At 47.6% G+C, this 142,786-nt stretch overlaps 2 protein-coding genes and 4 long non-coding RNA genes across 7 annotated transcripts in view; 1 reads left to right on the forward strand and 5 right to left on the reverse strand.

Annotated features, from left to right (window-relative positions):
- Positions 1 to 9,868: 9,868 nt before the first annotated feature.
- Positions 9,869 to 13,252, reverse strand: LOC123379023. The gene is made up of 3 exons (XR_006582929.1): positions 13,110 to 13,252; positions 12,795 to 13,016; positions 9,869 to 10,593 (listed from the first exon to the last, which is right to left on the reverse strand). It is a non-coding gene; the product is annotated as an uncharacterized LOC123379023 (long non-coding RNA).
- Positions 13,253 to 22,862: 9,610 nt separating this feature from the next.
- Positions 22,863 to 43,426, reverse strand: LOC109502562. Its single transcript, XR_002161232.3, has 5 exons — positions 43,145 to 43,426; positions 42,504 to 42,658; positions 42,215 to 42,297; positions 40,687 to 40,740; positions 22,863 to 23,485 (listed from the first exon to the last, which is right to left on the reverse strand). It is a non-coding gene; the product is annotated as an uncharacterized LOC109502562 (long non-coding RNA).
- Positions 43,427 to 51,483: 8,057 nt separating this feature from the next.
- On the reverse strand, positions 51,484 to 57,885 carry LOC109502561. Of its 2 annotated transcripts, XR_006582931.1 has the most exons (5): positions 57,375 to 57,867; positions 56,326 to 56,417; positions 55,606 to 55,731; positions 54,618 to 54,784; positions 51,484 to 52,563 (listed from the first exon to the last, which is right to left on the reverse strand). It is a non-coding gene; the product is annotated as an uncharacterized LOC109502561 (long non-coding RNA). The 2 variants fall into 2 exon arrangements; XR_002161231.3 differs by having other exon boundaries at positions 55,606 to 56,417; positions 57,375 to 57,885.
- A 22,116-nt stretch (positions 57,886 to 80,001) lies between these two features.
- On the reverse strand, positions 80,002 to 85,960 carry LOC109502563. Its single transcript, XR_006582932.1, has 3 exons — positions 85,893 to 85,960; positions 82,772 to 82,824; positions 80,002 to 80,989 (listed from the first exon to the last, which is right to left on the reverse strand). It is a non-coding gene; the product is annotated as an uncharacterized LOC109502563 (long non-coding RNA).
- Positions 85,961 to 86,244: 284 nt separating this feature from the next.
- The window catches only part of PTGFRN (prostaglandin F2 receptor inhibitor), an 85,419-nt gene continuing 28,877 nt past the window's right edge, over positions 86,245 to 142,786 (forward strand). Inside the window, exons 1-4 of the mRNA XM_023259040.2 lie at positions 86,245 to 86,656; positions 128,580 to 128,948; positions 131,792 to 132,205; positions 136,512 to 136,892. Of these exons, the coding sequence (XP_023114808.1) occupies positions 86,260 to 86,656; positions 128,580 to 128,948; positions 131,792 to 132,205; positions 136,512 to 136,892 (1,561 nt within the window). The 5' untranslated portion in view covers positions 86,245 to 86,259. The remainder of the gene's footprint in view (positions 86,657 to 128,579; positions 128,949 to 131,791; positions 132,206 to 136,511; positions 136,893 to 142,786) is intronic.
- On the reverse strand, positions 110,413 to 110,803 carry LOC101084382 (60S ribosomal protein L37-like). The gene has a single exon (XM_045033337.1). The coding sequence runs from the start codon at positions 110,772 to 110,774 to the stop codon at positions 110,481 to 110,483; it is 294 nt and encodes a 97-aa protein (XP_044889272.1). The 5' UTR covers positions 110,775 to 110,803; the 3' UTR covers positions 110,413 to 110,480.

Raw genomic sequence — 142,786 nt, forward strand, 5'->3', positions numbered from 1 at the left:
AATTATTATCATTTTAGTAGCATAAGGGGACATCGACATATATGTTTAAATTGATACCTTTACATCACCCAATCTCTTGGAAATTCAGTTTATTCACTCATAAAATGGGATTGATCCTTGGGACTATTTTTGGATTAGTAGGGCTAAATTAGATGATTTATGAAACGAGTCCAAAGCATAAAAATTACTTAAAACTATCAGCGGTTAGGGGTGCCTGGCTGGCTCAGTCGGTAGAGCATATGACTCTTGATCTTGGGGCTGTGAGTTTGAGCCCCACGTTGGGCGTAGAGGCTACTTAAAAACAAAATCTTAAGAAAAACTATCAGAAGTTATCATTTAAAATTTTTGAAGAGCTTGACATTTTTTTTAAAATCTTATCTTCCTGGGGCTCCCGGGTGGTTCCGTTGGTTAAGCGTCCGACTCTTGGTTACGTCTTGGGTCATGATGTCACGGTTGGTGAATTCAAGTACTGTGCCAAGCTTTCTGCTGATGGTGTAGAGCCTGCTTGGGATTCCTCTCTCTCTCCCTCTCTCTCTGCCCCTCCCCTGCTCACACACTCTCTCCCTCTTTCTCAAAAATAAATAAATAAAACATAAAAAAAGTTTAAAAATTTTTTATCTTGCTTACGCTTCTTTGTACTGACAATGTTAGAATGTTTTTATAAGCTTATTTGCAATTTGCACTCTACTGTGATTTATGTTTAACTCCTTTATTCAAATTTATTAACGTTGTATTTTTTTTTTTTTATAACTCAAGGACTGTGATCCCACCAGCTTCAAATTTATTAAAATTCTATGTTTTTTTTATAACTCAAGGACTGTGACCCCACCGGCTTGTGACCAGAAAATAAAGTCACATTTACTTTAATACCCAATGTATCGCTCTGAATTGCTACCTCTCAAATTAGAAGGAAACTCACTATGTTGCGGGGTTACTCTTGGGTGGTACCCCTGAGTGAATCCGGAGTTCTTGAAAGGCCTGTCCTCAGCGCGTGCTGCCCCCTGCTGGGAGAGCAGGAACTTGCATTCCCCCCCCCCCCCCCCCCCCACCAAGGGCTGTCCTCTTTGCCCTCCCTCCTCATGGCTCCTCCTACTGGTTGCCCGTGCCTCCCACGTCACAGTTCAGTCCCTGATGGTGGTCACTGGTATGCGGGATAACAGAACAAACCCCTGCAGGTCCACGGAGGTGGAGACCAGCTGGGCGCCTCCTCCCACCCACCCCGGGGACTCTTGTTTTCACTCACTCTGGTACAGAAGTTGGCCAACCGTTGTAGGTTGGGTGATGGATGACCAAGCTATGACGCAGCCCTCAGTATTCAAGTCAAGGAGGACTGTTCCACGGTGACACTGCCCGTAGTCCGAGTGGGTCAGCTGTTCAACGACCTGTGTATGCTTTAGTGGTTTTCTACATGACACGTACTGAGCATTTGCTATGCGCCCGATGTGGCATTCAGTACATGAATGGTTCCGTACTGATTCCTCCCCACGTTTAAGGAGTTGAGCACATTATTACTATAATTCCCATTTATAGACCAGGCTTAGGTAGAGGTGGGTAATTTGCCAAAAAACATGGAGCCACCAATCAAATGTAGAACCGTCGGTCCTCAACGCCTCACTCTGCACAACCAAGGTACTAATTTTTTCAAATCTGCACGGACTGTAGTTATTTCCTCCAAGGCACACTTGGACAGACCAGGCAGTGTCTAGAACAGACCCTGTCCTCTCTTAAAGGCACATGTATCCCTAGAAGCCCCTATATTTAATTTCTCCAATTTGGCCTCAGCCAGAACCATCCAAGTCCATGAGCACATGTTTGAATTTTTGAAATCCACAGTGGGGTGGAGTAGAGGGAGGGTTCAAGGACCTAATCCTTGTCTCACAAGAGAAGACTCTCCCATACTTAATAAATCCCATACCTAAATAAATTAGCACATGCACAGGAAGATAGAAGGGAGACCCAAGCATGCATGGGTCTGCTGGGGGAAGGATTGTGTTTCAGGGTCTCCCCAGAGTTGCCCCAAGCCCTGCCGGTCCTAAGTCAGTCATGTGCCATTATATAAGGTCACTAGCGCCCTGTGCGTATAGTGCGTTGCTTTTGTAAATCATCATTTTATTGCTTGTCAAGGAGTAATGATTTCCCAATGTCAGTCTTCCTGGGGAGGGAGTAGGAACAGACAAGTCCAATGGGTTCCATCTCTGTCTCGGTTTGCTATTCTAGCATCTTTAGACTCTAGATCAGAAAAGAGAAACAAAATTGGGGTGCCTGGGTGGCTCAGTCAGTTGGGCGTCCGACTTCGGCTCAGGTCATGATCTCGCACTCACTGAGTTCGAGCCCCATGTCAGGGTCTGTGCTGACAGCTCAGAGCCTGGAGCCTGTTTCGGATTCCGTGTCTCCCTCTCTCTCTGCCCCTACTCCGCTCACGCTCTGTCTCTGTCTCTGTCTCTCTCTCTCTCTCTCTCTCTCTCTTAAAAATAAACACTAAAAACTAAAATAAATTAACACGTCTCCCTGCTCTCCCATGGCGACCTTTGACATCCCACCTTCCTGATTCCTGTGAGCCCAAGCACCTTTCTTGTTCCCAAGTCCTTCATCAGTAGTGTTATTAGACCAAATATTTTCTCTCCCTCCACCCCCAGGTTCATCTGTTGACATCTAATTTCCAGGGTGATAGTATTAAAGGTCAGACCTTTGGGAAGTACCTAGGGGATGAAGGAGTAGCCCTCGCAAGTGGGACTCGTGCCCTTAGGAGCTAGCTCACTCCTGCCACCCTGTGAGGGTACAAGGAGAAGCTGACTGTCTCCTACCCAAGGGAGGGCCCTCACCAGAATCTGACAGTACAAGCACCCCGATCTTGGGCTTCCAGTCTCCAGAACCGTGAGAAATAAATTCCCGTGGTCTGTAAGCTACTCGGTCGTAGCAGCACGAGCTAGGAAAATACTATCTAGCAGATAAATTAGGACAATGATCTATCTCCCTGGTGATTTGTGCATCTGGTGCGGCAGGGAGGCCTGGATTAAACTCTCAGTGTGGATCAGGCTCCCAGCTCACCCTTCTCACCTTGCAGTTGAAGCACTGGGTCGGCGTTGGGAATTTTGGCAAAGGAAGAGGTAATTTCAAGGCCTTCAGCGTCACCGTTTGAGGGAGGAGGCTCCGGGGCCAGTTTAAATCCTGCCTGTGCTTGTGAACTCCAGCCCGGGTCTGGGCAAGTTACTTCACTCGCTGGTCACAGGGGTTGGAAATAACACCCATCCCACAGGGTTGTTGTGAAGATTGAGGAGAGCGGTCCGCGTGGGGAGCTTAGAACGGGGCCTGGCGATCAAACACTGGCTGCTGATACTTAACTCCTGTATTCCCAGCATCGGCTGCGGCGCCCGGCCCCAGCAGGTGCCCCACATTCTTGCCTCTACTGTCACCGTCGGCCACCGACTGACTCACATTTCGTGATGGGCCTCGGAACAATCTCCAGGTCTGGGGGCGTGTGTCTGCCCTCCCAGAAAAGCACAAAAATCCTAATGTCAATCGACTATCTCCACATTTCAATCGAAGTGTGGCCCAGGAGAGAAAAATCTCTGGAACTCTAAGCCTTAGTGAATAACAGAACTTAATGTGGGGCGCCTGGGTGGCTCAGTCGGCTGAGGGTCCAACTCTTGATCTCAGCTCAGGTCATGATCTCACAGTTTGTGGGTTCCAGCCCCACACGGGCGGGGGGGGGGGAGGAGAGGGGGCTCTGTACTGACAGCTCGGAGCCTGCATGGGATTCTCTCCCTACGCGTGTGTGTGTGTGTGTGTGTGCGCGCGCACGCACGCCCGCGTATGTGCTCTCTGCCAAAATAAATAAACGTTCAAAAATAACAGAACTGAAGGTGATTACAAGAATCACATTTTATTTTTTAATTTTTTTTTCAACGTTTATTTTTATTTTTGGGACAGAGAGAGACAGAGCATGAACGGGGGAGGGGCAGAGAGAGAGGGAGACACAGAATCGGAAACAGGCTCCAGGCTCCGAGCCATCAGCCCAGAGCCTGATGCGGGGCTCGAACTCACGGACCGCGAGATCGTGACCTGGCTGAAGGCGGACGCTTAACCGACTACGCCACCCAGGCGCCCCTAGAATCACATTTTAAAGTTTGTATCTAAATTTGTGACTTAATTAGGTCTTGTACCTTTTTTTTTTTTTTTTTTTTTTTTTCTCTTGAAAGCAAAAACACAGAACCAGAGGGATGGGGTGTTTGGAAGGAACTTCCTTCAAAGCAAGAGGGCACTGTCTAGTCCCGCGTGTGCCTGAGGGAAATTGGAGTTAGGGCCAGTAATGAAGCTGTCCTGACACCCTGGCCGCTGGCTCCGTGCTTCATTTAGAATTAAGTTGCCTTTGGCCAGAATCGGCTATATTTGTATTTCACTCTGACCTGAGAGTGAACTAATGTTCTGCCTTTGATTTATAATTATCACTCTAAGCCACCATGATGAACTTATTCCTTAACTCTTTAGAGAGAAGGAACTGCCTTTTTGTCCCAGTAAGGGTGACGTGGCAATTTTAAACTTGGGAAAAGGTCTATCTAACTGTAAGTCACCGCAGACGGTGACAGTAGTTTGTCACATCTCTGTACCCCCGTGGCTCCTGCTGCCTGAGGTCTGGTACATAAGAAGCACTCAATACATGTACTGTTTAACCCTTGGCGCGCGCGCTCTCTCTCTCTCTCTCTCTCTCTCTCTCTCTCTCTTACGTTTGAGGATTGCCTGGGCGGCTCGGTCCATTAAGTGTCTGACTCTTGGTTTCGGCTCAGGTCGTGATCTCACGGTTCTTGAGTTTGAGCCCCACACAGGGCTCCACGCTGACAGGGCAGAGCCTGCTTGGGATTCTCTCTCTCTCTCTCTCTCTCTCTCTCTCTCTCTCTCTCTCTCTGCCCCTCCCCCACTTGCTCTGTCTCTCTCAAATGAATAAACTTTTAAAAAAAAGTTTCATTGAGCCCAATTTTTACTACTAATGAAATGGAGGTAGACTACAAATATCAAACATGGGGGATACCATAGTGGATTTAAAATGAACTTAAAGGGGCGCCTGGGTGGCGCAGTCGGTTAAGCGTCCGACTTCAACCAGGTCACGATCTCGCGGTCCGTGAGTTCGAGCCCTGCGTCGGGCTCTGGGCTGACGGCTCGGAGCCTGGAGCCTGTTTCCGATTCTGCGTCTCCCTCTCTTTCTGCCCCTCCCCCGTTCATGCTCTCTCTCTGTCCCAAAAATAAATAAACGTTGAAAATAAATAAATAAATAAATAAATAAATAAATAAATAAATAAATAAAATGAACTTAAACACTAATGAGTAGGCTGCTATCTTAATCATTTCATTTTAGCCTGCTTAATGTATTCCATAAGCTTCTTTGTCTTTTGTTTGTTTGTTTGTTTGTTTGTTTGTTTGTTTAGGGAGACAGTGCAAGCCGGGGGAGGGGCAGACGGAGAGAGAGAGACTCTTAAGCAGGCTCACGCTCGGCATGGAGCCTGATACGAGGCTCGATCCCACAACCCTGGGGTCATGGCCTGAGCCGAAATCAAGAGTTGGGTGCTCAACCGACTGAGCTGAGGCACCCAGGGACCCCACTATAAGCATCTTTGGACCACATGTCTTCTGCTTAACACGAAGGTAAACTCCCTCAGACCCATGGTCTCGAAGAGGTTCTGACCGAATTAGGAGAGCACCTCTCTTTTTGTGTGGTCTGCATGCTAAATCCGTACTAAGATCTCCAAGCTTTGAGCAGAGACACGGGGAGGCCTTGAAGCAAGTGACAGCAGATGGCCAGGGCATCAGGACGTCAGGACCCAGAGGGACTGCGTTGTGGTTTGTAGCATGGGGTGGGGGTCGGTGGGTGGGGCTTCAGAGAGACTGCTGGGCCATCTTTCACGTTGCAGCCACAGAAGACTTAATCCCAAAGACTGAAGTATTTGAGTTCATGTCTTACCTTCCTCATTAGGCACTGAGATTCTTTTTTTTTTTTTTTAATATTGGGATGAGGTCCTTTCTTTTAAAAAAATTTTTTTAATGTTTATTTTTGAGAGCGAGAGAGACAGAGCATGAGCAGGGGAGAGACAGAGTGAGAGGGAGACACAGAATCCAAAGCAGGCTCCAGGCTCCAAGCCATCAGCACAGAGCCCGACGTGGGGCTCGAACTCACAGACCGCGAGATCATGACCTGAGCCGAAGTCAGATGCTTAACTGACTGAGCCACCCAGGCGCCCCTAGGCATGGAGACTCTTAAATCAGAGATGGTTCCAAGTGCCTTCCCCCAGTTGCACCCCTCCTACACCTTGTGGGGAGTAGATGCTTCACAAAGCAGTGTTCGTTGGTTATCTTGAAGGATGGGTGGAACAGTGATCGCCTTCCAGAAGGAGAATGAGAACTCACTGCCTCCTCCCTCTGCCTCTGCCCACCCCCCAGGTCTTCACAGCTGCGTGTGCTCGTGTTGTTATCCACCAGCCCGTGGACTGGGATGCCATGTGTCAGAGACCTTAGCACTCTCTGTCTGCCTCCAGGGCAAGGCATCAGGGGACCTCAGACTGCATCTCAGGAACAGGCATCTTATGTTCTTCTCCACCTTCTCCCCTGAGTTTCCTTCTTGGTTGCATGTCAGCAGCACGGGGGCTGGCTCCCCCCGCTCTACACTGAGGCCAGGCCCAAACTTTTACTGCCCCCAGGAGAAAGTCTCTGCCCACGCCTGTCCACCGCCACACAGCCCCACTCTGTGACAGCTGAGGAAACAGGACCAGTCCACAGTCTTGGAACCTGGTTCTTAGGCCTGGCTGGTCCTGCCTCCTGGGATCCAGCTCCCATCCAGAAGCAAAGCATGGGCTGGGGGGTCTTTGGTGCCCTATTCTACTGTCACCGTCTGGACCCGGACCCTTGTCCTAGTGCCCATGCATGCTCAGACCTCTGGAAGTCACCTGCCCAAGTACCTGACCCTGAGGATTGACAATTGTGACAAGTCTTGTCTGGTGCCCGTTCTTTCTGAATCCAACTCACCCTTCAGGCATTATGACCTCCTTATTTACTTACTTCTCCCTGCAGTCAGGGACCAGGTCCTGGCCCCTCTACTGCTCTGTCCCATCCTCCTTCAGTCGCCCTTCCTGACTGAGCCTCAAGTCCTGGTGTGGACAACAGCTCAGTTAAGGGGACCCCAAAGGGCTCGAATAATCAGGCCCAGACGGTGTGCGTCAACAGACTGACGTGCAAATTCCAGACTGGGATCGAAGGGACCAGATCTTCATTTTTGTGACCTATATCTTTTGTGCTCTGACCAGATCCCTTAATATTTATTTGATGAGTGGATGTGCAAACAAATGAACGAGAAAGCCCGAGAGGGCTCCCCCGTGGACCTTGCCTTGTCCAGCTCAGCGTTTTCGTCAGTGGGGTGCCTTTTGCGAACACCCAGTAAATGTGCTGTGGGAGATGGGATTATCAAATTGCAAAGGACAGGATGCGAGTTTATTAATACCGTATTTCTCTAATTCTACCATGCACATGTTAAATGTCTGAGCTCAAATGCATCACACCATCAATGGCATGTCATAATTTAATTGGGAGGGTCTCTTCCTTCTTCATAGGAAATGTTTTTAATGGTGCACTTTACAATTAGAAGAGTCTTAGATTTGATGCAATACGGTATATCGGTTGCCGTAATCCAAATCAAAGATGATCAACAGGATGGAGAAAAATGGAGTGATGCTCGCAAGATGGTATTCTGTCGTGATAAACAAGAGAGTCCTGCACTTAAGTTCAAAAAATCAATTGCACAAGTAAAAGATGGAGACAACTTGGCCGAAATTCAGTTCCTGTCATGGCGGCAGAAACGGGTTTGAGCAGACTGCTAAGAGTCAATAACAATGTCGCTGTCCAAAAAGCTAATGCAACTGTAGGCTGCAGAAATAGAAATATAGTGTCCCAAAACAGGCAGAGATATCTCATTGTAATTTTCTTGGGTCAGATTGATTCTGAGATATTTTATTGGCATATTTTGAGAGGCACATTAACAAGCTGGGGCGTATCTGTTTATCGAAAATGTGCTTTTGAGTTAAAACCTACATCCCTACCGACAGATGACTTTATAAGAAACAGCTTGAGTAAGTGTGTTATTGAATTTATCTTTTTTTTTTTAAAACAAAAAGACACATTTTATTTTATATATTTTTTTAGATTTTGGAGAGAGAGCGTGTGAGCAGGGGATGGAGGCAGAGAGATAGCATCTTAAGCAGGCTCCACACCTAGCACGGGGCCCAACGCGGGGCTTGATCCCATGACACTGGGATCGTGACTTGAGTGGAAGTCAAGAGTCAGAAGCTCAACCAACTAAACCACCCAGACTCCCTTTCTTGAATTTATCTTCAGAAAAATGTTAGATGCATTCTTCCCCAGGGGACTCAGAAAGTTTCCTTTCATTTGCAGATCCAGGAATAGCTGTGTTTCCCGTTTGCTCTGATGGGCACTGAATCGTGTAAGTGTCCATGTTCCCCTTTTTGATCTGGTTGCCAGTCAGCTCAACGGGCAAATACAGGGCCTGCGTCTAGCCAAGTTCAGAGAACTGTATGTACTACGTGGGTCTTGGGGCAACATTTCCTCCATTGATTTCCCCTTCGCTAACATTTCCTTCATCATTTTTATCACGCTGCCCTATCACTTATGCTCTGCAAACCCCTCCAGGTCTCTTGTGGAATAAATTGGGAATGTGAATGCACAAACACCAAAGGTAAGTATGTGAGAAACAGATGCATATTCAGAGCAGCGCAACTGGGGAAGCAAATGATGAGGAACCTGTTCCTGAGGGGGGGGGGGGAGGGGTGACGGAGCCAGAACTATCTGGAAAGCTACTACTCTCTACCAGGAAGTGAGAGCAATCCTTACAAGTGTGGACAGGCCTGCCATATTAGAAAGCAATTGAATGTATTCTGTGAGGCTCTAAGGTGCTAAAATCAGTGGAGGTTAGAGGGAGCCAGATTAAATAAGCCAAAATTAGAATGGCGACACTGTGAGATAGTGGGCTTCCTGGCTTGGGAAGTACTCAAGGGGAGGCTGGACGGCCACCTGTCACGGATGTGAAGGACGGGATCCCCGAAGGAGCTTGGGAGTCCCATCTGCCAGGGAGTTGGTGCTTCATGAAATGGAAGCCGAGGTAGGGGCTGGGGGTGGGGGTGGGGGGTGCCACCTGCCCAGGGATGGGGCTCTGCTGAGAACCTTGAATCTGTGGGAAGGGATTCAGGGAGGAAAGAAGCCACCTCACAACAGGGAGGACTGTCCCCTCCCCATGGGAACATCCTTCCAAGCACACTGAAAACCACACAAAGGGAAATCAGGAACACTGGATTAACACCCAGCAGCAGGGGGCCTCCACCTCTGCTGTCCCCTCCTGGAGTCTCCAGAGGGGGCGGAGGCAAGAGTGTGGCACTGTCGGTTCCCCAGGGGGCTTTTCAAATGCCATCCTTCACTCTGATTGGCCAACAATGACCTCATTGTTCCCTCGGGCCTTAGAAAATCACTTCTGCCCTCTCCGCCCCTCCCTCCTTTCCCAGTTCTTTACTCCAGACTCCGACAGAGGACTTCCCTGGCTGTGTATTCCTCCCCTCAAGTTCAAAACTCCCATTGTCCTCGACCCTGAAGTTCCTGGGCTGGCTCATCCTGACTTCATTAGCCCCGCAGATTCACCCCCGGCTTTGCTCAGTCCTGTCTTCCCAGCGCTGCTAATGCAGAAGCGGCTCCCTTTCCAAACTGCCCCAGACACTCCCTCCCAGCTTGGTGAGTGCAGGACGGGGGGGGGGGGGGGGGGGGGGGGGGGGGGGGGGGGGGGGGGGGGGGGGGGGGGGGGGGGGATGGAGCTGGCCCCGGATGGGAACAAGAAAGGCCCTGCCCGCCACTCCGGGCCCAGCTGCCCAGGGGTCAGCCAAGAGTAGGAGGGGACAAGGGAGCCAGCCACCCCCACCCCCACCCCCAGCAGAGGCTAAAAACAGACCTGACCACCCCTGCAGTTTCCAGGGATCAGAACCCTCTTCCTCCTGCCCCATTCCTGCCGTCAGGAATGCCAGAACAGGAAGCCGCAAATCACACAGCCCTGTGTGGCTTCTCGCCCCGCCAGGGCCACTCGGGATGTTCGTCTTCATCTGATTTTGGCGGCGTGAACTGTCCTCCTCTCTTCGCCCACCTCCAAGCGGCCCGGACTTTGGGATGATGTACAGTCTGAGACCTCCGAAGGCGGGAACCCGGCCAAGGCCATAAACCTGGTTCAAAGTGCCGGCTGACCGTTTATGGCGAAGGGCAGACACCATTTCCTGGCCCTGGGCCTGTCCCCGCGTTGCAGAGCACCCCCACCTGCCGCTCTCCTCAACATGTTCACAGGCGTGTGGTGTTCAACGACACCTGGTAAGCAGACACGGTTCCTGGGCCCTGGGTTTTCACACGCCCGCCCGGGTCCTCTCACACCACGAGCTCACACGCCCAGGCCCTTATGTGCCGAGCTGTGGGCACCGAGGACAGGGTCACAGTAGGTACTTCAAGCCGTATCAGAGGTGGCCATCTGGAAGGGTAAGAGGGGCCTTGCCGGACGCCTTGTTTTGTCTCCTGGAGAAATGACATGCAAATGGACTCTGAGAGCAGCCTTGTGGGAAAAAGACCACAAAATAAGAGGGGCCGGAGAGAGAGGGGGCAGGCGTTTACGGTGCCGGCCGGCCGGATCGCACGCCAGGGTAACTGTAAGTGCTTTGCCAACATTGTCTAAACAAAAATGCCACATTTCTGCTTAAAAACAAGTCGCAGAACCTACCCTAACCCCCTCTGACTACAGGAAGCTGGTTTCCCTCCAACATTTCCCCCCCACGTGTCCCTGAGAACCCCCCTGGGAATTCTTCCAGGGTTGGCACAGTTACCTTGGCCAGCCGGCCCCCGCCCCTCAAGCTGGGTGCAATCCCCCAAGACAGCAAAACACCAGTCACACTTAGCAAGACTCCTGCCTAAAGCTGAGGCTGAGGGCATCGCAGCACATCCACAAAACTAGCATCAACCTCCACGCCAGGTGTAGGGGTCACGGAGCCCACGGGTGACCTGACTGGATGCCACGCTGCCCGCCTTCCAGCTGGCTTCACTCAGGAAGATGCCAACGCCACATCTGAGCTTGAAGCTGGTTATAGCCCACCCGAGCCCACCAACCCTCACCCTCACAAAGCCTTGGGCTCCCCCCCTTTAAAAAAAATTTTTTTTAACGTTTATTTCTGAGACAGAGACTGCGTGTGAGTGGGGGAAGGGTACAGACAGAGAGAGAGAATCCAAAACAAGCTTCAGGCTCTGAGCTGTCAGCACAGAGCCCGATCCGGGGCTTGAACCCGTGAACCAGGAGATCATGACATGACCGAAGTCAGACGTTCAACCAACTGAGCCACCCAGGTGCACCCCCCTTTGTTTTTAATGTTTATTTATTTTTGAGAGAGAGACAGAGCATGAACAGGGGAGGGGCAGAGAGAGAGGGAGACACAGAATCTGAAGCAGGCTCCAGGCTCCGAGCTGTCAGCACAGAGCCCGACGCGGGGCTCGAACCCACGAACTGTGAGATCATGACTTGAGTCAAAGTCGGCCGCTTAACCGACTGAGCCACCCAGGCGCCCCAAGGCTCCCCTTTTTCGGGCTCTGGGAAAGGAGACTCCGGCCATCCTGGCCTCCGGGCCCCTACAGCCTTCCCGTCCGCCCGACTGCAGCCACTGATTCCTGCAGCTGGCTGGACCTTCTTCCTCACCGACAAGTACACCAGCTCTGAAATGTCCCCTTCAAAAACCCCACCTCTGTCACGAAAAGGCGTGGAGCAACCTTAAATGCGTGTTACTAGGTGAAAGATGCACATCCGAAACGGCTGCCAGCCCTGTGACTTTCTTGGCGAGGCGAGGCTATGGACACCGCCTAAGATCAACGATTGGTGAGGGGCTGGGGGAGGAAGGACAAGGATGAACGGGCGCCCTGAGGATTTTTAGGGTATGATACCCTACGGATGGATGCGTGTCATTATGCATCGGTCCAAACCCGTACAATGTACCAACGGTGAAACCCAACGTAAGCCACGGACTTTGCGTGGTTGTGACGTCTGGTGCGGGCCCACGGTCCACCCACCGCAACAAACGTACCACTCTGGTGGGAGGCATTAGTGATGGGGGGCACTATGCAGGTGTGGGGGCAGGGTGTGTGTGGGAAATCTCTGTCCTTTCACCCAGGTTTGCTGTGGACCTAAAAACTAAAGTCTATGTAAAAACAAATCCCAACTAACTTCCTGTCCTTCCAGCCCACACGTTCTAGTGCTTTCTGGGCTACAACTGTTTGATGACACTGAGAGTGTCTCACTCTTCAGCAACCCTTCCAGTCTTCGCTTCGCGCCTCCTCCTCCTTTGATCCCAGGGCCCATCCTGATAAACAACCCCTTGCAAATCTCCCCCCACCCTTCCCTTGCTCATCCCTCTCCTGGCAACACCCTCCTTCCGGCCACCCCTCTGTAACTGCTTTCTCCCCACCTGTGCCCAAGCCACAGGATGTGCCCAGCGAAACTCTTCCACCAGCCTGGCCTGGGCACCTCCAAGTTCACGACCACAGGTGTTCAGAGCCGCCCAGCACGCCCAGTGCTTCCCACCGTCTGGGTAACTGCCTCACATCTTCTAGTTTCTTGACTCAGCCTTTCCACACTTTCTGCCTCGTATACGATCCTCAGGAGAGGTACTTCATGGAAAAAAATACAAACTTTTAACAGGAACGCTTTCATCCTTGCATCTCCAAATCTGGAGTCCTACCTGCTGTTCCACCAGCCTCCTCTTCTCCAAGCCAGCGGAGGGGGTTGAAGCACCCTTCCCTTCTCCATCCAAAGCCAGTCCATTGCCTTGAGGCCGAGACCCCTCATTCTCTCTCTCCTCTTCTGCGGGCTTCGCTCCTCCAGAGACCCCAACATCTCCTGTGTCATCAAGTTCCCCCTTCCCTAGGTCGTCCCTTTATAAACATACTTTTTATCCACTCCTCTTGAAAAAGAAAAGACACATTATAAGATGCTTAATACCACCAACCCTCAGGGAGGGAAATGCTCATCAAAATCACAATGGGATACTTCGCACCTGCTGGGATGGCTATGATCCAAAGGACAGAAAATAATAAGTGTTGGAGGGACGACTGGGTGGCTCAGTTGGTTGAGCATCTGACTCTGGATCTCAGCTCAGGTCTTCATCTCAGGGTCATGAGTTCAAGCCCTGCATTGGGCATGGAGCCTACTTTTAAAAAGAGAGAGAGGGGCGCCTGGGTGGCGCAGTCGGTTAAGCGTCCGACTTCAGCCAGGTCACGATCTCGCGGTCCGTGAGTTCGAGCCCCGCGTCGGGCTCTGGGCTGATGGCTCGGAGCCTGGAGCCTGTTTCCAATTCTGTGTCTCCCTCTCTCTCTGCCCCTCCCCCGTTCATGCTCTGTCTCTCTCTGTCCCCAAAATAAATAAACGTTGAAAAAAAAAATAAAAAAAAAACATGCTTTAAAAAAAATAAATAAATAAAAATAAAGAGAGAGAGAGAGGAAAAAATATAAGTGTTGGAGAGGATGTGGGAAATTGGAACCCTCCCACCCAATGAGTGGGAATGTAAAATGGTGCAGCCCCTTTGGAAAACAGTCGGGCAGTACCTCAAAAAGCTAAACATAGAGTTACCATGTGACCCAGCTACCCCAGCAAAATGAAAACACATGTCCACACAAAAATCTGTACAAGGATCTCCTAGCAGCATTATTCAGAATGGCCGAAAGAGTGGAAACGGCCCAAATGTCCACGAACGGATGAATGGCTAAATAAAATGTGGTCTGTTCGTACCATGAATACTATTTGGCAATAAAAGAAATAAACTACCAATACATGCTCCAACGTGGATGAAACTTGAAGATCACGGCCAGTACGTAAAAACCAGACACAAAAGGCCACATATCGTTCCATTCATATGACATGCCTTAATAGGCAAATATGTAGAGAAAGAAAGAAGATTCGTGGTTGCCTAGGGATGAAGGAGTTGGGAAAGTGTGTGGTGACGGCTAGTGGGAACAGAATTTCTTTTGGGGGTCATGAGAACGTTCCAAAGTTGACTGTGGACGTGGTTGCACAACTCTGTGAAAATACTAAAAACCACTGAGCTGTATACTTCACACCAGTGAACGGTAGGATGTGTGAATTATATCTCAGAAAGCTACCGAAGCACAGATAAAATCCTGAACCTTCAACCCTCGCCCCCATCTGCTGCCCCATTTTCTGCTCCCCTTCACAGCGAAACCTTTTGGAAAAATTGTTTTTACCCGCTATCTCTACTTTCTCACCTCCATCCATCATTTATCGTGTCCATCACGGTCACTACTTATCATTATTGTTGTTGTTACAAGCTTGCTATTTATGTTGGGGCCACTGGTGCAAGGACTTGGGCCACTTCTGCTCCATGGCTTGTGACCGTCATCTGTGGCGAGAGCAAGGTCCCTCTGCATTTTCTTTTGTTTTCTTCCCTCCACCACCGATCTGGACTCTCCTTTCCTGCCCTGCCCCAGATGCACACGCTCAAGTACACTTTTGTCTGCATTTGCACACCTTTTGCAAGAACGGTGGTACCGTTTTGTGTCTGTGGGTTTTTCGTGTGCACAAATAGCTCAGTGCTAGCCCCTTCTCGCTGAGACCGCAAGCACACGGGGGAGAGTGTGGTCTGGAAACCCAGCTCTGCCTCTTACCACTTGATGCAAGTGATTTAATCTTCACTGCTCCCACCCCATGACTGTAAAATAAAGACTCGTGGCACAAACACTCACAAATATATACTGAGGGACTTCTATGTGCCAGGCACAGTTCCAGACGCAAATCCCTGCCCTCATGAAGCTTGTATCTAGCATTGCTGTAAAGATGAAATAAATTAGGGGCGCCTGGGTGGCTCAGTCCACTAAGTGTCTGACTTCGGCTCAGGTCAGGATCTCGCCATCCCCGAGTTGGAGCCCCACGTCGGGCTCTGTGCTGATAGCTCAGCCTGGAGCCTGCTTTGGAATCTGTGACTCCCTCTTTCTCTGTCCCTGGCCCACTCACGCTATGCCTGGGTCTCAAAAAATAAATACATGTCAAAAAAAAATTCTTTTAAGATGAAATAAATTAGAACATGGAAGATCCTATGTGTATCATATTTTCTTTTTTTGTTTACTTAACATCCTGTATGAAAATATCTGTGTATTCGTTGGACATATATTTCCACCTTTCCTATTACTGTGGGCAGTGCCCCATGGTTGCATCTCTCACACTTTATCTGCTTATTCTCCGGTAAGAGAAATGTGGATTGTATGAGAAGACTCAGAGACAAGTGTATTCAGAACAGAAAATCAGGAGTTTATATGCAAAGAAGCGCAAAAGAGTCAGCTTTGAGAACAAATGGTTTTGCAAATAAAAACCACAACAGGTATTTAAAGCTACAAAGTTACCAGTGCTAACCAAGCTTTCACTCATCTGTTCATGGGAGGAAAAGAACATTTGTTATTTTCGTAAGACTTTCCTCTCCGTGGAGGTGATCGCCAGCTTCAGACACCAGCATTGCCAAAGTGAAGACTAAAGTTGTTACCTTTAGTCGGTAACATATGGGATACGCTTAAGGCTTTCAGTTAGCTTGGGGAACAGAAGCAAAGATAAACGTGTCATTTGCTATAGCAGTTCTTACTGAGGTTTATCTCCGCGTATGAAGTGTCCTGTTCTGAGACAGTGCAGTCTGGTATACAGCAAATTATCTGAGGACAAAGAAGCAGTCTTGCAAGAAAATAAACAAAAAGGAAAATTAACTGATTAATTAATTAATCAATTCATTAGTTAAATGCCATCACAAGTGTTTGGTAAGACGGGCAGGGGCACCTGGGAGGCTCTGTCGGTTGACGGTCCAACTCTTGATTTCGGCTCAAGTCGTGATCTCAGGGTTCTGGGATCGAACCCCGAGTTGGACTCCATGCTGAGTGTGGAGGCTGCTTGAGATTCGCTCTCTCTCTCTCTCTCTCTCTCTCTCTCTCTCTCTCTCTCTCCCTCTGCCCCTCCCCCACTCATGCTTGCGCTCGCTCTCTCAAATAAAAACTTTTTTAGAAAGGGGCAGAGTGGGGCGCCTGGGTGGCGCAGTCGGTTAAGCGTCCGACTTCAGCCAGGTCATGATCTCGTGGTCCGTGAGTTCGAGCCCCACGTCAGGCTCTGGGCTGATGGCTCAGAGCCTGGAGCCTGTTTCCGATTCTGTGTCTCCCTCTCTCTCTGCCCCTCCCCCGTTCGTGCTCTGTCTCTCTCTGTCCCAAAAATAAATAAACGTTGAAAAAAAAATTAAAAAAAAGAAAAAAGAAAAAAAAAAAAAAAGAAAGGGGCAGAGAGAGATTTGATACACAGACTGGAGAGGAGAAGACAACGGGCCCACAGAGGCAGAGACTGAGGAATGTAGATCTAGAATTTCTATTACTCCCCGAGAAGGAGTTCTAGAAGGAGAGAGGCATTGTAAAGCAAAGAATAGTACAACAAAATCTCCTAGAGCTGAGGAAAGAAAAATATCTTAAATCGAATGGGCCCTTGAACACATGCACGCTAAAAGTGAATAATAATAAAAGACTCTGCCCTGTACACAGTATGGTGAAATTTCAGAACAAAAGACAAAAATATAGTAATTTGAAAATATGCCATGGAGCTAAAACACTTCACCTAGAAAGATTAAATTTCTGATTCTCATTCGTTCTCACTGATAACATTGTAGACAAGAAGGCAGGCCTTGGTGTTCAAGGCCTGAGTTCCAATTCTGCTGGTACCACCTACCGGCTGGTGGGAGCCCTAGCACAGAACCGAGGACCTAAGAGTCCGTTCAGGCCACAGTTCAACATTCAGTCCACTCAGAGGCCAGTGGTTCAAAAATGGGTAGGTTAGCAAGCCTCGTAAGTAAGTTTCCTTACTGTTAGTTCTGGCAAGCCATACCTCTATAACATCCTACATGGCCGTCATCCCTGAGAGCGAGTAAGGGCAGCATAAGAAATACAGGAAGTCCAAGGTGTCCTTGTAAACCATGAGTGACAAACCAGAGAACGGGGATCTGATCTGGTACGAAGACCTGCCCTGTGTTGCTCAGGAAGTGAAAAGAAATTAAAAATCACAATGTTCATAGTAACCCCGATTTCCCACTTAAGGAAATCTGTCAGTACTGGGACCACGTTCCGACGCGACAATGGCAACAACGATGAAAAGAAGCAGTTTTGCTTCCAAATTGTTGCCACAACATTATGATGTCCATTCCCACGCCTGCCCCTCGCGGACATGAGTTTCTGTGCATGGCAACTATCTAGTAATACATTTAAAAGGAGCGGAGAGGAAGCAGGACGAATACAACAGAATATATTATAAAATTGAACAGAATAAATGTTCCAATGAAAACCAAAGCTTTCCAGGTTTACATTTTTTTTTAACGTTTATGTATTTTGAAGGAGAGAGAGAGCATGAGTGGGGGAGGGACAGCGAGAGAGGGAGACCCAGAATCCGAAGCAGGCTCCAGGCTCTGAGCTGTCAGCACAGAATCCAACACGGGGCTAGAACTCACAAGCCATGAGATCATGACCTGAGCCGAAGTTGGATGCTTAACAGACTGAGCCACCCAGGCACCCCAAGATTGTCAGGTTTAATAAAGTATTTTGGATGAGCTGCCTAAACATTAGGCTACAGAAAATCTGAAAGGAAAAAGAGAAGAAATATGCTATTTGAAAACTAAGCAAAAGAACGTTTGTATTGCCGCATTAAAATCACACAAAGAAGATATTACAGCAAAAGCCATTACTAGCTACAAAGATGTACTCTTCACGGTGGTAAAATATTCAATCTACCAGGAAGATCTAAAATTTTAAGTCTGCATGCAGCTATGAAATAGCCTCAAAAGTGTAGAAGTAAAAACTGCCAAATGTAAAAGAAGAAATAGACAAATTCCCCAATGATAGAGATTTTAATACACCCTATCTCAGTATTGACAGAACAAGCAGATTAAAAACATAAAAAGGGTTTAGAATATACGAAAAAAAAACAGTATCAGCAAAACTGACCTAATTAACATGAGAGAGTACTGCACCCAACATCTGTAGGATACACATTCTTTTTAATTGCACGTGAAATATTTAGAAAAATTGACCATATGTTTGGCCATAAGACAAGTCTCAACAAGTTTCAATGAAATGAAATCTTGCAGAAAGCATTCTTCAGCCACAGTGAAATTTAGCTAAAAGTCAGAAACAAAATTATAGCATATATATATATATATATATATACACACACGTATATATGTATACATATGTATATATACATATACGTATATATGCGCATATATGTATACATATACATATGTGTATATATGTATATATATACATATACATATATATGCATATATGTATACATATACATATGTGTGTATATATACATATATATGTATATATATACATATACGTATATATATGCATATATGTATACATATACATATGTGTGTATATATATATACATATACGTATATATGCGCATATATGTATACATATACGTGTGTGTGTGTATATATATATATATATATACATGTTCTCCAAATGTTTGAAAATTAAGTGATTTCCTTCTAACTAACCTATGGATAAAATATGATGTCACCAATGGAAAATATAAAATATTTAGAACAATAATGAAAATAGTACACATCAGAATTTGTGTGATGAAATTAATGCTATTCTTAGGAAGGTATAATTCCTTTTTGTTTTTCAATGTTTATTTGAGAGGGAGAGAGAGAGCATGCACACACACAGGGGAGGGGCAGAGAGAGAGGGCAGGACAGAGGATCTGTCCCCAAGAGGATCCCCAGAGGATCTTGCTAGGGGTCAAGCCCCAAGCAAGGCTTGACCTCATAAACTGTGAGATCATAATCTGAGCCGAAGTCAGACACTTAATAGACTGAGCCACCCAGCCTCCCTGGGGATGTATAATTCTTAATGCACCCATTAGAAAAGAAGAAAGTCTAGCACTCACCCCAAGAAAGCAAATTGATCCCCAAGAAAGTAAATAAGATAATAAAGACAAGAGCAGAATTGTATGAAATATAAGATAAACATATAATAGATATAATCAATATAGTCAAAGGTCAGTTATTCGAAAAGATTAATAAAATGTTAGATCATTGGCAAGACTGATTTTTTTTTTTTAACACAGAAGAGGGAACCAATGCCCTGACCTCACACTCTTCTTTTCTCTAACCTCCAGTGGGGCTTATCTTTTTAATTCAAACATTAGAGAGATGATAAGGCATTAGGAACAACTTTATGCCAATTAATTTAAAAATTTTGATGAAATAAATTCCCCCAAAATACGATTTACAAAAAGGAAAAAAAAAGAAATCTTAATAATCATTAACTATGATAGAAATTGAAGCCATAATGAAAAAGCTTCCTCCCCGCCCCCCCCCAAAAAAAAAAAAGAAATTCCAGGGATGCCTGGCTGGCTCAGTTGGAAGAATGTGTGACTCTTGAAGTCAGGGTCATGAGTTCAAGCCCTGCATTGGGTGTGGAGATCACATACATACATACAATACATATATACATATATTAAAAAATTCTCCAGGTCCAGATGACTTCACTAGCAAATTTTACCAACCACTTAAAAAATAATAATATCAATGTTACATATACTCTTTCAGAGAATAGTAAATCAGGGGGATATCTCCCCAACTCATTTTGTGAGGCAGATATAACCTTGACTTTAAGGTTGTCTCTCTAGTTCATAACAAGAAAGGAAAATATTAGGCCAATCTCACTTATGAACACAGATGTAAAAATCTTAAACAAAATATTAGCAAGCCAAATCCAGCAGTGTATAAAAAAGGATACCACATCATGACCAAGTTGGGTTTATTCAGGAATGCAAATTGGTTTAGTTTTCAAAAATTAATAAATATAATCAACACAGAAAATAGGAAAAATTATATGAATTCTTCATTTGATTAAATTGAACATACATGTGTAATTAAAAAAGAACCCAAGGCACCTGGGCGTCTCAATTGGTTAAAAAAAAAATTTTTTTTTAACGTTTATTTATTTTTGAGACAGAGCATGAGTGGGGGAGGGGCAGAGAGAGAGGGAGACACAGAATCCGAAACAGGCTCCAGGCTCTGAGCTGTCAGCACAGAGCCCGACGCGGGGCTCAAACCCACAAACCATGACATCATGACCTGAGCCGAAGTCGGCCGCTTAACCGACTGAGCCACCCAGGCGCCCCTCAATTGGTTAAAGCATCCAACCTCGGCTCAGGTCATGATCTCATGGTTGGTGGGCTTGAGCCCCATGTTGGGCTCTGTGCCCGACCACTCAGAGCCCGGAACCTGCTTGGGATCCTGTGTCTCCCTCTCTCTTTGTGTCCCTCCCCAGCTCGCGCTCTGTGTCTGTTTCTCTCTCAAAAATAAATAAACATTAAAAAAAATTTTTTTTAACTATTTCACACACACACAAGTGCGCACACACACACGCGCGCGCACATTATCCTAAGTGGAGTGTGTTAAGTATGCCACCCCTTTCCCTTTGGGGTTCTGTCCTACACATCACTCAACCTCATTACTGAAAAGTGAAATGGAAATTAAAACCTCTAGGAAGTACCACTTCAGACCCACGTGAATAGCTAGAGTAAAAAGACTGACAAAACTAAGTGTCAGCAAGGGTGGAAAAAGCAGGGACTCTCATACTTTGCTGTTAATGTGGAAATTAGCATAATCACTTTGGAAAACAGATTGACTTGATCTAGCAAACTTGCACAGGAACCCAGCAATCTCATTCCAAGGCACATACCCTGGAGCACGGTTCTCAGACTTTGCTCCAAAATTAGCACACCTGGAGGGCTTGTTAAACACAGATTGCTAGAAGCCTGGCTGGCTCAGTCAGTAGAGGATGCGACTTTTTTTTTTTTTTTTTAGTGATTTATTTATGTTTGAGAGAGAGACAGAGAGTGAGTGGGAGAGGGGCAGAGAGAGGGAGACACAGAATCTGAAGCAGGCTCCAGGCTCTGAGCTGTCAGCACAGAGCCCGACGTGGGGCTCAAACTCACCAACTGTGAGATCATGACCTGAGCTGAAGTCGGACGCTGAACCAACTGAGCCATCCAGGCGCCCCAAGAGCATGCGACTCGATCTCGGGGTAGTAATGAGCCACATGTTGGGTGGCTCAGTTTTTATTACTTAAAAATAAAATCTTCAAAAAAAAAAACACCCACAGATTGCTAGACCCCTCTTCCAGCATTTCTGATTCAGTAGGCCTGGAGAGAGAATTCGGATTTTTCATTTCTAACCAGTTCCCAGGTGATCTGATGCTGGGACCACATTCTGAGAACCACTACCACAGAGAAATTCTTGCACGCGTGCAGCGGGAAACACGTACAAGAAAGTCTATAGTATCATTGTCTTAATAACAACAACAAAAGATAAATAACCCAAGTGGCCGTCAACTGTAAATTAGACAAACTGCGGTATATGGAACACCAGCGAGCACTACAAAGAAATGAAACACATCAACACACATCACCATGGATGACTCATGAATAAAAATAGCCAATCAAAGAAGGATACACAGAATATGATTCAATGTAATTCAAGTTCAAAAACCAGCAAAGCTGAGAAGATGGTCTTTAGGGATCCCTAGATGTTAAAGCCATAAAGACAAGCTATGGAATGAAGGATCTGTGAGTGGAAGGCATACAGCGCACTTGATCTGGAAACTGATGCTCTATTCTGACTGGTGATTGATGACACAGAAGTTGGTTTTTTAATTATTCTTTAAACTGAACAGATCTACCCTTGGACCAGGCTCTGAGGAACACCGTCCCAGAGCCTCACCGTGGAGCCGTCAAAGCTGGGCACCTACACCAGTATTTTCTCCAAGTCTGGTTCACCCATCCCTGGAAAGTGAGCGTGACATAGTCCAGGCCTGCACCTGCATCCAGTTCAGGGTGAAGGTGGGCTGGCCTGGCCTTCCCACCATCTTCTGAGCAACTGGCGAGGCCAGAATACACATTCTCACCTCCACAAGGACGAGTCATAATTAAGCAGCAGTGCATGTAGTCCAAACCCGTATCTAGGAAAGAAACATTTTTCTCCCAGAAACACAATCAGTAGAGATGTGCCTTGTCCCACAGAAAATGAAAACTATTTTCCATTACTATGCAAGGGAGTTGAGCACCTGAGAGCCAGGCTCTCAGACCTGTCATTCCAGAAAAGGGTCTGTGTCCTGTATTTGCATAACAAAAGGTCTTTAGGAGTGTTTGGGTTTTTTTTTTTTTTTCCAGAACAATGAAGTAGTCTGCCTCAAAGTTAACCCAGGGCAGAAAACTCCTAATCTTCAAATGAAACCCGGCCTCTGTTGTTGCCTTCTTCTCTCCCTCACCTCTCTGCCTTTAAATCAGCAGTAACTTCCTCCTCCACACCAGTCACCTCCATTCGTGCATATCTTTGCCCTGTTAGAAAGTTCTTTCTTTATTGAAATATTTCTCACGAGGAGCCTTCAGCCAGTTGGTTCTGCTTTGCCCCTTGGGGCCAGAGTGTAAATCTAATCCCTCTTCAACATGACAGCCTTTCGAAGAGGTTAAGACAGTTACCACGTCTTCCTGGTATTTTCTTTTTCTCTCAGTCCCTCGACCATCTCTCATACGGCAATTTTGAACTCCTCCTCTGTCCTGGTTGATGTGTTCTTAGATTCTACTGAGTCTCTCCCCAACATAAAGAGGGGAGCCTGACTTCCAGGTAAGTTCCTGTTTTCTCTCTACTTGCCTTTTATTCATTGGTGGGGCCCTGCAAGTTACACTGATAAAGACAAATGAATGAGAGAAAAACAAACAAAAGTTTATTGGCATGTGCATCGGATACAGATGGGAGTGCTCTGTGATGGGTAACTCAGAGGGGTGGTTAGAGCTTTGGCGTGTATAGGATCTTAATAGAAGAACGATACATTTGTAAAGAAATTTGTAGAGAAGCCACCTGAGTTTCTAGGGTGGCAAATATATAGGAAAACCAATGGTAGACAAGGGCTAGTTTTAGCATAGTTGGTTATATACGTTCCTTTGGTGACAGTCTCTGGGCTGATAAGGGTCTCAATTATCTCTGGTGGTTAACTTCTTTCTTTCCCAGTCGAGAGGGGAGGAGGGGACACCTTTCCAAATTTATGTTACGCTTTGAGGCCACTGGGGAGGGCAGAGAGCTTTCTGGCACCCGCTTTGAGCTTTCTGGTACCTGCTTTTTCTCAACTGCCTCCAGCTCCAAATAATCCTGGGGCCAAAGCAGCGTGTTCTGCTACCCTTCACAGTCCTGATACAACCAGTCTGGACAGCAACAGGATCATCAAGCCCCCCTGTTCTAGATACAATATGCCTATTAATGCCACGGTTTTAATGATGATGATGTGCGTAGCTTCAGAAGCAATTACTGACTGACGCCAAGGGTAGGTACTGGAGGAGGAAAGAGAAGGAAATTAGTTTGTCTTTGAGAAAGCAGAAGCTATTACAACCATTTTTGTGAAATGTTTGTTATTGATGGCCTCGTTGTCACACAGCACAATAACAGCTGATGTCAAAACCTGAAGGGCTGCCAAACAAATGAGGGATTTGTCAGATCACATTTGCCATGCATTGAATTTGACAATAGCAGTTAACTCCAGATAAGTGGCCTCAGTCTGCAGAGTGTGAAGCTCATTGTATTAGTAACAGATAAACCCTGAAGGCTCAGTGATTTAACACAATGAAAGTTTATTTCTTGTCTCTTTCTTTCCAACTGGAGCCTCTCTAGAGGTGGCTCTCTCCTAAGCAGGGATTCTGAGATCCAGCTTCCTGTTTTGCTGTTGTCAACAGGCTGTCCCCCAGATTGTCCTGCCCTGGTGGGGGGGGGGGGGAGAGACTGTTTCACTCCAACCAGCCAGAGGGGAGAACGTGGAACATGGATGGTCACCCGTGGGAGGCCTTTGGGCCAGGTGTGGGAGTTGAGGACATGACGTCTGCCAATAAGCTATTGGCTAGAACTCACAGGGCCAACCTAGCCACGGGGAAGCTGGGAAGTACAGTCTAGGTATGTGCCTAAGGAGCAGAATTATTATTATTATTATTTTTTGTCTCTTAACAATCCAAAGTGGGGGTTCCTGTATGGGTGGCCAATAACATCTTGAATCACCGTGAAAGGCATTTGACCTCATGAGCCTCTGAAGGGGAACCTCCAGGGGTCTCTGGACCACTCTTTGAGACCACCACCCTAGAGTATTAGATGACCCTTAGGTGGGCTAATTTTCCCACACGACAGTAAGACATTAAAAGGACATGCAGTAATCTTTTGCCTTCTTCAACATTTCATACTCAGAATTAAAATGTCCTTCTGTGTTCTGCCTTCCCGAGGCTCAATTCTAGGGGCCTCCCCTCCACATTCGGGGCCCCTGCAATTCATCCTGACATCTCAGTCCTTGATTATGTCAGTGCCGTCTTCTTGTCTGGGGCCTATGACCTCTTCACATCAGTTATATTCAGCTCAGACAGTGTATAGCCCTCCCCAGGGGCAGATCTCAGCCGTCTGTCCCTGCTGACTCGGTTCCTTTCTTTGCTCCTTGAAAATGACCAACAGAGAAGCATCAATGCTCCCCCCTGCCTCCCAGCACCCCCTATACTGGCATCCCTTCTCCTGGGCCTTCCTGACAGGCCCTGCCCTCCTGCTCAGCCCTAGCGAATTGGACTGGAGGCTCCCTCACCACTCAGAACCCTGTGGTGTCCCATGCCTCAGTGGCCCAGGGGACCCTCTGTCCCCTCCTCACGCCCACATGGCACAGACACACCTGTGCACTTGCCAGCACTCCCAGCAAGAAAGTGTTCAGGCTCCAAGGTAACTCTGTCTTAGATCCTGTCCCTTCATTGCCGTCCAGTGGGAGATAAAGACGGGGCAGAACTTCCTGCTCCTGTGCTGCTGTTAGAACTTCCAGAGCGGGGCGCCTGGGTGGCTCAGTAGGTTAAGCATCCAACTTTTGATATCAGTTCAAGTCATGATGTCATGGTTCACGGGTTCGAGCCCTGAGTTGGACTCTGCACTGACAGCGTAGAGCCTCCTTGGGATCCTCTCTCTCCCTCTCGCTCTGCCCCTGCCCCTGTTTGCATGCCCTCTCTTCCCCCACGGCCTCTCTCTCTAAATAAATAAATGAGCTTAAAAAAAAAAAAAAAAGGAATCTCCAGAGCTCTCCCCATCTCCCATCACTGCTCTTTCCCCAGGTGTGTGTCTAGAATGGTAAGGTCTCTGGGCGGAAACCTGTTCTCTTTGTACTTCAAGTCTCTCGGTCTGTCTACAGATGGTGTCTTTTGAACCCCAAAGTCAGGAATCGGGTGTCTGCTTCTTGCCTGACAAGTTCCCCACCCTGGGGCACGCGGCAGCCTCACACCTCCACATACAAATGCCAGGGGCGGTGGAAGAGAAAAGCCAGACCCTGAGCTTAATGTCTCGAGTCTCAGTCTGCCATGTACGAACGTGAGCGCAAACGGGGTAAGTGGTTTCTGGGCAACAGTTATCCTTAAAGGCACTTTTGAGAGAAAGAGGGCTTCTTTCCAAAGGCATGGCTTTAAAGCGAGCCCTTTGGGGCTGGTCACACCAGCCTGCCAGCCGCCCGTGGGGTCAGGGGCTGGGGTGTTTGGGGAAGACTAGGGGAGAAGTAAGTCTTAACACCGGAGGTGTCCTCTGGAGGGAGATGAGACGTGCCCCTCATCTAGAAAATTCTCTTCTTCCAGGCTCGCCTCCTGCCCTCAGCTCCTGCTTTGCTGAAACCCAAGCAGGTCCTCTCCCTCTTTTCTCTCGGCTCCTTGATGTGCTTCCTCAACCTGGGCGGGGCTGTGGCTGCTGGGCAGGGGAAACCCAGGGAGCAGGAAATGCTGCGGATGATGTAGCCAGCACCCCATCTGTCCCCCAGGACCCAGCCCCAAGAGGTGCCAGGTCACGCGTTGTCACGATCCCCGGATTTCTGAGCACTGAGCTCACCTGCTGTCTGACAAAGACCTTCTCCTCAAGCAAATCCTAGCCGGGTTCCTCTGAACTCTCTTCGCACCTAGGCCCTCAGGCTGGGTTTCCGTGTTTGGCTCTACACTGCCCAATTTTAGCAAGAATCCTGCTGAGTCAGTTTAGTGAGAATATCTGGTCATCCTCATATCGGATCAGATATGGCCTGGCCTGCCTTCCCCTGGCCTGCCTTCAGCAGGAATCCTGGTAAGTCAATTTGGCCTTCCTTCTGTTTTCTCTTAGTTTTCCATCCACCCCCGCCCCCTCGGCCTGTTCCTTGGCCATAAATTCCCACTTTTCCTTGTTGGATTCAGTAGAGCCCAATCTCTTTCCTCCATGGCAAAACCCCATTGTACCTATCACAACAGTCCCCCCCACCCCCGAATAAAGTCAGCCTTACTGTGCCTTACCAGGGCCAGGAATAATTCCTTCTTTAACAGATAGAATATTTTCTCTTTACCACCTCATACCAAGGCTCACAGGCAAGAACGCTGAAGCCTGGGAGGCTCCTAAGGGCCCCGAGGAAATGTGTAGATGAGCTGAAAATAAGTCCTTTCTGGGACAGCAGGTAATGATACCCGCTCTCCCTGAGTCTTACGTAGTTTCGTTGTGCCCGGCGAGAGACACCTCAACCCTGACCGCCAGAGAGGATCACGGCACTGCCTTTCCCCGCTGCTGGACCCCGGAGGAGCAGAGCCACAGGAGAGAGGCCAACCCTGCAGAGAGGCTGCGAAGTCACGAAGGCTGAAGAATAAATCACAACAAAACAAGTCCAGAGGCGACCGTGGACAGGACTGCCGTGTGACCCACAGAGAAGGGAGTTCTGAAAGAGTAGCACGGGAATTAATGCCAGCATGCCACACGCACTGGAGACCGCACAGCCTTCACGGTTATGCCACCAAATGTGAACGCACGTGTGTGAAGTTTCGTTCCGATCCAACCGACGGTATGTCCTGTAACAGTGGCAACACGGCCGAAGGAACGCTGTGCCGAGCAGGCATTGGGATATGATGCGGCACGGTCTGCCGCAGAAAAGAGACGGGGGGCAAGATGGTGGTGGAGAAGGTTCTCCTCTTGACCAGAACCGTGGAGAATGTTGCCTCCTGAGGTCCTGAGGATGGGAGGGTCCAGCCAGGGCAGTAAATAGCTGTACTCAAATAGTGACCGAGTTAAAGGGCACCCTAAAGACCAGGGGGGTGACAGTAGAATAAATTGCATTTTGTCATATGTACCGATAAAAATCCTGGTGTTGAAGAGTGTGCTAGGGGCACCTGGGTGGCTCAGTTGGTTAAGCGTCTGACTTCAGCTCAGGTCATGGTCTCGCGGTTCGTGAGTTCGAGCCCCGCATCGGGCTCTCTGTCGTCAGTGCGGAGCCTGCTTGGGATTCTCTCTCTCTCCCTCGCTCTCTGCCCCTCCCGCCCTCAAAATAAATTAAAAACTTTTTTAAAAACAGCGTGCCAGGAGCACCTGGGCGGCTCCGTCAGTGGAGCGTCCTGACTCTTGATTTTTCGGCTCAGGTCACGGTCCCAGGGTTGTGGGATCGAGCCCCACATCAACCTGTACTGAGCATGGAGACTGCTTAAGATTCTCTTTCTCTCTCCCTCTCCCCCCTCTCCCTTGCTCATGCTCTCTCTCTCTAAAAATAAAATAAAAATAAAAAGTGTGCCAGATGCCAACAGGGGCATCACAGATACGAAAATACTGGAATGGCACAGAGATGACCACGTCCCCTGTACTTGACAACTTATACCGTCATGAAGCACTCCATGTTTGGGGGCACTTTCTGACGAAAGTATTTCTAATAAATACGTGTTCTTTCTCAGCGTCTCCAAAATAACCAACACAGCGGTTAAAAAAAAAAAAAAAAGAAGAAGACTGGAAGTAAGTCAAGATGTCCACGGTGCTAATTCCCAGTCCGCGAAAGCATGAATGATTGCTCTTTCCTTTTCTGTACCTTCTGTATTGTTTAATTTTCCAAAAACGAAATGAAAAGGCATCAAAATAGTGAAAAGAAGCACAAACTGGTTGACACCCCTAGGGTCTCACAGGTGTAATCTTACTTAATCCTCAAGACCTCTCTATGGGACACAGATTATTATCCCCGCTTTCAGATGGGGAGAGAGACAGGCTGGAGCTCTTAAATCATCTCAAGTTCATATAGCTAGTACATGAATGAATCTGCACTTAAACCCAGGTCTTTTTTAATGTTTAATTATCTATTTTCAGAGAGAGAGAGTGGGGGAGGGGCAGAGAGAGAGAATACCAAGCAGGCTCTGTGCTCTCAGCACAGAGCCCGCCATAGGGCTCAAACTCTTGAACCACAAGATCATGACCTGAGCCGCAATCAAGAGTTAGACACTTAACCAACTGACCCACGCAGGGGCCCCTTGAACACAGATTTTTTTTTTAATTCTTTTTTAACATTTATTTATTTTTGAGAGACAGAGAGAGACAGAGCATGAGCAGGGGAGGGGAAGAGAGAGAGGGAGACACAGAATCCGAAGCAGGCTCCAGGCTCCGAGCCATCAGCACAGAGCCTGATGCGGGGCTCAAACTCACAAACCGTGAGATCATGACCTGAGCCGAAGTCGGACGCTTAACCGACTGAGCCACCCAGGCGCCCCGAACCCAGGTTTTTTGACTCTAGATTGCACATTCCTTATTCCACTCTCCCTGTTTCTCAAGAATAGCATATTCTTCCAAGAGCTAACACAACAAGATACATCAGAAGGAAAGCCACTGGTCTTCTGCTCTTACCCAGGATGAGTGATGGGGCTGCAAATACCTGCGAGTGACCAGGAGAGCCTACTGGTCCACCCCAGACTAGGTGACAGGTGACTGCAGAGACCTAAAGACATACGGCCTCTGGAGGAATGAGCATGGCTAGCTCATGCTCTCAAGGAATCCTCAGATCAGAGCTTAAAAGTACACCTCCTTTTTGCAAATCTCTGCAGCATCCTATAATGTATGGACCTGCACACGATCTCGATTAGTCCTCTGCATAGGAAAAGCCTTCAAGGCCTTTATACCAGCTACTACTGGTGAGTTACACATTACCCCAAATGTGGCATCTCAGGACAACCATGTCAGCTTACTTATGATCTTCTGGGTGACAAATTTAGGGAGGACATGGCTGGGCAGTCCCCACTTAGGGATCTCTCTTGTGGGTAAGTTGGCTAGAGTATCTATCTGAAGATTCAACTGGTCTCACAGGCTGTCCTGTGAGAGGACGTGGCCTCTCCAGTCTGGCCACCGCAGGGTGGTAGGACTTCATACCTGGTGTCTGAAAGAACCACCCGGGAGCTCCACGGCCTTTCTGAACCAGCCTCGGACATCACAAGGCACCACTCGCTTGGCGTTTGGTTGGTTGCAAATGAATCATCAGACAGAACAGACTCAAGGGGAGGGGAATTAGGCTCCACCTCTTGAGGGACACATGGAAAAGTCACACTAAAAGAGCATGCGGGTAAGAAATACTGGCTCAGCCCACGCTGGGGGAGGAAAATTTTCTGCCTCAGTCATCTAACTCAATGGTTCCCAACCTCGGTCATCCCAAAGCACACACAGAAAGCGTGAATATATGCGTGGCTCAAGACACACGGATTGGGAAACTCAACAGGGTAACCACCTGTGATTAACAAAGCTTCCTTTCCTTACTTTCTGACTGATGTGCATTCAAGGTCAAGATTTCCCACATGCTTCAGGGAAATTTTTGAGCCGACAGAAAAGAAATCCTCCAGCTTGGATTCCTCTGTGCCACAGGTTTCTCTGCTATAATGTGTCCACAAGTTTCAAGACAGTTTTCCATCTTTTCTCCCACAAACATTAAAGGAGAGAATACATGCATTCTTTATGCATTGAACCCGTTTAAAATATACGCTGCCAATCAGAAGGAATAATAAGACAACGGATCGAGCACTTCAGATACGTTAAAATTCATAAGTTCATAATGATTTCAAAACAACAACAGTAGAAATCATGATGGCAATCTTTGGGGGTTTCTAGGGCACTGACTCATCCAGGAAAGTGGAAAATAAAAGGAAAGGACAAAGCGCCTATCCTGCCTTTCCTGCATGAACTATATTTCATGGTGTGCCGGCTGCTCATGTACAGGTTCCCAGCCCCGATCCAACCTTCTTGGTTGTGCGTTGCGATCGATACTGGTTCTGGACCCTGTAAACATTTCTCCTGGTGCCACCTGATGTAGTGTTAAGCATCTGTCAGTAGAGGATGCTAGAAGGACATGACAGGAGGAAGGAATTTCTCCTGGTCCTACTGGGTTTTCCTGCTTCTTTCTGTGGTGCACAGTGGCCAAGAGTTATGGAGGACCCCTCGGTGAGTTTTTAGCAGCACCCCGTGGGCAGCTGTCTATCGAGCTGCGTCAGCACCCCAGGGCTAGTTCCCTGCCCACAGCCCTAGTCTAAAGGATTTCAGTGAACTTCTCCACCCTCCAGTGGGTTACAGCCACTCTCTCCATCCTTGGGGTTGGGGAGACCCTCTTCCACTGTGTCACCCCCTTGGGTGTTCCGACTCTGCTCTGGAGGTATGGCCACTCCCTGTATCTACTATTCCTATGTTCTTTAGAATTACTTAACCCATTATGGCTAGGCTTCTATTACTTATTAATAATTTCTTGCGTTACATTTTTTCTATTCAAATGACTGTGTGGTTTCTGTCTCCTACCTAGACCTTGACTGATTCTCACAGTAATCAAATAATTGATATAAGAAGACCAGGTAATAAATGCTCAAGGAATGGTAGAATTTGAATATTTTATGGTAGGGACGCCTGGGTGGCTCAGCCGGTTAAGTGTCCGACTTCGGCTCAGGTCACGATCTAGCGGTCCGTGAGTTTGAGCCCCGTGTCAGGCTCTGTGATGACAGCTCAGAGCCCGGAGCCTGCTTCGGATTCTGTGTCTCCCTCTCTCTCTGCCCTTGCCCTGCTTATGCTCTCCCTCTCTCTCGAAAATAAAGATTAAAAAAAAAAAGAATATTTTATAGTAAAACAAAAATTGGATGTAGGCAGTGACCGTCAGTGGGTGATGCAGTAAAAGGCTGATGGGAAACATAGTAAGGGATAGGTCACGTTCATTGCCCCTGAATCCAGAGGCAGAGTTACCGTGAGCTAATACAGGATAAGTTTCAATGTCCCTCCCCAGCATGGTTTCCCTCTGAGACCCAGAACCTAATTTTATATTTGTCATTTTGGATTCTTGCTCTTAAAAGGAAGCTTTTCAATTTGGAAACTTCAATCTTCACAAAACCTGGATCACTATGTGAACCCACCGATCAGCCTTAAGATCATAAAAAGGAGACAACCAAACGTGTGCCTCCTTGATGTGATGGAACTGGAAATAGCACATCCCTGCAAGACTGCCACCAGAAGTTTATTCTCAAACCAAGCAGACCTCCAGATATAATCGCGAGTTTGTACAAACACTGAGGATAGAAGAACACGAAAAAGAGACCATGAGAGTACAATAGCCAAATGCAAACCGGGGGTGATGTTGTAGAACGAATTACCCACTTTTTTCAACAAATAGCAAGTTGAAAAAAAAAAAGCTGGGGCTGGGAGACTGTCATATAGATTTTTTTAAAACTTGAGTAATCTCACCAGAAGGCATGTGTGGACCCTGTTTGAAACCTGATTCAGAGAAAAAACCATTTATGAGACCATCAGAATTTTTATGCTGACTGGATAATAGATGGCATTAAGGTTACCTTTCATTTCTTTTAGATGTGATAAGAGTGCTGTGGATATACATTTTTAAAACCCTGTCTCTCTCCTTATTTAAGTATTTTTTAATGAAGTGATACAGACTTGCAACTCCTGATCTCAAAGTCGTGAGTTCAAGCCCACGTTGGGTAGAGAAGAGAGCTTACTTAAAAAATAGATAAATAGGGGCGCCTGGGTGGCTCAGTCGGTTGAGCGTCCGACTTCGGCTCAGGTCATGATCTCACAGTCTGTGGGTTCGAGCCCCGCATCAGGCTCTGTGCTGACCGCTTGCTCAGAGCCTGGAGCCTGCTTCACATTCTGTGTGTTCTCTCTCTGCCCCTCCCCCGCTCACGCTTTGTCTCACTCTGTTTCTCGAAAATAAATAAATGTAAAAAAAAATTAAAAATAAATAAATAAATAAATAAATAAATAAATAAATAAATAAATAAATAAAATGGGGTGCGTGGGTGGCTCAGTCGGTTGAGCATCTGACTTTGGCTCAGGTCATGATCTCGCGGCTCATGAGTTTCAGCCCCGCATCAGGCTCTGTGCTGGCAGCTCGGAGCCTGGAACCTCCTTCGGATTCTGTGTCTCCCTCTCTCTCTGCCCCTCACCTGCTCACACTCTGTCTCTGTCTCTCTCAAAAATAAATAAACATTAAAAATTTTTGTAAATAAATAAAATAGAAGTGCTATAAAGTCTGGGATTGTTCTAAAAAATAATCTAGTAACAGGGGAGATGGTGCTTTATCTAGTGCCGTTGGTCTTACGTTGATAAATGGCAAAGCTGGGTGATGGGTACATGGTGATTCATTGTAAACATATTTATTTATTATATTCAGACCCACATTAGTGTGTGTTTGAAAACGTCATCACAAAAAGTTTAATGCAATAAAATGCACGCTACCACAGGTGACATTTTATCTGCGTGTTCGTGATAACCAAATGCATATCATACATTGCAGTTGACAGAGCACTTTTCATACATAATTTAATGTAATCCTAACCTTAGGCCTCCAAGATGGATTTTATTATCTCCATTTCACAGGTAACAATTTCAGAGAGGGTAAGTCAGTGGCTCAGAGGCCTGCAGCTAGTACGAGGCAGAGCAGGAATTCAGATTCAAGTCCTTCATCTCTAAAACCCCGTGCTCTACCTGGGGAGGTAGGACAAAAGGTTGGATGCTCCTGGTTAAGTCCTTTAACGGCTCAGCCTTAGAAAAAATTGGAACAATACCACTTAGCCCGCCTTCCTAGTTGTTGGGAAGTTCGAGTCTGATGATCTCTAGAAAAGTGCTTGGTAAATTGTAAAGGGCCTTACAAAGGCGTCATATATCGAAGAGTTTTCTAGCAGGGGCCTCTACAAAGATGGAAGAAAGTGGAGAGCGCCAGGGGCTGGTCTTGGCAACCTCTGTATCCCCTTTCCATAGACTTCCTTACACTCCAAAGCCCATCCCTCTCATCGGCATTAACTGACGATGGTTAAGATGTCTTTCCTCCTGGCTTGTTTGAATGTTTGCCATTGTCCCTGGTGTCCTGTTGTTAGGCACCGTGTGGGAACAACAGCTGTTTATAACTCAATGTTTTATGGCTTGTTTTTAGGCTAATAAAATGAGTAAGAAGCTGAGTGGCATTTTCTGCCGTTGTCCAGAATTCACTATGAGATTATTTACACTAAGTCATCGGTACCGGTGAATTTTTATCAGGCAACGCCGAAAAAACAGAGAGATACTTCTGATTCTCCAACGGGGAGAAAAGTGGAGTGGTGCGTTCAAATTGCTGACGTTAAACAACCACACCAACTACAGGAACAAAACAAAACCAGACCTCTTCGGGGACTCGGTGTGGACATCTAGACAGCCCCGGGAAAATGGCCCCATGCAGACAACCGCTTCAGGACATCTTGCTCCGGGTGGCTCAGCCGGTCAAGCACCAACTCAGCTCAGGCCATGATCTCACAGTTTAGGAGTTCGAGCCCCGCATCGGGCTCTGTGCTGACAGCTCAGAGCGTGGAGCCTGCTTCGGATTCTGTGTCTCCCTCTCTCTCTGCCCCTCCCCCACTCATGCTGTGTGCGTGTCTCTCTCTCTCTCTCAAAAGTCAATAAACATAAAAAAAAAAAAAAAAAAGAATCTCTGTGCTGAGTTTGCTGCACTGTTATTTCTTTTTTCAACTTTTCTGAATGTTTGAAAATTGTTATAATAAAACGTTAGGAGACAAAGTTAAAATCGTCCGGTGGCCCCCTCTGAGCCGTCACAACCATGAGCAGCCTCAGCCGCGTAAATGGAAATCAACTGTCCAGACCTATCAATCCATTAGATGGGCACTAGGGAGGGAGAGATGAAGGGAGGGGTGTCCCGGGGGAGGCGGAGGAAGCAGCTCTTTCCCGACAGTGGACACAGCGCTGGGACCCCAGCCCACAGAGGGTCTTGGTCGTGCAGCCAGGAAAGTCTGCCTCAGTGGGAATATCCATGCGGGACTTCTCCCGCCAGACGAGCCGTGATCATTTCCAGTTCTGCGTCCAGCCTGCCTGGGGGGAGCCGCATTACAAACAATTCCTCTGCTTTCCAAATGGGCAATTTCAGTCCCGTGATTTCAACGGGAACTTGTGGAGCTGGTAAAAGGCACCTGGCTCCTCGAGAGCTGAGTTAAGTGGTAAATTTCAGAACTGCTGTAAAAATGAGACTTAAACGCCCCAGAGATGAAAATAATGTGTACGTAACTCTCAAGTGTCGTGCAGGCGATTCATTGGCCCTCTGAGGTCATGTTTTGGTTTGATGGCTCACACAGGATATCAGTGTTCATGCCCAATGGTGCTGTGTTCATGCCCAACCCAGAGAGGGGGTTATTACCATAGTAGCAGGTCACAACGAACCGAGTTACGGTCCCCGTAGAATTTAGTGAAATCAGAATATACGTGCATATCTTAACACTGGACAAAGGTTTAAATATTTTGAACATCAATAAAGCCAATCAATATCTGTTGAGCACCTACTAGCTACCATGTAAATATAATAAAAAAGAGGGGCCTCTGGCTGGCTCAGCCGGTTAAGCGTCTGACTTCGGCTCAGGTCATGATCTCGCAGATTGCGAGTTCGAACTCCACGTCGGGCTCTGAGCTGACAGCTCGGAGCCTGGAGCCTGCTTCGGATTCTGTGTCTCCCTCTCTCTCTCTGCCCCTTCCCCGCTCATGCTCGGTCTCTCTCAAAAACAAATAAACATCTTTAAAAAATTTTTAAATGTATAATAAAGTAGAGCAAACACTACTTTTTCTATAAGACATGACTATATAATTCCAGGGATGTGTCCCATCCCAACCTTCTGCAAGCACAATGTCTCCGCCTCTACTTCTCTGTGGAAATCATTGTTTTCTTTACCGTCATCCAAATGGTAAATCAGAAGCAAAGTTGAGATTCGGGGGCACCTGGGTGGCTCAGTCAGTTAAGTGTCTGACTCTTGGTCTCGGTTCAGTTCACGATCTTGCGGTTGGTGAATTTGAGCCCCGCATCGGGCTCTGTGCTGTCGATGGAGCCTGCCTGGGATATTCTCTCTCTCTCTCTCTCTCTCTCTCTCTCTCTCTCTCTCTCTCTGCCCCTCCCATGCTTGTGCTGTCTTTCTCAAAATAAATAAACTGAAAACAAATCTTTAACAAAAAGTTGGGACTCTATTCAGCTGGTGAGGAGTTGCTATTTCGCTCCACTCTTGCATTGTCTGAACCATATAATTTGTAAAATAGTTTTTAAAGCAAAAATGCCAGTGGTTTGCAAGGATATAAACTGAAAAGTCCATATCCACACGGCATCCCCAGCGCCCCGTCTCAGAGGTCACCCCGATAACACTTTTGCGGACACTTCTAGAATCCTTCACACATGCACGGCACATGTGAGACCCAGATGTTGGCAGGCTACCTCCCATGCCATGCTTCACACAAAACTCAGCCCCTTGACCAGCATTGACAAGAAATCCAATCATACCAAATCATACCAAATCCATTCGGATGTTTACAGTGTTATTAAAGATTGATGGGGTTGGGGAGAAGGGCCACGTAGTCTGGCAAAGCTATGTTCAACATGGATCTCGTCCACAGGGTTGCCAGCCCATACTGGGCATACGACCCTCTGGCCCCTGTTCACCGTATCCCACCAACACACACACAGACACCCACACATGTGCACACACAGCCTCAGTAATTCTGGCGTGCCTATTCCAAGGTGTCTGCTTCCTATCCCCACCCTTACCTTCTCCCAACCCACCCCAGTTAAAATACAAGGGTGCAATGCATTTTATTTAACCAGTCCCTTTTTGATGGACTTTTAGGTTGCTTCTCAATTTCTCTTGCCCCATCAAATAACGTCACAATTAATACCACTGAAGATGCATCTTTGTAAACGTGTGAGTTTGTCGCAAACTCTTAGAAGTGCAGTGTCTGGGTCAAGGGCACATGCATTCACAAGTTGGATATATTTTGGCAAACTGCCCTTTAAAAAATGACATGAATGGGGGCGCCGGGTGGTTCAGTCAGTTAAGCGTCTGACTTTGGCTCGCATCATATTCTCGCAGTTCGTGGGTTCAAGCCCTGTGTCGGGCTCTCTGCTGTCGGCACAGAGCCTGCTTGGATCCTCTGTCTCCCTCTCTCTCTGCCCCTCTCCCACTCTCTCTCTCTCTCTCTCTCTCTCTCTCAAAAAAACCCCATTTTTTAAAAATAACATGAATGTCCATGAATGTATGTTCCCATAGTATCTGGGACCATCTGTTTCCCCGACCTTGGCCAACACTAAATATCACTAAATACAATCATCCTTACCAACCGAATAATGAAACGTGGTGCCTCATTATTATTTTAACCTGCATTTCTAGAATAGGGATATGACTCAGCATCTTTTCATATATTTATTTGCCATTGATTTTTTTTTCCTGTAAATTTCATCTCGGCTTTGATACCCGCAAAAAACATCTAGAAAATATCTTTTCCCTTTGCTCCCAGGACACTTCTATCTTTTGATTCCTGAGCACGTCTTTCTTGTCCCTTTGCTGGCTTCTGTTTCTTTACCTCTGGAAAACTGTTCTCCAGGGTGCCAGCCTCACCCTGCTTCCTTCCCGTTGTACACACTCTCCACCTGAGATTTCTTCTCCTCCTCCCCTTATCGTGTCCCAGACACTCTGTTAGGCATCCGTAATGCTTATTATAACCCTCCGATGTTAGCCTTATCAACCGCCCCCAACCCCAATTTACAAATGAGAAAACTGAGGTCACAGATTAGCTTGCGTAAGGTCGCACCATCAATAAATGATGAAGTGGGATTTGATGTCAAGGCTGTTGCTCTCTGTCGCTCACCTCACCATGTCCATCGACAGGGAGTGAATCCCAAATCTGCTAACAGCTCCAGGCCTCTCCCCGGGTCTCCAAACCCATACACCCAATTCCTCCATAGACGTCTCTACCTGGACATCTACCAGAGTTTCAAATGCAACATGCCCCCCCGCCCGCCATGAATCTGCCTTCCCAGTGATCCCTTCCATGGGTGATGGAATATTCCAGCCTCCCAGCCTCAGCCATTCAGTCGCCAAATTCCGCAGAAGCAGCTCCGACTGCCAAACTTTCCTCTCCTTCCCTCTGCAGCCCCTGAGCTGAGGGCCTTGTCGTTTCTTGCCCGGAAGGTCATATCCTTCCTATTCTCTCCGCCATCAGGCTCTGTGTACTCTGGTTTACCCACCCCCCTCTGCTGCCAGAGGGGCTTCTCCAATAAGCATAATAATCCAAAAATGATGGTGATGTTCTTTATCTTATAAGGCTCTTACAAGGAATAAGTGAAATAATCTATGTTAAATATATAGCTCATGCTAATTCCTCAATACATATTAGGATTACTATTTCCCTTCAGAAAAGCAAATCTGGTAATATAAATCCTTCTGGCTGCATAATAATATCTAAAGGGCCTGACCTACTGCCCCCCCTCCCACCCCTGACCTCACACCCTCTGCTCTAGTCAACCAAATTCCTCTCTTTTTTTTTTAATGTTTATTTTTGAGAGAGAGAGAGAGAGAGAGAGAGAGAGAGAGAGAGAGAGAGAGAGAGAGAATGGGGGAGGGGCAGAGAGGGAAGGAGACACAGCATCCAAAGCAAATTCCAGGCTCTGAGCTGTCAGCACAGAGCTCCACACAGGGTTCGAACCCACGAACTGTGAGATCATGACCTGAGCTGAAGTCAGATGCTTAACTGACAGAGCCACCCAGGCGCCCCTCTTTTCCTGTCTCTATGCCTCTGCATAGACGGTTCCCTCTGCTTAGAATTCCCTTCCCCCCTCTTACTGCACTAGTAAGCACCCTTGAGTCTTTAAGATCTAGTTCAAACAGCATATTCCCTGTAGAGGCTGCTTTTAGGCAAACAGGCTCGAGCAACGGAATGTAGAAAGGGCCCACAGAGACCCCCTGGCTGAATACACACAGGCCCATCAGGCGACTCACCTCAAAATATCCATAGGCCCTAACTGTCCAATGGGCTACTTACAACCAGGCACAGTTCCCAAAAAAGGGGAGAACTCCATGCATCCCCAAACCTCCCCACCTTCCGCCATTAAATACAGCCCCCACCCACTGCCTCATGGCAGACAGTCTCTCCTCTGCTGTCCTGCCCGCCGTTCCCTTGTGGTGTATTCGGTAAGCCTCTATCTCCTTCGGGGGAATTCTTTTACCCCCCACACTACTGGCCTCCACCGATCGGTCATTACTCCACATTTGGGGCCACGTCTGATCGGGAGAGACATTATATTGAGGCACCACGTTCCCTGCGATGCCCCCTCTGGGACCCTGGGCCCCTGCTCCGCGCCGTTTATTTACGTGGAACACTGTGTTGTGACTGTGTGTCCACCTGCTTGTCTCTGTGACAAGGCTGAGAAGAGGGGCTGTGTCTCATCCATCTTTGTATTCTCGGCGTGTGGTACATGGGAGTTCCTTTAAAAATGTGTGGGGAGGGGCGCCTGGGTGGCGCAGTGGGTTAAGCGTCCGACTTCAACCAGGTCACCATCTCGCGGTCCGTGAGTTCGAGCCCCGTGTCAGGCTCTGGGCTGATGGCTCAGAGCCTGGAGCCTGTTTCCGATTCTGTGTCTCCCTCTCTCTCTGCCCCTCCCCCGTTCATGCTCTGTCTCTCTCTGTCCCAAAAATATAAATAAACGTTGAAAAAAAAAATTTTTTAAATGTGTGGGGAGCCGGGGCCCCCCGGGGGGCTCAGTCGCTTAAGCGTTGGACTCTCCATTTCAGCTCAGGGCATGATCTCATGGTTCGGGGGATCGAGCCCCGCATCGGGCTCTGCGCGGACCGCACGGAGCCTGCTTGGGGTTCTCTGTCTCCCTCTCTCTCTCTGCCCCTCCCTGCTTGCACTCCCACTCTCCCTCAAAATAAATAAATAAACTTGAAACAATTGCGCGTGGAGTTAACGTGCTCCGTGTGTTAAGAAGCAACCCCCCAACCCCCCACCCCTCCTGCCGGAGCTAGAGTCCTGGAGAAACCCAATAAAGGGCATGCGGCATCATGAAAGCACACTGCTAGAGGCCCAGGCCCGGAAGCCAAGTCCCTGCCCCGGGGCGTGACGCAAGCTGAGTCACTCGAAGCCTCTGAAACCTTGCGCTGAGAGGTGGGTGGCGGCCTCAGCAGTCTCCGGGACCACAAAGGTCAAAGGACACAACGTGTGAGAAACCCAAATGCAGCCCAGATGTAAGCAGATGTTAGAATTGCTAGCCAAAGTCAGGGGAAGTATAACCATTTTTGGGAAGTGAAAGGATACCTGCACGAAGGCACTGGCGTCGGATAAATTTAAATTCACGGCGCAATCCCGTACTAACAAACTAACCCCGAGGTGTCGCGACTTGACCCAACACCGGGCCAGTTTCACTCCCAGTACACGTCCACGTCCGGACACCGGCTCCTGCTCTCCCAGGTCCTCAGGGGCACATGCTGCTGGGGTGCGGCAGTCCCATGGCAAAGGGGACTCCGAGAGGAGATTAACACGCAGGGCATTGCTGGGAAGTGGCCTTGGGATCAACACCCGTGCAAAAGAGCAGAGGGCAACGGGACTGTGCCAGGGTAGGAGATGAGCCACGGCGAGGCCCGCGGCCACCTCGCCCTAACCCAGGGGATGTCTGGAGCCTGAATCGCCCTCCACAGCTGTGCGGGGTTGAGCCAAGAGAGCTCGATCCTTCACTGCCAGGTCAGTCAGGAGTCGACCACGGGCGAGGTAACTCTCGCCAGCCGAGGGACAGCTGAAGGCTGTCTATAGGCAGCACTGTCAGCCGCTGGGGCTGTGAACAACCATGACAGAGCCCCCAGGGGAGCTGCATCATAGAGTAGCTGGCCCTCTGGAACCCATGCTCGGTGTTCTCCTGGAGGCCACCCTAACCTGGGATGTGAGTGCGAGTAGCTTACTTGGGAATGTGGAAGCGGGGTGGGGAAGGAAAAGAAATCAGCACGGAGTGCCTTCATGAACACGGCCCTGCTGGTGAATGTCAGACAGACTAAAACACGCCCGCAGTTGGCCCACTCCAGGGTGGGGGGGAGGGTGGCAAAGAACGGGCGGTATCTATCCACCAGATCCTGGGCGCCATGACTCATGGCCACACCTGCTGGCAGTCACTCCATGGCAGTTCCAACCTGCCTGGCCCACCTGAGCAGACTCTCAGGTGACGGTGGGAAGAAGCCATGGGTGTGAGCAGTGACGGTGAGCACCATGGGGATGGGTCAGCACTCACAGAGTCGGCCACGTCAGGGAGAGGACAGCTTGGAATCTCTCAGGAGTGTGATGTTGCCTCAGCCCCAGAAGTGGAACTAGTCACCTGGAGCGCCTGGGATAGGGCTGGGCAGAGGGGTCCGCCTTGACCACAGGGACGGAAGAAATGAAGAGTGCCGTGTACCCCACCACCATTCCTACCTACCGGCTGTGAGAGACGGAGAAGTCACTTTATCCTTCGGAGCCTCAATGCACTGATCTGTAAAGTGGGGAGAATAACACCAATGTCCATAAGAGTGTGAGAAACAGAGCGAAAGCACGTGAAGAATCTGCCACAACGTAACGATACTTGGTGACATCCCACTTCTAATCTCGAGTCACAGGATAGGTTCACTTTATTACTGCATTTTATAACACGATTACCTCTGTTTTTATGCATCCACGTAACACTAAAATAATAAAGGACACTCACTGGACATTATTGTTGAAATTCTAAGACTAATTTCAAATATATAAATATTTGAACATAGAGGTATTTATTTCTCAATAATCTATTGCAATGTTGTAGTACACAGTGGGCAGTCAGTAAATGGTTACCATTATTACTCGGGAACTATTGACAATCAATCTCATTAATCCCAGGCAAACAATGGATCTGGAATGTGAATTCCCCAGATAAACCGTCAGCTCAAGGGTCTAGTTGGAGAGCAGGGCTGACCTAAGCCTGTTGGCTCCCCACGTAAACACAAGTCAGGGTAATTTACTAACAGCAAGACCTGTTTCCTGCTGAGCACTTACAGTCTAAAATCCAAAACTAGACCCAGGGGAGGAGGTCACATATGCTCGCATGGAACCTGTTTCCCTTCCCACTAACTTCTGAGCGATTAGACGATTTGACTTGATGCTTGCTTGTTGCAATGTCATCCAAATGAGACATGGAAATTCCTCACCTGCCGTCAACTAGACAGAGCTTTTGAGATGCAAACTCTATACATTCTCAGAGGAGACGCATGAAACGGAAGAGAGAAGTCCCTTTCAAAGAACCATCCCCCTGCCTTCCCCCTCTATACACATGCTAAGCACACAGAGCTTTGGCAATCTGCTACGAAAACAGAATTTTAAAATAAACCCAAGTCTGCTCTCTCAAATCAGAATTTAGAGGAAGACGGATTGTTGTTAAGGTGAGTTTGTTTTTCCAAATTAATTTCTTTCTCGCACATGCACATCCACACCCATGTGCAGGCACACGCACGCGTGAGCGCACACACAGACACACACACGCATATACACATGTGCACACGTGAACACATCCGCAAAAACGAGGCATCTGTTAATAGGCCAAATGTGGACGGAAAGTTCACCCTCAGCGCAAGAGAGACGTTCGATAATTATGAGGACAGGCTCAAAGCTGCATAAAAATAAAACCCACAGAAGCCAGCAGATGGCACTTAATCATAATTCTTCCTATGATTTCTATTAATTGTTAAATATTCTTCATTCTGTCTTCCCAGTAAGACGAATGATGTGCTAATAGGGCGTCATAAGTAATGTTTTCCCTTTGACATATTAAATAGGCTTGTTCCATAAAATCTCCCCACCTATACAACGAGCCGGAGCCCCATTTCCCTCATGCATATATTTATCATATCACAGTAGGCATACGCGTGCCCATGTATCTGTGCGCTCCCAAGCATGCAGCACATTTGATAAATGTATGAAGTAAACGCTCACACCTTCATTTCTCTCCAGGAGCAAGTCCAAATCAAGGAACTGTTGTTCCTGAAACAGTCGCAGAAAACCATTGAAACCACATTGTCTGCCAAAAATAGAAACGTAGAAATACCTCAGGGAGGCCACTTTGGCAATTTCCTTCAAGGCTCCTATTACTAGCGTTAGCAAGGTGAGAGACCTCTTCTAGGCTGGTCTTCCTTACTTGCCAGTTCTTTTCTTTGCCTTCCCCCCACCACTCCTCCCTCGACCGTGACTCTCCTTCCTTCTCCCCACGCTTCCACGATGCCTCACCCTGTTCTGCTAATTCCTTCTCTTGATTCCGCTGCTCCGTCTTTCATCTTTCATCTCTACTTCTCCCTCTTAAGCACAGGGTTGGTTTTCTAAGTCTTGCAGGGACAGATGCCGAACCAGTCAGGGGTCTTGGTTTCTGACACTTGAAATTGACTCTGTTAAGCAGGAAAAAAAAAAATATTGGAAAGCGATCAAATCGTTCACAGAATCAACAGGAAGCCTGGAGAATCTGGCTTGGGCAACAGGCTAGAAGAACCAAAGGGGATTGGCACCAGAGAAGACAGCCAAGGTCACACCACCGAAAACCGCTCGGTGGGGACAGTGGCCACCAGCCACTAAGGGCCACCGCTGACACTTGGCTGTACTGAAGAATAAGCCGTGCACTCACTCCAGAGGCTTGCTTTGTTCCCTCCAGATTCCCAGTCCAGGCCGGAGAGCCCAATGCCAAGACAGGGTGGACAGACCTCAGGAATTGCTCTCCAAGAGCAAAGCTGTAGTTCTGGCTCAACAGGAAAGGGGGTGGGAGTGCAAAGCTGAGAGCTGACAAGTCTATCGAGAAAGCAGGAGAGAGCAGAGTCCCAGAAACATTAGAGACTAAGAAACAGACCGAGCGCCACGGACACCCCTCTCTCCGAACCCACCCTATTTCCGGTGCACTTCTGGAGGTCTGCATCTGCTTTGTGAGGAGGGCTTTGGGATAAAGGACAGCTTTCGGGCAGCATACAAATTAACGATGCCAGTTCTGGAAAGACAGGCTGTAAAGTGAAATTCGGCGGAGGCCGTAGCCCGGCAGGGTCGCCTGGGCTATTTCGCACACACTTGGTCCTAGACAAAGCAAGGGAGCCACGGTTGCTAATGTGAACGCCCTTTGTTTTCAGGTTCCCTGTAGCCAATTTAAATCCCAGCTCCTGAGCGCTGTGCCTTTGACCTCCTACCTCTTAACCCTTAAAGGAGCAAGTCAAGCTTCTTTCTAGGGATGAAATTTGCAACGCGATTCCTGGCTCGGGGCAGGGGCCTCCTCTCTCATCCTGCCAGCTGGTCCCAATTATGAGCCGGTTGGGGTAATTTCAGAGTGTGGAGGGTGTCTGAGCAGTAGGAGGAGGGTTTTCTAAGCACTTAGCTTCCCTTAGGATCCCAAGGCCGACTAGAACTGGCGGATCCTTTAATATTCTAAATTATGAGGTGACTTTCACTGGTTTTCCAAAAAAAAAAGGGGAAATAAAATATATAAATAAAATCACTCGGTGGTGCGGCTGATAACTACTGCCAGCACAGAGAGAAAAATGAAGGCAACTGTTTCTATCATTCCAGCGAAGCTCCAACTTCGCCTACGTAGCCTGGGTGATTGCCTCAATTTTCCTCTGTGCTGTAACAGAGTGGGCCCGTGTTGTGGCAAGTTTCCTTTGTGATAGGTGAGACCCAGGCGTGTCTTTGGGGGAGCGCCAGGCCAGTGTTAAAGGGCCACACACACGTAATCTGAGTTCAAGGTTATGTTTGGTGGCGTCAGTATTTATTGAACGCCTACTATACGGAGGCGCTGCAGGTTCCGGGAATTCGAACCTCGGTAAATCTCGCTCTCCAGTGAGGCTGGATCGCATCCAACCGGGGGGCACTGCAGGGTGGTAGTGGGTAGAAGGGTCAGCCTTTGGCTGGGGGGAGCATTTTGTCACTGACGTTGTGTAGGATCGCCATGCTACACGCTGGTAATACAAACCAGATGGCTTTTAGTTGGTTTCATTATTTTTAAACTCTCTGCAAATACACCCCTCGTTGCCTGCACCTGGGCTGACTTCTCCCGCCAGCCTCTTCGCCACACTCCTCGGCTTCCAGCCACCCCTCCCCCTTCAGTTCAGGCCATCCCATCATAGGCACTCAGGGTGTGTGCACGAGAGACAAAATTGCATTTGAAGGCATAGACGTGCCCGGAAGACAGGGGCCCATAGCTGAGCGGGCATGAGCTCCGCTGGAGGCTTAATGCCAACGTCGGTCCGTTACACGTGACCTTCGTGGGGCCTGTCTCGGGCAATCCCTGCCCCTCCCCCTCGCATTATCGGCATTTATGAGTCAGCTTCTTTCCTCACTATAATTTCATGTCTTTGGGCCCAAGTGTTTTCACGTGGACGCTGTGGCTAAGAGCCGTCTTTCCTGGAAGGACTGTTGTAAGGATTAAACGGGAAAACACATGTAAAGCACCTGGCACTTGGGAAGCACTCAATAAATGTTAGCTGCTATTACCATTCCTTTTTTTTTTAGAGGAGCAACTTCATTTTATATTTGTAACACCGGTAACCAATTAGGCAGGCAGCACGCCGCATGGTTAAATTGCCAACCCTTTGTTGCTATATATTTTTAATTTTTTCATGTTTATTTATTTCTGAGAGAGAGAGAGAGAGACAGAGGGCAAGCAGAGGAGGGGCAGAGAGAGAAAGGGAGACACAGAATCCCAAGCAGGCTCTGTGCTGTCAGCACAGAGCCCCACGTGGGGCTTGGACTTGTGAATCGGGAGATCATGACCTGAGCCGGAGTCGGATCCTTGACCAAGGGAGCCACCCAGGTGCCCCTATTATTTTTTTAATTAGTGTGAGTCTGTTGGCGCCCCTATTATTTTTTTAATTAGTGTGAGTCTGTTGTGTTTTGTTGTGTTTTTTGAGAGAGAGAGAGAGAGAGACAGAGAGAGAGAGAGAGAGAGAGGGAGAGAGAGCATGTGCACGTGTGCATGCTTGAGTGGGGGAAGGGCAAAGAGAAAGGGAGACAGAGAATCCCAAGTAGGCTCCATGCCCAGCCTGGAGCCCGTCGTGGGGCTTGATCTTATGACCACGAGATCATGACCTGAGCTGAAAGCAAGAGTCAGATGCTCAACCGACTGAGCCACCCCCAGGCGCCCCTGATTTAAGTAAAGTAGGCACTTAATGTTACATGAGTTTCAGGTGTTTAATGCCGCGATTCAACAAGTCCGTGCATTACGCTGTGCTCAGCCCAAGTGCGGCTACCATCTGTCCCCGCACCACGCTATTACGGTATCGTTGACTACACTCCTTATGCCCTGCCTTTTATTCCCGTGGTTTATTCATCCCATAGCTGGAAGCCTGTGTCTCCCACTCCCCTTCACCTATTTTGCCCTTCCCCCCTTGATCATTATTCTATAAGAAGACAGAAGATACACAGTGTTTAGTTCCAAGGAACGATTTTTTCTGAAATCGTTCCATAAAATTTCCATAAAATTCAGGCTTGTGATAGAGCGCGGGCAAGAAGCCCGGGAGGCAGACGGAGGTATGCACCCTGGTCAGCACTGCAAGTATGATCTGAGGGAGCCTTGCCTGAGCGCTGCCACCCACGCTGATCCAGGAGTGGCCAGGAGATGGTGGGTGAGGGGGTTGGGCCCTTCCCTCACACCACTGTTACCCATGTCCATCACCGCCCATTGACGTTTCTTGAGTAAATGATGACGCGGATGAATCCAAGAGGTGAATTCCTTACACCGCTATTTCTTCTGCAATTATTAGTTGACTTTCCACTGTAAGAAATAATTGTCTTCATTTTTTTTTTATTTATATGCCTACATCTGCGTAGACTTACAGGTGTTGATTGTAGTCAATAGGTTATCATTATTTTGATCTTCAAATTGTCCCAAACGTGGTCCATAGAAGCCCCTTCAGGACGGTTTGTGTGTCCTTTTGACCTGTCCTCATTATTCTTGGAGACCTTCCCTACACTCTGGTGCAACAAAATGTTATTCTTATGCTATCTCGTTCTTTCTCTGCCCCACCCTGGAATCAGCTATTTGTTTAAGGAAACCAAGGTCCCTTACGGTGGAGAGTAGGGCTGGACACCAACGTCTGAGCACTAAGAATTCTTGTTGCTACTTGGGGTGTCAGTCCTTCTAGGTTCTTCCGCTGGGCAGAGCTAGGAAACACAGTGTACATATACACACACATATTTATTTCCCATCTATTATCTATCTATGTATCTATCATGTATCTGTCTAAACCACAGTTTACAGTGATAGATCCAGCTGCAATCCACTGCCAGGAAGTTTATTTTGTTTCCCCTTGCCCTATCGGTGCCTCCCTTCTCCAAGAGTGATAAACCTGGCTCCAGATAGCTCAACCTACCTCTACCTGGCCCGTCTCTCAACACCACTGAGTCATACCGCCTCCCTCACCGGCTCACCCCTCCTTGAGCCTCTAGCTCCCTGGTGCACGTTTTATGATGAAGAAAGAAAACAAAGCAGCTGGCAAATAAATAAATAAACAAATACAATTTATAATTAATTAATTAAACATTAATTATGTATATTAATGTAATATATTTAACTAATTACACTTAATTATACATTGATAGAAATATATATACTATATAAAATATATATCATATAAATACATATATGTTTATGTTTATATATATTTACAGACAGGCAGAAAAAGGAAGAGAAGGGAAGGGAATGGAAAAGAGGAGAGCTGGGTCACCTTTTGATTTGCGGTTTCAAAAAAGCACTCTGGCAGATTTGTGGAGAACGACTTGAAAGGGAACAAGAGTAGATTCGCCGCTGACTCATCTTGGCATTCCTAGCGCTTGGTGGCATGCTTTCAGAAAGGCACTGGATAAATGTTTGGAGAAGGAAGGAAGGGTGGGGGAGAAGACAAAAAGAAGCAGGGAGGGGGACAAGAGGTTCCTCCCAGAAGAATGCACCGTGGAGAAAGTTGTGTTTTTCTTTTCCGCGGTGAAAGTTGCCTCTCTCCACAGTCAAGGATAGACAATCGCATTGAAGTGTATCTCTTTTGTTCTGTGGAAGCCTGTTAAGTGGCTTCCTGCGGTCGCTTACACCAATGTAGTAGGGACGGACCATTTGTCCTGTAGAGGGTAAATCATCCTGAAGCAGTGATGAGTCACTCATGATCTCTTTTGGTTCTATAAATGTAGGACAAGTAGTCCCTCGGTCCTGGGAGATGTTGGAACAGGATTCGGTTTTCCTCCCTCCCCTCTCCCCACCCCTGAAAATCTTCCCCATTCATTCATACGCAGATCAGGCTCTTCCGGAACCGGAGGACCTGTTTTCCTGGGAGCCCAATGCCTCCTGGGAGGGAAAGCGTTAAAGTTCAAGTTCCCTGCTCCCTGAGGTTCAAAGTCAAGAATCTATAGCACGGAGGCATGACTCAGGGGCCAGGCAATAAAGTTCCCATGAGGCTACCGTACATCTGGCATTTCTCGCCCTTGGTAGTGAGCCTCACCAGAGGGTGGGATCCTCCTTAAGTCAGATGAGTCCGCCAGGTGGCCAAGGCTGACACGGGTCTGAACTCACTGCTTTCAGCCAGCGTGATACCAGGGAAGTGGCTGTGTGTGTGTGTGTGTGTGTGTGGACAAAAGAGTTGGCTGGTAAGAGCTGTGAGCCAGCGATGTTCTCGAACTGGTTCACACTGGCTTGCAAGAACTCGTTGCCAGCCAGTTGTTCAATATAATCATTATTAAATAGTAAACGATGTAAACTTTCGACGAAACCATTGTATTAAAAACAAAGGTAATAAAGACTCAAAACTCATCCCTTACTAATTATTTGACCACATTTTGCTATTATTTACACTGTTGAGATTTCGTACCTCTACTGTAGCTGCATGGTGGAGGTTTTGTACCTGACGGCGGGCTACTGAGCACCCCCGACTCTGCCTTGAGTGGTGTTGTGCCGGTAGCTTGGAGCAGCCCCAGTGAGAGCATTCACACCATGGGAATTGGCAAGCCATTAATCAGCACTCCCTCCCCACCGCCCCAGCCAGTTGTCAAAGGTTTAGCCGCACACCCTTGACTAACCCTCGAGACTTACTCATTCAGCCAGCCTTTACTGGCTGAGACCAGCTAGGGTGTGGGTCCTCCTGACTGAGCACATGAAGAGAGTACACCCTGAAGGATCTGGAACAGTGGACTCAGGTATTATCTCTATCCTCCAGGCTTGAAAGATTCTGGAGTTGCTTCAACTTACCTTCCAGCAGGGAGACTCAACCACTAGGAAGTTTCTTTTTCTTAAAAAAAAAAAAAAAAAAAAACAGGGGCGCCTGGGAGGCGCAGTCGGTTAAGCGTCCGACTTCAGCCAGGTCACGATCTCGCGGTCCGTGAGTTCGAGCCCCGCGTCGGGCTCTGGGCTGATGGCTCGGAGCCTGGAGCCTGTTTCCGATTCTGTCTCCCTCTCTCTGCCCATCCCCCGTTCATGCTCTGTCTCTCTCTGTCCCAAAAATAAATAAACGTTGAAAAAAAAAATTAAAAAAAAACAACACAACTTTTTTTTAAGAGAGAGAGAAACAGAGCATGAGCAGGGGAGGGGCAGAGAGAGAGAGGGAAACACAGAATCCGAAGCAGGCTCCAGGGTCCACACCATCAGCACAGAGCCCGATGCAGAGCTCGAACCCACGAAGTGTGAGACTGTCACCTGAGCTGAGGTCAGATGCTTAACCCACTGAGCCACCCAGGTGCCCCCACTAGGAAGTTTCTGATCCAACTTTCCTCCACGTCAATCAATGGTACCTACTTTCCGATGGTTCAGATCTTGGTTTCATCCTTGCTTCCTGTCTTTCCCTCTCAGCCCAAATTCAAACCGTCATCAGCTACGCTTTTTTTTTTTTAACGTTTATTATTTATTTTTGAGACAGAGAGAGAGAGCATGAACGGGGGAGGGGCAGAGAGAGAGGGAGACACAGAATCGGAAGCAGGCTCCAGGCTCTGAGCCATCAGCCCAGAGCCCGACGCGGGGCTCGAACTCACGGACGGCGAGATCGTGACCTGAGCTGAAGTCGGCCGCTTAACCGACTGAGCCACCCAGGCGCCCCAGCTACGCTTTTTAAATAAACCTGGAATTTAACCTCTTCCTCACCATTTACCACTGCCACCACCCATCCAAGCCATCACCGTGTCTTTCCTGTGTGGTTAAAAAGCTCCTACTGGGCCTGCGTTTCTGTGTTTGTCTTTTCTGTTTTCAACGCAGCAACGGGAGTGCTCTTGTTCAGTCATAAGCCAAATGACGTCACTCACCAGCTCAAGGCCTTCCAGCGGTTGCTGACCCATCCAGAATGAAGGCCAGAGTCCTTGCTCTGACTCAGAAGGCCCTGCTGATCTGCGCCCCCAACGTCTTCAACCTCATCACCAGCGACCTCACCCTCCTTCCCTCCGTCCCAGCTGCATCTGCCTCTGTGCTTCTTGATTCTCCCAGATGTGCTGCCATTTCAGGGCCTCTACAGTCGCTGTTGGCGCCCCGAGGCGCGCCCCAGGTAGCCACATGGCTAACTCCCACTGCTCTTCATTTCTGACCCAAAAATCTTCTTCTCAGGGATCCTTCATCAGCAACCCTAGCCAAGCCTTCCCCAGCCCCCTCTCCTCTCCTTTTCTACTTTATTTTCTCTCCTGGGCCTTTATTACTGTTTGTGTATTTACCTTTTTTATTGGCTAGCTTTCCTGCTAGCCTGTGGATTCAGGAGGGATCACATTTTCATCTGTTTTGCTCCAATCTCAAGAACAGTGCCTGGCTCATTTAAATTAGCTATTGCTGTGTCATAAGCCATCCTATAAAATGTAGTGACTTAAAGCAACAGTCAGTTCTAATCTCACAATCCCACGGGTTGACTGGGCTTGGCTGGGTGGTTCTTCATGGGGAATCTTCCGTGCGGTTGGAGTCAATGGCACCTGGGCTGGAGTCATCTGGACTGCACGTGCCTGGCACCCAGTGCTCACTACTGTCTACGAGTTCGGCTGGGGCTGTGGTCTAGAGTGCCTACACATGACCTCTCCAAGTTCATTGGGGGTGACATTTTTGAAGATTAGCTACCACCGCACTCGAGAAGTATCCGTGGGTGGCAGGAAGGCAGAAGGGAGGAGAGGTGGTAGGAGGGAAAGAAGTAGGACTTTAGAAAGGAGAAAATGAGGAAGGGAGGGAGAAATGGAGCTCCACGCCCATCTATGAATATGCACGATAGCCCTGGAATAAAACCCTTTTCCTATCCGACTCTCCTTTACCCATCTCCCTCAAGTTGCACAATGACCTGGCCTGAAAGCAGAAATTCATCCAACACTCTATATCAGAACTAGAGTGCTCTTGGCAGAATCTTTTACAATTTATACCCCAAGTTCCAATTTGAGCCAAGGCATATTTCCAAGGGAAGAACAACACAGCACTTTATCTTGATGTAGCTTTTCCCCCCACTTGGTAATTTCAAAGCAGTTTTATAAACAAGCCCCATCATTGTACAAGAGAGGAAACGGAAGGGAGCTAGTGATATTTAGGTAACCAATAGCAAAATCATTGAATCAGTGTTTATACCGAGGTGATTAAATAATGATGTGGGATCAGAGGCAGGCTTCAACGGCAGCAAATTCATAAAATATAATTTGGAAGAAACAGAATCTGAAAATTTCCATATAAAAAACGCAGCCTATGAAGATATAAGGAGTTAAGAAATAAAAATAGATTTATACCGAACTAGATAGAACAGAATTTCCACAGTTGTTGGGATATTAAGAATGGATTTGCTTTTAAAATAGTTTGGAATAGTTTAGTCATTCTCCAGAGCCACAGATATTCTGTGCCAGTCGGGAAATTTTTCCTAAACCAACCTGGCAGACAGTGGTCTAATAAGGGAGCTCTTTGCAGACAAGCTCCCTGGCTAAAACCCAGAGAAGTAAATGGATTTGGGTTTCTGAAGTTCCAGTGTCTCAATACAGAGGGAGAGGGAATTCCCCGAGCACGGGATTCTCCTCTAATTTCTGTATCATGGGACAAGGTGGCATCTTGTTTAATTCCGTTGATGGCCTCTGCAAGCCATTTTCGGTCTTCAGCCTCCAAGATATGCTCACCTTTAGGAAAATCGGGATAACTCAAGAAAGTAACTTCTCACGTATTAGTTAGGATTAGGTTTGCCAAGCAGGAGGTTGAACTCTCCTTACCCTTCTCCCCTACAAAACCAAACCAAAAACAAACAAAAAAAACCAAAACACACACAGTGGCTTAACCAACATGAAAGTTTATTTCTCTTTTTAATAAGCCTGGGTAAGGAGTCCACAGATTGTGAAGTGCCTCCAGTATCAGGGACTCAGATTCCTTTTCCTCAATTTTCTGCCTTGCATAATCTCGAGTTCCCAAACTACTTCATGGTCCAAAATAGCTGCTTTAGCTCCAGCCCTCACATCCCATTCCAACCAGGAGGAAGAAACTCCTCCTTCCTTTAAGAACACTTGCTAGAAGTTGCTCACACTACTACTTACATCCACGTGACCAAATCTTAATCGCGTGACCTTACCTAATTGGAAGGGAGCCAGGAAGACTAGGAAGTGGAGTCTTTCCAGCAGTATGTGCCTGCCTAAATATGAGATATTCTGATACTATAGAATTAAGGAAAACAAATGTTTTCATACAATTAAGCAGCCACTGCCGTATTTCAACCCTTGACTTCCCCAAAATATGTACGAACCTTTCTTTCCTCACACAGGACATATTCCTTCCCCAAGAGAAGAAACACCAACATTTTATCAAGGGTCTGCCTTCAGCTCAAAATCGAGCTCAGCGGGTATCATGCAGTCTCCTTGCTTGAGTCCAGATGTGATGTTACACGATCTCGCAAACCACCAATTAAAAACTAGCTGTCTGCCCCCAACCACACTACATACACGGCGATGGAGTAGGAACAGGAAAACCACAATTAAAGCTACCGTTCCGAAAATGGGAAAGCCTAAGCAGTCACAGTCTACAGCAATTATCAAATCCTGCCGAGCAAGAATAGAGGAGGTTGCCTTCTCCCACAGAAGAGGTCAGCCAGCCGTCCTCTGGGAGGCACCTCTATGTCCATTATCCTCCGTGGCCCTCGAGGGAGCATGAAGCAGCGAGCATGCCCTCTGGGGGTGCACGGCTTTCATTGCCTGTTTCCCGCTGTTGCAGATTTGGAGGTACCAAGGTTGCTTTGACACAGGCTTTTGCACGTCACATCTATGGTTTCTTTGGGAATGCAATTCTTTCAAAACCTCAGTAGGTATCTCTTCCATTTCCCTTCCATCACGTCCATGGACCAGTAACGGCAGCCAAGGGTCTTGTCTAAAAATAGGTTTTAAATGTGAAGACTCCGGCTTGTACTTATACACCTTGGTCCTCTGTCCACCCCTCCCCTCAGTTTAATGGCAGTTAGTTGAGGCTACTTGAAACAATCCATTCTGGAAGGAAAGCAACACCTTTACTCTTTTAAGTTTATTTTCATTTTTGAGAGAGTGAGTGAGCAGGGGAGGGACAGAGCGAGAGGGAGAGAGAGAATCCCGAGCAGATCCTGCACTGTCAGAGCAGAGCCTGACGTGGGGCTTGAATGAAGTCCTGAACCGTGAGATCATGACCAGAGCCAAAATCAAGAGCTGGATGCTTACCCAACTGAGCCACCCAGGTGCCCCATGGAAAGCATCACTTCTTTTCTTTAAATGTTTATTTACTTTTGAGAAAGAGAGAGAGAGAGAGAGAGAGAGAGAGAGAGAGAGAGAGAGAGACAGTGTGAGTGAGCGAGGGGCAGAAAGAGGGAGACACAGAATCCGAAGCAGGCTGCAGGCTCTGAGTTGTCAGCACAGAGCCCCACTCGGGGCTCAAACTCAGGAACTACGAGATCATGACCTGAGCTGGAATCAGATGCTCAACTGACAGAGCCACCCAGGTGCCCCAGAAAGCATCGCTTTCAATTGCATCTTAACAGCTAAGCTGTCACCCATTGTCTAGCAGAGAGTTTTTTTGTTTGTTTGTTTTTAATGTTTTTTGAGAGAGTGCAAATGGGGGAGGGACAGAGAGAGGAGGACAGAGGATCCGAAGCAGGTCTACATTGAGCATCGAGCCTGATGTGAGGCTTGAACTCAACTGTGAGATCAGGACCTGAGCCTAAGTCAGATGCTCAACTTACTGAGCCACTCAGGCGCCCTCGGCAAAGAGCTTTTAATGGCACTTAGAAGAATGCAACTGACTATAGTTTTAGAGCCACTGCTTATGAATGCATGTTTTGAGGGGGTGAGGATAATTGTCTTTTTCCCTTTTTAAAAAAATGTTTATTTATTCTTGAGAGACAGAGAGAGAGCATGAGTGGGGGAGGGGCAGAGAGCGAGAACCCAAGCAGGCTTTGAGCTGTTGGCCCAGAGCCCAATGCAGGGCTCCTTCTCACCAACTCAGAGATCATGACCTGAGCCAAAACTAAGAGTCGGACACTCAACCCACTGAGCCACCCAGGCACCCTGTTGTCTTTTTCACTTTTCAGTTCCTGAACCACTGGACTGCTCATCAATTTAGATGGCAGGCCAATGGCAGGAAGCCATTATCGCTTATTGCTTTTCTGATATCTTACAGATTGGGTAGACTGAGCTTTAGTTTTCTACTCTTCCTGATGTTCAAGGATTTTAGGAATATGTAATGACGATACTCTACAAACCCCCAATCCTGATGCTAATTTTATGTGTTAGCCAAGATAGATCCACTACCAAAAGCGGACCCAAGAATTTTACCAAGCTAATACAAAAGAAATGAATTTTCCTTTGACGTAACTATTGGAGATAGGTGTTCCAGAGATCTAGGGTCCCAGACCACCTGAGGCCATCTTCATCAACTTCAGCCATACTAATTCTAGAGAATAGGTTGACTAAGGGCCTCTTATCCTAGGCCCTGGCCTGTCAAGAGATACCGATGGAACCTACCTGCAATCTACACAGCAGATTGCTATGTAGGCAAGACTCAACGTTTCCAACCAGTAGTTTCATGGGTGTGACCACAGAGCATCCGTAGTAGAGAATGTCCATTCCCTAACCGAGAGATTGGCTTCCCTCAGTTCCCCGATCTGACCCTGTGGCTCTAGGGAACTCCTGGGGCTTTACACAAACCTGGGTTCCTATATCCCCTACTCTCATTATTTACTATCTCTGTGACTTTGGGCAAATTGACTTAACCTTTCTGCTTCTCAGTTTGCTTAACTGTAGAATACAGATTAAAAAACAAAACTACCTATTGTGTAGATATTTATATATATATAAAATATATATATATTAATGTATTACATATAATATATATATTAATGTATTATATATATAATGGTGTTTGGCATTTAGGAAGTGTTTTATAAATGGCAGCTATACCTATTTAAAACATGTGATCAGGATGTTCGAATTGGGTCTTCATTTGGATAATCTCTGCTTGGATTCTCATTCCGTCTCGTGCAATTTGTGTCACCACGGGCAAACTCTCTCCATGTCAGTTTCCTCTTCAGTTAAATGGGGATCATAATGCTCATCTTAGAGTGTGGCTGTGAGGATATAATAATATAAAATAACAGTGAGCATAGAGCATAACAATGATCACGTAATATTCAGTATGAGGTTATAATTTTTTTTAATTTTTTATTTTTTTTTGATTTATTTTTATTTTTTTTGATTTATTTTTGAGAGAGAGAGAGAGAGAGAGAGAGAGCGAGCATGAGCAGGGGAGGGACAGAGAGAGAGGGAGACACAGAATCCGAAACAGGCTCCTGGCTCCGAGCTGTCAGCACAGAGCCCGATGCGGGGCTCGAACCCACCAAACCGTGAGATCCTGACTGAGCCGAGATCAGATGCTCAACTGACTGAGCCCCCCAGGCGCCCCGAGATGATCATGTTTGCTTTTATTTTTCATCACTTTCTGATTAAGACAATGTGTGCTTGGGGCACTCGGGTGGCTCAGTCAGTTAAGTGTCGAACTTTGGCTCAGGGCTCAGGTATGATCTCATAGTTCGTGGGTTCCAGCCCTGCTTTGGGCTCTCTCTCTCTCTCTCTCAGAAATAAATTAAAAAAGAAAAAAAGAGAACACGTGCTCAACTAAGTTTGGAAAATACAAAAAGTTAGGAAGGAGAAAATAAAAATCAGCTGAACCCCTACCACCCAGGATGACACTATGAGTATTGTATCTCAACGACTTCATCACAGTCTTCCTTTTTCTATCAGGCTATTATTTTTAAGGCTGTGGGCCATGTGGTGTCCTTTGATTACACACACAGGCAGCTCCCCACTCTGTTGCGGAAGGGAAGCCAGAAGCCCATGAGTGTGAAAATAACTCCCCCATGAGAAACAAAAAGGCTTTGTGAATACATACCAAGTTCCAAGGGACTGGAGAGCAGCCTTTCCTAAATGAGGAGGCAGTGGGATGATCCAGGGGCGTGGGTGAGTCTAGGGCTACTGTAGACGTTGAACCAGTTCACCATCTCGCCTCAGGCCAGCTCTGCTGAGGAACGTCCAGTGCTCATTCCAGTCAATAGGGTATTTTAGTCACAGAGGGGTTGTGAGATTTGGCCGAGAGCACAAAGCAAGAAATGCAGACAGAAACACTTACAAATTGCAGCTCGGCACAGGGCAGAAAATACAACCCCGAACTCTGGATTTGCATATTCTGACATACCCAGTCGAACGGGAACAAAGATCAAAAAATTTAAATTGGACAGCTACCAGCCAGGACTTATTTCTTCCCCGATGGACTGTGGAGAAATTGGCACTCAAGGCCTATTTTTATAATAATCAGCGATAACCTGATAATAGAATAACAGATCAGCTTGTCATTTTTAATTTCTAGACCTCTCCTTGCTATTAGTACTGAATAGACATTTTTGCATTCGTCCTTAAAATGTAAATTTACCTGCAGCTATTCATTCTGCCTATTCTAAAGCCTGTCAAACAGAGATGAAAGAAAGCTGTGCCAAGGCAAGTCTGAGATCTTTGTCTCAATCAGTAAAATCTTCCGTGGAAGATTCTGTGGAACCCTGCACTACTCAGGCAAGACAGATCTGAGCTCCTGATATGGTTAGAAAATGTGACCTACTTTAAAACCCAGCAGTGTGCGTGTGATGAAATGAAAGTGAATTGTTTTGCTGAAATCTGACACTAAAAATAGGGCACCGGATCCTTCCCCTGCTGGAAAAAAAAAAAAAAATAGGCATTAAAATGAGTGTGTGTCTGTATGTCTGGGAATATGTCTCCATAGCAACCATTGTCCCACCTCCCCTATCAACAGCATTACCCCTTTCTACAGAAAGAGGTCATATGAACGCCTTTCCCCAAACCCCTCCCAATCCCTTACTCCATGAAATCTAATTAAAGAGTGAAATGAATTTTAGCGACGGTTCCAGAGGCTGGGAGAAGTCCAAGGTTGGGGGGGGGGGGGTTGCGCAGGGTTGGGGGAAGATGTCTGGGGGAGAGGGACCAGGAGATCTGTCTTTCCACATCGGAGCAGTGACATGCAACTCTGTTCTCATGTTTAAAAAGAGCCACCACTCCCCCGCTGAGGGACTGCCAGGGAGTGATAAACCTGGCCCGCTCCGATGTTATTACTTTAATGGATACAGGACTGGTTGAGCACTTTATTTCCACCAGGGCTGTTTTACGTGCGTCTTCTTCCCTTCACGCAACATCCAATTTTCCTCGGGTCCCCCCCCCCTCCCCCTTTATTAAGGAACATTGTTCCCATTTCTAATCACACTCGCACGAGGGATAAAGAAAGCATCACTTGAGATAATAGGTCTGCCTCTGGAATGAGGTGTGTGAGACAATCACGCACAGGGACAGCCCCCCTCCCCTCCCTCAAGCGCCCTTTTTTTGTACAGATTGGAAGGCCGAAAAGAATGGGGTGGGGTGGAGTGGTTGAGTGTCTTCCTGACACTCTGGGGGAGGTTGAAGAAGATTTGTGCAAACCAGCTTCACATTTTGGGTTTTTTTTTTTTTTTGGTTTTTTTTTTTTTTAAGCATCTGCTGGGGCCTCCCTTCTTCCTTTCCAGCAGCTGCCTCCCTCCCTCGTCCCCACATCTTTAGTGTCCAGTCAACAGCATTCTCAGGCGCCCCCTCTCCCTCCACTCTCACCATCCCTGCCCTTACCATCTAGGCATCTGTGCCTCGCTTCTGCATCCCAATGCCTTCTCCAGGTTGTACGTCAGTCTGGCGTTGAGCTGCATGGGGTCCCCGCTGGAGCAGAACTGTCCTCCTGGGGGGATGTGGTCAAGTCTGGGCTTGTCCCACTGGTAGGAAGGAGGCGGGTGGCAGGAAGGCCTGTGGGGCCTCAAGGGAAAGAAAGGAGCATCTGTCACACACAGTTTTCAACCCTTGCAGTGACTTAGGGGCGGAGAGGAGGGGCCGGGTGAAGAGAAACGGAGTGTTTGCCACCCAGACTTGCCTCCCTCCGAAAGGGCTGAGTGTGTGTGGGGTGCCTGCGTGTAGAAAGTGGAAGCCATGCTGTCACCAGGACCGGGTGGCAGGGCACGGGGGAGACTGGCGTGGGGCAGCTGGCGGGTGACTCTGGGCATCCACGGGAGACGGCACCAGCTGTGGCATCTGCGGTAGCCGCCACCTCGGCTGCCAGGCTGCAGCTTGAGCAACAGGCACCTCCCTGTCCTTGGAAGAGATAGCCAGCCTCTCTGCGGTGGGCCGTAGGCCCGCAGCTAGTGACCCAGGGCTTTTCTCTTGCCAGCCTGCCCAGGCAGCAAGGACCCCTTGCTGGCCAAATACCCCTGGAGCCTCCTGGCAAAAAAAAAAAAAAAAATCGGGAAAGATTTGCAAGACCAGGTCATGGCCAAGCCAGAGAAATTTCTATGCTTTTAGCTTTTTCCCCCGGCTGACGCGGCTTGGGGCGTATGGCTTATCCACAATATAATCACGAGAACCGATATTTACAGAGGGCTCACTCTGGGCCAGGGATTTTTCCAAGCCCTAGATATATACTAACTTAGACTTCCATTTGCCGATGAGGTAGACAGCATTCTTATCTCCGTCTGACAGGTGAGATAAGAACATGTTCAAGGTCATATAGCTCGAGAATGGCCAAGTGTCTCAAACCAGACAGTGAAAGCCAGAGCCCATGCTCCAGCCTCTGAGTGGACACAGACCCACCCCCCACCCCGTGTGCATCAGACCTTCTTCATTTTTTCCAAAGTGCTTAGAAATTTTTCAGGCACCAATATCGTTATATAAATAACATCATTAAGAATATGCTCCGGGGCGCCTGGGTGGCGCAGTCGGTTAAGCATCAGACTTCAGCCAGGTCACGATCTCGCGGTCTGTGAGTTCAAGCCCCGCGTCGGGCTCTCGGCTGATGGCTCGGAGCCTGGAGCCTGTTTCCGATTCTGTGTCTCCCTCTCTCTCTGCCCCTCCCCCGTTCATGCTCTCTCTCTCTCTCTCTCTGTCCCAAAAATAAATAAAAAGTTGAAAAAAAAAAATATGCTCCAACTGGCGGGGGGAGGGGGGGGGGGAGAGCAGTGACTGCTAAAAGACTGCTAAAATCACTTTCTTGATTTTATATACGCATGTTTCCACAGTCCAGACACTCGCCTAGTTCACAGACCGAACATATAATTCTGTGTTCTGTGGGCTTTTTCATGTAACATTATAAGGATATTTTCTTTAAAAATTGTCTTAATGTTTATTTTTGAGACAGAGACAGAGCGTGAGGGGGGAGGGAGGGGCAGAGACAGAGGGAGACACAGATAACTGACGGAGCCACTCAGGCACCCCACGATTTTCTCTAATTTTAATCGCCGCATAACACTCCACCGAGTCGATGCACTGTAATTCGCTTAGCCGGTCCCCTATTTTGGACATGTAGATTATTTGCACCATGTCACCATTTTCTTTTTTTTTTTATTTTTAATTTTTTTTAACGTTTATTTATTCTTGAGACAGAGAGAGACAGAGCATGAACGGGGGAGGGGCAGAGAGAGAGGGAGACAGAATCGGAAGCAGGCTCCAGGCTCCGAGCCATCATCAGCCCAGAGCCCGACGCGGGGCTCAAACTCACGGACCGCGAGATCGTGACCCGGGCTGAAGTCGGACGCTTAACCGACTGAGCCACCCAGGCGCCCCCCATGTCACCATTTTCAAGAGGAAAAGACACGACAGTCTTTGCTCCCATGTTTTCCTTTTCTTGAACACGTCAACTGTGTTTAGACAGAGGAGAGCCGCTTGAGCTGTGCAGTTGGAGCCATTCTGATAACCTCTGGCCTGGTCTCAAGCTTCCCTCAAAGCTCAGAGCTGTGCGAGCCGGGAGGCTTTCATCAGGTGCTATTTTTCGCGGAAGGATGTGGAAGCCGTGAAAGAGTGAACGGAATTCTGCTCCCTCTGGAATGGAATGTTGCCGCCGAGGCGTCAGAAGCCGTGTGTGACAGAGACCAGCAAAGCGGGCTGAGCAGCAGACTTGCAGGGGTGACGTTTTTAACTTGGTAACAGATGGCCCACTGGCCAGAGCGCAAAAGGTCGGGGCGCCTTAAACCGACAGGCCACAGGCATACAATTCAAATGAACTGCCACCGTCTACTTGCCGAGGGCCACCGGGCCGCGTGTGAATATGCAGGAGATGTGAATTATTTCTGCTCCTTTAACCTCTCTTATCCCTGTTTCATTTTCCTAGCCTCAGGTAGAGGCTTTGAAAACTCTGAATCGCCACCAACTGCATTCCCAGCTCCATCTGGCCTGAGCTCCTCTGGACTGATGGGAAAACCTCAGGACCTAGTATATGTTTAGACCGGTTGGAACTCCGCTTCAACGCTGGTGAAAATGGTCCCTCTCACCGTATCTTAGAAGGCACCTCCCTGGCCTCACCCTACTCCTGGCCCTGCCCTCACATCCCGGTATGGCTCTGGCTTGATCATTGCCACCTTTCAGAAGCCTACCTCCCCGTCGGACTCTGAATAACTAGTTAACAGTGGTAGGTTAGAAAAAAAAAAAAAAGGTCACCTCCACTAAAAGGTAGCAACAGTGGAAGGGGTAGGCTAACAGCCTTTCTGTGCCTAGTTTGCAAATGTGAGCCCACGTACACCCACCGGCTGCCAGCCAAGGCTTACAGACAAACAAGAGGTACAGACAACCCAGAGCGTGACTTCAGGCGGACGGGTGGGCATGGTTTTTGGCCTGCCGAGAGAATTAACATTCAACGGCTGCGCATATTCGCACTGCTGAATGCGCCTTACACAATTTTATCAGACATTCTCCTACGCAGAGCAGCATTATTGGCCCACCGGGTGGGTGATTCACGAGGTTCCAACGCCGCCAGGGAAAAAGACCATCAAGATTTGGGGCATGAGAGAAATGGTAGCACATGGTAACAGAGGAAGATGGACCAGATATCTTTTTGGGCTGGATCAAGGAAAAGCTTTGACAGACTGAGATATGATTTTCCTTTATTCGACATGCCGCAGGTCTAGAGAACTCGGTGCAATTTGTTCTGTGTGTGGAACAATGCAGTGAGGATTTCTGCCCTGAACAGCTGGGAAAGGAGAGACGTGAAAAGCACAGAGGGAGTCAGGTGAGTCCACGCTTGACTAAGAGGTTCTCTCGGTAACAAAACCACAGAGGAGGCCAGGGCCAGCCCAGGTCTGGAGCTAACACGCACCTCTTCTCGACCAGCTTAGACGTCCTCATATGCCACCTTGGCCATGCCTCTCCCGGGAGCAAGACTCTTTTCAAAGCTTTCCCGGTGGCTGAGCCAGTGGCCTCTAAGGTGGCACGTATGTACGGATCAATTGGGGGTAACCGAACATATATTAGATTATCTTTGATAATTATTTGGCCCCTGCCTCGATGTCTAGTCTGGAACAGGTTGTAGAGCATACATCGTATATTAGCATAGCCATGATGAGTCTTCATTTGACAAGGAGCGCTCGAAAGGTGTCAGACTCATAGTTTGCACGATCAAAGAGATGTACAAGTGATTGGTCTAAGCAAGATGAAACCTTAGCCTACCGCCCCAAATCCTCTGCAGTTATCTGTTCTACCTCCTGTCCTGCTAGTTCACCTCTCAGCCCACCCACTGCAGTAAAATGAATCTGATTATCCAGAGATTCTGGAGTTTTTTCTTTGTTTTTGCTTTTTTTTTTTTAGGTATATTTATTTATATTTTGAGACAGGGAGTGTGAGTCTGGGAGAAGCAGAGAGAGAGGGAGAAAGAGAGAGTCCCAAGTAGGCTCTGCACTATCCGTGCACAGCCCCGTGAGGGGCTTGAACTCACAAACCATGAGATCATGACCTGAAGCTGAACTCAAAAGTCAGACGCTTAACCAACTGAGCCGCCCAGGCGCCCCTGTTTTTGTTTCTAACACGTTCTGTCTTTTGTGTGTAGGCTGGTAGAACACCAGCACGTTGAGGTTGTGTTTGCTTGGATACATGGAGCCTCCAACCACTTTACCAGCAGAGATTCCCGTCCATTCTAGGACACCCCTTCCTAAATAAGCTTCCTAAAGAAGTAACTAATATGTTCGTAGTTCTCAGTGAAACAGAGCCCACTGTTGTCTGGAGAGGCGGTGACTCAGATATAATCAACTCTCGTGGACAAATTAGCTATAGTTACTGCCTCCCCCACTCACAGCTGCCCCCCACCCTCCACCCCGTGCTCTCTAGACTATGGAGCATCAGCATCATAAGGATCATTACTACCTGCGTACCTAGCCACACCAGCCTGGATGAGAAGACAGTGGCATCACAAAGGAAAAATAGGGGCACCTGGGTGGCTCAGTCGGTTAAGCATCCGACTCTGGCTCAGGTCACAATCTCACGGTTCATGAGTTTGAGCCTGCGTCAGGCTCTATGCTGACAGCTCGGAGCCTGGAGCCTGCTTCAGATTCTGTGTCTCCTCTCTCTGCTACTCCCCTGATCATGCTCTGTCTCTCTGTCTCTCTCTCTCAAAAATAAACATTAAAAAAAATTTACGGAAAAATAATTCCAGGAGGTACAGTATGGGGGGGATCCAGAAAACATTCCTACCCTTCAATTCACTCAGTCAGGGGTCTTCCAAAGCGAAACTGCTGGGACTGAGGGTGCCATATGTGTTTCTGTAACAGGTGCACTGCACAATCGCGCTCAGCGGGGCAGTAGATGAAGCCTTCAATCTCCTACCTTTTCCCAACGTACCCCCTGGCAGACGGCGTTTTCCAAACATAGCAACCTCAGAATCTCCTAACCTTGTTCTTCTGACAACGTGACATGGCCACTCCTCCCATCTAGTGGTGAGGCTGCACTCCCTTCCCTTTAAACGTGCATAGATCTTTGTGACTGCTTTGAGGAGTATGGCAGAAATGATGTGTGACCTCTGAAGCTAGGTCAGAAAACTGCCATGCCCTTCTACAAACATCTCCCCAGATACTTCATCATCTGCGGCACCTACCGTGGTTGGCACCAGACAAGCTGTGGGACTGGGGGCAAGCTGCCTAAATTCTGGGAATCTTAATTTCCCCGTCCGTAGAATGGGGATGATACTCATGCCTGTTACACGAGGATGAAATAAGGCAATCCAAGCAGGTGCTTAGTGTAATGCCTGGCATATGGTAAACTCTCATGGTTAGCAATTGCTATTATCACCATCTGCCATTGGGTAAGGGGCCAATTAACATTTGCCCACTAATCAATCAAATTGTGCTATACCCAGACTAAAAAAAAAAAAAAAAAAAAAAAAAAAAAAAAAAAAAAAAGATGAAGATCCAGTTGGTATCCAAAGGCACGGAAGGCTCTTCGTGTCCTGGCTCCATTCATGTCTCTGGCCTCACGCCTGTGCACGAGCTGCCCTGTGCACACCCCCATGCAGCATTCCACCGCTGTGCCCCCCGGCCCCAGTCTTCTCTGCACCTTCCCTCAGACCCCATGTTGGCTCTTGGCATTTGTTTTTGCAGTTCCCTCTTCCCGAGGGATTCCCTTCCGCTCCTCATTCCTCTTTCAATGAATTTTTACAGGCACTTCCGTTCCCAGCCTCGAGGGCACCTCTTTAGAAGCCTTTCCTTTTTTTTTAATTTTTTTTTTCAACGTTTATTTATTTTTGGGACAGAGAGAGACAGAGCATGAACGGGGGAGGGGCAGAGAGAGAGGGAGACACAGAATCGGAAACAGGCTCCAGGCTCCGAGCCATCAGCCCAGAGCCCGACGCGGGGCTCGAACTCACGGACCGCGAGATCGTGACCTGGCTGAAGTCGGACGCTTAACCGACTGCGCCACCCAGGCGCCCCTAGAAGCCTTTCCTGACCTCAAGGTTAGCTAAAGTCCTCTCTCGGCTCACCCTGTAGTAAGCTTCAGTTATCTGGAAAAATAATTTGCTCGCAGTGCTTTAACAGAAGATGTTAAGTAAACGAGAATGCTCTCTAGTTTTTTCATTGGCCTCTCTGCTGGATAAGCTCTTGGGAGGGCGGGGGTGGGAAGGAAAAAAAGCACATGACTTCCACAGTGCCAGGGATGGAGCATTGAACACTCAGTTGCACAATCGATGTTTGACGACAGACTTGTAGAGATTTAAAGCCGTAAGGGACCTTGATGGCTGACGGAAGATTGTCTGATTGAAAACTGAACCGAGTAGGAGCCCAGGGAGTAGAGCACAGAGCCAATGTCACCAGCCAGGAGGAGAAAGGAATACATACCCCTGTTGCACCAAGTGCCTCAGGTGTCTGAACTGAATAGCTTTCCAGGAACCCCAGTGGCCCCTGTGAAGGCTGCATTTTCTGGACTTTTTGTCCAAATGCGATTAGCACAGCATTCTGTCGTATTCCTTTCCCTACCGAAGCTGGGAAAACACCCAAAATTTCCGTTGTGATGGGATCCCCCAGGGTGAGGTTAACATCGATTACTAACATAACTCAGGCCATTTAAATTTCCCACAGAAAGCTTTCTACCACCCAAGGCTCAGCCTTGCTTTGCGTGGCCAGAACCTGTTGGAACAGTGCATGCCATGACCTGTACCTCTCCGTATGTTGCCTGTTATCAGAGTGCCCAAGACGATGACATAATGTCAATAACCTGCAGAATCCCGAATGAGTCTTCTCCTTGGTTGGGAAAGTCCTCTTCTAGACAGGATATGACATGTTGGTCTGGGAGATCTTGGGTTAAATTTTTCGGCCACCACCCAGGGTTATTACCCTGGAGGTAGGTGTGTCCATCATTTCTAAACCTGCCTTAGTTTCTTCCCCCCAACAGGTACCACACCGACAGTCCTGCCCAATGAAGTCTGGTATGTGATTCAAACTTATGCCAAGTTTCAGCACAATATGAAAAAATGGGGGAGGGGGTCCAAAGAGCCGGAGCTGCTGGGTTGCCCAACTCCAGGGGGCGCTGTTCACAGATATTCTGCCAACAACCTGGAATTGGCCCTCTCACATCATTTCTCAGTTCTTTTGGCACAAATACAAAATCTTTAACATTGGAGTCCTGGGTACCTCTCTCGTCTTACAGCCCCTTCCCTTAGGCTATGACCTCGGGAGTTGACATTTCTTCCGGTTAACAAGAATAGCTTACTTTCATTTATAGTTAAGAAAACACTTTCAAGTACTTTGTAGCACATGAAACTCAAAATGCCTTTGAAGGGGTTAGGCAGTCATGGTGGCCATGTTTTACACAGGAGAAAACTGAGGCTTAGAGAGGTCACTGACTTGCCAACGGTCCCCCAGCCAGGGGAAAGCAGAGCGCCAGACTCTTAGTTTATTGTTTATGCCATCAGAACAAACAAGCTTCGGGATGTGAATAGAATTACCCTCCTAAGTGCTATCGCTGGCTCTCCAGTCAACCTTGAAGTCTCTCGTACTCATGTTTGGGGCCCCCGGAAGACTCTTGTGTGCTCATGCACAAGCCCTTTCAGCTGTCATGTGGCCTCCTCCATTCTCCTCCCCTCCTTTTCTGGCTTCCACCAGTCCTGTGACGTTCTGCTGCTGGCGCCTACAGCGAGGAACCCTGGAGTGAGTCCTCAGTGCCCAAGCCGCCATTCTGGGTCAGGGCCAACAGTGGAGAGGGGGAGGGGAGGAAGCCAGGGAACAGCCCAACGGCCCCTACTGTTGTCCTAGGGCGAACAGAGGTACCACCACAGAATGGGAGGTCTTGACACAAGACTATAGGTCTTGCTCTTTGGGATGACTCTTTTTCCAACGGTCCAAACACTCCCCGTCTCTTTATGCCAATAGTCTCCTGGCAGCCTGTGCCTTGACTCCTCCAGATATGCCCAGATGCATCTGAATTGCAGTCAGAGCTGAATTAAGAAGATCCAACCAAGCCACTACCCAGGGTAGCGGCACAACACTGTGACAAATGGGAAGGGTTGCCACTTCCTTCAGATTTCCCTCCAAGTCATGGGAACATTGGTCTCTTTCCTGAAACCACACAACACGCTTGAGCAATAGATTTAAAAACACTGCCAGTGGGGCGCCTGGGTGGCTCAGTCGGTTAAGCGTCTGATTTTGGCTCAGGTCATGATCTCACGGTTCGTGAGTTCGAGCCCCACATTGGGCCCTGTGCTGACAGCTCAGAGCCTGGGTCCTGCTTCAGACTCAGTGTCTCCCTCTCTCTCTGCCCTTCGCCTGCTCGTGCTCTGCCTCTGTCTCTGTCTCTCAAAAATAAATAAACATTAAAAAAAATTTTTTAAAACACTGCCAGATTGTAGTATCTCTGTGGATTATGCTTAGATATGCCACATACACGTGTTTGATGCAACCAAACCAAAAGTCACAATGAGATGAATTCCGAAAGGCAACAGGGCAACATAGTGCTACTTACTAAGACTGAATAATCTAATTCTTTTTGTTGAAATTTTAAAGCCTTTCGTATTCCTGTCATGAAGCTGTCTTGTTTAGAAAATCGTGAAAGAAAACTGAATCGAGAACAAGAACATCAGAAGAGAGGACAACATTGTGCCAAGTTTTTTGCAAAAACATAGAGTCTGTTTTGGCCAGTGGGTGTAAACGAACAAGACAATCTGTTTCTAGATGTAATTTTCATTAATAGATCAGTTTACTCTGACAGGCACTAAATAAATGTTGAACAAATATTTCAAAACAACTCACGGGCGCCTGGGTGGCTCAGTCGGTTAAGCGTCCGACTCTTGATTTCGGCTCAGGTCATGATCTCAACGGTTCGTGGGTTCAGACCCCGCGTCGAATTGGGATTCTCTCTCTCTCTCTGCCCCTCCTCCCATGCACGCATGTGGGCGCCCTCTCTCTCAAAATAAATTAATTAGTTAATTTAAAACAGAAACCAAAAAACAACTCATTAGCCTGGCAGGTGCTGACAATTTTGCTCTCGCCCTGATCCTCGGGGGGCAAAATCAGCTCAGGCAACTCCAACCTCACTGGGCCTTTGGTTTGCTCTCCTGTGAAAGGAAGGAATTAAAGTCCAAGCTTAACACACGTTTGTTAATTGAGTGCCTTTAAAAATCACACAAATTTGGGGCACCTGGGTGGCTCAGTCGGTTGAGCTTCCGGCTTCAGCTCAGGTCATGATCTTGCAGTCCATGAGTTCGAGCCCCGCATCGGGCTCTGTGCTGACAGCTCAGAGCATGGAGCCTGCCTCGGATTCTGTGTCTCCCTCTCTCTCTGACCCTCCCCCATTCATGCTCTGTCTCTCTCTGTCTCAAAAATAAATAAGCATTAAAAAAATTTTTTTAAAAATCACACAAATCAACAGGCACATGAAAAGATGTTCAGCGTCGCTCCTTATCAGGGAAATACAAATCAATACCACACTCAGGTATCACCTCACGCCAGTCAGAGTGGCCAAAATGAACAAATCAGGAGACTCTAGATGCTGGAGAGGATGTGGAGAAACGGGAACCCTCTTGCACTGTTGGTGGGAATGCAAATTGGTGCAGCCGCTCTGGAAAGCAGTGTGGAGGTTCCTCAGAAAATTAAAAATAGACCTACCCTATGACCCAGCAATAGCACTGCTAGGAATTTATCCAAGGGATACAGGAGTACTGATGCATAGGGCCACTTGTACCCCAATGTTCATAGCAGCACTCTCAACAATAGCCAAATTATGGAAAGAGCCTAAATGTCCATCAACTGATGAATGGATAAAGAAATTGTGGTTTATATACACAATGGAATATTACGTGGCAATGAGAAAAAATGAAATATGGCCTTTTGTAGCAACGTGGATGGAACTGGAGAGTGTGATGCTAAGTGAAATAAGCCATACAGAGAAAGACAGATACCATATGGTTTCACTCTTATGTGGACCCTGAGAAATTAACAGGAACCCATGGGGGAGGGGAAGGAAAAAAAAAAACAGGTTAGAGTGGGAGAGAGCCAAAGCATAAGAGACTCTTAAAAACTGAGAACAAACTGAGGGTTGATGGGGGGTGGGAGGGAGGGGAGGGTGGGTGATGGGTATTGAGGAGGGCACCTTTTGGGATGAGCACTGGGTGTTGTATGGAAACTAATTTGTCAATAAATTTCATATAAAAAAAATAAAATAAAAAAATAAAAAAATAAAAAAAATAAAAATCACACAAATCTTTGACGTCCTTCCTTGAAGGAAGTAGACAGTCAGCTGGAATGTAGAAGTCACCGTGCTAGGGACCGTCCCACGCCTGTTTTGCTGTGATGACAAGATTTCATCTGAGAAGGGCATCACTGTTCCATCGCGCTGAACGGAGCCCCGCCCAGGCAGGCTGGATTCCTCCCCACGCAGCTCATTTGTCTTCTTCTTATATAACGTAAGGAACGTTGTGGGCCAGATGAGAGCCAGCTAGAGTGATGGGAGGAGGTGCTTCCGGAGGCTACCAAGCCCCTTGTATGGGGTCAGACCCCATAAAAAGGGCATGTGATTTCATAAACTCAAGCTCATGCTCACCATTCACCTCCATTGGCTTCTAACCCGGGGCTTCTCAAACTGGAATGTGCATACAGATCACCTGGAGCCTAGAAAAGTCAGTTTCTGATTAATTCGGTCTGGGGTGGGGCCTGGGAGTCCTCATTTTTTTTTTTTAATTTTTCACGTTTATTCGTTTTTGAGAGACAGAGAGAGATAGCATGAGCAGGGAAGGGGCAGAGAGAGAGGGAGACGCAGAATCTGAAGCAGGCTCCAGGCTGTGAGCTGTCAGCACAGAGCCTGATGCAGGGCTTGAACTTGCGAACTGTGAGATCGTGACCTGAGCCAAAGTTGGACGCTCAACCGACTGAGCCACCCAGGCGCCCCAAGTCCTCATTGTTAATAAGCTTCCAACCAAGTGATGCTGGTGGTGCTAAGGGTCTGTAGACCACACCTGGAAGAGTGAGGCTCTCATCTGACACGGGAGCACAGCATTTGTGGTCTTATGGTCCAGGGACCGTGGATCAGGGAACTCAAGGGCTAACTACGTGTGCCGACGATCGCGTTATAATTAGTAAGCGTGGGGAGTCTGGGTGCCTCAGTCGGTTGGGCGTCCGACCTTGGCTCAGGTCATGATCTCGAGGTTCGTGAGTTTGAGCCCCGCATTCAGCTCTGTGCTGGCAGCTCTCGGAGCCCGGAGCCTGCTGTGGATTCTGTGTCTCCTCCTCTCTCTGCCCCTCTCTTGCTCTGTCTCTCAATAATAAATAAACATTAAAAACTGCTTTTTTATACTGTAGTAAGCGTTAACAAAGGTACGTATAAATATATACAAGCACAGGGGAGAAAAGGACAGAGCAAAAGGGCTTAAAGACTTAAAAGAAGAAAAACAGAAAGAAAAGGTCAGGCAGAATTAGGATAATTCCCCATTCATTAAGGATAACTCCCCATTCCCCCCTTCTCCCTGCCCCCCTGGCAACCACCATTCTGTTGTCTGTGTCTCTCAACTTAACGACTCTAGGTACTTCATAAAAGGAGAATCATAAGACATTCATGGTTTTGTGCTCGGCTCATTTACTGAGCACCGTATCTTCAAGGTCCATCCATGTGGTGGCGTGTCAGAATCTCCTTTTTTGAGGCTGAATAATACTCCATTGTATATTTACACCACATTTTGTTTACTCACCTGTGGGTGGATGTTTGGGTTGTTTCCACCTTTTTGGCTACTGTGAATAATGCTGCTGTGAAGGTGGCTGTGCAAACACCTGCAGTCCCTCCTTCCGATTCTTTGCCATATATACTCAGAAGCGGAACTGACTAGGTCGTATGGTAATTCTATGTTTAACTTCTCTGAGGAGCCTCCATACTATTTCATCTCATTTTAAATTTTAAACATTTAATTAAGTAGTACAGGAGATAAGCAATTTAAACATCTAGGTTCTCCTTGTTGGGAGAAGGGAGGAATGACCTTCAAAGCTGGTGATTTAGAAAATGGTTTAGCTTTGTTTAACCTCCCCTACCAGACGCGCCTAAAGGTAAGCTGGAAGGCGCGATCGGAGGCTGGATGGACCGCTCAGCAGGGGGACTGTCAGGCCTTTGCATTTCTTGACCGAGCAGCCCAGACCTTTCAAGAGTCTCTCTGCCCACCCTACCGCTGCAGAGAAGAGAGGTGGCCCCAGGTCAGTGCTGCGTGGCTTGATCCCACGGGAGAGCCTAGGGAAAGGAAAGCCAGCAAGGCTCCTTGTGCCAAAGGCAGGCTGGTTTCCGCAACTGGTGATACTGGCAGTAACATTTTCGAGGGAGCCAATCTAACTCAGAGACAGTCAAACCTCTGGAAGCACAGCCTGCCCGAAGAGCAGAGCGCCGAGGGTGTGGCTAAGGCCCCCGGAGGGGCTGGTCCGGCAGCTGGAGGCCATTAAAATGTGGCAAAGGCTCCCTTCTTTGTTCTCAGGATCAATTTAAAGTGCTACCAGCCTCTTAAGCGGGGATTCAATTCCAGGAACAGGGACTCGGGCCTATGCACACAGAATCCTGACTCTCAGACCCAGGATGTCATTTTGAAAAAGGTATTTTTCGAAATAACAGACTTAAAAAAAATCATTCACAGTTCCACCCCACCCCCATCCCCAGCAAATTCACTGTTTGCATTTTTCCATGCTGTCCTCCATAGCTAATGCAATTTTTATTGCTTTTTTTACTCAGTCAGCCATGCCTAGATTTCTCTTGTCTCCTCCCCTATCTCTGAAGGCAGTTCTACCCAAACTAGTGTCATTTGTAGGTTTTTGGGATCGGAGGGGGGAAGAGTGGCTCTTCCTTCTCTGTCTCTTGGCTCACACCTCCCAACGCGCACACACACACACACACACACACACACGGACACTCCTTCGCTCCCACCCGCTAGGTGCCTTCCTTTCTATTGGTGATGTGTCTTCACTGACTAGCTGACTCACTCCAGTTTATTGCCCACCTTCTTTGGGAAAGGTACTTGTTAGGAACAGAAACGTGCGTTTTCAGCCTCATGCCCGTTCTGGTGGTGAGCCTGCCTGGAGTGTGTCATTGCAGAAGGATGTGCGAGTGCAGCTGACCTCCTGGAGCCCAGCCTGGGCACGCTGCCCTGTGCCAGATTGCCCCTCCCCTCTCCCTGCTCCCGTTCTCTGCTCCTGCTCTGGAGTTCTCTCTCTCTCTCTGCTAACAGCTCTCAGAACCTCCACTTACGTTAAGTGACTAAGGGAAGAGTTTTCTAAAGGATTTATGGTGTTTGTACACTGTCATAATGCATCCCATCTTTTACATTTCTCAAAGTCTTAAAAGTATGACTTTGGTATTCCTAGCAGGCAGAGTGTGATTTAGGGATTGTGATTCTTTGCAGTCCCTCTAAACTAGCACCATTCAGGTTCCTGCCATAACAGGACCGTGAAGAGGGCCGTGGGCCATGAGGGCTCTTCCCCAGCCCCTTCTGTTTCCCACCAACTGTGTCACTCACTCCGGGTTCATCCTTCCATTCTGCTGTCCCTGATAATGCTCCCTGGCTGCTTGATCAACCTTGCCCCACATCTGGACCTTTTGTTTCCAGGGACCTATTTCCTGAGTGCTCGCTTGCTTAGGTTTCCTGTTCAGGTATTTTGTATTACGACTTGGCTAGCTGCCATGCCTTAGCAGAAAGCGTGCGGACTCTTTTTCTCAGAAATGTGCAGGCCGGGGAAGTCAGGACACAGGATTCGGATTAGGACTCTCCTCACACTGAATCTGGACTAACACGCAGTGCCTTGGATCCCTGTCTTGCAAGGTATTTTTTTTTCATTCATCGTTTTTCTCCTTTTTTAGTGAAAAGAACTTTGGTCTAGATTAAATTCAAGGACTTGAAAACCAATGGTGGAAGACTAAACAACTGTGTAACTTCGAAGGCAGAGAGGCCGTGATTGGATCTTGGCTGGGCCGTAGACTAAACATTGTACGCTTAAAAACATTGTACTCTTAGCCTCAAGTTCTACATATATAAAATGGGGTTAATACTAACCACCTCCTAGGGGTGCCTGGATGGCTCAGTCGGTTAAGCGTCCGACTTCGGGTCAGGTCATGAGTTCGAGTTCGTCTCACAGTCCGTGAGTTCGAGCCCCGCATCAGGCTCTATACTGACACCTCACAGCCTGGAGCCTGCTTTGGACTCTGTGTCTCCGTCTCTTTCTGCCCCTCTCCAGCTTGCATGCTCTCTCCCTCTCAAAAATAAATAAAAATGAAAAAAAAAATACTAACTCCCTCCTAGGTTTGCTATGGCATTAAGTGCAATAGTGTATATAAAACTCTTAGCACCCTACCTAGGTAGCACACAGTACTCTACAATTGTACTTTTAAAATTGCCCACTGGCCATTACTGAGCAGTTACTATTTTATTAGCACATTAATTTGTATTAATTAGGGCACTTTAAGTGTCAAATAACAAAAATCCCAACCCAACTGGCTTAAAAATGAAGAAAAACATTTTTTTCACATAGAGGTAAGTCTCCGAAGTGGGGGGCTCCAGGTTAAAATGATCAGTAGATCAACAATGTCACCAAGGACCCAGGTGATTTCCATCTTTGTTTCCTGCCGTTCTTGTCATGTTGGCTCTGTCTGTAGGGCAGCTCTCTTCGTGTCTACAAATTGGCTTACACACAGCCAGCGTCACAACCAGGAACGACAGCTTCCAAGAAAGAGATCATATGTGTGTGTGAGTTTTTGTTTTGTTTTGTTTAAAAAAAAGAGAAGTTTCCATTTCTGGCCACGAAACTGTAGCTGATATTGGAATTGCCTTTTTGCCATAAAGAATGACAAAACTGGACAAAACATATTGAAAAGTTGTTTCCCACCATTGTACGCAGGCAGGACAGGGTGATTCTCCAGAGAAGGGGGAAAATTAGATGAGCCCTACAATTGCCCTGGCTTTCTTCCTGGAGATATTTCTGGATCCCAGAGCAGGAGGGGACCACATAGAGCATGGCAACCTCTTTATGTTTGGGAGACAGAGATCAGAGTTGAAGATGGAGTTTGGAATGGGGGTCAGAGTCCCGGAGAGATGACAAAAAGACCCCCCAGGAATCTGCTTAAGGGGAAACTCTGAATCTTTGCATGAAACCTAAATTCAGAGGAAAACTGCACAAGGTTGGGCAATAAAACAAAATTCCATATTCACGCAGGAATGACAGCTGTTTGTATTCTAGCCAGCTAGAGTGGAGAGTCTTTTCTGGAGACCTGGGCATTCACTGGGGACTCCAGATGGGTCATGCCTTAGCAGTAAGGCTAAACGAACCCTAGATTAAAGGCAACTTGCTTAACAAAGGTTAAAAAGTACTCAAAAGAATCAAGTTTTGTTTTTGTTTTTGTTTTTGTCTCATGCAATATTTAGGATATACTTGTACTAAAAATATCACTCATTGCCTGAGGTTCAAGGTTAACTGGGCATTCTGTGTTTTTAGTTGCTAAATCTGGCAACTAAATGTACTGTAGTTATGGAGATGTTAACATCAAGGGAAGCTTGGGTGAAGGAGACACAGGAATTCTGTGCTACCTTTGCAACTCTTTTGTAAATCTAACATTACTTCAAAATAAAAGGCCAAAAAATTATGTTTATACAAGATTTTTAATGATACGAGAAAATATTTCTATAGGAAAACAGAACTGTGTGTTCATCGTGATAATACCTATGTATTTTTAAAAAACAAAATGTATTCTTACGGGGTAAAAAACATCGAAAAGAAATATATAAATATTAACAGTGGTTATTGCTGGACAATTATATTTTGGACTGCTTTATTTTATTTTTTATATTTTTCAGATTTCCAAGTCTTGTATAAAAAACAAACATTACTTGTTTAAAAACTTTTTCTTTAATTTTTTATTTGAAAGAGAGAGAGAGAGCATGCAAGTTGGGGAGAGGGGCAGAGGGAGGGAGAGAGAGAATCCTATGCTCAGCATGGAGTCTGACAAAGGGCTCGATCCCATGACCCTGGGATCATGGTCTGAGCCTAAATCAAGAGTCAGACGCTCAGCCAACTGAGCCACCCAGGCACCTCTAAATATTACTTCTAATAATAAAAACATCTTAAGTAGTTAAAAAGAACCAAGCTGATCTGCAGATAACCTAATTGCCTCTGCATGAGAAGCCTTTAAAAGACAGCAAAATCCAGGTACTTAACATAACCTTCACAAAGCCTAGCATCCAATAGTTACTGAACCTGCAAAGAAGCAGAAAAATGTGTCTTAACCAGAAAAAAAAAATCAGACTTAAGGTGACAGTCATGGTGGAATTTTCGAAAAAGGAATTTAAATGGTTATTATAAACATATCCAAGAATTCAAGACAAAACTGAAAATAATAAAGATTTAGATAAACTACAAAAATAATGAAATAGAATGTCCAGAACTGAAAATGCAATATCTGAGATAAAAAAAATTTACTGGATGGGCTTCTCAGAATAATCAACACTGAAGAAAAGATCAATGACCTTGAAGACGTAGCAATAAAAGCTATCAACACTGAAGCACAGACTGAAAAAAAGTTCTTTTTAAAATAATGGGCAGAGCCACAGTGACCTATGGAATAATACCAAGTGACTAATAAACATATGACTGGAGTTTAGGAAGAGAAAAAAAGCACAATGAGGGCCAAAAATATATTTGAAGAAATAGTAGCCAACATTTTTCAAAATTCACTAAAAACTATACAAACACAGGTCTTAAAATTTTCATAAGCTTCCTGACAGGATAAACACAAAGAAAATCACAGCAGAACACATCATAATAAAATTGCTGAAAACCAGTGATAAAGAGGAAATCTTAAAAGTAACCAGAGAAAGAGATACATTGTAAACAGGCAAACAAAGATAAGAGTAATGGCTGACTACTTGTCAAAAACCCTGCAAGCCAGAGACAACGAAATGACATCTTTAAAGTTCTGAAAGAAAAAGAAACCTTACAACCTAGAATTCCATATCCAGGGGAAATAATATCCTTCAACAATGAAGACGAAACAAAGACATTTTTAGGCAAACAAAAGCTGAGAGAATTTGTCACCAGCAGACATATATTATAAGACATGTTAAGAAATTTTTTGAAGTGGCGGGAAAACAACACCAGATGTAAATTGGGAACCCCACAAAGAAACGAAAAGCTCTGGAAATGTAAGCATGTGTACTAATATGAGACATTTTTTCTTATTTAAAAAAATTTTAAAGTAATTGTCTAAAGCAAAAGTAACAATGATGTAGTCTGAGATTTATAACATATGTAGAACAAAATTAATGGAAAAGAAATAGGACAAAGGAGGAGAAGGGGGAATGGTCGTAGAGTGTTGTAAGATTTTTATATTTACGCGAGGTAGATCATGACAAGTTGAAGATATATACTGTAAACTCAAAAACCACTTTAAAAAGAGTAGCAGAGAGATATAGCTAAAAGCCAAAATAAGAAATAAAATGGAATACTAAAAACAAAATAAAACTCAATCCAAATAAAGGCAGAAAAAGAAAAGAACAGATGAGACAAATAGAAAACAAATAGCAGGTTCATAGACTTAAACTCAATTACGTTGAAATTGCATTAAATGTAAATGTTGCAGACATCCTGATTATGAGGCAGAGATTGTCAGAATGGATAAGAAAGCAAAACCCAACTGTATACGATCTACTACAATTGTACTTTAAATATAAAGCCACCAACAGGTAAAGGTAAAAGGATGAAAAAAGACCATGAAAACATGATGGTGGAAAAAACAGATGTATAACATATATTGGATAAAGAACTTGTATTCAAAATATATAATGAATTCTTATAACTCATTAATAAGAAGACAAACATCCCAATTAAAAACGGGCAAAATATTTGAATAGACATTTTATCACAGAAGATATACAGATGGTGAAATAAGCACATGAAAAGATACTCCACATAATTACTCACCAAGGAAATGCAAATTAAAAGCACAATGAGGGGTGCTTGGGTCCTCAGACAGTTGAGTGTCTGACTCTTGATTTCAGCTCAGGTCATGATCTCACAGTTTGTGGGATCAAGCCCCACGTTTAGAGCCTGCTTGGGATTTTCCCTCTCTCTCTGACCCTCCCCCACTTACGTGTGCGTGTGTGTCTGAGTGTGTGTGCATGCACGCTCTCTCCCTCTCAAAATAAATAAATAAACTTAAAAAAGAAACCGCAGGGCACCTGGGTAGCTCAGTCACTTAAGCATCCTACTTTGGCTCAGGTCATAGTTCATGAGTTCAAGCCCTGCACTGGGTTCTGCACTGTCAGTACAGAGCCTGCTTGGGATATTCTCTCTCTCTCTCTCTCTCTCTCTCTCTCTCTCTCTCTCTCTCTGTCTCTCTCTCTCCCTCTCTCTCTCTCTGCCTCTGTCCTGCTTGTGCACACTCTCTCCCTCTCTCTATCAAATTAAATAAGTAAACTTAAAAAAAAAAAACACAATGAGATTCTACTACAGACCCACTGGGATAGCTTAAATTAAACACAGCTGACAATACCAAGTGTGGACAAGGATGCAGAGAAACGGAAACTCTCACATGTTTTGGGTAGAAATGCCAAATGATAAATCCCAAAATGTTATTTTGAAAACAGTTGGGTGATGTCTTATATAAAGTTAAACTTAAAAGTTAACACATGATCCAATAACACCATTTCCAGGTATTTTCCGAAGAGACACAAAAACGTATGTCCAAGCAAACACTCTCCTGCACGTGCTTACAGTGCCTTTATTCATAAGAAACAAAGACTGGAAAGAGCCCAGATATGCATCAGTGGGTCAATGGAGAAGCAAATTGTGTTATATCTGTACAACGGAATAGTCCTCAGCAATCATAGGGTATGAACTACTTACTGATCCATACAACGACATTGATGACTCTCCAAAGCATTATGCTAGGTGAAAGAAGCCAGACGTATAAGACTATTGAATCTGTATGATTCAATTTATGTAAAATTTTAGAAGGGTAAGACTGTAGTGATAGAAGACGGATCAGAGGATGCCAGAGCCCAAGTGTGAAGAGGGGAGACTGACTACAAAGGGGCATGGGGATGTTTAGTGGGAGACGGCAGTATTCTTCATTGTAACTGTCGTGATGGTTACAGGACTTTATAGAAACTCCTCAAACTGTATATTTAAATTGGTGAATTTTATTGTATATAAATTATACCTCAATAAAGCTTACAAATAAAAGGAAATAGAAGGAAAACAGAGACAAGAGAAAGCAGTAATCATAAAAGTCAGAGTGACATTGATATAAGAAAAAGGACCTTTGCAAAGCTTCCCTCACATCTCGTTGGCCAGTTTCCTCACCCGGTCATGTTTAAACCAATCCCTGACAAGGGTATTAAACTTATATGCCTTCAAGAGTAGGGGGTGCCTGGGTGGCTCCATCCATTGAGCGTCAAACCCTTGATTTCAGCTCAGGTCGTGATCTCATGACTTCATGAGTTCAAGCCCCACATTGGGCTCCACTTTGAGCACGGAGCCTGCTTGAGATTCTCTCTCTCTCTCTCTCTCTCTCTCTCTCTCTCTCTCTGTCTCCCCCACTTTCATGCTCTCTCTCTCTCAAATAAAAAATAATAAAAAATAAGACTTCAAGTTTAGAGCTTTAGAGACCTCCCATTGTAGAGCAATCCAGAATGACCCCCTGGGACTGGGGATGGAGACAGCCCCCCTTGGAGCATATGGCTCAACAGAGGTGGGCAGACTCCTCAACAACAGGGTGGCTTCTTAGAAGAGAAGGAGGGGGGTGTACTACTTAGGGTAACCGTAGCAGCTGGAACAAGGAAGCCCCACATTCCAGTGACTTAACACCATCAAAGGTTCCCTCTCCCTGGCATAAGAGGACAATGCAGGTGTTCCTGGCCAGGGCAGCTCTCCCCCACGTAGAGATTTGCGGACTCTTGTTTCTTTCCCATCTTGAGGACCCGTCATCTTAGGCCTCTGCTTCCAACTAGCAGATGGGAAGAAAGTATGAGAAAGCCACGTAACTACTTTTTAACCTGCTCCCCTAGGTGTCGGTTCTGTCATTTCATCTAGGCGGAGAGGGAGCTGGGAACGTGGTCCCCGGCAGCAGGACCGATTTCCGGTGACGGTCCCACACTGCGGAACGGGGCACACGTTTCGGTAGGCAGCCACGGTGCTCGTGGGGACACCCACTGCTGAGTGGCGCACCAGCAGCTTCTACCTCATAAATATGTCATGAGCCCTTTCTCAGTTCCCAAAATAATGCCTGGCCATAAATATCACTATCGTCCCCGATAGTGATACGGAACTGAGCTCAGACATGGAAACTGAGCCCCAGACACGTTAAATGACTCGCGCACCAGGTCAGAGAGCTTTTGTAAGAGGCACAGCCTGAATGGGTGACTCGGGTTCAGGTCTCGTGGCTTCATTCTGCATCGCCTGCAGAAAAACACCACCACTTTATCACTTGGCTTCCGGCTCAGGGGAGTGTCAGAAGGAAAACTGTGGACAATGGACCACACAGGGGAGAAGCAGGTGTCTGCCTTACACTCATCAAGTGGTTTGTTTGTTTGTGTTTTGTTTTCGTTCTTTTGTCGCGGTATGATGGACTGTGAAAATGCTAAACTGGCCCCTCTTTCCTAAAGTAATGTTGGCCCGTGTCTGGGCAAATAAGAAAAGTTTAGTGGGAGTATGTCTGTTCAAGCAAGTCCTAACTCTCTCATTTGGCAGGCCAACTAGTTCCCATGACTCACAGTCTCCCCCGTCCACTCAAGTTAAAGTGTTTCACTGCTGTTTTGTTTTGTTGGGTTTTTTTGTTTTGTTTTTTTACATTGGCATGCAATGAGGAGTGGTAAACTTTTATTTCTCTGGGCTCTCATCATAATCTTTGACCATCCCTGGCATTCTGAATCTCACACACGTGCCCAAGACTGCAGCAGAAGGTTTTCTAGAGGTAGGAGGGAGCATAGGTGAAGGCGAGGGCTAGCCGAGGTTTTTTTTTTTTTCTTTCAATTTATTAAGATAGTTGTGCCATCCACATCTCGTTTTTTTTTTTAAATGAAAATGCCTCTCCCTATAGCTGCCACAGTCAGATGAATGGGTTGGAGGAAGAGAATGCTAAGTAAGTTCATTCTGATTCAAAGTCCTTGGTACATTACTTGAAAATGTGTTTACAGAGGGCGAATTTCTTCTCCTAGAAGAGAGAGCCCCATTCAAGCCATTCACCTCTTTAATCAGAGCTCAGGAACTTTCCAAGTTAATTTATTTTGAGCAATTTCCTGCTGGAAATCCAGCACAGAATGGTCATACCCTCCATTTCAAGTGCTAATAATTTACATTGTAACTCCGGCTGGCTCCCCTGTCTGCATTTGGCATACTTTGTGGAATCATTTTAATATTCCATAATCACTTTCATATACTGTGTAATCTCAGACAACTTACTTAGGCTCTCTGGGCCTCCGATGCCTCATCTGTAACATGAGAGGGTTGGACTAGATAAGTGGCTTTGGATATTTGTTTCCCCCAAATAAAATTTTACGTGGCACTCCCCTGGATGAAGGAGATAAAGCTACATTCGTTGGAGCTGACACATTTATTGAGCAGACCTACTCTGTGTCAGGCACTGTGCTGGCTGCTGGGGTACGAAGCTGAGTAGAAATCAGCCTCTGCGGTCATTAGTGTAACGATATGTTGTGTAACTATAAGACGTGCCTTCAGTAAAGAGCTGGAGATACTCACGGGGTTCTGTGGGAGGGGGACACCAGCCCGGAGATAGGAGTGATGAGTAAGCTCTAGCAGATGCCCCAAGTCACACCTCTCGGCCCCTCCTGGGGTTTCCATAAAGCGGTGGGGGACAGTTCAGTGTGTGCCATCAGCGGCCCACCTCGAGCACACCTGTGTCCCTCCTGCCTGCTAGGCCAGGACAGGTGCAGACCAGAGAGAGGCATGAAGGAGTTAACGTCCCTGCGGGTCAATTCCAACTGTTGGAGCTGGGAAATCAGAGGGTAATGCCTGACCCTTCTGTTTCCACTGGGGGCAAGGGCGACAGTTCAGAGGCACAGAAGTGTGAACAGTGTTTCAGAGGCTGGGTGTGGTGGCAGCAAATGTTCAAAAATGAGAAGCAGCAGAGTGCAGGGGACACCGAGCAGTTCAGGGCCGGCTGGACCAGCGCACTGGAGCTGTTAACTACATAGAACCCAAGGTGAATTACCATCCTTCCGCCCGGAACGTTCTCAGACCACCCCAACCCTCCACCCGTTGTGTGCTTGGAGAAAGCGAGTGGATTCTAACGTTTGCCAGCCAGTGCTGCGGACACACGAACAGTGCGCTGAGCTAGGGTTAGGGGAGGACAGGCAGTGGTCTGTCTGCTGCTCTCGAAAGGATGTCCTTTCTCGGGAGCTCCCGGGCTGGGATGTCTGCCTCTCTCACACAGGCCCCGAGTTCAAGGGCAGCCGCCTGGGCTTCATCACATTCCAGCCTTTCCCTGGAAGCAGAGTTCGTTGTGATTATTACCTCATTGTATTTAATCTGCAAATGAGGAGTTAGAATTTAAAATGTCTCTTGAAGGGCAGGAGGTGTGGAACAGAGTATCCCCGTGGCAGCGAGGACAGGAAGCGGGTTCCTACGTGGTGCAAGCACAGGAATGTAAAAGAAAGGAAAATGAAAAAAAGTCAAATGAGGGCAAGGAAAAAGAACAGGGGTGAGTGAGGCTATGCAAAATTTGTGCTTTTTGTCCTAGTCATCTGTTGGGGGCGGGGGAGGTGCAGATGTCACCATAACCTGTCTAGTCACTAGCATGAAAAGAGAAATACCACCAGTTATAACATTTACGGAGCCCGTGAGGTAAAAAGAAAGCAGTCACTGAGGAAAAGCGCAATCGTTTGTAGTGCTGAGAACAGAGTAACCTTCTTCCGTGATCTCCTAAGCAGAGAGGCTGCTGCCTGATGTAATGACCTGTCCTTCCAGGAAAAGACAATGGCAAAGTGCGTCGGGCTGTTTGTTGGGTCATCCCTCAGTACCAACTGATGCCATCAGGACAATCTGGAATTCAGTGAAAGCAACGTCATGGGGGTGCCCATATGAGATAGCTAGGCATGAGCTCACTGACTGTCTGCTTAATTCATAATTCAGGGGTAGACCGTAGGGTATCTAGAAGAATATACAGACTGCATTTATTTCAGGTAATCTTCCATAAATGCTGTTTCTCTCAGGTGGGCTTTTGAAAATGCTGCGGAGCGGTGGGTTTGCAATCATCATCTGGATGGTGGCCGTTCTGGGTGGCTGGTTAAGCACAGAGGCACTTACCGTGCCCGTCAAGCAGCTGACATGCTGTCGTGACGATACAGGGGCGATGCGAGGCCAGCCCACCGAGGCTCAGGAGCGGGGCCTCCTGTGTTTTCATGGGCAAGATGCCCGAGATTCTCCTCAGAAGGTAACTTTGCATTCTTCCTAACTCAGACGCAGATGGATGATCAAGACCCCCACAAGCTTTATGTCACAGAGCATGGATGCAATTTCAGGCCAGAAAAAAAAAAAAAAAAGTAACACATTAAAATGGGTGCTACAAACCTGCCTCTGCTACAGGGGACAAAAGTCATTCAGTAAAGTACCACGAAGTGGCTGGCTGGCAAAATGCCACTCCCCATGCACCTTCCAAGGTAGGCAAAATTGCAAAATGTACCCCTCTGCTACGTGACTTGCTGAGGGGGGTTTATGAGCTACGGAGTGGATAAAAATGGGGAGACGTCCACCCAAACCGACAGCTGGGTTTTAGAATAACTTAGCTATGGGTCCTCTCCAGTAGAGAGTAGGTAGGTAGGTAGCAGGGGTAGCGATCCCGGCTTTCCACGAGAAAGCTGTGGCTGGTGCATGAATTCACCCTGTTCTCTAAGCTCCAGGGCAGACAGCCAGCCCCACCCAAAGGGGTTGGAAGTTCCAGAAAAGGGAAGAGCAGCGTGGACAAAGATTTCACTTTGGAAGAGGGACTAGACAAGAGAGTTGGCTGGCCTTAGATAAATCACAGGATCTTGAGGTTGGAAAGGATTGCCTCTGAGGTCAGCTTCTCTGTCCCATCCCCCACCCCCACCCCCCCTGCGATAATCCCCCCACAGCCTCCCTTACACGTAGGCATTTAATGTCTGCCTGAAGGCTTTATAGAGAGAGCAGGATACCGACACAAAATGCAGCCCCCCTCATCATTGAGCTCACTCTGGTTGTGACAAACTAGGCCGATTCTGTCTCTTGGCAATTTTTACCCAGTGACTCAACATAACACCCCGAAGCAAGTCTATTCCTCCTTTGAAATGCAAAACTTCAAAATAATCAGAAGATAACTACTGAGAGCTCCCTGTTGTCCCTCTCCAAGTCTTTTGGAAGAACCTATTTCCATATAAGGTAACTCCTCTCTGGACAAGGGTTGCCAGACTCCGCAAATAAAAATACAGGATGCCTAGTTGACTTCAAGTTCTGGATAAACAAGGAATACTTTTCCCGGTATGAGTGTGCTCCATGTGATATTTGGGACATACTTACCCTAAAGAAGTATTCCGTGTTTATCTGGAATCCAGTTTAACTGGGCATCCTGTAGTTGAGGTCGCATCCCTACTCTGAGTGAATTTTAGGTTGCAAATATTTTTACAGTGTCGTGCCGAGAACTGGAGACCATATTCCAGTTGAGCCGTGAAGCAGAGCTCAAGTGGGGTGAGAAAGGCTGGTGGGAAGTAATGGCAAGGGGAAGGAAGGCGGACATTCAATGAGGGGTAGATCTGGTCATCTAAGAACATTTTCTCCACTATCTCCCATTCCAGCCTGAGGCCGGAGGTCACAGAGCTCAGCTCTCCGCAGGACCATGCTTAACCCAGTCCAAACAGATGAAGCCCTGACTGTCTTTAAGTCTGTCACTTGGGCATTTCGTAACATCCTCCACAGGCTCACCGGCTTCGAATGACTGTCACTCACCAGGAGACGAAGGCTTCCCCTCCCCACTCTTCCTAACTTTAAAAAAAAAAATTTTTTTTTTTAACATTTATTTTTGAGACAGAGAGAGACACAGCATGAACGGGGGAGGGGCAGAGAGAGAAGGAGACACAGAATCAGAAGCAAGCTCCAGGCTCTGAGCCACCAGCCCAGAGCCCGACGTGGGGCTTGAACTCGCGGACCGCGAGATCGTGACCTGAGCTGAAGTCGGACGCTTAACCGACTGAGCCACCCAGGCGCCCCCTTCCTTTCTAACTTTTAATTCCATCCTCTAATTTGATGATTAAATCTTACATTTCTTTTTGATTGGTAATCCCCTCCGTACCTTCAATGGGGGGAAAAGACACCTGCAAAGAAAACAAGGACTATGTTAACGAGAATGATTACTGGAACGGAAAGGTTGGACACCTTCCCTTGCCACTCTGCTCAAGTAGGGCCAGGGGCATCTGGAGACTGTGTGTGTGTGTGTGTATGTGTGTGTGTGTGTTTGTGTGTGTGTGTGTGTGTGTGTGCATGCGTACATGGGCTAGTGCGGATGGCATCACTAACACACCACGTGTGGGTGAATCTTAGAACAATCAGCACATTCATTCACAGGGACCTTTTAATAATTCCATTCTTAACTTTAAATAATAGGGCGTCTTTCCTGATCTCAGCAGGAAAATCTGTCAGGGGTGAGTGTGAGGACCTTCATGGGGTTTTCAGGGGGACATGCCCGAAGACAGAGAAGCATAATCAAGAGACAAATCCTGGCTGTCTTGACCAGAGCCTCCAAGGGTCCTTTGTGATCTGGCAAAGGAAACCCAGGGTAGGACTCACGTCCTTGGGGATTGGGTGTGGGTCAGAGTTGCTGGAGAGTGAGTCTTGCCTTAGGCAAGCCCACAGATGAACCAAACTGAGAACAATTGGTTGGGGCAAAAGCCTTGCCTGTATGGGAGGTTACTCACTCTGGCATAAATATCTTTCATAAGCAAAGCATCATTGGATTCCAGAGTCATGAATTAATAAATTGTGCCAGTCTGCTGCAGGTGTTCTGTTTCTTCGAGATTTTATCCTTTGGTAGTCAGGGCTATGCAAAGAGCAGTGGTTATGAGCAACTGTCTGGAGTTGAGTTATTAATTTACACCCATTTTCTGCAACAAAACGGCTGACTTGGGCTGACTCTCATGACACAGCTCACTGCCCGCTACCAACAGGCTATCCACTTCCGCCATCATTCTGCCTGCCCTGCCTGGGCAGTCTTATTTATTATTTCCATTTCAACTACTAACCACTGCTATTTCCATGATTGAAAATGCACCATTAATTTAATAACACCTGGGGGTGGAGAGGGGAGGGGAGGGGAGAAGAATCCCTATCATGTTAAATATACAACATCTATTATAAGCACATCCCTACACCTCACAGCTAAAGACCTCCCAATCATTCGAAACTCATCTCACAGACATACTCTCTGATCAGCTTTCTTTGACAACTTTTCCTGGGACCGACCACTCCCTGTGTCACACCTGCACCTCGCCTACGCTGTCACACCTTCCAAGTCATGATGCGTGGACACTAAGCACCTCAAGGGCAGGAAATGCCTTGTCCATCTCTGTATTCCCAGGGTCTAGCCCTGTGCCTGGCATTAATTCGCTGTATAAATATTTACTGAAGACCTATCATGTGTCCAGACTTGTACTTATTTGTTGAACAAAAGAGTTTTTAGCACCGACTCTTTCCTTTATTAGACAAAAATACGAGTAGTATGCATGTTGTACCGTTTTAGTCGGCTCAAGCCGCTATGGCAAATGCCATAGACTAGGTGGCTTAAACAAAAAAACATTTATTTATCATAGTTCTGGAGGCTTTAAGTCCAAGATCAAGCTGCTAGATGGTTTAGTTCCTGGTGAGGGCCTTCTTCCTGGTTTGCAGACAGATATCATCTTGCTGTCTCTTTACATGGTGCAGAGATCTTCTTATAAGGGCACTGATTCCATTCATGAGGGCCCCATCCCATCCTCAGGACCTAATTACCCCCCAAAAGCCCCACCTCCAAATACCACTCGGGATTAGGGCTTTAATGCATGAATTTGCGGCGGGTGGGGGCGGGGTGTAGGTACAACCATTCAGTCCATAGCACGTGCACGTGCTCACTTGAATGTGACCAAGTGCCAAGACGTGTGGTCCAGACATTAAGCGCTGTGGTGGGGTTAAGAAAGGAAAAGATCCCAGCTTCTGGAGGGGCCCAGCCTTCCTCTTCTCTGTGGTTCCAGCATCTCCCAAGGCCTAACATCAGGCTTGCATTTAAGGTGGATTGAATTAAATTCAAAAACTTCCCAGCGAAATTCTAGAGGGTTCCATGGGATGGGAAGTGGAAAGGGGTTTCAGGGTGGGTCAACAGAACGAAGAGCACCTCGGTGGCAAAAATGAAATAAAAATGTTTTCTTTATTGTGTTAAACTAGGATTTACCATTTTAACCGTGTTTAAGTATACAGTTCGGTGGCATTAAGACATTCATATTGTTGTGCCACCGGGGATGAATTTTTTTTAATGTTTATTTATGTATTTTGAGAGAGAGAGAGCGTGCACGCACATGCATGCAGGAGTGGGGGGGGGGGCGCGTGCAGAAAGAGGGAGGGAGACAGAATCCCAAGCAAGCTCTGTCCGCCCTGTCAGCCCCAAAAGGCTGGATCCGAAATCAAGAGTGGGACGCTTAACCCACTGAGCCACCCAGGCGCTCCTTTAAGAGTCCCTTTCGGAAGGGTCCATACCTGGCTAACCATACACCTGTTAATGGAAAAGATGCATCAGAGTAAAAACAGGGTTCCCCTCCCCAACCCAGGCAGTTTGTCCATTAACATCTGTGATCTGTTTTGCGTGTATTAACGAAAGGCCTTGGTGTTGGGGGGGGGGGCATGGCACGCCACGATGGTCCCTTATAGGAGCACTCTTGTGAATCACCCTTGTGAAGTTTTAAACGATGAACACTAACAATTTTTTTTTCAATACTGTGCCTTTTGTATTCAAATCGGAAGCTCAGAACCCTATTGTAGGGAAAAAAGAGTATTGGTAACCAGTTGTGTCCGCTTAAAGCAACACCCATTTAGTCTTAAGAGTACATTCCATACCAAGAACTGTAGCTATTAATACATGGAATTTTGGTCTTGTTTTTTTTTTTGTTTTTTTGTTTTTTTTGTCTTTTCCCCATGGGTGTATTTGTGGGAAGTGTTCTAATCAATGCCATAGGCACCCGGGAGAGGGAAGAGGCCCACGCGGCCACAGGGCGGTAAGCAGAGCCTGTGAGATCGAGGCTCTGGTCTTGCCACTTGGCCGTGAGTCCTTGGGCAGGTCACCTGAACACGAGGTCTCCGTACCACGAACAGGTTGGAATCGGTGACCTTTAAAGTCCTCTCACCTCTGGGGAAGTCCTACCTGAACAATGTTTGGCCAGAGCCCGGCGGCTTGTCGGTGGGGTGCTGGGCTGGAGACGAGCGGTGGTGGGGGTGGGGGTGGGTGGGAGGCAGCTGAAGGAAGAGCAGACACGCGTGGGTGCGTCCAGAGTGGCGGGACGCGGGCTGTCGGGGAAGAGAGCTGCAGCGATGGGGCTTCCAGCGGAGTCCTTCCAAGGCCAACTTTTAAAGGTCGGAGGAAAGTTGGTCGTGGGGCGGGGGCCCGAGGGGAGAGGGGGGGTGGGCTCCGCCGCCTCCTCCCCTTTAAGCGGGTGGCCGGGCGCTGCCTCCGTTACCTGGAGCGGGGAGGGGCTTGGGAAAGTTTGTGTTTGTTGCTGGCAGAGCGCCGGATGGGAGGCGCGGGCGGGCGGGCGCTGCGGCTCTTCCCTTTTGCTTTCGGGAAGCGGTCGGGGCTGCGCGCTCGGCTCGGCGGGGCGGCTCCGGCGCCCGGCTCCCGGTGCCCGGCCGGCGGGAGGCGCGAGGCGGGAGGCGGGCGGGGGCAGGCGGGCGGGCGGCGCGGAGCGAGGGGCTCACGTACGGCCCAGCGCTGGGATTTCTCGGCTCGCGAGGAGAGCGGAGCAGGCGCGCGGCCCGGGCGGGGGAGCGCGGACTCTGGAGCAGCCGGAGCTGGAGGAGGAGGAGGAGGAGAGGCGGCGGGGACGCAGGAGGCGGGGGAGAGCCGCTCCCGCCCGGCGAGCATGGGGCGCCTGGCGCCGAGGCCGCTGCTGCTGGCGCTCCTGGGGCTGGGTGAGTGTACGCGCGGGGCTCGGCGGGGCGCGGGGGGCCCGGGGGAGGCTCGGCGGGGCGCAGCTGCGGCGCGCGGCCTGGGGCGCCGAGGTGCCGGGCGGCTCCCGGGAGAGGCGGCGGGGTACGCGGGCGGCGCGGGCCGGCGGGGAACGGCGCCGAGCCGCCCGGAGCGGGGCGCGAATCCGGCGGGGCCGCCCGGCCAGGCCGCGCGCCTCGCCCCACCTGTGCGGGGAGGGCGGGGGAGTGGCCCGTGGCCGGCTTCCCCCCGCCGCCCCGCAGCCCTCCCTACCTGTTGGCCGCCGGGAGCCGGCTCACCTTGAACTCCCGGCCTCGGAAGGTGCCCGCGGTCCCCAGCCGCGTCCCCAGGAGGGGGGCGGAAATACGCGCCTTTGATGTGCCCCGCCGTAGCCGAGACTGGCCCAATCGCCCCTGGCACATGCCAGCCCACGCTGAGTTGCCTTTCCAGGGATGGCAGGGAATCCGCCAACTTCCTTCTACGAAGGTCACGGGGTGGCCCAGAGCGCTACAGGAAAAATCGGTGTGCGCGTCCTTCGTCATGTTGGCGGTGGCTCGATATTCTGCCTCAGCCTTTTCCTTCAGCTCTTCTTCAAGCTGCCTAGCTGCACATTTGCACACAAAGACCTGGGAGCCGTGGCTGCTTCAACTTTTCCTACCTGTTACTTTTCTTCCCTTTCCTGTCCCCTGTCTTCCACCCTCCCCAAATCTGGGTGCCTCTGGATAATTTGGCCCAGAGCCTTCCCCCAACCCAAGGAATCTTTGGGGTGTGTGTGTGTGTGTGTTCTCTCCATTTTCCTTTTACCCCATACACACAGACACCATCTTCGTGTAAATCTACGTGATTATCATAGTAGGGTTATTTAACATAACCGTGCAGTTAGCAACAGTAGAAATGCATATGTTTGTTAAGTGACCACCAAGGTACCTGAGGTTCTGACCCCAGTGCTTTGATGTTCTTTAATATTCTTGGATCCCTTTGGTCTGTGTCAACCAGAACAGAAGGAGGCCTGCGACCTGACCCGGGGTTCCCTTCCAAACCCCGAGAGAAGGCAGATCTGAATCATTTGCAGAATGCATGGTGTATGGTGTTTGTCCCAGCCAGGCCCCAGCTGCACACAGGGCAGATGACTACTCTGCACTTACAGGCAGAGGTCCCAGTGGAAGCCTTCCACAGCCACTCCTTTTTCTGCTGACACCAGGGCCCACACTGTCCCAACCCCCATGACTCCTGCTGCTGGTGGGCCAGCCTTTCTAGCTGCTACTGGGTTTTTTTTCTTCACCTTTGAAGGCTTTTTCTATAATCCACTCCCTAAGAGAGCTCGTCCAGCCATATTGCTTTAGCTGCAACCATGTGCAGAAAGCTTCCAGATCTTTCACTTAGTTTTGTAGCATGCCTTGTACGGTCTCGGATCCTAAGGCTTTCCCCTTCACGCCGGGACCCTTGAAGTTCTCTGCTGTGATAGTCCATTAATGGACTGATGTATCAGGATCAAACCAAGCCATGGCCCATGGTTGGTTGCACAGACCGTGCACTGCACAACTCTAGGCGTCATTCTTCACATTGTAGCCAATGTGAGTGACTCCCCCTAGAGTTGTGCAGTTTACAACCTGTGCACCAGCTCAGATGGTGGGCTCAGGTGGAAGTTTGAAAAGAGTGCCCTTGGGTGAAACTACATCGAGGGAAAGGCAAAGGGGGAAAAGAGATTGGCAAGAGCAAAAATAGAAACGGGGAAAGCACAGCTTGTGGAAGTCTCGGTTGTATGTGTCCCAGTGTATCCTGTGCTGGTTGGGCATTTCGTGTTAACTGTACATGAACGTCTATGGTGTCACCAGCTAGTGCCTTTTCCTCTAACAGCTCCTGAGCTTGGTATTCCAGATGATAGCTCTGCCCTACAGCATCGCACTCGCTGTGGCTTCGTTGTGACCTCTGGGAAGCCCTCCGTGCTGTACTGGCTCCGGAAACTTAATATGTTGATGAACAAGCTCATCTTTCCTCTTGTGTTGCATCCTGGTGTGATCTTGCTGTCACTGCTCTTTTTTGACCTCTGTGTTCACACAGTCCCTCGATTTTGTGGCTTTTTTCCCCTAGCACAGACTCCAGCTTCTTCCCATTCTTCTTGTTTCTGCAGCTACTATCCTACTAGCCCAGGTTCTGATAGTTCCCCCCACAGATAACTTCTGACATCTTCCTGGTTGACCTTTTCCTCCAGCCTCCCTTCTTAGTTCATCATTGTCCAGAAGGTTCGTTTTTGGGCGTCCCACCTGTGCTCATTGGTTCTTTATGATTTTTTCCTCCAAGGCTGCTATGCCCCTTGTGGTCTCTTCTCTCTGATTTTCTCTCTGAATCAAATACTTCGTTCTAGGTAATGTTTGCTGTCCTTTGCATAGAATGTATGTGAACCTTCTGGACTTTCTATTTCCCATGGCCTAGGAATGTTTTTCCTGCTTCTCCCCTCTCGCCTGTGTATTCCCTTTCCCCCTAAAACTCGCTTCCTCCATGAAGTTTTCCTACGTCTGCCTCTCCGTGATCACATCAGAACCCACTCAGCTTCGCAGAGAAGGCTTTCACTTCTGTTGCCTGCGTCTGACCCGTCTTGTCCATCCATTCAAATACAGCATTTCTCGAATACCCATTAGAGCCCACAGAACGTCCCAGATGGATGCCTCATGGAATGGTCGGTGCGGGTGGATGGACAAATAATGAAACAGCTAACTATAAGACAGAATGAAATACCTGACAGAGGAACCATGTGCTGGTAGGAAGCAAGGAAGAGGATGATTAATTTTGACTTGGGGTTGGGGTTGATTCTGCTGAAGAGGTGACATTTGAGCTGAGCCTTGAGGATAATTAGAATTTTGAAAGAAGGGGTGGGAGAGCATTCCAGGAAATGCACACTTGTGGGAAGGCATCAAGTTCAGATGAGTGAGAGTGTGTGGCTGCTTCAGGAAGGGCAGGGAAGCTCCTTGGAGCTGGAGGGAGGAGGAACAGGTGGGAGGGGAAAGGTGGGTGTGGGGTAGGTCCTGAAGGCTTTCTGTGCTGTGCTGAGAAGTCTGGGCTGCGAGGGCTGGGTTTGTTGGCCTCGTGGGTGTATTCTCCAGTCGTGTCACTTATTTATCTCACTGTATATAATTGTCTCTTTCTGGGCTAAATCCCCACCCTGATTATAACCCTAGAGCCAGGGACCATGGTCATCTTGTTCACTGTAGTATCCTTACTACTAATAGGGCACCTGGCCCATAGTAGGTATGTGGTAAGTGTTGGCTGACTGAATGAATACACGTATATATCCCTCAATCTGTGGGTAATGGGTAGCCATTAGAAGCTCTCAGGGTAAGGGGCGCCTGGGTGGCTCAGTCGGTTAAGTGCTGACTTCAGCTTAGGTCATGATCTTGTGGTTCATGAGTTCGAGCCCCCGCGTCGGGCTCTGTATTGACAGCTTGGAGCCTGGAGCCTGCTTCGGACTCTGTCTCCCTCTCTCTCTCAAAAATAAAATAAACATTCAAAAAAAAAAAAAAAGCTCTCAGGGTGAGAGGAACACAAACACGGGGATGTATTTGAGGAGGTAACACACAGCATGGATTAGAGAGTGAAAGGTACAAAGATCTGGGGAGGGATTCAGATATTCTCCATGTGTGTCTTTAAAGAAGGGAATAACTTGCAAATCCATCGAAATCGTTTTTAAATGACAAAAGCATTACATCTATATTTTAAAATTCAAATAGGATAGAAGAATTTTGTACTAATTAGGCCAGACTGCTTCAACAAAGAAAGATTCTCGAAGCATAGTGGTTCAAACGATATAGAAGTGTCTTTCCAAACAGTCCCAAGGGGATGTTAAAGGTTGAATAGTATCCCTGCCCCTCGCAGCCGTCTGGCACCCTGGCTGATGGCAGTCCCCTGTCTTCAGCCCACTTAATGTCAGCTTGGTTGTCACCATCACCGTGCCAGCCCCATATGGAGGAAAGATCATAGAGGAGAACACCTGGGGGTTTCATAGGCCAGGCTTGCAAGGGGCGCTCATCATCTCTGTACACATTCCATTCAAGAGAACTTAGTCTGGTCACCCTAGCTGCAAGGGAAGCTGAGAAAAAGTGGCCTGGCAGCAGTGGAGTGCCAGCTACTGTGGAAGAGAAGAGTGGATCTGGCTGGGGGGGGGGGTGGGGGGGGTGGGATGGGGGGAGGACCAGCAGTCTCTGTCAGTTACAGAGGATGTAAGGTAAAAAGCAAATATGCCCACCCTTGCACCGCCCAGGCTCAGCCACTCGCATGATGTGCGTGTGTCCATATACTGAATGTTTCATTGGTTCTTTTTGTTTCTTTTAAAAAAAATTTTTTTTTAACATTTATTTATTTGTGAGACAGAGAGAGACAGTGTGAGTGAGGGGAGGGGCAGAGAGCGAGGGAGACACAGAATCCGAAGCAGGCTCCAGGCTGTGAGCTGTCATCACAGAGCCCGACGTGGGGCTCAGACCCATCGACTGCGAGGTCATGACCTGAGCCAAGGTCGGACACTCAACCGACCGAGCCACCCAGGCGCCCCGGTTCTTTTCGTTTCTGTAGAGGGCTCTGCACGTGACAGTAACGATATTTGCTGTTTCTAGAGCGCATATCAAGCATCAGGTTTTATTGTGCATTCTCTTACTGAATCCTCACAATACGTTGAGAAAGGTGCTGTTCTTTTTCCCATGTTGCACACGAGGAAACTGACTTCCCGTGTCCCGAGTCATTCAGCTGTTCCACGGCGGAGCCAAGATTTGATCACTGGAGTCCACTGTGCCTGTTAACCACGGAAAAGTTGACCGATGTTCGCCATCACCTTATGCTGTTTGTTGCTTGAGATTAGTTTTGCCAGAAAAGGGCGGCAGCATTTGGACACTCGGAGCGCAGTCGAACAGAGGAGGGTCTGGGACAAGTGCAGTCCAAGTGCAATTCTTGAAGGGGCCGTCGCAGGAGCCACCTCCCAAATGTGGCGACTCTGCAACCCTTAGCAGGTCACCAGGGACCCAAGGGCAACTTCCTCCAGAAAGCACGGGAGGAGGGGAAGGCTGGCAGGAGGAACCTAGTGAATGCATCCAGCTTAACGGTCTTTGAAGTGCCGTGGCCTTCAGAGATTCCTTGGCACTCATTTTAGCCTTGTTAACAGAATTCCTGTATCTGCCAAGCTGATTAATGCCTGCCCTGGCTATAATTATTCTTATTAGCCTGCTGAATAGGAAGCCTAGTTGTCAGTGATGGCTCCTTACAAGGCGGTCCGGCCGGTCGGCATTCGTATGACTATTTTGTTTTAGCGGTTTTTTCCCCCCCTGTAGATTGAACATACATTTTCATATCGGCACGGTGTGTGGAAGTCCCAGAAGCTGTGTGCTTGTCCGGCAGTGTGTGTCTGCATCTCACTTTATATCAAATGAAGCTGGGGGGAACCTGTCAGGGCACTTCGTAGCCGGTCAGTTTAATTGCCTTGCTTCCTTAAAGGCAGGGGAGCAAGGCCATATGACTCTCTGCCTTGGGAAAATAACTTGAACTGGCAAAGACGCTTCATAATTTATCTTCTGGAAAAGGCGAAGTGCTGCAGTTGGCACAGTCAGTGGTTTTTAGGTCTTGGAATAATCACCCCCCCCCCCCAACTGTAGAGTCTTTGCAAAGCACCAGAATGAGACCCGGTCGTTAACGCAGTTGCGGACCGGCAATGTGATTTCCCGGAGACTAGAGATAATGGCACCGTGTACACGTTTGTGTTCTTCGAATGCTGATTTCTCCACAATGCTCCCTAAGTGTTTGTGTGAGATTACGGAGTCGCTCAGCAGCATGATTCAAGTTTAAGTATGATGTTTCTGGGACCTTAATTGCATCCCGCTTTGCACCTTTATAAGCAGCTGGAACGTGAGCATTTGCATCATTCGGGATATTTCAGGGGAGTCGAGAAACACTGGCTAGGGTTGCTGTGTCTCAGATGAATTTTTCTCGGCACTGAAGGACAGGATTATGTTGAAGGGTTCAGGACGCATTTCAGAATGGGTGCTCCCTTTGAATCCTAATGAAATAGAAGCAGTGTGCAGATGGTTGGGTTACTTCTCAGACCTTCAAAGTGACACCAAGGGGCGCCTGGGTGGCTCAGTCGGTTAAGCGTCCGACATCGGCTCAGGTCATGATCTCGCGGTCTGTGGGTTCGAGCCCCGCGTCGGGCTCTGTGCCGACAGCTCAGAGCCTGGAGCCTGCTTCGGATTCTATGTCCCTCTCTCTGCCCCTCCCCCACTCGTGCTCTGTCTCTCTTTGTCTCTCAATAATAAATAAAACATTTAAAAAAAATTTAAAAATAGAAGTGACACCAAGCCAAGAATGTCCTGGTAACGATTCTTCTCCGTCCTTATGTAGAGCGGGACTGGGCCAGAACTTCGCAGCCTGTCGGCCATGGTAAGAGGAGCCAGTGTCATGATGCAGATGCTCTCAGCCCCCGGAGCCCACAGGTCGGAGCCGCCTCTAAACCAGACGCCCTGTTTACTGAAGAAGGCCCTGCAGATATTACCACTTCCCGTGTGCGCTCCGGTTTGACCGCGATTGCTAGTTGTCTCTTACCGGTGAATCACAACCCTTTCGCCCCGTTCTGGCCTTGGGAGGAGCTGTTGGAGGGTGGAAATTGAGCAGTCCAGTGACCTGCTGAGAGGTCACTTATCCATTCAGTGACTACTGAGAGCGTGCACACTCCTCGGCCCAGGCATTGTTTTGACTGCCGATTGCACAGTGAACCGAGCTGACTCAGGTCTGCCGTCCCTCGGGTGGGACGGGATGCATGGGTGTGTGGTGGGTGGTGTCCCCACAGGGTGCAGCACCGCCTGGATGATGGAGGTGAGGGTCAAGGGCATGCAGCCGGGGATGGCGGCAGCTAGGGAGCAGGACCAGGAAAGGAGAGTTCTAGAAGGAATAGTCAGGGCTGGAGGAAGATCCAGGAGGGCCCTCTGTCAGAAGCAAGCAGAGAGGGTTTGAGGAGACCCGCTATGGGGGTTGGTCAAATGCTGCTGAAAATGCAGGAAGATCAAGGCGAAGAGAAGCCTTGGATGGCGAGATTGTGATTCTGACCCAACAGTGAAGGACGAGGCGGAATCGCCGACGTCGAGGAGTGAGTGAAGTGGGACCGCCATAGCAGGTGCCACAGCTCACCTTTTCAGGTTGTTGCCTGCTGGGAGGCCAGGCTGAGTGGGGTGGAGGGCTGCTACAGGATGATTGCTGGGGCTGCACTCCAGGGACGGGGAGGCAGCAGGGCGGGAGGCTTCCAGAGCACCCTGGCCCTGGAGGTCGGAGTGCCAGGCAGTCTCCCCGAGAGGAGGGAAGGGCGAGGTGGAGGGGGGATGTGCAGGGAGCAGTGTGGCATGGGAACCATGGGCTCGGCCACGCTTGCAGCCTTTTTAGCCTGAAGAGTGGTCACAGAGTCCCCAGACATGCCCGATAGAGGTTGTCCGTGTGTTCCCTTTCTCTGCACAAACTGAAAGTGTTTCCCGTGTTCCTCTGGACGTCTTCTTCCTTGTTGATTGGTGGAATTAGCCTCCTTTCTGATGGCTGCTTTTAGACCTTCAGCTGCTAGGTGGGACTTCCAGCACAGGGACTTTGTGGCCATTTTTATAACCCATCTTTATCTCATGCTCACCGGCTAAGAAGATTTCAGCAGTTTGTATTCCATGTGCTTTTTCTAAACTCTTTCTGCTCTCGGAAATCACTTTCATGGAGGCCAAGTAGGGATCAGGCTTTGGAATGTGCCCTTTAGCAGCCCTCCAACATCGGACGGGTTTCTTCACCTCTCTGACCTCGGCTTCTACATCTGTCAAGTGGGACTAATATCTCGCTCGCAGGTTTGTCACGAAGATAAAAATCTAGAAAAATGCAAACACTACACTTTCTGTGGTCCTTAGAGCTTTGCTACTCAAAGTGGGGCTCGGGGACCGGCCGCGTTGGCGGCATCAGGGAGAATCTCAGGGCCTGCACTCTAGTCTGTGGAGTCAGAGTCTGTGTTTTAACCGGATCCCCAGGGGATTCAAATGCCTGCTAAAGTTTGAGAAGCACTGGCCTGGAAGAGAGCTTGGCATGTATCTGGTGGCCTTGGCTTCCCTTGGTGAGCTCTGTCTGAGGCAAAGGCCGTGATCAGGATTAGAGCTAGAAGTGAGCTGGGGTGGGCGCTATGGGAATGTGACAGGCGCTCAGTTGGCCACGAAGGACGCGGTTCACGTAGGTCTGTTGTGGTGGCAATTATATCACGTCCAGGTGTTGTAGGGAAAAGGCAGGATCCTGTGAGTAGCAGGAGTTGGGGGCTGGAGAGCAGGTATGCCAGGGAGAAACCAATATGGGGATTATTCCTCCCTAAGAAATTCCTCCCTACCTCTTACATAGCACTTAGTTTGTGCCTGGCACTGCACTTAAACCGCATATGAAGTCCTTTAGCGAGCTTCAGAACCCATGAGGCAGGGGCTGTTACCACCCCCCATTTGAGAGATGATAACACTGAGTCACAGAGACATGGAGCAAACTGCTCCAGGTTACGGGCAGTGGCGGAGCTGCTGGGATTCAAGCCCACACCGCCTGGCTCCAGAGTCTGGGCGTGTTACCACAGTAGGCTGTTCTGCTTCTCTGTGTCAGTACAGATATGCAGAGTCTGACCTGGGTTGGAAAACAGACAGAGGAATTGATACAATTAGCCAAAATGTGATAACATGTGTTTCCTTGTCTTTTAAAACAGCAGGTGCAGATTCTGGCCCCGATCTTCCACTCACTAGTTTTGTGACCTTGGACAAGTTGCTGACTAGCTCTTAGCCTCAGTCCAGTAAGGCCTGGGCTAGCTGATCCCGAAGGCCCCCTTCCATCTCCAGAACTGCTGGAATCCGCGCTGACCCCTGCTGGCGGCCATATGGGCTGCTTGGTCCAGCCCTGGGGTCCCTGGCTCCTGGCCTATCTTCCCCAGCTCTCCTCCTGTCTATAGCCTGCGCCTCTCACCTCTCACCTGCCTGGCACCTTTCCACAGAGGGACGGCTGGGGACCCAGAGGGCTCTGGGAATTGTTTGTTGTTCTGTGTCCGTGTTGGTAACTGCTTCCTCCTTCCAGACCACTTCCCGTGCTGGGAAACAGGGTATCTTTCCCTGTGGTTCTTGAGGTCACGGAGGTATCCCAACCACCAGGCCAACTGCGCCTTCAGACGGACTTTCTGGGAGAAGTTGCAGAAACAGTAAAACCAATTAGGCATTTCTAGATGGCGGACATTTTCTTATTACTGATTCGGTTGTTTGCAAGTGTTGTCGAGGAAATCAGCCATTAGTGAGTGAGTCGGGGTGGAGATAATCAAGTCTCAGCCCTCAGAAATGGGACTTGTGTTTTCTTCCACATTTAGCCTTCCAATCTAGGAGAGAGCCTGGGAGACAGTTACTTTGCATAGACTCTCTTTTTCCTAACAGTCTCCACCCCACAGTGAGAAGAGACAAAGACATCTTTAAATGTGTCCACATATCGATGCTAGTTTGGATTTTCCACTTGCCTAAAGGACAAGAGAGTCGAAATTCCGACACTTCCAATCAGGAGCCTTAACTGGCTCAGAAATGTGTTTCTCGTGTGTGGGGCCTTTCTTCCTTTTCATTCTGTTAGTCTGAAGGAGGAAGGTAAAAACGACGTTGGATGTGATACCAACGAAAAGGGTGTACCCGGAGGACCTCCGTGTTGTTGCTGTGGCCTTGGTCTTTGCTGCGTCCTGGCTGCCTTGAGATGTAATGTGTGCTGCTGACCTAACCGTGCTCCCTCACTCATCTTGGATGTGGAGATTTTCCCAGGCTTACCAGGAGCCTTCCAGGAGTGAGTTCTTGCACGTGTTTGAAGGTGAAGGGCTGGCTCGTGCGGTATAAATGCACCGTCCCCTAGGATGTCCTAAGAGCGGAGTGCCAGCCGATTTGGTGTCTGTCCAGTGCGCTGCCGTTCTGCTTCTGTTGCGGCGAGGACTTCAGAAAGCGAAGCCAAGCCACTTTGGGCACGGCGATTCATTTTTCCATTTTCCGAAGGCTGGCACATCCAAACGTTTTCTTATTTATTACAGGGCACCGTAGTCCGTCATCTTCGACTGAGGAATCCGTACAGTAAGCCTCAAGCTCAGGCCACGGTGCCTAGCCCAGAGCCTGGCATGTGGCGGGCCCCTGGATTGCACAAAGTGGTGGCGGTTGTGGATAAATGATTTGTGCCCAGTTGCTACCCTACTCTGCTGTATGAGACGTTCCTGCTTTTCCTCGGGAGCTTACGTTTTAGTGCTTCAGCAGCACTTAGGGACTATTTACTGTGTTTCTGACACTGGGAAATCACAAAGGAACTAGGAAAGGGGGGGCCAACGTGGAGACGGAACCCGTTATAACAGAGTGGATCGCCGGTGCTTTTGAAACGTCGAAGTGGCTGAATCATTAGATAGCTGTGCATATGGGGCTGTCAGGATCCCAGGGACAAAAGCGAGGCCAGGAGCTGTTATTATGGAAAGGCTCCACGGAGCAGGTGGGACTAGAAAGCACTTTGAGCCAGGAGCAGGCAGAGCATTTCAAGTTAGGAGAATGACCCGCACAGTGTCTCGGAGGCGGGAGTAGATCGGTGTCGTGCCGGTTGGCATTCCGTCCGGGAATCAGCTGACTTAAACTGGAACGGTACGAGAGACCTCAGGGGATGTGGATATTAAGCTCTGAGGAGGGGAGGTTGGCGGAGAGGACGAATGTGAGCAAAGTCACCCTGAGAGGTGTTGTCAGTGCCCACATAGCAGCTCAGAGCCCACGTGCATAAGGCTGGTGAGGTCTGCTGGGGCTTGCAGGGAGCTCGCCTGCTAAATTCAGGTGGTAAGTCAGGCCCTAATCCTATTCTGGGTTGTTTCCTACAAGGAAAATGGCTCACAAAACAATTACTGATGTTCCCCATAGGTGGTCGATCAGAACATTTCTTCGAAGGACTAACACCTGATAAGAGACACAGATACCTCGTAGAGGAGAGAAGGGGGATTTTAGATGCTTTTCTCTGGAAACCCGGTTTATGCAACCGCGTGGTCCGTTCATCAGAGCCCCCGCTTTAATAACAATTTATCCCGCAAATAAGCGTGCAGTCGAAACACCAGGATGAGTCTCAGCTCACGGGTTGTACCTCGTGCAGTCGAAACACCAGGATGAGTCTCAGCTCAAGTGTTGTACCTGGCTCGTAAGTGGCAGAGGACGGAGCTCTGTGGGCGCATCTCCGGAATATCACAGCGGTGTAGCAAGGTGGGGGTATACTGCCCAGTTGTAGCCTCAGGATCCACGAGCCTTACGGGAGTTAACCCCAAGGCCGGGTGTGAGTTTGGTCCTAAGGAAACGGCAGTGCTCACACGAGCTCTGTGTCCCGTCCAGCACGTTCATCGAAGGCATCCGGGCCTCAGAACAGACAAGTGTGAGAACGGAACCCGTGATGGTTTTCCCCAGTCACCCTCACCCCACGCCCTTAGGAACCGACTCTGCAGCCTATGTATGCAGTGCTCCTCTTCTGTTCATATGTCGTCTTGGAATTAATTCCATTTGTTTGAGTCTCTGGGGCTCAGGTCGAGCCTTGCTGCCCTGAGAGAGGATGACACGTTCTGATCCAGGGTGAGGCTGCCTGTAGCACATTCCTCTGTCGTTGGCTCTCGTTGAGCCACGTTCCTTCACAGCACAGCCATCAATGGATGGTCTGTTTATTAGGAGGGGTTTTATCTCACCCCAGCTGGAAGCCCCGTGAAAACGGGACGGTGTCCGTTTTTGTTTACCCCGGCGTGTAGGCATGCAAGCCTGCGGACGATTAGATTAGTGTGTGTGCTTAGAAAACGTCTGTAGGTATCTTGCATATATACGTGTGCAAATAGCGTGTGTACTCTAGAGGGCACGTACCGCACCTCTGTGAGATGCACATGTAAAATCTGTGTTGTGGAACCTTAATCACAGGACTCAGAGGTGACCTGTGTGTCCTTCTCTCTTTTGCACGCGTGCTTGCGGTCTCTTTTTGTGACTACCACAGTATTTCTGGAGGACTGGCCTGTGACTCCATTTCTAGGACAGAGGGCTGTGGAGTGGGCTAGGAGAAAATGGAGTCCACACGTGAAGAAGAAGGGACGGGAAAGCCTCCAGTCTTGCTTGGGAGGTTTTCCTCAGTTCTCTTCCTTGGCAGCTGGTGCGGAGGACCGACCACTCTGGCTATTGTCTTTCCGCCACCTTCACCCCTTCCTCCCTTTGTGGGGTTGACACAACCTCTCCCATCCCCAAGTGGCATCTCCTCCCTTCCTGGGCTTCCTCGTGCTCACAGCGTGGAGAAGCAGGCTTCTCTACTCCCAGTGCGAGCCTCAGGGGCCCCGTGGCGGGGTCAGTCCAGACCACAGCCCGCGGGCCTGTCACCCCTGCTCCGGCCAGCAGCCAGCTCTGGCCACGTCTGAGGGAAGGGGCAGTGTGCTGCTGCCTGCGGCCCGTGGCTCACCCCTCCGTTTGTCTCCTTCGTAACTACTACTTCCTCTCCACTCTGTGCCAGGCGTTACTCAGGAGCTCTGGGCACGTAGGGACGTAGACACAGTCCCTCGACCCCTGTAGCTGCCAGTCTAGATGTGGAGGCGTGACCCACACACGGGAAGCGAGGTGACGTTGAAGAGGTGTCCGAGATCATTCGAGACGAAAACGTGTGGAGAGAAGGGAGAGTATTGGGGGCTGGTTTAGACAGAGGCGCTCTTGCAGGAGAGGTAAGGTGACGGGCATAATGCTCCATACCTGTGTGTGTTACTACCTGTGTCTCCTCTGTACCTGTCTGTGCGTTTTTTAGGCTTTGGTGCCGTGTCTGGAACGAGAACCTTTTATAAGGATCCAAAGCACCCAGCTGTGTTGGCTCCTCTAGCCCCACGGCAGAGTGATAATAACCCTGAGGTGTCAAAATGTGGGCTTTGGAATATTGGGATTGCGTCGCCTCCCGAGGTGCCGAGGCCCCCGCCCCGCGGTGTTCTTGACCGATGCTGTGTGTGACAGGTGCCCTAGCCCTGTGCTCTTTGCTTTCTGCGCTGAGCTTAGCAAAGAGCTCTTCTGGAAGTTACTGATCAGGGGTCATTTCTGATATCAGTGAGATGAAGTAACTCCTGTTCACCCCCCTAGACGATGATCCAAAGATCAGTTTGGGTTCTGACATTCCAGTTTACCAAAGCCCACTGAGGTAGAAGTGATCAGTCATTGTGTCACCAGGCACGTTGCTGGGCTGGGAATGTGGCGATGAGGAGGCAACGATCTGCCCCTTCAAGGGGCTCACAGTCCTATGAGGGCAGCACACGAGCTTCCTACGAGCGGTGGCTGAGCCGAGTTGCCCCTCAGAGGCACAGTCACAACTCTGGCTGGGGACTGAGGCGGGGGGGAAGGGGGAGGTTGGGGATCAGGAACGGCTTCCGTCAGGTGAACTTCTATGAGCTTACTGAATCTTGTCGATCGTCGGGGTTTTGTCGGACAGAGAAGGGGCGGGGTATTTGTTTCAGGCAGAGGGGAGAGCAAGGGTAGGGAAAGTGACCCATTTGTAAGGGCATTTTTGTGGCTAGAGCTGAGGGTTAGAGCCGAGGGCCTCTCCAGAGGGAAAGGGTTGGGATGGGAGAGAAAATCGTAAGATTGGGAAGCGCTTTGAATGCCACCTGGAGGAGTTTAAGTCTGATGTTGTAGGTGAGTGTCTGTTTTGTTTTGTTTTTTTTCAGGTGCTGTGTTCCCTAGAATGCTTTAAGCCCCTCCTGTCCTTTATTTACTTATGTCTTAGGATTCCCGTTGTTGGAGAACTCCTCTCCTCCTGGCCTTTCTGCAAAGCTGCCACACTGTTTCCGCCTCCTCAGCTCTGGCCCTTGGCTAGGTGTTGGCTCAGTCACCTTACCTGGTGATGTGGTTCAGCACACGGTAGGTGTGTGAAATACCAGACTGAGAGAGCTCAAGTCTTCTCCTTAAAGGGCGTGTGAAGCCAGAGTCTTCTGTTGAAGACCGCCACAGTGTATTGCTTACTGAGCTTCAGTGGGGAAGATGGGCAGGGACGTCCACACCACCCATGGCAACCTGGCAGTGTGCCTAGAGGTGTCAAGGGTGGGCTTGAGTGAGGCCTTGCTAGGGAAGAAGGGTGGACAAGGCTAAGAAAGAGCAGAGAAAGGGTACCGGAGACAGTAAAATAGAGAGAGAGGACAAAGCTGGCTACGGTAGGAGTAGGGGAGTAGTTCACCGACGACTGTCTCAGGTGCCTTCCACGCACAAATGCGAGTTTAAACCCAATGTGAATCCCCCATTCTCTTGAAACTAGAGGCTGAAAGGAGGGCCAGGTGTTCGCCCAGAACTTGGCAGACCACGCTGGCCAGTTCGAACATGGGGAGAATTGAAAATGGCTGAGCAGTGAGGGATGCTGCTCAGTGCTTGGGCCGCTAGCAGCTGTTAATTTTACAGAACGCTCCAAACTAATCCTTCTGGATAGATCTTGCCGCAGCCTTTTCTGTCTCTGGTCCTTGGACAGAGAATTGTTTAAATCATTCTACACGTAGAGAGTTATTTTGGTTACTCATTAGCACAGATTGCCTCCAAGTGGTCTCTGCGCGTGTCGTTTGGCCACCTAGCTTCTCGGAACCTCAGTTTCCTTATTTAATCCTCTCAAGGTTGAGTATTAAATCATGTGAGCAGGCTTTGCAAACTGTAAAGCAGGGCTATAAATGTAAGGTGGTTTCTGTCCATTACTGAGTCTTTGAGGGCAAAGCTGTCTGCTCAATACTTGGCCTACTGTGTCCGTTAGGGTTCCGTCAGGGAAGCAGAGCCACCGTAAATATGGTGGAACAAGGCCCGTGTCGGAGGAATTAATCTTTACACGATTATGGGAGGAGCTGAGGAAGTGAAGGCTTGAAAGGGGGAGCCGGAGGAGCCGAAGAAAACCACCGGTCAGGCCTCCTGAAGCACCGGTGGCCAGGTTGGGGCTTACAGAGGACCTGGGAGCCACGCAGAGTGGGACGGTGAACCGGGGGAGGGGGTGGCAAAGGGTCTGGGAAAAGCCTGTTTAGAGCTACCGCCTCTGCCTTTGCAGCCGAGCCGGTGGTGGTCTTGGGGTCATGCTGGTCGCTAAGGATAGTGCTTGGGAAGAAACCTGGAGCAGAAAGAAAAAGCGGGACAAAACTGGTGCTCGCGAGTGCCCGCGCATCTGTCTCTCGCCATCTTGAGCCACGGCGACCACCAGAGCCTAATGGCTGCAGCTTCCCTTCCCTCTGCCTCCCAAGTCTCACAGGTGCTTCTGAAAAATTCTGGGTTCCTCTCAACCCGGAGCTGCACAGGGAGGAGGATGCTGGGAGATGTAGTGCCAGCTTGGCCGAGCTGACACAGTAGAGAACCCCACGATTTCATAACGTAGAATTAAAGATTTCGCAAGGCTCTGCCGCCACCCCGGGGTCTCTCAGAGGCCCTGGAACTGGAAGTGATGTCATGCTTACAGGATACAGCATTTTATTAGGAAGAAGTTCAGTCAGTTCGTGATCCAGTCTTTTTTTTTTTTTTTAATATGAAATTTATTGTCAAACTGGTTTCCATACAATGCCCAGTGCTCATCCCAACAGGGGCCCTCATGAGCCAGTCTTTTAAGAAGTGGCTTGCAGTTGCGTTTTTCAACCGCTGGGGGCCCTGCATCTCTCCTGTTGTCCTCACCCTCCTGTCCATCGGTGCCGGAGGTAATGGTTATCTCAGCACCAGAAGCTAAGTGAAGGCGGGTTGTTCCTGAAGAGCCTGTCGGTTCCGGTGGAGTCAGTGTTGTTCGTGTCACCGGGTTCTTGTTTGACCCACGGCATATAGATACTAGCTCCGCCTTGCCCTGGATGAAGGCTACCCCATGCCCATGAGCAGGTATGAGCAGCTACAGACCGGAGCCAGATATCACGGAGATAGATGTTAGGTGAGAACAAGGCTTGCATGACTGGACCGCCCTTCCCCGCCCCATGGTCTGTTCGCCACCCTGCCCCTCCCTCATGTTGCGTCAGCCAGCCTGGGCCAGCAAAGACTCAGGGAGGGCCTTCTATGGAAAGCTCAGCCCCTAGGAAAATCCCACTGTGAGATTTAATGGCCATACCTGGACCTTGTTGTCACTCAGAATTCTTCTACCGTTTTTTTTTCTTTTAACATTTATTTATTTGTGGGGGAGACCACAAGCAGGGGAGGGGCAGAGAAGGGACAGAGGATCCGAAGCGGGCTCTGCGCTGACAGGCTGACGCTCGCGAGCCTGATGTGGGGCTCGAACTCACGAACTGCAGGATCACACCTGAGCCCAAGTGAGACGCTCAACTGACTGAGCCACCTGTGTGCCCCTCTTTTCCCTTTTTGATTGTCCACTCTGATTTTCCTCATGACCACAGCTTCTTCCTTCTTGCCCCTTTTAAGTTCCCTTGTGTCTCTTGAACCTAATCTTCATCCTCACTGATCCCTCGATCTTGAATATTCCTGTTGTCCAGTCCACCAGGCCACGCTCACTGTCCTGGGCTCTACTCCTAGTGTGGCGTGCATTTCAACGGTGGGCTTGTCGATATCCCATAACCCACTCCCCTAATCCTTTGCCAGTTCTTGCACGTGGTTGAGTTATCCACACCGACCATTGTCTCTGATCCTGAGCTGTATCATCCTGCTGGGGAAAATCTCGAAACCTGCCCACCTGAGTTTCCCCAAAATCAGGGGGTCATTACTGCATTTCAGCCCTCTCTTGTGTTCATTCTGTAATGGTTTCCTATTACAATCCTTGTTTTTAATGCTTTTATTTAAAATTTTTTAATGTTTATTAATTTTTGAGAGAGAGAGAGAGAGAGAGAGACAGAACATGAGCAGGGGAGGGGCAGAGAGAGGGAGACACAGAATCCAAAACAGCTCCAGGCTCTGAGCTGTCATGACAGAGCCCGATGCGGAGCTCGAACTCACAAACTATGAGTGAGATCATGACCTGAGCTGAAGTCGGATGCTTCACCGACTGAGCCACCCAGGCGCCCCTCTATTATATTCCTTCTAATGGCTTATTATTAAACCTTTTCCATGATAAGATCTAAACCCCTCTCTGCTACTTTACTGAGACATTGGAGATGAACTTAATGTTCCTCAAACTTTTGCCTCAAAACTTTTCTATAATTTGGGCATCTGGGTGGCTCAGTTGGTTAAGCATCCAACTTCGATGAGCTCCGGTCATGATCTCACTGCTTGTGAGTTCTGCTGACAGCTTGGAGCCTGGAGCCTGCTTCAGATTCTGTCTCTATCTCTCTATCCCTCCCCTGTGCGCGCTCTCTCTCTCTCTCTCTCAAATATAAAATAAAACATAAAAAAAGGGGGGGCTTTAATTTTACCCATCCTTTTCTCCTAAATTCTAACAAAAGTAACGGCCCTGTCTTTGGCTCCTTTTGTCTCTATAATTATGCATACATTCTGTCTCCCTGTATGACCCCAGGCAACCTGTGGCTTTAAATATCATCTATGTGCTGGTGACTCTTCAATGAAGCTCTTTGGGCCTCCCCCCAGCTCCAGATATACACAGCTGACTCTTGGTCAACGTGGGTTTGAACTATATATGCAGATTCGCTTACATGTGGACTTTTTACAGTACCATACGATAAATGTATGTTCTTTCTTCTGATTTTCATAATATTTTCCTTTTCTCTAGCTTACTTTATTTTAAGAATATAATATACACTCCGTAGGACATACAAAATGCTGTGTTCATCAACTATGTTACTAGGAAGGCTTTCGGTCAACAACAGTAGGCTATTTGTAGCTAAGCTTTTGGAGAGTCAAAACTTATATGTGTATTTTTGGCTGCCTGGGGGGTTGGCACCCCTAACCCCCATGTAGTTTAAGGATCGACTAACTATGCAAGGTGTATCCTGAGTCTGACCACTCTGAGAATGACGGGCCATTACAGCCTGAGGACAGGTGCCCATCATCTTGTACTTGATCTACTGTACCTTGTCCTCGCTTCCCAGTTGGGTCCACCATAATCCGTCTTTCACACAGCAGCCGGGGGGAGCTTTCTAAAAAGCAGGGTCTGTCTGTCATTCCCTAGCTGATGTGCTTCCCATTCCAACCAGAGTCAGGGCCTCTGCCCCCTCCTTCATTACAGTCCAGTCACACTGACATTTTTTCTGTTCCGTGAACACCCCAAGCTTGCTGTCTTGGTGCCTTTATACTAGCTGTTCTCTCTGCCCGGAGGAGTCTTGCCGCAGCGTTCAGCCCCTGCCTCCTCCTCATTCTGGTCTGAACTCAAGGTCAAGGTGACCTTGTGAGAGGCTCACCTTTCCTGACCTTGTTGGCAAAAGCAGCCTGCTACCCCTCCCCCACCCATCCCTGTCACTATCCTATCAGGTTATTTATCAGCACTCTGGGTTTGTTCCTTGCCCCCTTCCTTACTAGAACACCAGCTTCTTATGGGCAGGGACACTGAGCTGCGTGTCCCCAGTGCCTAGAAGGTGCTTGGAGAACCGACTGGTTGACTTTGCAGGATCAACTTCCCACTTGTGCCCTTCGTCTTGCCGGCTTTGGATCTTTTTCATGGTTGTGCCCTCTCTGGATTGCATCCTTGATCGTTCCCTTTCCCCTGGCTCTCTCTGGAAATCCCACACCGCATCACTGAGAGTGCATTTCCGTGGTTACCAGTGACCAGTAGTTATCAATTCAGTAGTCTTTTCTCAGCAGCGCTCTGCCTTGACTTTTCTGCAGGTTTGACATTGCTATTCGTTTTTTGTTTGTTTTTTCCCAAACCGAAACCTATCGCAGGAGTCTGCTCTCGATACTGTGCAGGAGGCAGGGTAGGGAGCAGGTCCCGCCTGACCAGCTTGCAGGCTGCCAGGAGCAAGGAGATGGGTATGGGCATAAGGGAATGGCACGTTACTCTCAGCCTTTTAATCTTGAAAGCCTTGCATCCCACGGCTGCCAGGATAGAAGCCTTTCCTGTTTTTTTCCCTAACTCTGTGTCTGTGATTTTTTGTTTTCTTTGCTTTTGCTAAGTCTTTTTCGGCTGCTTGTGTCGTAAATGCAAGAGATCACGGTGGTTTGTCCCTCCTGCTCCTGTCTGCACTCTGTTTTGTGGTGACCTCAGTGATCCCACGTCTTTACCTTTACACAGACGCCCTCTTCACCCACCTCCCTCCATGCGTGCGACTCCACATTCATTTTGGGCTCAGATACCTTTTGGGGGTTTTCCATCCCCACTGCCTGGCGGACCTTTCAACTTGCCTACGTGTCACTGGCTCTTTTTCTCCACTGTTTCCTTAGGCCGCTGTTAGCCCTTCCTTGCTGTCTCTAATGCCACAGGTCTATCAGTTGAGGCTGCTTCTTAGCGTGGCCCTCAGAGCTGCTGCCTTTCCATCGCCTGCATTGCCCTACTTTTGGTTCTCCTTCTGTCCCGCCTGTCCTCGTGCAGAGGGCTCCCGATGGACCTCCCGTGTGTCCACTCCTGTCCGCCCTCGGTCACTGCTCCAACCCCCCTGCTCCCCACGGGTCCCTCCCCCCACCCCAGGCTCTTTCCTTATGCTCCTCCCTTCTGCAAAGGATTTTTTTTTTTTTTTGCGAAAAAAAGCACTTTGATCCTCAGTGTCCCCAGTCCGGTGCCATTCTCAAAAGGCCTAATTCAACTGTTGACACCCATGAAGCTTGCCACTAAACCCTTTGGGTGGACATGCCCTCACTTTCGAACCCCATGGCACTCGTTAGTACCTCTCTTTGGTTTCTCATATCCTTCCTTATATTACAGTTTTCGTGTGCACCTTATGGCTCTTAACACACTCTAAGTCTCCCAGGAGAAGTTCCAGAGGCTGGTTAGCCCTTCTCTCTCCTGTTGTCTCGCACAGGGGCTTCCTGCTCGATAGCTGTTTGTCGAGTGAGTAATGCTGTCTCCTATTTGTTTAGTGCATCCCGGGGAGGTCTGAGCCGAACCTTGCTTTTTTTCTTTTTTTTTTTTTTCTTTTTTTTTGATTATACGACCTGCTCTTGTAGAACCTGATTTGCGTTCAGATGGGATTTTGAAGTACCACCGTATGTGACTTCATTACACGTTCTCTGCTGGCTCTGACTTGTTTCGTGTGTACCTGGCTGCGTTTTTTTGTTTTTTTTTTGTTTGTTTGTTTTTGTTTTTTTTTAATTAATTTTTTTTCAACGTTTATTTATTTTTTGGGACAGAGAGAGACAGAGAATGAACGGGGGAGGGGCAGAGAGAGAGGGAGACACAGAATCGGAAACAGGCTCCAGGCTCTGAGCCATCAGCCCAGAGCCCAACGCGGGGCTCGAACTCCCGGACCGTGAGATCGTGACCTGGCTGAAGTCGGACGCTCAACCGACTGCGCCACCCAGGCGCCCCCCTGGCTGCGTTTTTGTCACTTAGGGAGAGCTGCCACCATCTCTTCCTGCCAGACCTCGCAATGGCAGACGTGAAGAGACAAAGGTTTTTCATTTGGTGAGTCCGACACGCCAGGAAAGGCTCTACTAGAGTTTGCAAGTTTGACCTTCTCTGTGTTCATCTCTAGCTCACATGTGGACTGGGGATTCCGTGTGGAAATCCGTACCCCGTGCGCCCCCCCCCCCACCCCCGGTCTCTTTTAGGGGCCTTGTAAGGACTCAGAAAAGAGGGATTTAGATGTCCTTTGACAAGGCAGACTGCAATACCATAAGCTCTTTGTTGCAGTATTTCAGCTCTCCCTGTACCAATGGATTCAGTAACTGCCAATATTCATCTTACAAATGGCTCAGGTTGGAAAGTCAGATTATTTGCTTCCGGGCAGCTCGGTGAGATGATAAAGTTTGTGCAATAACGGAAACAATCGCAGAAAAAAAAAAAATCCTTTACAGATACACTGTACTCTGTGGGTCTTGATTTAGAATAATGTTGATGATAACCCAAGAAATAAAATCTGCATATTTCCCATGGATATCATGAAGGGGTGGAAGAGGGTAGATAAATACGGTTTAGTCTTCATTAGCTTGTTTCTCTTAATGATTCCTCACGGTTGCCAGTAAGCACTTATTGAAATAAGTGTTGCAGGAATAGCTTACCTTGAAAAACTTGCCTGACTTTTCTTTCCCATCCCCATCCATTCTGCACGCTACAAGAAAGTTGAAGGCCTTTACTAATTTTCTTGAATACTTCAAAGGTAGGGAAATGGTAATCTGGAAGCGATTACCTCTTGCTTCTTAGTTATCCCTGCTGCTGAAAAGTCACAGCAGTAGGGATTCCAGAAGTCCTTCCTATATGGGAAGGGATAAAGTTCTTTTCCCTTTTTTGAATATGATTGTGTGAGATGTTCAAGTTAGTATCGCTTAAAATAGTGAAGGCAACAGGTCAGAGAAGGTTTTGAAGAAACTGGAAATGGTTGATGACAATTCTGTTTCTCTCTATCTACATCATACTGAGAACGTGTAATATTTCCTCTCTTAGTGACTCGTTACGTTGCTGCCTAGCCGGTCCACATTGCCCTTGGAGAATTTGAAATATTTCATATGGAATTTCGAGCGGTTTCTTCTTCCTACTAGGAGGAAGGACAAAACCAACTGAAGGTGGTGATATCAACAATGCAGTCGAAAGCAAACCATTCCGGCCCATCTTTGGACAGGGCAGCACATAGGCCAGATGAATCTGGGTGGGAGTCCTTCCTTTAATAGCTGTGATGGCCTTCTGCAAGTTGTTTAACTTCTTTGCATCTGTTGTCTCAGCTTCGGTCCTCAGTTTCATCAGTTCTCTGATAGGGGAGGTAGTGTCTACCTTATGGTTCTGTCCTGTGGATTCATTAAGGGAAATTTTGAATAGCACCCAGCTCGGTGCATGGTATAAGAGACACACAGCGGATTATACCCAACTTATTGTTGGCAGCTATTTGCTGATGAATCAAAGTGAATAGATTACAGAATAAATGAGAAGTGCTTCTATGAAGTTAGCTGAAATGATGGCTTCTTTGATTAATCAGATATTTTTCCATTACTCCCCTCCCTCCATTAGTTTGTTATTCATTCTGCCATTTTGGTGGTTATTTTAGAGGTTGGAACATACATCGTTGACCTATTAGTGTCTACCGGTGGTCCTTTTTATCACTTCCAGGATCATGCAGGACCTTAGAACATAGAAGCTCCACCTCGCTTTTGTGCTGTTGATGTCATATATTTTGATTATGCATATATGTTAAATTCTAGAAGGCATTACTAATATTGGACTGTATAGTCAGCATCCAGTAGATTTGCCACAGAGTTATCCTTTCTGTTGCTCTTTATGCCTTCTTACATCCATGATTCCATCTGGGATCATTTTCCTTCCGTTTGAAGAACTCCCTTTAGTATTTCTTTTGGTATTTCTTTAGTATTTTTTCAATTAATTCTCTTTTGCTTGTTGAGAGTTGGTTGAAGCATATTCTGTCTGCCTTTTAAGGAAATTTTTTTCTGTACACAGTTGTAGGTCGGCAGTTATTCTCTGTCATTAATTTTATTTTTTATTGTTTTAAATTTACATCCAAACTAGTTAGCATAAAGTGCAACAATGATTTCAGGAGTAATTCCTTAGTGCCCCTTACCCATTTAGCCCATCCCGCCTCCCACATCCCCTCCAGCAACCCTCTGTTTATTCTCCATATTTATGAGTCTCTTATGTTTTGTCCCCCTCCCTGTTTTTATATTATTTTTGTTTCCGTTCCCTCATGTTCATCTGTTTTGTCTGTTGAGGTCCTCATATGAGTGAAGTCATATGATTTTTGTCTTTCTCTGACTAATTTCACTTAGCATAATACCCTCCACATAGTTGCAAATGGCAAGATTTCATTCTTTATGATTGCCGAGTAATACTCCATTGTATATATATATACCACATCTTCTTTATCCATTCATCTATCGATGGACCTTTGGGCTCTTTCCATACTTTGGCTATTGTCGATAGTGCTGCTATAGACATGGGGGTGCATGTGTCCCTTCGAAACAGCACACCCGTATCCCGTGGACAAATGCCTAGTAGTGCAATTGCTGGATCGTAGGGTAGTTCTATTTTTCGGTTTTTGAGGAACCTCCATACTGTTTTCCAGGGTGGCTGCACCGGCTTGCATTCCCAACTCTGTCATTACCTTAAAGATGTCATCCCATTGTCTTACGAGCAGTGTCTGTTAAAAGTCAGCTGTCGGTTGTATTCATGCTCCCTTCTCTGCCTTTAGAGTTTTACCACGATGTTCCTAGGTGTGGTTTTCTTTGTATTCCTCCTGCGCAGGATATGTAGCACTTCTTGAATCTGGGACATGATGTCTTCTGTCAATTTAACATCTTGGCCACTGTCTCTTCAAAAATTAATTTTGCCTACTTCTACCACATTCTTTCTTTCTCCTGTAGGACTCTTTTACACTTGTGTTTAACCTTTTTACTGTTTTTTATGTGTCTTGTACACTATTTTCTGTATTTTTCATCCTTTTTTTTACCCTGGGCTTCAGTTTGGATAACTTATATTGACTTTTTTCCTGTTCCTTCTAGTCTACTATTAATTTTTTTTTCAACGTTTATTTATTTTTGGGACAGAGAGAGACAGAGCATGAACGGGGGAGGGGCAGAGAGAGAGGGAGACACAGAATCGGAAACAGGCTCCAGGCTCTGAGCCATCAGCCCAGAGCCTGACGCGGGGCTCGAACTCACGGACCGCGAGATCGTGACCTGGCTGAAGTCGGACGCTTAACCGACTGCGCCACCCAGGCGCCCCTCTGGTCTACTATTAAACCTGTTTATTGAGCTCTTTTATTTTTTTTTATTCTTTTATTTTTATTTTTTTAAACCAGAACATTTATTGTGTGACTAATCGTTGAAATCCTTAAGATGAACTGGATGCTGCAACAGCTGCCCTCTTGGGTTTAGGTGTTGTTCCTTCACGGAATCCATGCCTGAATCTGCGGTATACAATTTTTAGGTGCCTCATTCGACCGGTCCCAGTGGTATTTCTTCTTTTAGCCTTGGCACTCCAGTTATACTTTCTCCTCCACTTGGCAGGATAGCCACATTTGCCACAGGTCGACTTCTGAAGGTGGCAGGCCTTCGAGCCACAGCGGCGGCACAACGTGTGCGTCTTATTGCGACACTTTCCAAACGATGACGTCCCCTTCGTCATCTTATTTCCGCAACCGAGACCAAAGAGCTATTGAGCTCTTTTAAAAAAATTTTTTTAATGTTTATTTTTGAGAGAGAGACAGACAGAGACAGAACGCGAGACGGGGAGAGGCAGAGAGGGAGGGAGACCCAGAATCCGAAGCAGGCTCCAGGCTCTGAGCTATCAGCACAGAGCCCGATGCAGGGCTTGAACCCACAAGCTGAGAGATCATGACCTGAGCCGAAGTCAGACACTCAACTGACTGAGCCTCCCAGGCACCCCTGTTTATTGAGCTCTTAATTTCAAATATGTGTTTTTTATTTTGTTTTTTAGTTCTAATATTTCAATTTGATTATTTTAATAGATTTCAGTTAAGGGGTCAAATTCTGTTGTCTATTTCTGTGGTAAATTAACCATAGTTATTTTCAAGTCCATGCTGATAACAGCAGTATCTGGATCCCTGTGGATCTATTTCTCTTGTCTGTTTTTCTTTTTTTTCTTTTTTTTTTTTCTTCCTCTTTTGTAATTCAGTCATTTGGTCCTATCATCTGGAACGTCAGATAAGTTTCAATTGAATACTGAAAAGCCACAGAGACTCTGCACCTCTGCACGATGTTCTCTTTTTCCTAAGAAGATGTGCTTGTTTTTCTAGCAGTCCAGCAGAATAAGAGCTCACCACGATCCCGTGAGGGACTGAGAGATGTTTTGAGACTGGATCTCAGCGTCGACGACAGCTGATTCTTTGAGCTTTGCTCTCACTCCGAGGGCATGGCCCTTCAGGGCTGTCCCCAAACGCCTGGGGTGTTTACTACAGTCTACCTTCCTTTGTGGACTCAGAATTCCAATTTTCGTCTCCCCAGTACTGTGAGATGGTTGAAAACTTTGCTTAACCTTTTAGCCTCCTACTGTTTACTTTCTTCTTAGCTTCTCAGCCACTTACCCAGCCCTGTCCCCCTGAGTGTAGCTTTCATGTCAGTTCGCCTTGAGGAAAAATCAGTGCAGCAGGTCAGGCTGGCTTCTCTGTTGTTGCCTTTTTCTCTGGGATCCTGACTTCTCCAGCTATGACTTCCTAAAGGGGCTTGAACTTCAGTTGTCGTCTTGGCCCTGTGAGGCACTGGGAAGCACCTACATCGCTTAAAAATTGGCAAATGTCTTGGGGTGTGTGGGTGGCTCAGTCGGTTAAGCGTCTGACCTCCGCTCAGGTCATGAGCTCATGGTTTGTGAGTTCAAGCCCTGCATCGGGCTCTGTGCTGACAGCTGAGAGCCAGGAGCCTGCTTTGGATTCTGTGTCTCCCTTTCTCTCTGCCCCTACCCTACTCATGCTCGCTTGCTCTCTCTCTCTCTCTCTCTCTCTCAAAAATAAACATTTAAAAAAATTGGCAAATGTCTCGAGAGAAAAAGCAGTAGACATTGTGGGGCCCACCTTGGTGTGTTTCTGGGATCTTGGTCCCCTGATCCTTCATACCTTGATTACTGACATCGCATTCAGTTAGCTGTTTCTTGTATTTTACCCATCTTTTGTAGTCGTTTGCGAGGCTGGAGTTGATCTGATACAAGCTACTCTCCTTCATAGCAGAAAGGGAAAATCTCCCTAAAGAGGAAATCTTAATTATTGGTCTTTAGAAATGTATACCCTACTTCCCTCCCCTCCTTCCAAAACAGCATTGGAGGCAATTTACAAAGACATCCATGTATACATGCAATAAAAACCTTAAGATGAACGTAAAAAAAAAAAAAAAAAAAAAAAAAAAAAAAAAAACAACCAAAAAAGTACAAGGGCAGTAGGGACATATAGAGATAGAGAAAGGTATGGAGATAAAGAACAGATTATTATTAGAAGTTTAAACTGTGTATGGTTTCCATAGTTGACCATATTTAGTACTCACTTGAAGCTAAGGTACGGACAGACACATGAATTTTGTATATGTTGGGGGAAACAGGAGTTGGAAGTTGGGAGAGAGAAAAGAGAGATGAAGTTAGCAGTGACAATTACATTAGGTATTTTTTCTTCGAGGTTGTTTTGTAGGCTTAGGCAAATTATTTGTTTCAAGTTTATTTATTTTGAGAGAGACAGAGTGCAAGTGGGAGAGAGGCAGAGAGAGAGCCAGAGAAAGAATCCCAACGCAAGGCTTGACCTCACGAAACCACGAGACCTTGACCTGAGCTGAAACCGAGAGTCAGAGGCTTAACCGACTGAGTCACCCAGGCGCCCCGCAAAATTTATTTAGAACGGGAGTTAGGAGACAGTAGAAGCTTCTGAGACTTACCTGTAAGGGTTTGGGATGTGGTGCTGGGCCACTTAGTAACTGGGAGTGCTAATGCTTTGGCACAGAAGCTTTCATACCGCTACACAGATGTGAAGTTGCTGTGCCCTTATTTTGTCTTGAATAACAAAGGCACTCTTGGCTGTGCCAACTGGCTTGAACGCAAGGAATGCCTGCGTACTTCTTGTTTTCTGGGGAAAGAATGTACAATGGTCCATCAACAGGTATTTTTTTCTGGTACTGCATTTCGAGGGAATTTTAACATACGGACGCTTGAGTCACTGAACAACACAGTAGTGTCGTCAATGGTGCTTTTAAGGCTGATGAAGAAATGCTTTTCGTATGAGGGTTTCTTTTTTTTAAATTTTTTTTTTTTTCAACGTTTATTTTATTTTTGGGACAGAGAGAGACAGAGCATGAACGGGGGAGGGGCAGAGAGAGAGGGAGACACAGAATCAGAAACAGGCTCCAGGCTCCGAGCCATCAGCCCTGAGCCTGACGCAGGGCTCGAACTCATGGACCGCGAGATCGTGACCTGGCTGAAGTCGGACGCTTAACCGACTGCGCCACCCAGGCGCCCCTCGTATGAGGGTTTCTTATGCTGAACGCTACAAACAAATGAAAGCACAGGTTAAAATCGTTCCTTTGTAAAGACCTCTTTGTGGAGAGCTAAATTAATACGTTTCAGTTGCCCTTAAGTGTCTGGGGCTCTTAGTTTGAAAGAATTAGTTTGAGTAGAATTTCCAAATTCTACTGGTAGAATTTGGAAAACCAAAGGAGAAAATTGTTCTTTTTCCGTCAGTTATCAACTGTTACAAGAGGTTTTGACAAAAATTGGCAGTGGGTGGCTCTGCAGACACTCTTTTTGGTTTGAAAAGGGCCATATGCTTTAATTTTTACAAACTATATTTAAAAATATTATTAGCTGTTATTTAACAATATTAAAGGAAATCTGTGCTAAATACCAGACTGCTCAGAGCAAGTTGAAATTCTGTTACCAAAATTTAACATCTTGGTTTGTACGGATGAGGGAACATCTCTGTTCTGCATGCAAGATGCTGGCTGGGTTTATATCTTTTTAGATTAGAATTTGATCTTTCGAGCATCTGTTCATACCTGCTTTACTTTTCCCAGTGGCACGCTAACGTAGCCAGCACTGAAGGTATTTTTGCAGGTTGAGCTGGAACATGGAGGCAGGAGTGCCCAAGTGATCCCAGGAGAGAGGGGGAAGGCTTCACAGAGGAGGTGCTTCTGGGACAGTGTCTTCCAAGAGGATGAGGAGATTGCTGGGAGGCATTCCAGGTGAAGGAGATACAGAAGCAGGGGCCGTGAGGCCTCAGAAAGCATGGCATTTCCAGGAAATGAAGGGTCCTCTGTTTTGTCGGAGGCTGAACTTTAGAGGGTGGAAAAGTGGCAGGAGACAAAGCCACCCGGAGGGGCCAGCCTGCCGATGACCTCGTAAGTCTTTTATTCATTCACTCATTAAGCAAATGTTTATTGGACAAACTGCTAGGTACCAGGCCCTGTTCTAGGCTCTGGCATTCAGCAGTGAACAAAGCAGATAACCATCACTGCTCTTGTAGAAACTCACATTCTAGTGGGAAGAGACAGACAATCAATGATAGTAAAAATATACAAATACACATAGAGTCTATTAGTGATGAGTGATAAGAAAATCTGGCAGGAGTAAGAATGGGGGGTGTGGGTGTGTGCACAAGAGGCTGACCCGGGAATAAAGATCTGAATCCGGTGAAGGAGGCTTCAAGGTGGAGTGTGCTCTGAACTCTGGACCCGCAGAAGAGCACGGAGGTTGGAGAAGATCTGGTTTGTTTCAGGAATGTTAGGGGGAAGGCTTGGCTGGCTACCATCCAGGAAGTGCGTGGGAGAGGAGCAGGAGGTTCGAGAAGCAGCGCTGGGTCCTGTGAGGCCTCAGATGCTAGTCTGTGAGGCCTCTGTGGGTTTGGGCTTTGACCTGAGATGGGGAGCCATCGGCAAGTTTGCAGCAGGGTGATGACGTAATCCAGCCTAAGTGTTTAAAATTGTGCCTCAACTGCTGGGTTGGGAGTACAGGGCACGAGTGGAAGCCAGAGGCCAGCTGGGAGGCTCTTGCAATAATTCAGGTGAGAGGGATGGTGGCGTGAACTGGGGGAATCACGCGGGGGGCCGTTGGGAAAGATCGATTGTATCCTGGAGGTGGTAAGGAGCCATCACAGACCTTGACTAGTGAACGGACGCATGATTCGTGGGTTAAAAAGATGATTTGGGCAACCACGTGGGAAACGGATTACAGAGCGGAGACTAGGGGCTGGGTCGGGTGCCAAAGCTCCAATCACTAAGAAGAGGGAGAGAGACGGGAGAGAGACCTTATAAGGGATGTAGGCTCCTGCCTGAGGGCGCTGTGGGCAGCTTGCTAACCCTGGTCAAGTTCTTGACCACTGACAGGAATTGACAAGATTTGTACATTAGGGAATTCCTTTGTAAACCTTGCCAAGAAAGCAGCGTGGAAGGTTGTGATGAGGTTAGCTCCTTACCACCGCAGGGCACTGCGGTGAGGGTACACAACTCAGTGACTCCTTACACAGTATGGGTGTGTGTGTGGGGGGGGGGTGGTTATTGCTGTCTCCATTTCACGGATGATGAAACTTGGCCCCAAGGAGGTTAAGCACCGGGCTGCACTGCCTCTTTTTTTTTTTTTTTTTTTTAATAATGTTTTATTTATTTTTAAGACAGAGACAGAGCATGAGTGGGGATGGGGCAGAGAGAGAGGAAGACACAGAATCCAAAGCAGGCTCCAGGCTCCAAGCTGTCAGCACAGAGCCCAACGCGGGGCTTGAACTCACGAACTGTGAGATCATGACCTGAGCCAAAGTCGGACTCTCAAACGACTGAGCCACCCAGGCACCCCCGGGCCATGCTGCCTCTTAAGGGTCTCCCCCACAACATTTCCTTCTGAAAGTTCTCTTAGGGATCTTCACAATTGTCTGGTCATCACTAAAAGTAAATATAAAAAAGAGATTGCATATGTCCTTTGTGAACTCTGGTGACGAATGGGTTCAGGGCTGAATGGTCATGTAGGATTCCAAGGCCCTGGGTTGGAAATTCGCTGAAGGGATATGAGTGGGGGTGAGTAAAATTGCAAGATACTGAAATGTGCGGGGGAAGAAGTATGTACACGTGCGTGTGCGTGTGAGTGGAGTGATTGAGGTGGTGTGGCTGGATCCAGTGGCTCGTGATGCCAGGTGAGGTTCAATTCACCTGTCTGGTCCAGGTGCCTGCCTGGCTCTCTTTGCTGTAGATGGCCTCCTCACCTAGCCAGGAGGGCTGTGCGAATATGGCTTCAGAGCAAATCATCTCTTTTTTTTTTTTTATTAAAAAAAATTTTTTTTAATGTTTCATTTATTTGTGAGAGAGACAGAGACAGAATGCGAGTGGGTTAGGGGCAGAGAGAGAGGGAGACACAGAATTTGAAGCAGGCTCCAGGCTCCAAGCTGTCAGCACAGAGCCCGACGCGGGGCCCAAACTCACGAGCTGTGAGATCATGACCTGAGCTGAAGTCGGACGCTCAACCGACTGAGTCACCCAAGGCGCCCTTGTCTTTTTTTTTAAACTGAAGTATAATTGACACAAATACATTCGTTTCGTACAGGATAGTGATCCAGTCTTTGTATGTATTGTAGAATTATCACCTCAGTAAGTGTAGTTACCATCTGTCTCCATACAAAGTTAATACACTATTGTTGACTGTGTTCCCCAGGCTGTCCATCATATCCTAGTGACTTACTTCATAACTAGAAGTTTTACTTCTTCATCCCTTTCACCCTTTTCACCTCCCCCACGCCTCCTCTCCTCGGGCGACCACCAGTCTGTTCTCTGTATCTATGAGTTGGACTTTTGTTCGATTGCTTTGTATTTTAGATTCCACGTGTAAGTGAAAGCAAATGTTATTTGTCTTTTTCTGTCTGATTTGTTTCATTTAGCATGGTACCCTCAAGGTTGGGGATAGATACCCAGAAGTGAAATTGCTGGATCATAGGGTAGTTCAATTTTTAATTTTTTGAGGGACCTCCATACTGTGTTCCTGAGTGGCTGCACCAATTTACATCCCCACCAACAGTGCACAAGGGTTCCCTTTTCTCCACATCCTCGCCAATACTTGTTATTTCTTCTCTTTTTGGTAACAGCTATTCTGACAGGTTTAAGGGGATACCTCGTTGTGATTTTGATTTGTATTTCCATCATTATCAGTGATCTTGACCATCTTTTCATGTGCCTTTTGGCCATCTGTATGTTTTCTTCTTTCTTTAAAAAAAATTGTTTTTTTTTTTACATTTATTTATTTTTGAGAGACAGAGAGAGACAGAGCATAAGTGGGGGAGGGGCAGAGAGAGAAAGAGACACAGAATCCAAAGCAGGCTCCAGGCTCTGAACTGTCAGCACAGAGCCCAGTGCAGGGCTCTAACTCACAAACCATGAGATCATGACCTGAGCCAAAGTCGGACGCTTAACCTACTGAACCACCCAGGCACCCCTCTTCTTTCTTTTTCGGAGAGAGAGTAGAAGCAGGGTCGGGGGTGGGGAGAGGAAGGGCAGAGAGGGAGAAAGAGATTGAGACTCTTAAGCGGCCTCCACACAGCGCAGAGCCTGATGCAGGGCTCAATCTCACGACCCTGGGATCATGTCCTGAGCCAAAATCAAGAGTCAGACACTCAACTGACTGAGCCACCCAGGTGCCCTTGCAGTCTATATTTTCTTTAGAAAAAGGTCTGTGCAGATTTTCTACCCATTTTTAAATCAGATTGTTTGGGCTCTTTTGTAATTGAGTAGTATGAGTTCTTTATATGTTTTGAGTATTAACTCCCTATCGAATATATGATTTACCAATATCTTCTGTTCAGCGTGTTGCCTTTCCATTTTGTCGATGGTTTTCTTTGCTGCACAGAAGCTTTTTAGTTTCATGTAGTCCCATTTGTTTATTTTTGCTTTTGTTACCCTTGCCTTTGAAGTCAGATCCAAAAAAACATCACTAAGACCAACTTCATAGAGCTTAACACCTCTGTTTTCTTCTAGGAACTTTGTAGTTTTATGTCTTACATTCAAGTGTCTTACTCATTTTGAGTTGACTTTTGTATATGGTGTACGATGGAGGTCCAGTTCCATTCTTTTGCCTGTAGTTGTTCAGTTTTCCCAGCACCATTTTGTATTCTTGCCTTTTTGTAAATGAATTGACCACATGTGCGTGGGTTTATTGCTGGGCTCTGTTCTCTTGCATTTATCTATGTAGCTGTTTTTATGCCAGTACCATACTGTTTTGATTGCTGTAGTTTTGTAGTATAGGTTGAAATCTGGGAGCATGGTACTTCTGACTTTGTTCTTGCTTCTCAAGATTGCTCTGATGATTTAGGGTCTTTGGGGTCTTTTGCAATTCCATATAAATTTTAGAATTATTTCTTCTAGTATTGTGAAAAGTGCCATTGGAATTTTGATAGGGATTACACTGAATCTGTAGATTGCTTTGAGTGGTATGGAGATTTTAACAATGTGAATTCTTCCAGTCCATGAACATGGAGTATCTTCCCATTTATTTGTGTCTTCTTCCATTTCTGACGTCAGTGTCTTATAGTTTTCAGTATACAGGTCTTTTGTCTCCTTGGTTTATTCCTAGGTATTGTATTCTTTTTTTTATTTTTTTTATTTTTTTTTAATGTTTACTTATTTTTGAGAGAGAGAGAGGCAGAGAGAGGGAGACACAGAATCTGAAACAGGCTCCAGGCTCAAGCTGTCAGCACAGAGTCCAACGCGGGGCTCGAACTCTTGAACCTTGAGATCATGACCTGAGCTGAAGTCGGATGCTTAACCGACTGAGCCACCCAGGCGTACCATCTAGGTATCGTATTCTTATTGATGCAATTGTAAATGGGATTGTTTGCTTGATTTCTGTTTCTAATGATTTGTTATTACTGCATAGAAATGCAACAGATTTTTGTATGTTAATTTTGTATTCTGTAGCTTTACTGAATTCATTTTTTCTAACACTGTTTTTTGGTGGAATCTTTAGGGTTTTCTATCTCTAGCATTAGTCATCTGCAGATAGTGAGTTTTATCTCTTCTTTTCCAATTTGGTTGCGTTTTATTTTTCTTGCCTAATTATTGTGGCTAGAACCCCCATACTATGTTGAATAAAAGTGAGAAGAGTGGGTATTTGTCTTATTTCTTATCTTTCTTATCTTATCTTATCATTTGTCTTATTTCTTTCTTATTGAACATGATATTAGCTGTGGTTTGTCATATATGGTTCTTGTTGGGGTATGTTTCTTCAGTACCCACTTTGATGAGAGTTCTTATCGTAAATGGATGTTGAATTTTGCCAAATGCTTTTTATGCATTTATTGAGATGATCATATGATTTTTATCTTGCATTTTGTTAATGTGGTGTATGACACTGATCAATTCATGGATGTTGAACAAGACTTGCTCCCCTGAAATAAATCTCATTTGTTGGTGGTGATCCCTTTAATGTATTGTTGATGGTATATGACGGTGTGTGTGTGAATGGGTGTGATCCATTTAATGCATTGTTCAATTTTGTTTGCTAATGTTTTATTGAAGATTTTTGCATCTGTGTTCATCAGGCATATAGGCCTGTAATTTTTTTTTTTTTTTTATGGTGGTGCTATGTGGTTTTGGTATCAGAGGAATGTTGGCTTCATAAAATGAATTTGAAAGCATTCCCTCCTCTTCAGTGTTTCTTTGAATGTTTGGTAAAATTCGGAGAAACCGTCTGGTACTGGACTTTTATTTGTTGGGAGGTTTTTGATTACTGATTCAGTCTCCTTACTAGTAATCAGTCTTTTCTGATTTTCTGTTTCTTCCTGATTCATTCTTGAAGATCAAATATTTCTAAGAATTTATCCATTTCTTCTAGGTTGTCCAATTTGTTGGCATATACTTATTCACAGTAGTGTCATAATCCTTTGTATTTCTGTGCTATCAGTTGCAACTTCTCTTTCATTTCTGATTTTGTTGATTTTTCCTTTTTTGCCTGGTGAGTCTAGCTAAAGCCTTGTCAATTTTGTTTGTTAAAGAATTTTGTTTATCTTCTCAAGGTTCTTAGCTTCATTGATTTTTTTTCCCCTGTTCTCTTTATTTCCTTTTAGTCTTTATTAATTTCCACTCATGATCTTTATTATTCCTTTCCTTGCACTAACTTTGGGCTTCTTTGGTTCTTCTTTTTCTAGTTCCTTTAGACATAAAGTTAGGTTATTTATTTGATATGTCTCTTGTTTCTAGAGGTAAGCCTGCATTGTTACGAATTTCCCTCTCAGGACCACTTTTGCTGCATCCCATAGATTTTGGTATGTTGTATTTCTGTTCATTTTCCTCTAGGTATTTTTTTAATTTCTGTTTTGATTTCTTTGTTGTCCCAGTTGTTTAATCTCCACGTATTTGTGGTTTTTTTAAAGTAAGTTTTCTTCTTGTAGATGATTTCTAGTTTCATACCAGTGTGATTGGGAAAGATGCTTGATATCATTTAAGTTTTCTTGAATTTATTGAGACTTGTTTCATGGCCTAACATGTGAGCTGTCTGGAGGATGTTCCATGTGCACTTGAGAAGAATGTATATTTTGCTGCTTTTGAGTGGAATGTTCTGTATATATCTGTTAAGTCCACCTGGTCTGATAATGTGCTGTTCAAAGCTGATATGCTTACTGATTTTCTGTCTAGATGATGTATCTATTGATGTAAGTGGGGTGTTAAAAACCCTCTACTATTATTATATTGCTGTCAACTTCCCTCTTTAGGTCTGTTAATATTTGCTTTAACATTTTACTTTATTTTATTTATTATTTTTTAACGTTTATTTTTGGGAGAGAGAGAGAAACAGAGTGCAAGCAGGGGAGGGGTGAAGAGGGAGGGAGACACAAAATCCGAAGCAGACTCCAGGCTCCAAGCTGTCAGCACAGAGCCTGACACAGGACTTGAACTTAAAAAGCGCGAGATCATGACCTGAGCTGAAGTCACATGCTTTCCTGACTGAGCCTGACCAGTGGCCCCTGTTAATATTTGCTTTAAATATTTTGGTGCTTCTATGTTGGGTACATGAGTATATATAAATGTATCTTCTTGCTTGCTTGGACCTTTTATCATTATGTAGTGGTCCTCTTTGTCTTCTATTACAGTCTTTGTTTTAACATCTATTTTGTGTGATATGACTATAGTTACACCACCTTTCTTTTCGTTTCTGTTTGCATGGAATATCTTTTTCCATCCCTTCATTTTCAGTCGATGTGTATCCTAAAGTAAGTCTCTTGTAGGCAGTATACAGAAGAGACTTGTTTTTTAAAATGCATTCAGCCCCTCTGTGTCTTTTTATTGGAGAATTTAGTTCATTTACATTTAAAATAATTAAAGACAGGTATGTACTTCTTGCTATTTTGTTCACTGATTTCTGGCTGTTTTGTAGTTCCTCTCTGTTCCTTTCTTCTCTTTTTCTCTTCCCTTGTGGTATGATTTCTTTCTTTAGTGTTACATTCGTTTCTCATTTTCTTTTGTGTATTTACTATAAGTTTTTGCTTTGTGGTCACCATTAGGTGCACATATACTGTCCCATGTACATGACAGTCTATTTGGATTGATAGCAACTGAAATGTGAACACATTCCAAAACTCTGCACTTTTACGCCCTGCCAGCTCACATTTTGTTTTTGATGTCACATTGTACTTTTTTTAATTTTATGCATTTATTAACTAATTATTGCAATTTTAATTTTATTACTTTTGTCTTTCAACTTTTATACTAGCTTTATAAGTAATTAATCCACTACTTTTAATATATACTTACCTTTTCTGATGAGATTTTTTACTTTTGTATGGTTTCTCGTTGTTAATTAGTGACATTTTTTTCAGCTTTAAGAAGTCCCTTTAATATTTCTTGTAAGGCTGGCTTAGTGTGATGAACTCCCTTAGCTTTTGCTTATCTGGGAAACTCTCTCTCCTTCAATTCTGAATGATAACCTTACCAGGTAGAGTATTCTTGGTCAGAAGTTTTTTCCTTTCAGCATTTTGAATATGTCATGCCACCCTCTTCTGGCCTGCAGAATTTCTGCTGAAAAATTGCTGATAACTTTATGAGGTTTCCCTTGTATGTAACAAGTTGGTCTTCTCTTGCTGCTTTAAAGGTTCTCTTTTTTTCTTTGACTTTTGACATTTTAATTATAATGTGTCTTGGTGTGGCTCTCTTTGGGTATATTTTATTTAGAATTCTCTGCTTATTGGGCTTGGTTTTCTATTTCTGTCCTCAGGTTAGGGACGTTTTCGGCCATTATTTCTTGAATTAAGTTTTCCACACCTTTCTCTGTCTCTTCTCCTTCTAGGACCCCTATGATGTGAATGTTATTCCATTTAATATTGTCCTACAGATCTCTTAAGTTATCTTCATTTTTTATTTTTTTATCTAAAAAAAAAAACATTTTATAATGTTTGTTTATTTTTGAGAGAGAGCACAAGCGGGGGAGGGCCAGAGAGATAGAGACATAGAATCCAAAGCAGGCTCCAGTTCTGAGCTTGTCAATGTCACAGAGCCTCATGTGGGGCTTGAACCCGCCAACCGCAAGATCATGCCATGAGCCAGAGTTGGATGCTTAAGTGACTGAGCCGCCCAGGTACCCCATATCTTCATCTTTTAAAATTCTTTTTTCTTCTTGCTGCTCTGAGTGATTTCCAATGCTTTGTCTTCCAGTTCACTGATCTATTCTTTTGCTTCATCCAGTCTGCTCTGAATTCCTCTACTGTATATTTCAGTTCAGTTATTGTATTCTTCAGCTCTGTAACTTTTGGTTGGTACTTTCCTCTATTTTCTTATCTTTGTTGAAATTCTCACTGGGTTCATGCATTCTTCTCCCAAGTTTGGTGAGCATCTTTATGACCATTACTCTGATTTCTTTATTAGGGAGATTACTTATCTCCATATCATTAAGGTCTTCTTCTGAGGTGTGTGTGTGTGTGTGTGTGTGTGTGTGTGTGTGTGTGTGTGTTCTCTTGTTTGGAACATATTTGTCTTACTTTGCTTGACTCTCCGTTAGTTTTTGGGTATTAGGTGAAATAGCTACCTCTCAGGCATGAAGGAGTGGCCTTGTGTAGGTAATGATCCTTCTTGTTTGACCTTGCCATAGCTCTTAGTTGTCTCTCAAACCTTTGTGATTGTCTAAGTAGCCTGATTTATTCTTGATATGTCCCTATTGTTGAGGGTGTGCCAGGATCTGTCACTGCTCCAAGGGGACAAATCTCATTTATCACCTCGTTTCAGGCTGAGTAGAAGCCAGACCCTTAGGCAGCAGTTTTTAAATTATGCAAATATATACAGTCCTGTGGGACTGCACTTGTAAACCCTGCTGGCCTCCAGACCAGGAGATCTGGAGGCGTCCCTTGGGTAACAGTTGCAAAAATTGGGGCCCTGAGAGAGTGTACAATCTTATTGGAAGTTCTCATCAAGCTGTAGTGAGGCCAGTGGGGTGCACAAGGATGGTATCTCTTTGCTTATGTTCCCTGGGAATGCCTGCACAGCCTCCGGATGTGTTGGAAACCTGAAGGTTATCCTGCAGGCTGAAGCTTCAGGATAAGTAAATAGGCCTTTTTTCACAGGAAGACCATAAGTGTGTTGCCGTCTGCTGTCTGTGCAGTGTCCTGTGGGTGTTGGCTTGCTAAGAATTGTCTTTCTGAGTGTCCTAGTCCCCTGGAGTTCAGGAACACCAGCCCCCTTGGCCACCAGGGCCAGGCAGATAGGGGGTATCTCCTGTGTGGTTTCTGCATGTCTGCTGGCTTTAGCAGATCAGCTAGAGATTGTAGGGGTGAGGTACACTGCCAGCTTCAGAAAGGCAGTGGGAAGATGCCCATGGGCTTCAGCAGTGCAGCAGGAGAGTGCCCTGTCTGCATGCATGCTTTGGCCCAAGTTGAGGGTGGGAGAATGCCATGACCACTAGGGTTTGCCAGCCCCAGCCAGGGTGTAGGGGAGCGTCACAACTACCACCTGCACTCATCAGCTTTGGCAAGGGAGGCAGAGAATGCCGTGATTGTTCCTGCTTGCTTACGCCTGCCAGGGAGCCGGTATTATTGCAGTCACCCAAGATCTCCAGCCTCAGCAAGGCGGCAGGACGGTGCCATGAGCACTCACCCCTACCCAGCCCAGTGAGGCCATGGGAGGGTGCTGAGTTGTGCCCAAGCACCCAGTCTACACCAGCAGGGTAGGTAGAGAGCTACAAATGGTCTCTGCCAGTGCCCCCATCTCTGGAGAGAGCGCCAGCTGTCTTTCCAGCAGATGCCCCAGACTAGCAAATGAATCTCCTTCACATACAGTCTGGGTGCTTTTGGAATGGGTGCTTTTTCACTGGATTCCGGGGCAAGTGAGACTGCAGGTAATCCCTTAAATTTTTTTTTTTCAACGTTTATTTATTTTTGGGACAGAGAGAGACAGAGCATGAACGGGGGAGGGGCAGAGAGAGAGGGAGACACAGAATCGGAAACAGGCTCCAGGCTCTGAGCCATCAGCCCAGAGCCTGACACGGGGCTCAAACTCACGGACCGTGAGATCGTGACCTGGCTGAAGTCGGACGCTTAACCGACTGCGCCACCCAGGCACCCCTTAAATTTTTTTTTAATGTTTGTTTATTTTTGAGAGACAGAGCACGAGCTAGGGTGGGAGTGGGGGGGGGGGGTTGGGCAGAGAGAAAGGGAGACACAGAATCCCAAGCAGTCTCCAGGCTCTGAGTGTCAGCACAGAGCCCGACGCGGGGCCCAAACCCACAGACTGCAAGATCATGACCTGAGCCGAAGTCTGACTCTTACCTGACTGAGCCAACCAGGCATCCCTAAGCAGGTGATCCCTTTAAAAGAAGAATCTCCATTTCCCATGGCACCGTAGGTTCTTTGGATGTCAGCCCTGTTGGATTCTAAGCCAGATGTTTTGGGGTGCTCGTGTCTCCAACATGGATCCCAAGGGTTGGAGTGTCTGATGTGGGGCCCTGACCCCTTGCTCCTCCAGGAGAAATGCCTATCTGGCGAGATGTTCCTGCAGTGGGGGGGTGGTTGTTTTGGTGCGACAGTGTTCCTAATTCTCCCACCCATCTCAGTGTAGTCCTTTTGTCTTCTGTGGTGTGGACATAGTTCATCTAGTTTTCAGATCTTTTTCAAAGGGAAGTGATCCCTACATAGCTGTAGATTGCATGTGTCCTTGGGAGGAAATGAGTTCAGGATCTTCCTACACAACCATCTTGGAAGCTTTCTTTCTTTCTTTTTTTTTTTTTTTTTAATATGAAATTTATTGTCAAATTGGTTTCCATACAACACCCAGTGCTCATCCTAACAGGTGCCCTCCTCAATGCCCATCACCCACTTTCCCCTCCATCCTACCTCCCATTGGACTCTTTCTTTTTGAAAATCATCTCTATAGTACCCTGATTCCAAGGGAACTGAAAGTTTCTGATTGGCTTCCGCAAAAGCGAGCCAGAATGATTCTGATTGACCCGGTTTCCACCAGAGTCAGCCCGATCTGAGGAGCACTTGAGGAATGCTGGGCAGCAGGAAGGCTATGTGCTGTGTGTTTGGCAGAAGCAGTAGATGTGAGGTCATGGGCCACATCCTGTAAGCACCGGGTTGTCCTAGGAAGAAAGCAGCAGCATGTTTGAGTGCTGTTCCGTAACAATATGGCGGTCCTGTTGTCTGCAGGAAGACACGTGACCTGCAGTTCCGAGTTATTAGCACCAATAACGCTATTTTTAAGGAGAGTGTTTTAGGGTGTGGCATCTTTTCTTTGAATGGGGCAGCAGTCCAGACCTGCCCCCGGTAGGCTGACAGACAGCCCCCTGCATAGAGCACACACTAACCTTATCACTATTTCTGTTGTAGGGATGCTTCCTTTTCCCCCCCTTCAAGGAAATGGTAATGGGTGCAGAAAATAAGAGATGGGTTTGAAAAAGTGTTCAACTTGTTTTTCTTTTTTTTTTACCCCAATACAAATTAAGATATATAATTTTCATCATCATCTGGTACACACACACCTTTGTGTACTTAACATTGAATGCAACAGTATTTATTCCGTACCAAATGCAGTGGACTCTAATATTTCCTCTTCTGTTGCATTGTATTAAGACACGCACACACTTGCTGGTCACAACCACTACCAATTCGTTTCACAACCACCAAATGGCAACTCAGACTTTGAAAACCATGAAGTGAATCATTGGAAAGCAAGCAACAATGGTGTATCCGTCCGCTCGGGCTGCTGTAACAAAGAACCACTACCTGGGGGCTTCAACAGCAGACAGGTGCTCTTTCACAGCTCTGGAGACTAGCAGACCGCATGCCAGCGGGGTCGATTCCTTCGGAGGATGAGGGAGAGTCTTCTCCAGGCCTCCCCGCCCGCTTCCGGTGGTTTGTGGGCAACCTTTGGTGTTCCTTGGCTTGTAAACACCTCACCTCCCATCTCTGCCCTCATTTTCACGTGGTGTCTTCCCTTTATACACGTCTGTGCATAAAGAGAGGCTTCCCTCTCTTTAAGGATACTAGTCATAGGGTTAGGGTCCTGCTCTGTTCTCGTATGACCTCAACCGATGATGTCTAATAACAACTGATAACCTCTGCGGTGACCCCATTCCCAAGTATGGTCACCTGCTGAGATACTGTGGGCTTGGTCTTCACCATAGGGGTATTGTTGGGGGGGGGGGATCGTAATTCAACCCTTAACAAATGATAGAAATACAAAATTGAAAATACGTAACAGAAGTTCCCATTTTATTGAGCTCTTATAACACAGCAGACTCTCAGCCAGGCATTTTCTGTTTCACAAATTCAGTAAATCCTTCTTTCCCCATTTTATAGTTGAGGCAGCCAGAGCTAAGAGAGGTCAGTCTCTTCGGTTTCCTTCAGAGTGCATACTCCTATCAGAGTGTATTTGAGGGCAAATCTGGTGTGGTAGTTGTTCTTACAACTAAACTTTCTAGGGAAATTACTCAATTTTGTATGTGATTTCTGTATAAGACATAACTGATTCCCTTATAAAAATCTAATTTCTTTGTATTGGGCATGAGCTCTTTCCAGTCTTTCTAATCACTTCATACTTGCTTTTTAAAAAATTTTTTTTTCATGTTTATTTAGTTTTGAGGGAGAAAGAGAGAGTGCAAGCGGGGGAGGGGCAGAGGGAGAGAGACAGAGACAGAGACAGAATCTGAAGCAGGCTCCAGGCTCTGAGCTGTCCGCACAGAGCCTGATGGCGTGGCTTGAACTCAGAAACCCTGAGGTCATGACCTGAGCCGAAGTCGGATGCCTAACCCAGCCACCCAGGCTCCCCTCTTGTCTTTCCATTATAATTGTTAGTATAGTGTTGATTTTGTTCAGTTTTTTTTTTTTAAACAAGGAGTATTTTTTTTTTAATTCTTGTGATTTTTGAGTGATGTTCCTTTTGACCTAGCCATGCCTGACGTTAATACTGCAGAAAAAGAGTTAATTTCGAGAAATCTAGTGAATGTGCATTCATCCTAGTACAAGGTATATGAATACCCAAACTTAGACCTCCTGGATATCAGAGCCCATGGCTTCCCCTTTGCCCTAGTGCTGTACCAGTTGGTTCATAAAACTGGCACATCAGGCAGGAGCCAGACAAGTTCATTTGGTCCAAATTGAAATGCTGTACACAGGTCATAAATGTACCACAAAATCACCCTCAAGTTCATGGGAAAGATGACATCTTAAAGGCCACATAGGTGCGGTCCCCCGGGCCCTATCAGAGGCCTGGGAGGTATGTGCTCTCGGGGCAGGGAACACCAGTAAACTCTTGGCTTTGTCCTCTGAACCCGGCAAGCTGCCGCGTTCCTAACAACGCCCAGCAACCAGCCAGACAAGGCGCTGTCTCCCTTTGTGTTTCCCTATCCTCATTCTGAATTTAGATCAGGGTGAAGAGTAGAGAGAAGGAAATGAGCCAGAAAATAGAAAATTAATACTTGGTGGAGTCGTCATATTTTAATATTAATTTATAGGCAATGTCAGATAACCGGAGTTAAATCTTTTTATCAGCAGGCTGCTCTCGGGTTTCGGGATTGGCATCCATCAGTGTAAATCAGGCCTCAGGAGCCCTAGGGAATGGTCTCCAGGGATGAGGGTTGATCCAGGGTGGGCAGAAAGGTAAATACTTGATTAGCTGTGTCCTTTTCTTTCGCACCAACCCTAAAATATTTCTGCATCACGCTGAGTGACAATGGTATGTTAAATAGTAACGGGAGGGAAGAAGCCATTCAGGTTCACGGTTAGCCTACTTTTAATACTTGTCTTCTTCCCCGCCAATCCTAGGAAACTGTTGTGTGAGAGGCACGCACTTGAGGGTTGTATTCCTGGCTCGGGGTTCTAGGGATGGGCTTAACCTTCTCAGATCGAGGCAGCGCCTCATTTTTCCCAGCTGGCCACATGTCACGTTTTTGACACAAGCCTGTGAGCAGGAACACCCAACGGGGTTTTGACCCATTTATCCTGGGATGACCTTCCACGACTCAACGCCTGCCCGTCCTCTCTTGTCATTGCAGCTCTGTGTCGAGGGCGTGTGGTGAGAGTCCCCTCGGGGAGCCTGGTGCGGGTGGTGGGCACCGAGCTGGTCATCCCCTGCAACGTGAGCGACTATGACGGCCCCAGCGAGCAGAACTTCGACTGGAGCTTCTCGTCTTCGGGCAGCAGCTTCGTGGAGCTGGCCAGCACCTGGGAGGCGGGCTTCCCGGCCCAGCCGTACCGGGAGCGCCTGCAGAGGGGCGAGATCCTGCTGCGGCGGACCGCCAACGATGGCGTGGAGCTCCACATCAAGAATGTCCAGCCCTCGGACCAGGGCCACTACAAGTGTTCCACCCCCAGCACCGACGCCACCGTCCAGGGCAACTATGAGGATATAGTGCAGGTTAAAGGTATAGCCTCTCGGGGGGGGGGGGGGGGCATCGCGTCAGGGGCTAGACCTTCCCCTGCCACTCGGCTGGGGGTGACTTTGCCAAGAAAGGAGACTCCTCTGGGGCTCTGCTCCCTCCGTCCAATGGACAGAAAGAAGCACCTTACCTGCTTAACAGCAGAGGGTAGGCGGGGTCGCCTGGGAGGGTCCTTTCTCTTCACTGTGATTCTGACCCATCCTTGGCTGGCGTGGTGGCAGGGCCCAGGTCTGGGCCAGGCTGCCCGCACTCGCTCCAATGACTGGCTGGACAGCCGTGTGGCCGTGGGCATGCTACATGGCTCCACTTTTCCTCTGTGAAACGGTGCTCCCCTTAAAGGCTCCGAGCACAAGGTGATTAGCAGATTTGCAGTGAGAAGGTGACGGTCATGATAACGTTCACTCTCATGAGACTATCACATGCTTCCAAGCTTGTGCCCTTCATGATCTCAGTGCCCACTCTAGAATTTGTGTGGGTTCTCTGTAGAGACAGGACGACGTGGTCACTGCTAGCTTACAATGGACCCTGCTAGCTTACTGGCCTCTCTGCGGAGAATCATACCTTACATACCTGGAATGTTTGGGGTGCGGTTTGGTTTGTTTGCTTGTTTTCTGTTTCCCAAGTCCTATTAGATTTATTCCCACCTTTGATTCTCTGAACCCAATGAAGAAGACCAGGCAGGATATTTGCCTAATTTACACATGAGGAAGTGGAAGAGCATAGGTTAATTACTTGCCTAAAATTCTCTCAGCTAATTAGTAAATAAGCAAGAACAAACTATTTTCATTTGGGGCCAGCAAAATAGAAACATTATTATTGTTATTACTTAATTATGCATTTATTCGTACCCTGCCTTGTTCCAAAAAAGTATTTATTTATGTATTTTTTTAAGTTTGTTTATTTTTGAGAGAGAGAGAGCGAGAGTGCACGAGCAGAGGAGGGGCAGAGAGAGAGGGGCACAGAGGATGCAAAGCCGGCTGACAGCAGGGAGACCGATGAGGGGCTCAAATTGATGAACTGTGAGATCCTGACCTGAGCCCCAGTCGGACGCTGAACTGACTGAGCCACCCAGGCGCCCCGCCATAAAGCATTTATATTAGAGCAGGGACTGTAGGTAACGATTGGGCATGTAGAAGATGTACACGATGATCTAAAAAAAGGGGGCAGACCCAAGTATCTGTTCTCTCTGTAATCATGCGCAGAACCCTGCCATGTTGCAGCTGCTGTTCCCCCGCCCCCCACCCCGTTCAACCATCGTGACGGAATAAAACAGCCACATGCATTATGTAGGTATTGACACATCAAATCTGCCTCTTCCGTCACCTCTTCCTTATTCTAACAGAAAATCCTAAAGATGTTTTTTAGAAAAAAGTCCCATGAGATATTCGTGATTGCAGTTCAGTAATGTGTTGCTTTTAGTCACATACACGCCCTACCTCTATTAGGTCAGATGCACACTTATGTCCCCTGTAATTCTCATGTTGAGGAGTAGGGGGCAGCCGGAGAATTTCCCCCACCCTGTTCCCCCAGTGGTTTCCTGTTTCTTCTCCAGTCTTTGGAAGGAAGAAGCAAGGAGAGGCTTTCCTTGGGTGAGGAAAGGAGATAGATAAACGGTCACAAAAGAGACTGGCTGGCTGCCCAGGTGGCGCCTCCGGTGCCTGCCCGGCACGGTCCAGGGTCTGTGTGGCCCTCGGCTTTGTGGCTGTGTGCTAACAGATAACTGGCCACGGGAACTGAGTCATGGGAACCAGACTCACAGACCGATGTATATACTAGAAGGTCATTCATTGTGCAGTAGAGATGGGCTTTAGGATAGGTCTTTCTAAAGATGTAGTTTTGTCTTAAGGACGCTGAATTCCTTTCTCGGTGTGGAATGTTGAGAAAAACGGAAGAGATCATGAATAGGGGTGTTTGAGGATTCTTTTATCCAGCTTGTAGACCAGCCTGGGAGATTGTCCTTGCCCCCTGGTAGAGGCCACTTTTCTGGTTACCTCGCTTATCGCTTCCCTTCCTAACGTGCACTCACCAACACTTTCTTGATGTCTGGCCCCTTATTCTAGACTCTGTAAAGAGGCAGCCTTTTTCCAAATGGCCCTAATAGAGTAAATAGCTGAGGCTTCAGGTCTCCTTAAAGGGTTCCTATCCTGCAGAAACTTTCTGCTCATCCTAGTTATTCTTAGGCATTTCCTGGGCCTCAGGGCACAGGCAGCTCATGCCATGCTTCTGCCGTCTTCCCATCATGCTGCTTTATCTGCTAGGGGATTCTTCAGGCTCCCTCTTGCAGCCCTGTGCCCGAACAGAGGAGCGTTTGACAGTAACAGCTAGCTATCTTCCAGCTTTGCCGAGTGCCAGGCACCTTCCCTTATCACTCCTTCAGCTCCCTCAACTCCCTGAGATGGGCCCAGTTGTCATCCCTGTTTAGAGATGAGGAAACTGAGGCACAGGGTAGTAAAGCAACTTGTTCAAGGGTGGCAGAAACGCATCCCCAGGGCACAACTCCCAAAAGGGAGTGTTTTCCATCCAGCTGGGGGGGGGCGGAGGGGGGCGGGGGGGAATGTCTTCTTCGTGCCTCTTATTTTTTCTTTCTTCTTTTCTTTTTTTCTTTTCCTTTTTTTCTTTTTTTTTCTTTTTTTTTTCTTCTTCTTTTTTTTTTTTTTTTTTTTTTTTTTGCCTTACGCACAAATTAAAATGGGGAGTGTTCCCACGTGGGCATTAAACAGGGCAGGGGCGCAGGGCCGCTCCCCCTGGGGCCAGAAAGCCCTAGAAGGGGCTGGTGCCTGCAGGAGCGGGGGGCGCGACGCGACTGACGCCTCTCCTTCCTCCCGCAGTGTTGGCCGATGCCCTGCAGGTGGGTGCCGTTGCGCCGCCCGAGCCGGGCCTGAGCCTGCGCCTGGGCGAGCCGTTCGAGCTGCGCTGCTCGGCCTCCACGGCGTCGCCGCTGCACACGCACCTGGCGCTGCTGTGGGAGCTGCAGCGGGGCACGGCCCGGCGGAGCGTGCTGGCCCTGACCCACGAGGGCCGCTTCCGCCCGGGGCCCGGCTACGAGCAGCGCTACCGCGTGGGAGACGTGCGCCTGGACACCGTGGGCGCCGACGGCTACCGCCTGTCCGTGGCCCGCGCCCTGGCCGCCGACCAGGGCTCCTACAGGTGCGTGGTCAGCGAGTGGATCGGAGAGCAGGGCAGCTGGCAGGAGATTCAGGAGAAAGCCGTGGACGTGGCCACCGTGCTGATCCAGCCGACAGGTGAGCTCCTGGGACTTATCTGGTTGGCACCCTGGCCTGTGTTCTGGCCGGTGCCGGGGAAAGAAACAGGCGGGAGGGAGCCCTGTCCTTTGCTGACAGGTCACCTGCGGCCTGGCTTTGAGGGGATGGGGGAGTAGGTGGTGGTGACAGCTGGGGAAAGGCGCATTGGTGTTGTGCCGAGTGCCTGTAGTGTGGCTTTACAGCTGCTTCCCGTCTGGATTCATACTCGGGACGCTGCAGGTTGCAGAAGATACTAAGACATAAGACAGTTTGTTGACTGAAAGCTTAAGTCCCTTTAAGTGTCAGAGTGAGGTCCGACCTGGTGTTCCGAGGGGCTTTGGGGCCGAGCTGTCCCCACCCTGCTCCCTTTATTGTGTTTTGGCTTTATCTTGCCCGGGTGTTTCCTGAATTTCTGAATCCTCCTTTCTGCACAGCTGGTGGGGATGTGTGTCTGTCTCATGCGCAGACCTCTCGTCCATCTTGGGTCCTCTGGGTCCCCTCAGATGGGCCGCGCCCTGCTAGGTGAGACTTCTCTAGGGCTGGGCCTCTTCTCATTCCATGTATGACACACACCCCAGGAGCAAGCATCTGGCCCTGGGGTCTCCGTGCAAGAAGTTCTGCGTCCTCTCATCTGTGAAGTAGCCTTTGTTTTTTAAAAAAAAAAAAAAAAAAAAAAGCCAACCCTTTCCTATTCCCACTGGAGAAGTAAGAAAATACAAGAGACATTTAGGAAAAGCCATGAAAAGACAGGTAAGAGAGAAAAACAAGCTGTTGTTGACTCAGTATCCAACAGGCATTAATGGAGAACCTACCAGGCGGTCAGCCCTGTCTGGGCCCTGGGGTCAGAGGGGTTTGAGGAACGTCTCCAGGCACCGTAGAACCTCCAGCTCTGACAAAGACAGCGTAAAGAGACCATCTCAAGATGTGGTCCTTGCTGTGGATGGATGGCTGTCCTTGGTTTTCTGGGAATCTAACGTTCACATCTGTTGCTGCCGCCCCCTGCTTTGTACGGTGGGAAGACAGACTCATTTCCTCAGTGTAAAGTGTGAATGTGTGGCCACTCTGTAACTCAGACGGGAAGGAAAACAGGAAACCGTGCACACGGGGAGTATTTTTCCTCTGCAGACTGCATGGTCCTGAGCATTTTGCTCTGCATTTATACCACTGCCCAGGAATTGGGTTTGGTAAAAAAGCAGGTTCCTGAGTGAGGATCCTGAGTGACCGCAGCCATCAGTGAGGTGAGGCGGGAGGTGCTCTTGCCAAGGAAGGATGCTACCCATCGCGGTCAGTCTTGGTTCCACTGGCCACAGAAATCACTTTCTAAATGGACTCAGGTCACCTTCCTTTGAGGATGTGATCTGCCTCGAATCTGTCCTAAGAAGCTGGGATGTTCAGCTTGTATCAGACAACTCTTCTCACAGGGCAGAGGATTAAGAGTTTCAGCTTTGCAACAAGTTACCTTTTTGTGCAGGAATCTCAGCTGTAAAGGTATTTGTTATTTCAAACAAGCCACAGAACCCATAATAGCTAGTATAAGACTTGAAAACTCTGAGCCTGGATGTACTAGCCTCTGACTCTCACCTGAGCCTGGGGTTCGTAACCATTTTGTGCCATGGGCCGCTTTGACGGTCTTTTGACAGTCCACAGATGCTTTCTCAGAATTAACGTGTTTTAACTTCTAAAACGCATATTTGAGGTGACAAAGGAAAACAATTACATTAAAATAGTCATCAAAATATTTTCAGACAAATTTGTTAATGTAGTAATATTGTGCTTTATTCATTCATTAAATAATCTGTAGTTGGCAGGCTTAGTAACTACTGTAGTTTCCAAGTAGCAATGGATGCAAATGATATTTTAAGATACGTGCAACAATTACAACGTCATTTGAAAATATCTGTGGCTTTTTTTTTTTTTTGAGAGCAAGAGAGAGATCACACATGTGCACAAAGGCAAGATTTTTTTCCCATCCATGTCACAGAGTTTCTAAACTGTCTTCTTGGACTCCAGGTTGAGAGCCACCACACTGGAGTGGGGCCTTTCTCTTTTGTCAACACCTGCACTCTCCAGAATTACCTTCTTAAATATTCTTATTGCATTGTTATGATAAACAGCCCAAAGCCACTTAAACAGTGGGGCTGTGTAATATATGTGGCAATACCCGCCTCCCCGCCATGTTGCGAGTGGTCTGGTTCGTGCACATCTTGGTGTCTGATTTATGGGTTCAGTTCTGTCCAGCCCGAGAAAGCTTCACCACCACAGGCTTTGTCTGAGGTATCCCCTTGCATTACGAGTCCTTAGAAATGATTCTCCTTTTTCTTTCGCCTGCACTTTCCTGTCTCCCAGCTGTGAACCAGCCCCCCCCCCCCCGCTCCACCCCCCCCCCCCCCAGTCCAGAACATACGGGAACAATGGTTAGTGATGTGACAAGCTATTTCGCAACTTGCGGAGAGAAAATTACAAAGTGAACTATTCAGTTGAAGAGCCGTTTCTGCCGATATTCCTAAAGCTAAGAATCCATTTTCTCCATATGTGCAGTCTACAGCTGTGTATTTACCCCTACTTCCCTCACGTGTCTGTCTCCTGAGCCTCCTTCTGCCTCCAGCCACACAGAGGGACGCTAGCAGCATTCCAGGGTCTCTGACCACAGGCATCATATGTGGGGCTGTTCACCACAGCACAGGCTCAGAGCAGAAGTTTCCATACTGACTCCTCTCAAAAGATGCCCTCAAATTACTTTTGGCCCCTTTCAAGAGGTGAAGGAGGAGGCACAATTTGGAGGGTGAAAAATTCGACTTATCAGTTCTCTTTTATAATATACCCACTTCATTTTCCATCTTCGTCAAGGTGGGTCTTGAACGTGGCCTGAAATGGTTGTCGGAAATGTTGTCAGGCTCTGGAAATACTCCTGTGAAAACCATCTACTCCAGAGGGCCTGGGCTTTGGGGTTGGGCCATTTCTGAACTAGGCACCAGCCTTTGTTACTGAGCTTACTCAGGATAGCTGACGCTGAGCCAGTCTTGCTGGAAGACCAGGATTGCGCCTGCACTTGAACCCCCTGGGAGACGTTAGCTATTTCTCATTTAAACAGTCGTTCCCAGAGCATTACCACGAATTGAATGTTTTTCTACTCTGATTACAGATGTTCAACTTCTTTAAAAAGAAAAAAAAAACAAACAACGCTCGAATAAAGTAAAACGTTTCCATGTAAAAAGCTTTGACAGGGGAATGCTGAAACCAGATCTGTCTAGAGACTGTGACACCAAATACTTCAATGCTTCATCTAAATATAGTCTACTTTTAATCATCCACACTCATGCGAGAAGGCAGTGGTGTGGAGAGTTCAAAAGTCATGGCGTTTTGCAAAGTTTCAGAATATATGCTTTATGTTTGACTTTAAGGTGGGCGTGTCTAACGGAATATGTGGTGCTCTAAGTACATTGCATTTTGAAGACTTGACTCATAAGGCATATTGTCTGGTTTCACTTTCCTGGTCCTTCTGTTTAGGATTTTCTCCTGTTGTGCCCAGAAGATGTTTCCACCCTTACCTCCTGCCCGCCAGCCTCCAACCCCAAGGCCCTAGTCCCAAACTAGTTACGTCAGCCAGTCAGAACTGAGCTGTCTGTAGAAGCACCCAAGTTTTATCACGCACATGGTGAAACTACAATTGTAGTTCTGCGCTGCTCCGACTCCTTTTCAAACGGTCGCCTGTGTGAGCTTGGGCAACTTACTTAACTTCTCTGTGCTTCGGTTTCCTTGTCAGTAAAAGGGAGACAATGCTAGTACTTACCTCCTAGGGTTGTTTTGAAGGTTAGTATTTACAAGGCACTCAGAATAGTGCCTGGCACGTAGTAAGCGTATTAGGGTTTGCTGCTGTTAGTATTTTCATGGAATGAAAAGAAACGAGTTATAGTTCCTTAATTTATTCAGTAAATATTTCTCACACACTTACAATTGCACAGAGCCTTCTGACTTTAATGCCATAAATAAGATAAAAGGAGAGGAGGATCTAGGAGCACATGGGTGGCTCAGCCGGTTGAGCATCCGACCTCGGCTCAGGTCATGATCTTGTGGTTTGTGAGTTCGGGCCACACATCGGACTCTGTGCCATCAGCCAGAGTCCGGCTGGGATCCTCTCTTCCCCGCCTCTCTCTGCCCTTACCTGTCTTGCACATGCACTCTGGGTCTCAAAATAAACATTAAAAAAAAAAATAAATAAATAAATAGGATCTAACGCAGGGAGGGGCAAACATAACCCTGTTTATCTAGATGGGTTTTGTTTTGTTTTGTTTTTTTCATTTTCAAGTTCTGCGAGTGGCTGTGGCCAGGAATGTGTCTGTGGCTGAAGGAAAGGGGTTGGACCTGACCTGCAACATCACAACCGACCGAGCAGACGACGTCCGACCCGAGGTGACATGGTACTTCAGCAGGACGCCTGATGGCGCTTGGCCTGGCGCCCCCGTGCTGGCACGGCTGGACCGGGATTCCCTGGTGCACAGCTCTCCTCACGTGGCCCTGAGTCACGTGGATGCACGCTCCTACCATTTACTGGTTCGAGACGTTAGCAAGGAAAACTCCGGCTACTATTTCTGCCACGTGGCGCTCTGGGCACCCGGACACAACAGGAGCTGGCACAAGGTGGCAGAGGCCAGGTCTGCCCCGGCCAGTGTGGATGTGACCTGGCTAGGTGAGTGCCCGGTGGGGGGGGGACGGGGTGGCTCTTAGCCTTGCTGGCTCCCTCCCTTCCCTGGGATATCCGGATGAGTTAGAGCACTGTGCCTTTTGCGTGATCTTGGCGTTCTTTACATCGGGACCAGCATACTTTAGCCTGGCTAGATCCCAAGGTGGGGGGAAGGAGGGGCAAAGCAGGCTGAAATAGAATCTGGCAGGCAAGGGCAATGTTTGGATAACGTGGCCTCGGTTGTCTCAATACCCTCATTTGAGAGGATATAGTTTCCTTTTGTTGTCAAGATTTGCAGGGTCGGCCCCTCCGAAGGGCTCTTTGAAATGGATCTTTGTTGGAGCGAGAGCACTGCCATTCTCCCTTTCCTTTTCCTATACTCTGAGGTGCTCACTGGCAGGAGCTGGTGCCTTCCTAAAGCCCAGAGCAGAAAGAGAATTCCTTCAGTTAATGGAATGCATTTTTTTTTTTTTTTTTTTGCTGAATGCCCTGGAATCCCCAAATGATTTTATTTGCAGCTGCCAGTTCAGTGCAGGGGTCTTCCTGCTCCCCAGGCTCTTCTGGTGGGCCCTCTCACCGGCTGCCAGTCCCCGCTGGAGGAGCAGGGCGGTTCTCACCTGTTGACCACCTTGACCCTCACTTTATAACAACTCCGCACGTATGTGAAATTGTCGTGCCCTCGTCTTTTTTTTGCCATTCTCATCTCCCCCGGCCCTTGTTCTCCTACACGCTTGCCCCCACCCAGGGCTGACTTTCCTCATTTTTGTTCCTCTCTTATAATTAATTACAGAGAAGCTTAAGCAGGATCGGGGATGAGCGGAGGTCGGGGTGCACCATTACACAGGTGGGGACGGGCCCACTTGTCAGACTCTTCTGTTTTGAGCTTGATCTCTCCGCCATCCCATGGCTGTTCTGAGCCCTGATGCAGGCATTGGGCTCTGCTGTGATTGTTAGTAGGTAAACCAGATCTGTAAAGGGCCAGGAAATAATTTCCTCCATTGTCTGATGCTAAGTACCCTCCCACCATGACCCCCATCCCACACTTAGCTCTTCCTCGTCTCAGTGTCCAAAGTCTCCCGGGTCAGTGGCACGTTCGCTGTCTGTTTCTTCCTAATGTATTGGCAGAGAGGGGGAGCCGGCAAGTGGGGCACAGAGGGGGCAGGGAGGGGACGAGGAATGAGAGTGTGAGCAGAAGGTATGGCCGATTCAGAGCGAGACCAGGCAGGGTGTTAATCATCCCTGGTAGCAAAGTGATTCTTTGATATCTGCACAGTGAAAGGAGCAGGGTTTATCTGGCGAGCTTTTATTCCTGCCGTCTGAGCCCCGTGCGAGAGTCTCACTATGAAGTACTGAACTGGAACAATGTTGGCCCAGCTAGAACTCTCCTTAGCAACCTTCAAAATAAAACAGATGTTGTCGGCACCGAAAGAAGATTTTTCATCTCTGGAGCTGAATTCGTCTCCCGGCTCTGATCCTTGGTGCATTGTATGGTGCGTCAAATCCCAGCGCTGACTCCTGGTCCCCCCTCCTCTCCAACTTAGAATCACAGCTCTGGTGGGGTTTTTTTTTTCTTTCTTTTTTTTTTTTTTTTTTTTTAGAAAGCGCCGCCTGCAATCCAGTGTGAGGGCCTCTCTGAAGTGCTGGTGCACTGATCCCGGCGTCGCCTGGGGGAGATGCAGGGACTGTCAGAAAGCAGGAGGGTTGCTCCGGGAGGGAATGGGCTCTTTTAACTGGAAAGGATTTGTTGGTGGCCGTGTCCTCCAGAGAGTGAGAAGAAATAGAGAGACTAAATGGTGGGAAAAGGCTCCATTATGGTCCCAAGGATCCAGCCGTTTGTTTGCCCGCAGAGTGCCGGCACCACTGTCAGGAAAGTCATCAGCGTGCTTTACCCTGACCGATGGAAGGTTCGCAGAACGCCCACACCTTGTGCGGCGCTCTGCACTTGGTGGGCACTCGGGCAACATTGGCCGAATGGATAGATAAACATGGAGAGTATTAAAGCATGTGCATAGGAAAACAAGAATTGCAAGGAAAGCAATCGTGTTCAGCTTCCAGAATGCACAGAGATATGTGCAGAAGGCTAACTTTCTGGGGGTGTAAGTGGTAGAAACCCCGCCTGTGTTCTTTTTCTTCCTCTTAAACCTCCTCCTTCCCCGTGCCTGTGACTCACTCCATTACAGCTGCCGGGACACTTATCAGGGGTGAGTCGGGCACGAGTACAGCAGCAGACCTTTCTCCAGGACCTCCCCTTTGGACTCTGCCCAGAGACGGATGGGCCTGGCCTGACACTCTGATTATCTCTAGATACACGACATGTATGTGTGTGCATGTGGACACCTTACCGCATGCACCTTGGGGGCTGTTGGAGGTGACTGAGAGGTGTCCAAGAAAAATAGGAAGACAGGCGACGTGCCAAGGACTCTGTTTATGTAGGTCATTTTACATTATGTGACTATGGAATGTTGTCACAAAACTGCATCTTGCGAAAGTTGCTTCCCTAGGCAGGTGTTACACAGAACTTTCCGTTTTGCTACTTGACACGTTAAAAATAATAATTACCATTTATCAAACACTGTACACCGGGCACTGAGCTAAGAGCTTCACGTGCATTAAATATTTGATCCCCACGATAACCTCGTGAGTGAGGTACTGCCCTATTCCCATCTGAAAACCACTGATTTTTATTTTGGTTATGATTTTGAGGGTTAGGATTTAGGGAAGGACTCTCCAGCATTCATTTCTTTAAAAAAAAAATTTTTTTTTAACATTTATTCACTTTTGAGAGACAGAGACAGAGCTCACGTGAGTGGGGGAGGGGCAGAGAGAGAGGAAGACACAGAATCTGAAGCAAGCTCCAGGCTCTGAGCCGTCAGCACAGAGCCCGACACGGGGCTCGAACTCATGAACCGCGAGATCATGACCTGAGCTGAAGTTGGATGCTCAACCGACTGAGCCACCCAGGCGCCCTGGGACCCCATTTCTTAATGAGAGAGGAGCAAGGTCATATTCCAAAAGGGCATGTAGGCTTGGAAACATAACTGCAGACATGTGTGGAAAATAGAATCTACCAAATGGTGAGTGCTTGTTTCTTTTATTTCAAAAGAAACGTTTAGAATGGCTTATAGAGAATTATGTCGCAGAGTCAAGTCTGTTCCAAGTATTGTCATCTTTTTTTTTTTTTTTATGTTTATTTTTGAGAAAGAAAGAATGTGAGCAGGGGAGAGGCAGAGAGAGAGGGAGATACAAAATCCGAAGCGGGCTCCAGGCTCCAAGCTATCAGGACAGATCCTGACCTGGGGTTCGAACTCACGAACCACGAGATCAAGACCTGAGCCAAAGTCAGACGCCTGACTGGCTGAGCCACCCGGCCCCCCCCCCAAGTATTATTATCTTATGTAGAAACATTCTGGGCTCTTGGAATCCGCTTTACCCCTGAAACTGTAAAGCATAAAGTTTTAAAAGCTGGGCCGTTCTTGTCCTGATGGCTTGGGGTTAGTGCACTGAGCAGAGGAGGGAGTCGAAGCTGATTGGGGTCTTCTCGTCTCGTACGTTCCATTGTGTTAATCAGACAGAGATGCATGGGTCTGGTGAGTCCAAGAGCACTTGAAGCAGCCGGGAGGGCTGTGATGGTTTTGTAGAGGGTAAGAAAAAGCCTCTTTTACTTAGGATTTGTGTCCTACTTTTGAAGGAGAGAAAAAAGATTTAAGTTGGCTTGCAAAATGAAGCCCGATTTAAAGCAGGAGATATAAAAATAAAACCAAGATCAAAAGGGGTGAGAAACAAATCAAAGAATAGATATCGCAAGGTGGTTGGGATCCATTAGTTAGTGCTGAATTTGCTTCTGAAGTTTTGAAGAGTTGGGGCAAGAAGAAATGTGATTGTACAGTTCACCTCCGATGAAGGAAAACAGAGAGAGCCAAACTTTCTGTTGGCACTGAATTTATCATGTGCTTTTTTTTATGGAAGGGCATCGGAGAACATAATGGACAGTGCTTTCAACTGTTCCTTTATGAAAGGCTCTGAGTGATTGTTTAAATGGATGTTTCTCATATCCACTCTATAAAAGCTGAGGGCGTAAATCTTAAGTGTGTGAAGGAGTTTCTGTAAGAAGCTGTTACTATGGAGGACAAACGTTGCTTTGTGTTGACCCAATTTGGTATATGGCTAAAACGAGAGGCTCTGGAGGAAGGGTTGGTTGATCTACACAGCAGGCCACCTCTCTCTGCAGTCAGATGCCTGAAATGAGTCTTTGGCACGAGTTGGATCCTAATCAGTTTATGGTTGAGCTGTCTGCCCAAAGTACCAGACCTCTGCGGTGTTAATTGGTGGGCGTTCCGTGGGTTTCGGCTACAAGAACAGGAGGAGGCAGAGCTGAGCCAGGCTTTTCAGTCCCAAGAACCTGATTTGCATTCTTCCCCACCAGAGGACTGTCCCCTCTTCCAGCCGTGTGCCAGCGAGGAAGGTAATTATTTTCCTTTAAAGGGAGCTGCTAATCTGCTAAGTACTTGGTAGAGACTTCAGAGTTCTGGGCCGTCCACAGGAGATAAGATTCAGATCTGCAGAACTTATGGGCGACTGTTATCAGCTGTCTGTCCGGGGTTATCTCTGGAGGCAGAGTAGCATGTGGGCCGGTGCTGGAGAGCGGGGATGTGCTCCACCGCTCTCTAGGCATGTTATCTTGGGTGCGTTGCTAAGGTTGTGAGGCTTCGGTTTTCTAGGTTTCCGTGGAACGCTGCCTACGAAGTGCTTTTAGCACAGTGACCGGCGCTCGAGTCCTCTCTACATCCTCTTGGCGGCGATAACGAGGATTTATTGGAAGGGAGGGTCAATATATAACGTACTCTTCCGCACCAAGTCCTTAACCAAGTAAGACGTGGGAGTGTGTCTCAGGGCACGGAGGGGCTAAGGATGGGGGTCCCAGAGGCAGCTGCTCCTGAGGAGAGGGGGTCGAGCTGACCACGCCCAGCCCCTTTCCTGCCCCTGCTCCCCCCAAACCCGGCAGTTCACTCTTCCTTCTCTGGGATCGGTGAGGAGGATGAAGCGAGAGAGGAAACTGCATGAGGTCGTCCAAACGTTGCTACTTTCTTCTATTAAGTGGCCGACGCTGAAAACAACCTCCCAATCATGGTCCCGTAAGGTGGGGTAGGGGGTCTCCCCCAAACAACGGGTTTTTATAAACTGTTTAAACCTCAGAGAATACGTAATTGTTACGCAGATGGCGAGAGCGGCCACTCTGACAATTAGCCAGCCGGTTCGCTGCCCCCGTAGTACCTGCTCAGTGCGAGGCAACAGAACTGGCATGGGCAGACACGGGGGCACGCCCTCTCCTGTTCCCTCTAACTCGTGCGTGCAGCCTGCCCATCTGATTAGCTCTCCCAAGTTAACAAGGCTGCAGAGCGGGTATTAGAGCTGGGCCCTGTTGCACACAGTTTGGGATTAGTGCCTCGGCTGTGATTGCCGCTCTCGTCTTCTGGGATGTTGGTGGGTTTTGAGAAAGTGTTCACAACCGGGTATGTAAGGCTGTGCACTTCGGTCCTGGTGGGGGAGCCAGGCCAGGATCCTGCTCACATGCGCGGTGCAAGACCTGAGGCTTCCAACTTCACACCTCTGGGCTCTGGGTTTTGTTTTGCTTTTTTTTTTTTTTTTTTTTTTTTCTATTTAGGAAACGTACGTGGAAATAGTACCTATATTCAAAGGTTGTTAAGATTAAGCAAGAACGCGAGGAAATGTATATGGCACGGCGTGTGGTGTATGGAAAGTCCTCAATAAATGCCGGCCGCTGTGATGCCGTGTGCTTATGTATGTGTGTAATTCCTGTTCGAGGAAAGGAGGCAATCTGTGTAAAAACGTCCAGTGCAGGCCCTATACACAGTAGGCACAAATTACCTGCTTTAACAAAT

This window comes from Felis catus, chromosome C1 (assembly GCF_018350175.1).
Source record: "Felis catus isolate Fca126 chromosome C1, F.catus_Fca126_mat1.0, whole genome shotgun sequence".
NCBI classification, from domain to species: Eukaryota; Metazoa; Chordata; class Mammalia; order Carnivora; family Felidae; genus Felis; species Felis catus.

Bases quoted from the DNA above. Each gene is read 5' to 3' on its own strand.
- LOC101084382 (XM_045033337.1), bottom strand. From the start codon at position 110,774: ATGACGAAGGGGACGTCATCGTTTGGAAAGTGTCGCAATAAGACGCAC.